The sequence below is a fragment of the Ruditapes philippinarum genome, unplaced genomic scaffold (genome assembly GCF_026571515.1).
Source record: "Ruditapes philippinarum isolate M1 unplaced genomic scaffold, ASM2657151v2 ctg1795_1_1_1_1, whole genome shotgun sequence".
Taxonomy (NCBI): Eukaryota; Metazoa; Mollusca; class Bivalvia; order Venerida; family Veneridae; genus Ruditapes; species Ruditapes philippinarum.
This window is the reverse complement of record NW_026853244.1, coordinates 89,184-197,297: the sequence shown is the minus strand read 5'-3', so window position 1 is coordinate 197,297 and position 108,114 is coordinate 89,184. Positions and strand designations below refer to the sequence as shown.

Below are 108,114 nucleotides of genomic sequence, written 5' to 3'. Positions count from 1 at the left end.
CATATATTTTGTTAATATTGAAACTATTTTAAGTAACATTTTTTTACCTGTGAAACGTTAAATTTTTCATACCTGACTGACCTTGGTCTGAAATAAATCGCGATGAGCTGTACACTGTAGTGGGGTCAAAGTAATGTCAGAGTCTAAATTGGTAATGTTCAGAAGATTGATTTAAACGATCAGGCAGACGATACAAAAGTAGCTTAAGTATGAAACAGAGTGCAGAAAAAAGCCTCATTCTCTATTAAAATGAATGACCTTAATTTTCTTAAACGAGAATTAGGCCTATATATAAACAATGAAAACAAACTATCTAAAAATAGCAGCAATTATTAGTTTCGTTGACAGAAGAAATGATTCACCACGAGGGTCAGAAAAAGTACAATAAAATAAAAAGAAAACCTCATTCATATATGGTGAGAGGTTTTATTTCTTCATGTATTATTCTTGTTTTTTGTTGTGTGTGGGGTTTTTTTTTTGTTATTTTTTTTATCTTTCTGTCCCAGATAAATTCAATAATTAAAGATAACATTCTCAAAACTTTAAATAATATAAAGGTTTGTTCAATAGATTTATTTTCTTTGTCATCGTGCAAAACAAAATACAGAACAGAACAGATACTTTATTTTTGACTTGTACAATCATACATCGTCATACATATATCAACAATTTTACAATACATACTAACATAAATCACAAGATCGGATCTAAACATGTCTCTTTCATATCATTATATATAGAGGATGAATTATTAATATATTAAGTTGTATCTACTATATCTAAGTTATTTCTATGAGACATCGCATCTCGTACATACAAGGATAAATTTAAAAGTATACTTCTATTGTTTGATTTTAACATATCAGTGAATTTAAGCATACTAGGTCTTATATAATAGTATCTTTTTATATATTTTTGTCTTATATCAATATAACAAGGACAAATTAGAATGAAATGGTATTCATGTTCGACGTCATGTAGATTACAATATAAACAATATCTTTCATTTCTAACAATTCTATTTCTATGAAACCTTCCAGTTTGCAAATGTAATGAATGCGAAGATATTCTAATTCTTGTAAGATACTTCCTTAAAGTACTTGGTATTATATCAAGATAATTTTCATATACAAAAGAACCTTTAACATGATTATACAGATACAAAACAGGTTGCTCTCTTTACCAAAAAAACAAGCGAAACAATCAATTACCCTTTGCTTAAATATTGGTAAAAATATGTTACTATTTACAGAATCCAGAAAATCCCAAATATCACTAAAACCATGATTACATAATAACAATTTAAGATTTGATAACCAATTTTTCTTACCATTATTACAGTCTTCAAGAGCAATGTTATATACATTTTTAAGAATGATATTATCTGTCTGAAGCATTTTAAACCAAAATCTTAACATATCTTGAAATATATAAAGGATAACGTGCTAGTTCACCATACACAACAACATTACATGAATTAATTTTTACATTTAATATATTTTTACAAAATTTAAGATGAAGTCTTTCAATTTCCTTTAATTTAGAAAAAAAAACAGATTTCAGCAACGTAATTAAAAATCGAACCAACAAAAGAGTCAAAAAGCTGACATAACACTTTAGGTTTTAACTGATATCTATTACAATTAATCAGTAGTACATTTAGAGCTTCATGAGCTTTATCAATCAAATGTTCTTGATTTAAACTAAAACTACCAGTATAAGTAAATATTGTTCCTAAGTAATTGAAGCTATCGACAATATCTAAATGGTTCCCTTCGTAATAAAATAATTCATTGTTTTTTAAACCTCGACGTTTTCTGAAAACAACAACTTTGGTTTTATCGATATTTATTTCTAAGCTCCATTTTTTACAAAAAAAAAAGTTTTATCATTTAATAACGTCACACTTCGATTTATATCATCTGGTGTATCTCCTAAAATGACTAACGTTATATCATCAACGACAAAACAATATCGTTTAAAGTCAAACCACTATTTACATCCCTTTGTAAAAATAATTCAAAGTCATCTATAAGCAGCAGTCCATAATATTCAAACATTCATGGGAAGATTCGCTTATAATTAATGTCCACATGCGTTCGACACATTTGCCATTCCGGAGTAGTTCTCTGCAACTACTGGCTGGAATTCAACAAAACTTTATGGGAATCATCAATATCAAGAGGAGATGCGCATATCGTCAGCTTGTTCCGGTCAGACCCTTTAACTCAGAGTTATGGCCCTTGATTAGTTATGTAGTATGCATATGGAGTAAAAATCGTTTCCGGAGTAGTTCTCTGCAACTGCTGGCTGGAATTCAACGAAACTTTATGGGAACCTTCAATACCAAGAGGAGATGCGCATATCGTCGGCTTTTTCTGGTCAGACACTTTAACCCAGAGTTATGGCCCTTGATTAGTTATGCAGTATGCATATGGAGTAAAAATCGTTTCCGCGCTACTTTTCTGCAACTACTGGCTGGAATTCAACGAAACTTTATGGGAATCTTCAATACCAAGAGGAGATGCGCATATCGTTGCCTTGTTCCGGTCAGACACTTTAACTCAGAGTTATGGCCCATGATTAGTTATGCAGTATGCATATAGAGAAAAAATCATTTCCGCACTTCTTTTCTGCAACTACTGGCTGGAATTCAATGAAACTTTATGGGAACCTTCAATACCAAGAGGAGATGCGCATATTGTCGCCTTGTTCCGGTCAGACACTCTAACTCAGAGTTATGGCCCTTGATTAGTTATGCAGTATTCATATAGAGAAAAAATCGTTACCGCACTACTTCTCTGCAACTACTGGCTGGAATTCAATGAAACTTTATGGGAACCTTCAATACCTAGAGAAGATGCGCATATCATTGCCTTGTTGGGGTCAGACACTTTAACTCAGAGTTATGGCCCTTGATTAGTTATGCAGTATTCATATAGAAAAATATTCGTTTCCTCATTACTTCTCTGTAACTACTGGCTGGAATTCGATGAAATGAAACTTTATTTGAACCTTCAATACGAAGAGGACATGCGCATATATTGTCGCCTTGTTCGGGTCAGACATTTTAATTTAGAGTTATGACCCTTGATAACTTAGACAGTATACAACCAGAGCAATAATCGTTTCCGTGCTACTTCTCTGCTACTACTGGCTGGAATTCAATGAAACTTTATGGGATACTAAGAGGAGATGTGCATATATAGTCGCCTTGTTCCGGTCAGATACTTATAACTCAGATTTATGGCCCTTGATTAGTTATGTAGTATGCATACATCTCATTGGCATTTCCAGATATTACTATTTAACACAAAGTTATGGCTCTGTTATTTCCCTGAATATTTATCAGGTTCAAAGAATATTACTGTTTATGCCATGATTATTATATAAATAAAGCCTTATGTCTTCAGTTGTTGTGTTAATAATAACCAGTACTCGGCGGGGGATATAAATTCAACGAATTTGCTTGTTAATATAACATTCACCTTGCATTTTCTGACATCTGACAAATGACTGCACTTTCGGGTCATAAAAAGTAAATCAGTGAAAATGAATTTTAGTGATATCTAGTTATATCTTGTATTTAATGCCAATAATACATGAATCAAACAGTCAAAACCAAGACAACAGTGAATGTTATATTAATTAGGACGACACTATACTTGCGTTTCCCGGGAGGATTTTCCTGTGATAGACCAAGCAATTCCTCTAAGAATTTCGATTTTAATCAGATTGAAATGTGTGTGCCATGCAATCGCTACAATTTAATTATCGACACAATGCTGGTTCATGGGTAAAGGTTAAATGGCTTGTTATCTAATGTTTTATTACACCCAATATTTAGATACAAAAACACTTCTATATCTTACTTTATGGCATCCTATGAAACAAATAATTGAATATAAAAATGATTTATTGCAAATAACAGCGAACCGTTTTATATAACAAATTAAAATAAATTATTGTTGGTACCTGTACGAAATTTTACTCCTGTATTTTTGCCTAAAATACACCTGTTTTTCTGTTAAAAATTACAGCTGTATTTTCCTTCAGTTTTGATAAACATATAGCAAATTACACCTGTTTTTCTCAAAAATACACCTGTTTTACACCTGTACTATGAACGAAATATATAAATTAACCGTATTTTTCTATGGGTCCAAAATACAGTTGTACTGTTTTACAGCTGTTTAAAATACAGGTGTAAAATTTTACAGGTCTAAAAATACAGGTGTATAATTTTTTCAGCTCAAAAATACAGGTGTAAAATTTTACAGGTCAAAAATACAGGTGTCCTTATTGTTTAAGGGATGAAAACCACACATAAATGCAGACATATTTGGCATGTTTGGTGCAAATATCTTTTTCATTTGGATAAATGTATACACTTTGGTCAGAAATTTTGTGCATTTGTTGCTACACAATCTTTAAAAATAAGAAATGGTTGAGGAGAAAATATCTTTTTACAAGATTTAGGTACAAATAACAGACATTATACAATCACAATAGTTCACAATGGCACTCTGTGCTAAGGTGAGCGGAAATATCACTGAACTAGAATATCACTGAACTAGAATCACTATCACTAAATATGGGGATAAATATAACCAATTTTCATTTTGTTTTGAATAGATTCTATACTTTATTACATTCTGTTACAGTCTTACACTATTGATACTGCATCAATAAAATCCAAGTCATGAATAACACTGCAGGCATCCTTTCATTTGAAGAAAAATTCACAAATGCTAAAAAAGTTTTTTTTTCTTGTCAAAATTTATCATTACAACTTTTTGTAATTTTCACTGAGGCACAGCCAGTATTTGCCAAACTAATGTCTACATAATATAGGTACTTGGAATGAAGCCTTTGCAAGTGTTTCCTCTTCTTAACTGGTCCCTACCATTGTGATTTAAGATCCTGTTTAAAGCCACTTCACCTGAATCAAATAAAACATCAATAGTTTAACATTAAATGAAAACTAAATGATGATCATACATATACTTTCAATGCTTGCATTTTGTACTATAGTATGTCATCATTGCACATATTCAGTGCCTGACCAATTCATTTTCTTAAATACGTACCAATTAACTTCAACCTATATATATTTTGACAATTAATGAATACATGTATTAATTTTCCTACTTAATGCATTGCTTAATAAAAAGTATTTACTGAGCTGTTTCTATAAGTGGTAAAGGTAACTTAACTGTAATAATTAAAGTGCAACTTACAAAGAGACTTATTTTGTTTAACCATGAATTTCTGTCATGTTTCAACTATAATTTTGTTTTACCCTGTCTGTTTTACTCATTAGCTTTGTTTCATGTGGGAACTTCTTCGGGGTGTGTACTGTGACCTTTAAGAACAAAATTCATAGTACATTATAAAAGATATGGAAATAAATTATGACCTATTAATTAATAGAAGTTAAGTATAAATGTATTTAATATCATCTCTTCAAGGCTGTATTCAAAAATATAAAGCAGTTAACAGTCAATATTGTAGTATCTATAATTAAATGCTATTGGTGCCAAATTTTACATTTAAAAATTATTTTCCAACTGGGTAAATAGAATGTAAAAATTTTTTTTTCAGAATAAAGTTGATAAAAATATTTGCTAGCAGACCTGAAATACTTGTTTTTTGCATAAATGTATCCAAAAGTTATTACCTGATTTTTTTATGATTTTTTTCTGGTTTTCATCTTTTTGTCCAAGGTTCAAATTTCATTCACAACCTTGAGCATATCCCATAATCCAGAATATTGTCATTTTCATTAACAAGACTGTAGTCTTGATTTTTTTCTTTGAAAAGTTAAAGAATTTACACCCAAACATTTTAAACAAAATATTTTACCTCGAAAATTGCTTATATCTCCACAATTTCTTAATTATCAATAAGATCCTTTGTGATACATAAGCACTATTTCCACAAATGCCTCAGATTTCAAATTTTACAACTGACTGATTCATCATGCATAATGTTTAACAGGGATATTCCACAAATCAAAGCACCCATCATTTTACTTTCACAATCATATAGACATATGAGAAAATAAATGTATAATGTAGAATTTCAAATTCATAATAAGTTTTTAAAGATAACTTTGCAATGTCCTTCTAAACAGACTTCATTTAAAATCTATAAAGTTGTTTCCCCCCAAAATTATCAAATGGAAGAGTCTGGACTATAGCAGAATTTATGGTGGGAAAACAGGTGGTTACCATTATCAGACTGGTCAGTGCATGGTGTAAAATCGGTCAGTTGTGTAAAATCATTGTAGAGTAGTAGAGACAGTGTTTATTTATTTATCCAACTTATAAGAAATTATCAACAGGTCATTTATATTACAAACTAGATTGAGAGAGCTTAATGTATGAGTTTATTTCATACACAATTAACTTCACAGAGTGAAGAACAACTCATAATGTTTGGAAATTTGGAATCTTGAAAATGAACATGTACCAGTTTGTTGTTGTTTTTTTTTGTTGTTGTTCTTTTTATACTTAAAAGAACAACAAGTACAGGCCTATGTGAACTATCTCATATATTTTAAAACTAAATAATCATATACAATGTACATTTATATTCAATTTAGAAAGCATTCTTAGTTCAAAGTTGATTACATTATAAATGGTAAATAATGTGCATGCAATCTGTACAATTGCATCAAAGATATTAAAGTATTTAAATAAGAACAATTTCTCTAAAAGATTTTCTAAGGGTGTATTGTACATCTGTATCATTGAAAATACAGTTGTAGTTTTGGACTTAGATTATTTTCAGCACAAATTATCAGCTCAATATTTTCTAAGTATCAGAATTACATGTGTACATCTAAAACTTGGGTCTTGTCTCAAAAATACACTTGTAAAATTGTTAAAATACACCTGGAATTCCTAGTCAAATTGTCAGATTCAGCAAACACAGGTCCCTAAGACCTGTATTTTTGGAAAAAAACAGGTGTTTTTCAGTCGTCTTACAGTTTATACAGTTTGTACAGTTTTTTTCGTATGGGTATTATTGGCATTACCTACAAGATATAACTAAAATTCATTTTCATTGATTTACTTTTTATGACCCGGAAGTGCAGTCATTTGTCAGATGTCAGAAAATGCAAGGTTCAGACCCTAAAGATATTTTGCATAAGACATTGTCTGATAGACCTCTACCAAGATAGTTCAAATTATAGCCCTGGGTCAAAATTGGCCCCATCCTGGAAGTCTGTACATATAGTATAAACTTAAAAATCTTCTTGCCTGAAGGTATAAGGCTTAGAGCTTTGATAGTTGGTTTATGATTTCCAGGATATTTATATTGAAGTAGTAGCCACTAGTGTTGGCCTTGCTACCAGAGGGGGGGGATGGGTAGTACCCGGGGGTCATAGACTTTCATTATGTACAGAAACTAAAACAAATGTTTTCTGAATAGGAGAAAGCTACAGCTTAGATATTTTACATGAGACATTGTCTGGTCAACCTGTATCAAGATTGTTTTAATTAAACCCTTGGATCAAAAGTTTTCCCTGCCCAAGGGGACAGTGACTTTCTTTCTTGTCCTTTGATGTACAGCCATGAAATTTGGACCATGTGCACAGTTTGAGATGTTAAATTGAATTTTAATATTAGCTGACCTAGATTTTGACATTTCACCTACTTTCTTGTCCTTTGATGTACAGCTATGAAATTTGAACCATATGTTCACAGATTAAGATGAAAATTGATATCAGCTAACCTAGATTTTGACAAAGTGACTTAGTTTCTTGTCCTTTGATGTACAATCATGAAATTTAGGCCACGTGAAATATGACCTTGACCACCAAATTCAACTAGACTTAACTGCATTATGGCAAAGTTCAATTGTATAGAAACAAAAAATAAATCTTCTGTTCTTATACTACTAGTTAGGGTTGTATTAATGCAATGGCATAGCATTTTTCACAAATGCAATCTTGTTCAACTTTGAGAACTCGAAATATTCCTTAGAAATATTCCTTTAAAGATCAATGTAATTCATACCTGTAGAATGTTGCAGACAAAATATATTTCCGGCCAGGCTTTCCCTGAATCAATTAGAGGTACAAAACTTACCACAGTACTATTACATATATATGATATTTCTTTACCCTTGAGATGTAAAATACACCCTTGAGACGTTGATGAATAATATTTACATACAAATAAATTTTTATTTCTTTATTTGTAATGATCATAAATGAATATAAACTATTGTGAAACATACATGTATCTTTAATTAACAAACAGGACAATAATTGTCTCTAACATGTATCTTACTGATATTTACAATCATGTATTAAGAAATTTAAAGTTTTCATGAATTTTGTGTAAATTTTAGCTTCATTTATTTAAAGAAACATATTCACATGTATATGTATTGCTTATATGTTATTTACATTTTCATGATTAAGTCTAAACAATAGAAGTCAAATGTAATACTTAATGCGCACAGAATTATTTTTGATATATCAAATACACATCACAGTAAAAAGTAACCTTGAAGCCGAACACTATAACTAACAAACCATATTTCTCCACTTCTTTGTAGTTCCATATAATCTTATGTTTAAATAATCTTGTAATAGTTTTATAACTCTTATTCAAATTTGAATAATCTCAACATTCCTCCACTTCCGTCATATGTAACAGCCATTTTGTCCATATCTTGGTTGAAACACACAGCCAATGAATTATTCATTTTATATCCCCCCAATATGTTTCCTTTAATCAATTGTCCATTTGAAGAAAGTTGTTGAATACAATGTGTTTCATAATTTACAACATAAATATTTCCTTGTGAGTCTGTAATAACTGACCACGGAAATTTAATTCCATGCTGGAATATAATATTTCCAGACATGTCTAAGCAAAGCAACTTGTTTGAGTTGTGTGAAGAAATAAGGACATGACCATACTGAGAATCAACAAATAAGTTGTATGTATTTTGCAATGTATTTCTATCAATACCGCTTAAATCGACAAATCCAGCATCTTTACCATCAAGCTTTATCTTTTTTATAACCGATTCTGACTGATTCATTATCAAAAGATTTTTGCTCTTTTTATCATAAGTTAAAAGATTGGGCCATTGACAGGTTAAACTTCTTAAAACAGTCATTTTATTTTGTTCAATTTTCATAATATTTATTTTGTTAGATGATGGCAAGGCAACAGCAAACACGTCATTCTCAGTAGCTGTTACTGATGTAGGCGTCGCACATTGATATGTTGATATTAATGATAAAGGCAAACCGTTATCTGCTTTGTAAGCTACTAACTTAGAAGAAAATTGAAATGATACTACAATGTAATTTCCAATCCAAACACAATATCTTGGCTGGCTCTCATTCAAACTGACCTCATGTTCATAAGTAAGTTTCCTATTCTTGAAATCTTTAGTTTGTGTAATTGCAGGCAAAACTGGCTCTTCTTTCATTTCTTTGATTTGGTAAAGATTTTCAACATTTCTTATAAGATCTTGAAGTGAATGTGCTTCTGACAGCGTGACCAATGACTTGCTTGATTGTTGTCGAAGAGTTGTGAATGTTTTCTCAAACTCTGTAACATGTTTACCCATTTCTCTTTCAAGAAGAAATACATGTATTGCTGTTCCATTTGCTTGGGCTATTTTCATTTTTTCTCCACATTGTTTAATATTCTCTCTAAGTTGCTCTGCTGTATCTCTCTGTAATGAACTAGCTTTTAATAATACCTGTTTCCTTTCTGACATTTCCAACATGATCCTCTTTTCAAGTTTACAAAAGGCGGCATCAAGTTTTACCTTAAGATCTTTTAAACATGTTTTCACTTCATCTTCTTTCCCACCAATCTTTGCTGAATACGTAGCTTCATGCGAAATGAGCTTTTCAACGTCACCGTCAATGGTATCAAGTCTTTTTTCAATACGGGATTCTTTGCTGGCTTCCTTGTTTGATTTTATTTCTTCACTTAAAGATACCATATCTTCACATTTTCTATGAGTAACGATCGCACATTCATTGCAACACAGTTGGTCATGGTCCTTACAAAGATATTTCACTTCTTCAGTATCATGCAATGGACATTTTGACAGGTTTGCTAAATATTCGAATTCTGCAAGATCTAACTTTTCCGCCGATCCCTCACTTATGTCTATCAATTTATGGTGTGATGATAATTTACTCTTCCTATGGTGTCTTTTACAATCTTCACACAGTTTTTCAGAACAATCATAACAATAAACAATAGCTTCAACCTTGATATCCTCCCTTAAACACGCCCCACAATCGTTTCCCTTTTCATTCATTGTCAATTTTCTTTCTTTCAAAATCGAAAGTAGAGTAAAGTTAATTGGAAATTCTCCACCCACTTTTCAACCTGTTTAAACCTGACTTTATCTGTTTTCGTGTCCGCTCTACAAACTGGACATAACAAAGTTTGTGAATCCTGTGTAATCTTTAGAATATAACCTTTTAAACATTCCTGACAGAATGAATGTAAACATGGTAATGTTCTAGGTGTGTCATATATCTCCAAACAAATACTGCAGTAAAAATGCTCATCACGTACCAAAACTTGATCTGATGTCGCCATTAATTTTATATCAGTTCTAAAGGGGAAGAACTACGTTAATCAGGTCGAGTTTACTCGTCTAGCTTACACGAACACAAAACCAGTGTCATTTTATCTACCTGTTTTTTTTTTTTTTTTTTTTTTTGGGGGGGGGGGGGGCGTAGTAAAACAGGACAAGCAGCTGCACGACTACTAAACAGTGGCTCCTTCACATTTTGGTGATCTGTTTAAATGAGAGCTCTTGACACTTCCGTTTTACATGGAGCCAGCTGAAAAAGGCTTAACACTAAAAATATTTCAAAGAGATTGGTTGAAAATGAAATATTCATTTTATTTAAATGTGATCCAGCCATCGACACAGTGCTGGCGCCATCGGAAATGTGAAAGAGCTTTCGCAAATGTGATGGAGCCAATACAAACATATAAATTGTGTCGATATTGTGGCGATTAATATTCATATATACTAATATAGGCATAATTGCACGAGTTGATACAGACTTTACATTCACGAAGATTCTAAGTGTGGCGTTTAGCACGAAGTACATTTCGCCAAATACAACATTATTTAAAAGTTATTGTCAAAACAATGAACATTAAATCAAGAATGAATCTTCGTCACACGCGGTGAAAACCAATAAAAGAATGCACACCCAAGGACCAAGTTTCAAAAAGCAAATCAAATAATCTTGATCAAAGACGCTTTTTTTGTTGCAAATTTAACTTTCTACACTCAAGAAAGCATTGAAAAAAGGGAAACATTAAAAAAGAACATTCAATTTTTTATATTAGATCTATTTGCTGAATCTTACTATGTGCTATAATTTTATGTTTCCTCTTTTTTGGCTAAAATTTCATCCCAATTCGACTGTGAAAAACTGGATAGAATGACCGTGCATTTCGGCAATGCCTACGGAAAACACGTGTCAGGTACATAACCTTATCAGTCAGTGAAGCTCGTCCGAAAAATATGGCCATTTATTTTGGCAGCAAAACCTTTTTCTCCATGATGAATATAATTTATAATGGTCTCATTAGCATCCGTGCATCAAAATAGTATCATCACATTGAGAGCTCTTTCACATTGAAAAATGGCGCCAGCACCGAGTCTCAGCACATTTGAATAAATGTAAACAACATTTAATTTTTAACCAAGCTCTTTAATTAAAATCGTTTTTGCCTTGGTTTATATAGAATTTATTTTAGTTCAATTGTGTAGGAAGCTATAAGCTTATAAACACACTTTCGAATCCGTTCCTGGAACCAACCAGTACTGAGCAATGAGGGTAAAGTTTCTTGCTCATAGAAACAACGACTTGCCCCTGTCAGGGTTTGAACCCATGCGGCTAGCGACCATTAGATTACTAGTCCGACGCGTTAACCACTCGGCCATGCCGCCACCGTTTTTGCCTTGAGCTAAAGGGTAGGTTAGGAGAATGTTTCATGCACGAAAATTGGCCGGCATGAACTTTACTACAAATATGTCTCGACGTAACAGAAAATACACAAGTTAATATTTGGTTAAAGTTATAGCAAGGTCATTTTGGGGTATTTTGTATCTAATTTGCATCCAGAATGATGATGTATATATTCTACGTGGCATGGCATTCTTCTTCTTTTTAAACAAGTATATTTTAAAAAAAGGATATTTTTACAAACTATGTTTACCTGTTTCTTTTCGATGGCTCTACAACGGAAGTGTCGAGGACTCGAGAGCTCTCTTTTTTAACAGATCACCAAATTTTAAAAGAGCCACTGTTTAGTATGCGTGAGCTGCCTGCTACATTACGGAGAAGTACATTTAAAAAGTTTTCTTTAACAATTGATTGTAAAATTGCTAAAAAGATTAATGTAAAAATGTAGAAACATGCAGACAATAATAATGCCAGAAACTTTTCATTACATTATCCAAGCCATTTGGGGGACTTGAATCAACAATCCCGAATAACATAATGAATTAAAGATTTTTCAATAGCATGTTTCATTTTATCTATATGAGATAAAAACAATAAATATGTACAATAATTGAGAAAAAGGTACATTTTTATGGTACGTAATAATACGACACTATCAACTTTGACACATTTTATTTAATTTGTTATTCGTGGTTAGTAAAGATGCCGAGGAATTATTCAAAGTTACAAATTAGATTTTATGAATTATTCAATTGATTGATAATTTAAAAGATGATAAAGAAAAATACAAATGTACATGGTTTAAGAATATAAGAATAAACAATATTATATATTGAAAGATTAACCATTATTTACTGAATTTTTCCAGTTAATTTTTGACTTATAATCGTCGGTCAATATGACAATTGAATTCTTAATATTTATTTTACAATTTAAATTAAAAAAAGTAAGTTAACATAAAAAAGCTAATAAAACACAAAAAAGAAAAGAAAACAATATTCATAATATCTGTAATTTTTTATCAAAATTAATATATATTACATTTATTGTATAATAAACAATTATGCTCAACATGATCAACATGGTAATATAACCAGTGTCATATTTTTACTAAGTGTGAATAGATACCTTAAGAGGGGGTCTTCGCTAATAGCGATAACATAATAAGGGACAATTACACAAGTGTGGTATTGATCATGCGTTTATAAATGATTGTTTACATGTATATCCGTTGCTCGCCCATATGGTCTCTTTCCAGTGGCGAGGGTAAACAAACGCAAACACACAAAATCCGTTGCTATTAATAACCACGGTCATAAAGAAATAACAAGTAATATTCTAATCTCTAGCATGCCAATCAAAGTTCATAATGAACAATGTCTTTCGTCCGCTCATTCATAAGTGATATACAATTCTGGTAAAAACCATTGAAAAGTTTATAAGAATATCTTGTCATCATATGTCTACTAGTTCATCTTCACTTGCTGCATTTCTTGCTTGGACGCCCTTTGATGCTTTGCATCAATGCTTTTCTTGAAGTTCGTTGTAATTAATGAAATGTACAGGTACTGGGCGTAACTTGTAGGCGCATCTCGTGCACTTAGGCACATAACGCATACACACACTGTATGCGTAACTCGTGCAATGTATGAGTGCAAGTAAAATGGTTTCCTGCGGTGAACATTTTAATGATATAAAGATATTTCATTTAACTATTTTCAACATTATTTGGGGGGGGGGATAAATCAACGTTTGTATCAGGAATTTTGTTGACAATTGAATAAACGATCAATATAGAAGAAGGTCTTTGGAAACTGGTGACCATTGAAGACCGGAGAAGGTCGAACATAAAACAATTATTTCTTTTTAAGAAAAGGATTAAATAGGACTACCATTATATGAATAATTCCGAGCAAAAAATAAATAAAGTAAACACACAAGTTTACGCAGAAAATACCTCTATTTATTATGGCAGATGCCACTACGAATATTCTAATTTTGTAGATTTTCAGTAAAAACAATTTATTGTTTGTAAAATTTGAGAAACATTGATAATTTTCAAACACATCATTTAAGTTTTTCCACATTAAACGGTAAAATAATTATAGAAAATTAGAAATATCACGTAATAGTTTTTTGTTCTTAATTAGGTGTAATTCGGACTAATTCCCTACAGGTAAATCCGTAACCGGCAAACGGTATTTAGCTAGGTTTTCGACAAGGTCAATTAACCAATCGTGCACGGTTTACAGAATCACAATCGTGCTCCTCCATGTACCGAAAACAGGTCACGTGCTCCTCCATGTCTCAAAAGTTAAACGCATACCAATACCCTGCGGTCTCCAGACCGCAGGGAATTACCCATACAAGCACTGTTTGGGTAACTCTACACTGTAGGCACAAAATTCATGCTTTATTCGTGCACTGTCGGCATATCACTCGTAAAAGCATTGCATGCGTTACTCGTGCACTGTCTAGGCACATAACCAAGGGGCAGGACGTGAAGTGGTTGCACACGTGGTTCAAGCGAGCGAATTAGTTGCAAACTTGACAAAATGGCGATCACGGCGTGATTTTTTGAAACGAGTGGACGAATTTTTGTCAGGCAAGTGGGTTTCTTTGTTATTTTGAAGTTCATTAGTATGTCTATTCCATAATGCAATATATATGCCACACTCGGTTAAAGGTTTCAGCATTCTAGATTCTGTTTTGACGAAGTTATTGAAGATATAAACTGATCATGTAGATATTTTGAAATTTGACATGTGACTGATCTGGTCGGTTTTTCTTCTAATTTATTCGAAACATGTAAATAATGCCCTTGTGTCAATCACCGTAGGGAATTAACGTGTTACAGTATCGCGTTTTCCAGTTACAGTATAGAATTTTAAAGATGGAGGATTATTTGTTGGGAGGACAGGTAGGTGATTTTTATTCCGGTCCATACTACAAGTAGTTTAGTTTCTAAAAGATATTTTTGTGCTTTGCTTGTAAGGAACAGAATCCGGTATCTAGTCATGTATTTCTTCAGACTCTGCGCCGCAGATTTATCGCTATATTGTCTCATAAATATGCAGATTTGACAGTTTGAAAATTTGAATCGAGAGACCAACGCATTTTACTCCAATTTCGACATTATTTATGCATGCCTAGAAAAAGTAAATCTGCAAAAACGTTAGTCCTTCATCACGGGGGGGGGATCACGTGACTTTGTATAGTAATACCCACGAGAAAATGGCTACTGCTGAGCCCCGGTAAGTACCTTATTATGTTAAATTAAGGTGACAAACGTTTCTTAAATCAAAACAAAACCTAGCGTATCATATGCGCGGTAATTTTCTTCAAATGACAATACAAAGTGCATTATCCTACGTTTTGTGTTTTTTGAGAACATTGTTTGAATTGTGTGAAAATTGCACATTCAGCGATAGTAATTCGCACGAAGCGATATAATTTGGTACCAAAATCAATGAAAATAAGCTTACTTTCTGCACTTAAGACACAAAATCAATCATTTTATTGACATCTCTTCTTGTAGAAGTCCATATAAAATATATTTTTGAAGGTATGTAGCCTTTAAATGTTCTTTGCAAGTGAATAGTAAGTAAAACGTACAATTTCTGGATAGTAAGTTGCACGAAAACAAAATAGTAAGTTTCACGCACAGTTTCCCTTGGCATACATATACATCAAAAGAAAGTTAAAGTTCATATGTAAAGAGATAGAAAATGCTTATTTTAATTATTCAAGATCAAATATTTCACATTTTGTCTATAGGACGAATGCTTAATTGGTTGTTTTTATAATATATGTAATGAACTTTTGATGGGAACTAATATTACACGGCTCAGTGTTATTTTTCTGTTGCGATAGTAGTTCTTTGACCTCTGCAGTGTCAGGTGTGTCTTGGCCCTAATTTTACTGTAATTATAAAAAAGATGAAAATAAAATTGCTTGTTATTTGGTATGGTGATTTTTATTTTGGTTTTATATGGCGGTATTTGTTACATTTAGTCACTATGTTACTTTATTTATGAAAATATATTTAAGAATTCACAAGAACAAAATAACTTCTTACAAAAAAAGCAACAGCAACAAAAAAAAACAATGATAAATGATTCAAGTAATTATTAAAGTCACATTGTCCCTCAGAAATCCATATTGTTTTAATTCTTAAGAAATGCCAAACATGTGTTTGATTATGTTCAAATAATGGATGAAACGCATGATAGTATTTTATTACAACTGAAAAAGGTAGCGCTGAGCATTAAGTGATGTGCCGTAAAGGTAGCAAAATGTAAACAAAGTAGTATTTTGACTTCAATACAAAATGCTTATTCACTAAAGGTATACCAATTTCTCTGTCACCGTAGACGGAATATACTTGCAAATTGGTAACCAAAAGAATTATAAGATAGTTTCGTCACATTTTAGTAAACTTTTGGAAACTGTGCGTGAAACTTACTATTTTGTTTTCGTGCAACTTACTATCCAGAAATTGTTCGTTTTACTTACTAAACACTTGCAAAGAACATTTGTAGGCTACAGACCTTCGAACAAAATTTTATATGGAATTCTACAAGAACAGATGTCAATAAAATGATTGATTTGGTGTCTTAAGTGCAAAAAGAAGGCTTATTTTCATTGATTTTGGTACCAAGTTATATCGCTTCGTGCGAATTACTATCGCTGAATGTGCAATTTTCACACAATTCAAACAATGTTCTCAAAAACCACAAAACGTAGGATAATGCACTTTGTATTGTCATTTGAAGAAAATTACCGCGCATATGATACGCTAGGTTTTGTTTTGATTTAAGAAACGTTTGTCACCTTAATTTAACATAATAAGGTACTTACCGGGGCTCAGCAGTAGCCATTTTCTCGTGGGTATTACTATACAAAGTCACGTGATTCCCCCCCCCCCCCCGTGTTCATGTTAGGAAACGTTTATAAAAGTAAATGACCAGTTGAACCTATTTTCCTGTTCGTTAAATGCGTTTGAAAAAATAAACAATGTTACAGTATAGAGCGAGTTGATTTGTGCAGGGTTACAGCATAGACCTAGCGATTTGTATCCAATTTTGTTACAGTTTATACCCATATTTCGGTTACAGTTTAGACTTCGATATTTTTATATAATTATACTAGGTAAAATGTATGAATGTTACATAGACTTTTAAATCTCTGTGAGCTTATTGGCCCGATGGTTATTCGTCCGTCTGTCGTACATATGTGTGTGCAATCTCATCCGCTCAGTAACTACTTGACTAAATATGATGAAATTTACATGACTTTCTACCAATTAAGTTGTTCAAATGGTTTCGGTTGCAATCGGGGATACGAAAACCCAAAACATAGATTTTGAAAAAAGGCAATGTTTAAAGACCCTTTTCATCTCGAACCAAAATGCATTCAAATCAAATCATGATCATGGCGTCTTTTGAATGCTTCTTTGTTGAAGTTACGATTATTTTGTCATTATCAAATTAAAAGTCGTTTTTTTTTATTTCAGACATCCTGTATTGCAGTTTTCATGTTTCTGAAAAAGAAAATAATATTGAAAGTTATAGAGTATAAATTAAGGTCAGACAATTACAATATCTTCTCTAGTGAGTCTGATGGAGGTACATAATAATGGCAGAGTCGGGATAAGGCCGTCGACTACAAATCATCTTTCATTTACTGCTGTAGTTGAAATCCAATCATTGGGATTCTGTTTTTCTCTATTTAATTGTGACATCCGTGTTATTTGTGCCGTGTTGCGGCTGTACAAAGTCTCCCCGTACATTTGATTAATGATGTTATTTTTTCATCCTTGAAGATCGTTCAGCACGACATGCACTTTCCAGTACCGTCCATGGACAGGCTCAATCAAACCGAGCCTGCAACATTTTCAATTTTTGCGTTTTGGACTTTCTTTAGGGATTCTGTTTTTCTCTATTTTTTTTTTTTTTTTTCTTTGTATGTGAGAAATCTATCAAGCTAATTTACGAAAGGTCGGTGGTACTAGTCAGGTGCCCGCTCGTGTCTGAAATGTTTCACAAAGGGTATCTGGGGTCTTTCTTTACACTAAAGCAGGAATGTTTTCACATGACCTCAGTGTCGTTAAAACTTAAAATCCATGAAAGCCGAACGTAACAAACCCTTCGATGGTGACAGTATGACGATGAAACGCGACAGTACGATCTTGACAACACGACAGTGCGACAGTATGTATTATATGCTTAATGAGGGTCAATCCGCCCTTTCAGGCACTGAGAGTACGGACCCCGAAGCATGACAGTATAGTGGCGACTATAGATTTATCGTAATGTCGTCATCGTACTATATAGCGTTTCACCATCGTACTGTTACCTTCCTTAGAAGCATGCACAAAATATTATATAAACATAGAGGAAAACGTTAACCATTTTAATTGAAATGAAGTAATAGTCCAATAATTATGTCCAGAGAGAAAAAAAACAGCAGTTGCTAGCTCAATATTGACAATATCCCGTACCATCCATGTATGCCTATTTCATTTAAGAAATTATTACAAAACCCACACCCGAGGTATTCATCAACGTATTTTGGGCATACCATGCTTGCGTCTGATTTTCATGCTTTATCAGGCAAGGCCAAGAAAAAAAGAAGGGCGAGGCTTTGTGCTAAGCCTTAGAAATTTTATATTATCAGGCACTTGTTTATCATATTTGCAATATTAATATGCGTTTCTTTATTAAAATTTCAAATGAAACAAAAACCTGAGTTCATGCCGCGCGCAGTAATATGCCAAGGGTCATATTTATAAGAAATACAGTCCCAAATGTTTTAGTCAAATGTAAGATTAAAAAAATCTATTCGATGTTTAATACCAGAGACATAGATAACATATTATTTACATCTGTGTTAATACTTTCAAACTAACATTAGTAAGAGGTAAAAATATTCCATTCTCTTCATATATTGATCAGGTGTCTGGTAAAGCTGAGGGTGACTGGTAAAGCTGAGGGTGACTGGTAAAGCTGAGGGTGACTGGTAAAGCTGAGGGTGACTGGTAAAGCTGAGGGTGTCTGGTAAAGCTGAGGGTGACTGGTAAAGCTGAGGGTGACTGGTAAAGCTGAGGGTGACTGGTAAAGCTGAGGGTGTCTGGTAAAGCTGAGGGTGTCTGGTAAAGCTGAGGGTGTCTGGTAAAGCTGAGGGTGTCTGGTAAAGCTGAGGGTGACTGGTAAAGCTGAGGGTGACTGGTAAAGCTGAGGGTGTCTGGTAAAGCTGAGGGTGACTGGTAAAGCTGAGGGTGACTGGTAAAGCTAAATTTATCGGGCATGCACTTTATCAACAGAAATCAATGTTATTACATGATAATTTGTTTATTTATTTCTTTCTGGTCATATTTATATTTAAGCATGAAAATAATTTCTATTAAATATGTTTCACTTTAGTTATTTTGGATAAACATGTGCAATATCTTAAATGGACTACCACACCAGTGTGGCGATCACAATTTCGCAGTTTATCAGAGTATTATCATTTTTTTCCATCGTATCGTCACGCTTTGCCTTCGCAATATGGACTTAACCAGGGTTCTGTCATGATATTAGCCATCATTCTGTTGTGTTGTCAAAAGCATAATGTCGTACTGTCAACATCGTAGTCCCGAGCTTCGCGCTTTTCGTTCTCTGGGTAAATATGCTGGCCCTAACGGAAAACCGTAAAAACAACTTTTTATACTTACAAGATACTATTTCCTAGTGTGTATTCATCGCTTTGGTATGTGCATTCACAATTCTTGATGCAGATAATGTATTCATCTGTACACAATTATTTGCTATGACCAATAAGTTATCATGGAAAATAGTAACTTAACTCATATTGCATCCCATTTCCATGTTTGTTTACATCTACGTCAAGGCAAATTATGTTGTTGTTTTGTACTTCTTAGCCAGTGTAAGATATCCTAAGATAGTTTTAATTTAGTCACAAAGGTCATTTCATTAGTTAATAACGGGAAAATGTTTCTCAGCCCTCTAAAAAAAAGTATCGACACATTCGGGATTAAGAAGAAAATTCATTGAACTTAATTTTAAAGAATATGTGGTAACTATTAAAGTGTATAAAGCTATCTCTTCCGACAGCAGTATACAAATCTTTAGTTGCAATATTTAAAAAAAATACTTTCCGAAATGCCTGTATGATAGAAATATGTTGGCGTATTTCCTACATGCATAAAAATCATTGTCAAACAGTTAAAAAACTACTTAAAATATAGAGGATATTTGTTTAGTTCAGTGTAAGATCGGAATATATTTCACCGAGTGGGCACCAAAAGGTATATTTCACGAGTGGCGCAGCCACGAGTGAAATATGAACCTTTGGTGTTCACAAGGTGAAATATATTTCGATCTTACACTAAACTAAACAAATTTTCTTTTTATTATATGCAAAGAAACGTTTTAAAAAGACATTTAACCTAATACTGAATGAAAAGCGCGCCAAATAATAATACAACGTGACGTCATTTACGACGTCACGTCATTAAAATGGTACCTAGTTCTGTGCACGCTGGTATTTCACTGAAACAACGTAAGGGGCTTAAATTCAAAACAGTGAAATTATCAAAGTGGTAATTTCACTGTTTCAAGCAGTGAAATTACCAGTTTTTATATCACTGATATATTTCTATAAACCACCGAAAAGCATGTAATAAAGCAGTATAACACATGTATTAAAATCAATACAAAACAATACAATTCAAAACAAGGCTTTAGGGGGTACGATATGTATTTCATTTTGATATCGACATTTTTGGACTTTGAAAATGGAAACAAAGCTAAGTTGATAAGATTGGATTCAACAATGATTTCTATTTGAACAACACGAGGTTCAAACGTTAAATGTTCATTGGAAACGAGACACTCAGGACACTCGTTTTCAGCTGGCGCAAGAATTCAAAAACGGCGAATACGAGAAGGGCGAGGCAGAAAGAAAATTGACAGGACGTCAATTGCAAAAAGGCTACAAAACGATCGACGGTAAACAATCCGCGAACTGTGGGGCACATTTAATGTCTTCATCGGGTCCACCAATTCTTTTCTGACCAAATAATTGAATATAGTTTTAAACACTGTTTTATTGTGTACAGTAGAATCCCTACTTAAGACCACCCCGGAATTAAGACCACCCCGCTATTGAGACCATTTTTTAAAAGTACGGAATTTTCTGTTCTTTATGTCAATGGTTACATGATCCAGAATTAAGACCACCTCGCTTATCCACTTTTAAGACCACCAGATTCAGTCCCAATTCTTTGTTTTGTTCCTTATTTGACCCCACTATTGAGACCACTGATTTAAAGTCAGTTAGTCAGTCAGTTTAAGTTTATTTATACTCGGCGCCGGTATAACCATCTGTCCGAGAATATAGCATCCATGCCGGTCCACTAGGGTAGTCACATCGGGGACGTCTTTTTCAAGCTGAATCTTCCTGTAGCCTATTCTTCGTTCGTTGGTGGTAGAGGAGTACGACAATACTGGCCAGGCATCAAGCTCCATACTGACGGAAACAAAAACGGCTCTCATTAGCGCCAACCCTCCAGAGTTAGTCACGACAGGTCAACCAATCACCTCTGGTACTTAAGATGACTTGACCTTGACCTGCCGTGTGCCTTCTCCGCGACGTGCACGCCTCTGGAGGGATTTGGAGAAGGATTTAAAGTCAACACCTACCTAGATTTTAAAATTGCTGTTATTATCAGCTTGAATGCTTTCAGGCATGACACCTAATTTCACAAGGTGTCAAAACACCTTATATCATCGGGATATTGTATGAAATAAGGTGAGAAAGTTAATTTTACAGTTGTTTTATCTTGCTTTAAGCACATTGAATATACGAAGATATACTTTTTTTATTTGATGGGTGAATTATTTACATCATATAATAATTAATATTGAAATTGATATTGAAATCAGACAAAACAGAATTTGATATAAAATTTCTTTCACCCCATCAGATGTTAATTTATAACATACTTTTAAGTTGTATTTGCAGGTATATATATTTTGTTTGTTCATACAAAATGACTAAAATAGACCATGGTCAAAAAGTGTGTAAGCATTGATGAGAATATTCACAATTAAGACCACCCCGCAATTTAAATTTATAAGACCACTTTAGTCCAGTCCCGAAGGTGGTTTTAATTGAGGGTTTTTACTGTATTTCTATATCAATAAATTAATATAATAATGATACCCGGTAATTATTAGTATTATTTTCCCCGATTTTGTTTAACCTTTTCCCTTATATAAGCGTGTTTTGACGGCTTTTTGCCCCCCCCCCCCCTTTTTGAGGCCTCAAACAGTGACAAAATGGCCCAAAACACTGTTTTGCGTTTGAGAAATGTTGTTAAAAAAGTGACCACTTTTTTGGCGCCGTCCCCCATCCAAATGTTACATCAGGGGGTTGAGGGGATGTGCCCCTTTCTGTTTGGGGGGTTTGAAGGGGGGCGGAAGTCCCCCTCATCGTCAAGAAAAGTTTGGACATGTGACAGGCTAAAAATGGCCTCAGGTCGATCTTAGGGTAACTAGTAACCGACGCTGAAAAGCCTTTTACTCTATCTCAATTCATTGAGAAGTTGCAGCACTTTGAAATCAGTTTTGATGGGGGAAAAAAACAATGCAAAATAGTGATTTTTGGCAATTTTGAGACGTCCCCCGTTGCCATGGTAACAGGAAATTTACGATTGAGCATGGTGTTACAAAGGCTGTGGTCTAGTTAACATTTGTGCCAAGTTTCATCAGTATTAAAGCATTTCCCATAGTTTCATAGCAGTTTGAACTTGTTACAGGAGGCTTTTCAATGAAAACGACCATTTTTCGCAATAATTATGCTCATGGAGTAAAAGGTTAATAAATAATAGTCTGTGCTCAATAGAAGAGAATATTTATACCGGGCAATTCTTTCGGGAAGTGGAATAAGAATGTGATCGCTTTATTTCTCTCTTCATTTCCACAAACGAGACTTAATTTATAGTAACATGGTTCAGACACTTAGAGCCCTAGGGAGAATACTTTCTGTAAGAAAATGCTATATTTTGTATTTCTTTTGCGACATCATTGTGTTTTAATGCTCGCCGGCACGCGTACGTTTATCATTTTAAAATTTTCACAGAATTGTTATGTATTGATTTTTTCAGTGTATATAGAGGACATGTTCCGATATTAAATTTTGTCTCTTGTAAAATTGTGAACGTAAATTTAAAAATGTGAACAGTAGAGCTGCAGTCCTATTACTTTTTGACCAACCCTCGTATTTATATAAGGAGTCAAATAAAAAGAAATAATTGACACAGTGAATGTTAGCTAACAAACAGTATCCACTCATGACGATGCTCCCCGGTCTTCTGTCATATCACAATGCTATAATTCATCTTTGATTGTATCTGTTGATTTTTCATCAACTTCGGTATTTTCTCTAGCCACCTCAGTCAGAAGTTCGTCTTTATTTTGAGTCGCTTCTTCGGTAGCTGTAAAACACAAACCACATTTATTAAAACGACCGTTTTGAAAGAGAAAAAGAGCAAAAGCTTTGTTGACGATGTTTAGACCTCAATTTTAATATATTCCTGGTTCAATTTTATTAAGTTTTACGATACACACAAAATATATTTATATTTTATCTATCTTATCTATCTATCTTATGATTTATTTTCTTTAAAACAAGAACTGTCGTAAGAAAACATGCTCAAATGTTCCAAAGTAGTTGAAACAGGTCTTAAAAACGTGCACGGCAAAGATAGTCATAATAAAATAATGAGCTTAATAAGCTATTAGATTCCTTTGAAACGATTACGAAAAATAAAGCAATATTGTTGCTAAAAATGCGTGCATTAATGTAGAAAAATAGAAAACAGTCAAATAAAAGTATTACGCCCAACGGGGGACTCGAACACACGACCCTCAGATATCAGAGGTTCCTCAGCCTTAAAAGTCGACTGAGCTAGCCGGGCGCATGGTATTCGGTAAATACATGAAGCATAATATTACATAACACCGTGAAGGTAAAATAGACAGTGTGTGACACTATCATAGCCTTAAATATTATTTTTTTACAATGTGTTTATAATGTGTAAATTACTTTTCTTTGTTCACTTGAAAATATTTTACGTTTTAGTACATTTTATAAAAAAGATCACGAAATTAGTATGAATCTGGAGGCACGCTGCTTTAAAGGAACTCCACTTTTAAAAACATAAAATTTTAATTTTTCACATAGATAAACATGAGCGCTTTAAACAGAAATATAAATAAAATATAACCAAGAAATATACAAGAAATACATTGAAAATCATGTTTGTGTAATTCTCAGTCCAATTTGAGTGAAAAGCGTTTAAACGTTTTTCAATTTTGGCTCATTTTTCACTATAATAATAATTATTATGGAAAAACGGAGGGAGTTAATTATCTTATATATAATTTTGCACATAGTTTATAAGTATAGTCTAGATCTACATCAAATGGAGTAATAAACTCAAAAAATTAGTTCCAGTCCCGTCAGGTCAAAAAACCTCAGTGGAGTCCCTTTAATATTGATGTTCTATAATGTGCAGAGTTATAAAAACCTAATTTGAACGTTTTGATTTAATTTTCGTAAGAGTTTGCACTTCCTGTATATTTTAATAAAACATCTTCTTGCGACATTTTTTCTTCTGAGTAAAATAATATTTCAAAAAATACCTCGAGAACAGTAGAAAGGAAATTTGTAGCCCTCTATCTCGAGATGATTTATGTATTCCATGTTCGGGTCCTCAACAGGTTTCATTTGCGCAATACATTTCCGGCCTTCTGTAAATTAAAAATAATATAAAAACATTGAAAACCTATAAATGCAGTCAAACCTGTGAAAAAAAGTAATCCAAGGGAGAGGCCGAACATGCGTTTAAAGAAAAGTGGGCTTTATTTTGAGTTTTTTTTTTTTTGTTTTTTTTTTTTTTGGGGGGGGGGGGGGGGGGGTTGTTGTTTTTTTTTGTTTTTTTATTTTTTTGTTATTTCTAAAATTATAAAGGAATGTCGAAGAATGACCTTTATTTAGAGGGGTCCTTATTCAGAGGTGATCATTAACAAAATTTTAACTGTACATAAATACAAGTAAGACTACAGGATTTTGTAAAAACAAAAGTGAAATAAAGTTATAATTGAAAGTTTTTTATCACAATCATACTTTTACATGTAAATTATATATAAAACCTTTTTCATGAAAATCATGAATAATCGTTGAATACTCATGTTTCTCGACGGGAAAACGGATATTTGCCCCTAAACTAATAGCAACTGAACAGAAAGACTGACAAAACACGTTCTTACACCCCGCCCCTCTATTAAGGCTTACAGTCATTATGTGATTTGACCCCTGTCCCCACTTAAATGTGTGGACATAGAAGTTTTACGCGAATTCATTCTGTTTGTTATAATGATTGATTTGACTTACGAAACTCAGCATGATAAACCCCTTGTTCTATATCCTCTTGACAATAACCTGAAATAATAAACATGTATTATTTGAGCCGCGTCACGACAAAACCAACATAATGGGGTTGCGACCAGCATGGATCCAGACCAGCCTGCGCATCCGCGCAGTCTGATCAGGATCCATGCTGTTCGCTTACAAACCCTATAACAAGTAGAGAAACTGATAGCGAACAGCATGGATCCTGATCAGACTGCGCGGATGCGCAGACTGGTCTGGATCCATGCTGGTCGCAAACCCATTATGTTGGTTTTGTCGTGACACGGCTCATTTGTGCGTGTGCTGTATGTTTTTAGAATAATAATTTGACGTGCTGTTCAATATGACTTTATAAATCTAAGATATTGTAGGGGCCATATGACCCAGAAGACACGGTTGAAATGTTTATCTGACCCGAGTCTCAAGACAGTGGTTATCATAGCAAACACGGTCATATAACATGTGGAAAATCTTTAAATAACGAATTCATAAGAATTCTTTCGTTGGTTATTTCATAAATTTACAGCAGCCGTTCAAGTAGAACGCCAACGTAACGTGGTAGGACGTCTAAATTAAACCATTAAATCCCATTAAAACAATTAAAATAGATACGAAATTCTTACCTTTATCAAAAATTATTGAATATATCAAAACAATAAGCGTTAAGTCTAGTAAACGTTTCTTCATGTTCGAAACAGTAATTTATACTTTTTGAATGATATATGTACATGTATACGAGGAAATGAACGTGTTTATTAATTTCATCATTTTCAAAAAAAAAATATTTTTATATTTCCGCGTTATAAATTGTCGCCATGTTCATTGCCTGTTAAAAACCCAAACTCGATGTTCGGTTGAAGCGACAGACCGAATTGGAAAACGTTTCATTTCATAAGCTTTTAATGCGATACAGTTTTATTTCTAAATTCAATATAACATATAAAATACATACAAGAAATCGTTAGCTTATATCAATTATTATCGTAAATCATTATTAATGAGTACTTTAATATCAATATTAATGTATATGCTAAATGCGAGTATATGAATGCAGTTATAAAAATACAGGTTCATCATCCTGTTGAGGAAATTGCCTGTCATTCAATATTATTTAAGCAGCTTTACTTAGGAAAAAAGCTTCAAAACATAAAATTTGAAATTCTTATATACATCGAGTGAAGTTATATTCATAATCCGTTGTAATGAAATGTACAGGTACTGGGCGTAACTTGTAGGCGCAACTCGTGCACTTAGGCACATAACGCATACAGACACTGTATGCGTAACTCGTGCAATGTATGAGTATTACCCATACAAGCACTGTTTGGGTAACTCTAAACTGTAGGCACATAATTCATGCTTTATTCGTGCACTGTCGGCACATCACTCGTACAAGCATTGCATGCGTTACTCGTGCACTGTCTAGGCACATAACTCATACACGCATATTGCTTGTACATTAGCAAAATACTGACTTATTCATTCATATTATTTACTTAATATTGCAAATGTATTTGTGTGAAAACAGAAACTGTGATCTTAATATGAATGCAAAAGAATTAATTTCCAAAATTGTTTAAAAACTGTTTAACATCTGAAAAAATATTTTACTTGTCACTACTATATATATATGTATACGTTTTCTTACCAAAACTTAAATATAAAGAAGAGCATCATCTGATCTATTAGACGAGAAATAAAATCATCAAAGAACGTCAAAAATGGCAATATTGAAAATATTGCAGGCTCGGCTTAACTGATTGACAGTTCATTAGTTCGATGACGACGTCTCAGTATTATTCATTAATGTCACCATGCACTTTTACTAACATGTAAATTTGAATGTGATAGATACGGAAACCTGTTTACAGTCACGAGATTTTGAACCTATTCTTATTTCGGAACCGTAATACCTAGAATTGCAGTTTGTGTTTGTTTTTTGTTTTTTAATGAGATACATGTACTGATTGAATCAACTTTCTTTTTTTTTTCTTCTTTTCTTATCATAAAGGTACAACTACAGCAGGAGGCATGATAATGAATAGCCAATGTTTGAATTGTTTGATGATTATCTATCTATAACTAAAATCAGGGTCTTTCAAATAGAAAATTTGAAAGACCCTGCTAAAATAAATAGAAAATAGCGTTATAATAATTATCTCTACGGTAGACTTTACGGTTTAGGTACGGAGAGACAGGGATAGTTCACTACCGGATGTAGTTCGACTAAATATGGCCGAAGCAGAAGATTTGACTCCTGACCAAACGGAGAAATTAATTCAATTTCAGGTAAGCAAAAGATATGAAAAGTTTTAGACAAATTACAACATATGTACAAATAAATCTCCTTCGTTTACTTCTTATGTGATTCATAAATAATGCCTACATGTTTAGATTCTATGCTTTTAAAGTTGCAAAATTTAGACATAATTTCATGACATGGACATGGATTTTCTATAAATAGGTATGATAGTTTTTATCCCTCTTGCCAACAGTACGTGGACAATGTTTATACCTTTTACGCACAGTACGTGCACGTTGTGGAGAGACACACGGCATCAGCAGAACATTTGAAGTACTGGACACAGAAAAGACTAAAAATTCAAATTTTGTGTCATGTATATGTTATAGGTTATTCACAGCAACCTCAGACTGTTATAAATTCTCAATCTCATTCTTTCCTAGATCGGTATAAACCTTAGACTATTATCTGAATCTGAATGTATACACTGCAGAACCTTCCGGTATGTACGCAGCGGGAGAGAGGAGCTAAGTAATTTAGTAGCACTGTTGGAGAGCTGTTTTAAAGCTCTGTACTGTCTCTGCGCACACAACGGCACTGTCTAAGTTATTCCAATCACTAATAGTCTTAGGAAAGAATGAATGTTCAAATTGGTCACTTTTTGAGATAATAGGTTTATAGCACTTATGATGGTTTATAGCTTGTTTTTCTACAATTATAAATTCTCATTCTTTCCTAGAACAGCTGCTAATGATTTTAAGCAAATTTTTGGCTTGCTCAGTGTTTCCCCTACTCTGCGTTTCTTGTGTTTTTGATGCAAAAAGTTCACAAATGACGCATTGAAATTTGCAAAGCATGTTATCTATGATGCAGTCATAATCAACCTTAATTGCCAATTGGAGGTCTTTTCATTAAATCCCAATCCATTAATTCCATTGCTTACCAGACGTTAGTCAGACCCCAGTTTGAATACGGTTCCGAAGTATTGTCTCCCCACACCAAGACACAAGTAAATCGAAAAATCGAAAATGTCCAAAGAAGTGCAGCCCAACTGATTAAGCTAGATTATGGTCAGACCTCTAGCGTCACAGACATGCTGCACTCCTTTAAGCTTAGAAAACTGGAACTCGGACGTATAGATGCTACGTTATCCCTTTTCTATAAGCTTCACCATGGTCTGGTTGCTATCCCAATAGAAGAATATTTGACAGCCCTCTCCAGAACATGACACCATGGCCATCCCTTATGTTATAGGTTATTCACAGCAACCTCAGACTATTATAAATTCTTAATCTCATTCTTTCCTAGATCGGTATAAACCTTAGACTATTATAAATTCTCATTCTTTCCTAGATTGGTATACCACTGGAACCACCTACCCCCTTGCAGTAGCCCTACTCCCTAACCCAGGGCAGTTTGGTGCATCCATAGCCTGCATCGAACATGTGTCACCCTAGTTTTCCAGCCCCTGTTTTTAACATTTTAATATTATTTCATTCTCTTTTAAACTACTCTTTTTAACTTGCTTGCGATTTTTGATGCGCAGACACGTCTATGTCAGGATAGATTAAGTTATTTCTCCTATTATAAGCACCATCCCATTTGAATTGGCAATTATTGTTTGTGTATCCAAAATTTATTTATTTCTGGTATTAACTGAGTGTATGTATAAATTGCTCACTAATTCTGTGTTATTGGCACAATTTCTGTCTGATTTTACTGGTCTACAATCAGTCACTGTATCTGTGATTAAGACATGTTAGGTCTGGGTAAACAAGCGATGCAGACGCTTTTTTCACAATGGCAAACATACCATGAAAGATAGAGGCTTAAATGGTCAAAATATCAAAGTTTATGCAATAAACAGATGCCTGAAAGGTTAAATGTTTAAATGCAAATAAGCCTTGGCTTTCCTTAGAAGATTTTTCGTTTGCAATCACAAAACATGAGAAATTGAAGTTAACATGTGAAATCAAACAGTTCCTGAGATTTACTTTTGTAAATTTTACTTTTTTTAATATGACCCTTCATAATGTCAAATGACCCCCATAATTTTATACAGAGGGTCACAAATGACCAAAACAAACAAAATATTGAACATGGGCAATTTACATATAACTGACCATTTAAATGCATTAACAAAGAAACTTTTATATTCATATCCACTTTGAAGTCTTACTTGTCTTATTTTCAGTCAAAGGTCAAGGTAAAAATGACATTAACTTTTTGATTTAAGTCTTTCAATTATGACATTGAAACTTAATGAAATATATATAGATGCATCTAGATGAGTTTTGTCTGTCTCGTGCATTTTCAGGTCAAAAGGACTTTTTATCTAGAAAATAAGCAATTTACTATCCAGCTGTATGAAGTGAAGAGGAATGCTCTTCTCATTGGACAGCTCTTTTTCCTTTTAGTATTTTATGTCATGTAAATCATTTGGACCTATTACATATACAGGTTTTTTGACAGTGGTAAACCAATTATAATTTTAAAGATATAATTTATAAATGTTTTATATTTCAGGATTTAACTGGAATAGAAGAAATAGACAGATGTAGACAAACTCTTGAGAGACATAATTGGGATATTGAAGTATGTAAATGTCATTTTTAGCAGTTTTGAAGAACATTTTTCAGGGTTGCCAGCAGACTTGAAAAGTCAGGGAAATCTGATATTTTTTCAAGGTCAGGGAATTGTCAGGGAATTTTGAAAATTGGTCAGTGAAGAATAAAAATCCTAAAAAGTCAGGGAAAAGTCAGGGAAAAGTCAGGGAAAAATAATTTTGAAGAATTTTCCTTATATGTATGAAGTAAAAACTGGAAAAAAACCATGTTCACCTCTTTTAAGAGCTAGAGCTTAGATATTAAGCATGTAACATCTTCAGTGAGTGTCTACCAATTTTGTACAAATAAAAGCCATTGGGTCAAAATTTTCCCAGTCAAGGGGGTCATTGATTTTCCTTATATGTTTATATAAACTTAAAAATTCTTGTAACAAACCCAAAAGAGCTAAAGTTTAGACATTAAGCATGAAACATTTTCTAGTGTGTGTCTACCAAGTTTGTTCAAATAAAAGTCCTTGGGTCAAAATATGCCCCACCCCAGATTTTCCTTTTATGTACATAGTAAAAAACAAAAGAAATATCTTCTTTGAAAAACCCAAAGAGGTAGAGCTGTGATATTTGGCATGAAACATCTTTTAGTAAGTGTCTACCAAGTTTTTTTTGTTAAAATAAAAGCCCTGGGGTCAAAACTGGTCCAGTCATGGGGTTCATTGATTTTCCTTATATGTATATATAATAAAAACTAAAAAGTCTTCTTTTAAAAAACAAAAGAGCTAGAGCTTAGATATTTACCAACTTTGTTCAAATAAAAGCCCTGGGGTCAAAATTATTCTTGTTCATGGAGAGTTTTTATATTCAGATGAGTAATTTCAGGGCCATCATGACCCTCTTGTTATTAATTATATTGGCTATGGCAGTATTCTGTAGCTCAAGATAATAGTTTTGCTTCAGACTTGATCTTATCAAAAACATTTTACTGAACACAAAACTACCAAACTTAGATGTATAAAGCATGTTTTATTGACCATATTGTTAAAAGCATTAAAAAAACCAATAAAAAAACTTTTTGGGTGCAGGGCTTTTTTTCACAGGTTGGGGAAGCAGCCCTGCCCTTAATTTTTGGGATAAATTAATGGTATATTTGCAAAAGGGGAAGAAAAAACTTGATGTAAATTCTATTTTGTGGGAAAACTGCATGATTTTAAAGAATTTCTTTTTGGGGAAACAGTCTTATAGTGGCCCCTGCTATAGAAGGAAAAAAAGCCCTGGGGTGAATTGGACGGGTGTAGGGGAGGTGGAGACCGTTTAAGTTTGGTAGGTTTGGTCAGTGAAAAACCTAATTTGGTCAGTGAAAAGTCAGGGAAAAGTCAGGGAATTTTATTTATCTATGATGCTGGCAACCCTGTTTTTGTATCAATTTTAGCTTGTCTGTTTTGAGGAAAATGGCAAACCCTTGACTTGTGGTCTATAGTATAGGGCATTGTTTGTGTTGTTTTTGTCTTGCAAAAACTTTAATGTTGCCCATTATCCAAACATTTCTAAAGGAATCAACTTGAAAATTGGTATACTTGCTTATTTTGACAAAATACAGTTGTGAGACAAGGGACATAATTGTGAAAGCAATATTTTTGGAGTTATGCTACTTTTTAACTAAAATAATTAACAATTTACATAATATTATTATGTGGAAAGAACCAGCAGCTAAAATACCATAGTTACCAGATTTTAAGATTTATAACATTTTTTTTACATACATTGTAAAACAATTATACTTTGTATCAGGTGCTCTGTTAAAAGACTTAATTCATTATTATATCCAGGAGTTATATAACATGTACAATGGCTGTGCCAGAAGTTCACCGAATTGTACAGAAGTAAATTTAAAATTTGTGTTTCACTGAAAAATCATAATTATACGTTTGTAATACATGCGTAAGATGTTCGTTTAGGTAGCTGTACAAGACACATTTAATGAACAAGAAGGTCGACAATCAGTCTTCAATGAACCACCTGAAGAGCCAAGAACCCCTCCTATGAATCTTGAACCCACAGATCAAAGGTATGTTTGTTTTAGTAGTAATAAAATATATCATTGAATCAATATAACATTTAGTGTTAAAGTTACTCACTGAATATACATTATCTAACTTAAGTTAAAGCAGTGTGCTCATTTGTGATCGAGTGTCTATTGTCTTTCTGTAACATGTTTTATCTTTATTTGTTTTAAATACAGTCCAATCCTGATACAATGGGATTGTCGGGGCTAGCATGGGTCCTCATTACTAACAGTCTGCGAAAAATAGGTAAAGCCCGAGTCCCAGTCTAGTAAAATTCTGTCCGGGCTAGCATTAAATTTAGGGAGCGTAGTCCAACAGTCTAGCAATGTTATAACATACCCAATGACTGAGGGAAATATTGATTTTTTTCAAGGTAGTGGCACAAAATCTTCCAAAGTAATTTATATGTAGAATCATTTATGTCAGTTGTATTTATAATGACTGAGAGGGGTATTTATAATGACTGAGAGGGGTATGCAAATTTATTATGCCCCCATTTCGAAGAAAAGGGGGTATATTGCTTTGCACTTGTCGGTCCGTCGGTCCGTAGACCAAATGGTTTCCGAGTGATAACTAAAGAACCCTTAGGCCTAGGAACTTCAAACTTGGTTTGGTGATTGGTCATGACAAGTAGATGACCCCTATTGATTTTGGGGTCAAGGGGTCAAAGGTCAAGGTCATATTGACCTTGTAAGGAAAAACGGTTTCCGATCAATAACTAAAGAACCTTAAGGCCTAGGAACTTCAAACTTGGTATGGTGATTGGTCATGATCAGTAGATGACCCCTTTTGATTTTGGGGTCAAGGGGTCAAAGGTCAAGGTCACATTGACCTTGTAAGGAAAAACGGTTTCCGATCAATAACTAAAGAACCTGAAGGCCTAGGAACTTCAAACTTGGTATGGTGATTGGTCATGATTAGTAGATGACCCCTATTGATTTTGGGGTCAAGGGGTCAAAGGTCAAGGTCAACATTGACCTTGTCAGCAAAAAACGGTTTTCCGATCAATAACTAAAGAACCTTTAGGCCTAGGAGCTTTAAAATTTGTATGGTTATTGTTCATAAGCAGCAGATACCCCTATTGATTTTGGGGTCAAGGGGTCAAAGGTCAAGGTCACATTGACCTTGTAAGGAAAAACGGTTTTCCGATCAATAACTAAAGAACTTTAAGGCCTAGGAAACTTCAAACTTGGTATGGTGATTGGTCATGATCAGTAGATGACCCCTATTGATTTTGGGGTCAAGGGGTCGAAGGTCAAGGTCACATTGACCTTGTAAGCGAAAACGGTTTCCGATCAATAACTAAAGAACTTTTAGGCCTAGGAACTTCAAAGTTGGTATGGCGGTTGGTTATGACCAGCAGATGACCCCTATTGATTTTTGGGTTAAGGGGTCAAAGGTCAAGGTCACATTGACCTCTTGGGTAAAAACGGTTTTCCGATCAATAACAAAAGAACCCTTAGGCCTAGGGACTTCAAACTTGATATGGTGATAGGTCATGATCAGTAGATGACCCCTATTGATTTTGGGGTCAAGGGGTCAAAGGTCAAGGTCACATTGACCTCTTAGGTAAAAACGGTTTCCTATCAATAACTAAAGAACCCTTAGGCATAGGAACTTCAAACTTGGTATGGTGATTGGTCATGACCAGCAGATGACCCCTATTGATATTGGGGTTAAGGGGTCAAAGGGCAAGGTCACATTGACCTTGTAGGTAAAAATGCTTTCCAATCAATAACTTAAGAACCCTTAGGCCTAGGAACTTCAAACTTGGTATGGTGATTGGTCATGACCTGCAGATGACCTTTTGATTTTGGGGTCAAGGGGTCAAAGGTCAAGGTCACATTGACCTTGTAGGTAAAAACGGTTTCCGATCAATTAACTAAAAACGCTTAGGCCTAGGAACTTCAACTTTAGTATGATGATTGTTCGTGACCAGCAGATGACCCCTATTGAGTTTTGGGTCAAGGGGTCAAAGGTCAAGGTCACATTGACCTTGTAAGTAAAAACGGTTTCTGATCAATAACTTAAGAACGCTTAGGCCTAGGAACTTCAAACTTGGCATGGTGATTTGTCATGACCAGCAGATTACCCCTATTGATTTTGGGATCAAGGGGTCAAAGGTCAAGGTCACATTGACATTGTAAGTAAAAACTGTTTCTGATCAATAATTAAAGAACACTTCGGCCTAGGAACTTCAAACTTGGTATGGTGATTGGTCATGAGCAGCAGATGACCCCTATTGATTTTAGGGTCAAAGGTCAAGGTCACATTGACGATGTATGTTTAAACGGTTTCCAATCAATAACTAAAGAACCCTTAGGCCTAGGAACTTCAAACTTGGTATAGTGATTGGTCATGACCAGCAGATGACCTATTGATTTTGGGGTCAAGTGGTCAAAGGTCAACGTCACATTGACCTTGTAGGTAAAAACGGTTTCTGATCAATTAACTAAAAACGCTTAGGCCTAGGAACTTCAAACTTTGTATGATGATTGGTCGTGACCAGCAGATGACCCCTATTGAGTTTTGGGTCAAGGGGTCAAAGGTTAAGGTCATGACCAGTAGATACTTGATAACCCTTATTAATTGTTTGATCACTGGGTCAGAAGTCATGCATAATAACCTTATCACATGACTTATTGGCTGCTGATAGGGGGCATACATGTTTTACAAACATATCTTGTTTTATTTAGAGTATTAGCTATGACGCCAGAGGGGTAAGCTAAATGAAATCATATGACGCTTGACAGGGCTCACACTGGCTCAAATGAAATAATAGCCAATATTTTCAACTTAAAAAAATAATAGCCAAAAGTTTAGCGGACTATTTACTATTTAGCGATTAACAACATAAGCAGTTGATTAAATAAACATTACATATAAAACTTTCTCAGTTTTATAAGGATTCTCAAATAAACTGACACATTTGTGTATATTGATAACTACCTTTTTTAAAATAGAACCACAACTTTAATTGTTATTATAGAACAGAATAAAAACATTATAATTCGTATAATTACTGTACAACAATAATATTAAAGATTCATTATAACTTTACATAATGCTGTTATCAGACAACTTTCTTGTTTGTTCTAATCAAATTTTGTCAGCTTATCATAACCACTGTCAATTATCTATGTCATATTCTGATATTAGCTATAGAAATAACACAAGTTTGCAAACTCATTTACAGAATGCAGCCTTTTTTCTGCGTAATTTACTGAAAAATATCATCATCACCAATGTTATACAAATTTTCTGCCATAGTAGTAAAGATTTTTAAACAGAACATAGCTTATTTCACCTTTAAATAAATATCAAAATTATCGGTGTCGCGAAAATATGTGACAATCGGATTTTTCCTGTTTTCTGAAGAAATATTCACAATTTTGGTTGTTGTGCAAATAGTTGTTTGGAAGTTTATACTTTTTAAATATTTTACCATTGTTTTCCACTGGCGATTTAGTTAAGTAGCTTAAAACAAAAAAAAATATCAAAATTTGCAATTACTGCAAATCACGGTAAATTTTGGCTAAGTCAATATCCAGTTTATCAATTTTAAAACGATTTTTGTGGCTAATTGACGGATATTTGATGGCTATTATAAATGCTGGACAATATCTTTAAAGTACTTATACAATTATACATCTCGCATGTATTTTATCACCTCGGGCAATATAGTTAGCACCACGTGACCGGTAAAAAGTTGACACTCAATTAAATGCACCCCGCTGGTGTTAATTGGGTCTACTGCATTCATTATCGATTTTTACACCTTATATAAACACTGTTGGAAGTAAAAAATAATCGCCAGATTTTGTAGCCAAAATGCAAAAATAATCGCCAATCTTATAAAATAATCGCAAATGGCGACTATGGCGACCGACAGCGTGAGCCCTGGCTTGAGTTTCAGTCTACTGTACATTCTGCCTAGAAATATCAGAAATAAATGTTAATCAAGTGATATCACTTTGCATTATTTTCTCCAGTTTTAAGTAAATTTGAAAAACCTTGGCACAACTTTTGTTAGAATTTTCCGGGCTAGTTAAAATTTGTTTGGGCTGTATGATATTTTAATGGATAATGCCCAAATGTCTATTACCATAAAAAGTTTTTCGTACCACAGTGTCTAGTTACTGGGACAGAACAAAATCAGTACTCTGACATAGTGAGGCTACTTTTTTGCATTTAAATGATGATTCGCTGGCTTTGCAGTGCTCTTGTTAGTGATAAATGTCTAATATTTGGTTGATTTTTGTTTCAGGATATTCACTGTGCAGGCTCAACAACCACAGGGCATTGTACAGTGGGGATATTACATTATCACTCTACCATTCAGATTTGTTTACACTACATTGTTAGATATCATCAGATTTGCATGTAAGTTCTTTATACATTGCCTTGTGAATGACAAGATAAGATAAAAGAACACAAAGATTATTTCATATGCATTTATTTTAGTTTGATTGTGTTGAAAGCTTATTTAGTTGTTTAATGTTTTATTACTATTCTTTTATATTAAATGATCTACCTTTGTTTAATTATATTATTAATTTAATTGAATTGACATACAGTTTTAAATTTTTTTTGAAAGAAGTTAGAATCATATTGATTTTAAAACTTCACTCAAATCTTTTTTATCTTAATTGTATTTACTTGTATTATTTAAACTTGAATTTTGAAAAATATTTTTTCAGTTGTACAGTAGGTTTTGGTACAATTTTTAGCAGAGTGCAGAAGAAGTGGGACACACTTCATTTTAAGAAGCTTTGTTTTACCTTGTACAAAATTTGATACATTTTGAAATAAAAGTTCACAGGGTAAAACTTTCTATGTTTGATTTCAGTTCAAATATTGCGGCCAGATCCTAGAAGAAGTAAGTATGCTCTATTTTCCTAGAGTCACTGACATTTCTAAAAATAGACAAATAACGTGTCTACACACAGCTACATGGAAATACATGAAAATCACTTAACTTTTGTATAAATCTTCACTGTGTTTTTTAGGGGCGTCCGTGGCCGAACGGTTAACGTTGTTGACCTCAAACCACTTGCCCCTCATCGCTGTGGGTTCGAATCTTACAGGGACTTTGGATTCTTTTATGTGAGGAAGCTATCCAGCTAGCGTACCGAACGTCGGTGGTTCAACACGGGTGCCTGTTCGTGCCTGAAATAATGCACGGAAGGGCACCTGAGGTCTCCCTCCACCTGTAAAGCTGGAATGTCGCCAAATGACCTATATTGTGTCGGTGTGGGGTAAAACCCAAACAAACAAACTTCACTGTGTTATCAATTTATTAACTTCATACAACCTGTTCCCATTTATTGCATTTATTTTACACAATTACACATGTACCATTTTCCATTTATTAAATTTTTTGACATTCCTTGCCTAAATGTAGGTGGAGTGTTGTGTTAAAAAAATGATTCAAGTTATCTGATAAGGTTGTAACACATCATTATAAGCAGTTTACATATCAAGATAATATAATTGTAGACCTTAAAGCACTGTTCAGTCTCACTTCAGATGTAACAGACCCAGTAGGTGATGTAGTGCGGTTCCTGCAAACATATAATGAGAAGTACGGAGAAAACCATCCTGTGTTCTATCAAGGTTCATATAGTCAGGTATAATGTTGTTATGCACAAGTTATAGATAACCAAATCACTGTTGTTCAACTAAAAACACTGGAACTATTACATACAAAAAATATCTGTTTCATATTTATCCTGATTTCATAAAAATGGAATTTTCTTACTTCTTTATAAAGGGCAAGCATGAGTTTCATAATGTTTTTAGAGCATGTTTAGATACTTGTCACTTGAAAAAAGTCATAGCACTTAATAGTTTAAAATTATTTGTCCTAAAAATGGCATAATGTAAACAAAATAATAATTTGACTTTCATACAAAAGCATTCTGGTGCCATCACCTTGGTCAGTAAGACATTTTAGTGATTTTACTAGTCATTATTACATCATATTCAATTGGCTTTATACTGTGGTTGTACCGACAAGGCTATCTGGATGCTTAAATGATTATTAACCTTATTATTAGTGAACAGATACTTTTCATGATGTTATGAATATACAGTTTCTGATTATAATGCAACACTGTTGTTCAGTTTTTGCCCGTGTTTCAGTAACATGCATTTTAAGACTTGTAGATACTGGCCTCCAAAAATTGCATTATTATATATCTATTTATTTACTTCAGGCTTTAAATGATGCAAAGACAGAGCTTCGTTTCCTATTGGTATATCTACATGGTATGGACCACCAGGATTCAGACAGATTCTGCAGAAATACTCTCGGCAATGAAGACGTTGTTAACTTTATTAATACCTCAATGTTATTTTGGGCTTGTGATACCAATAGTCCTGAAGGCTATAGAGGTTAATATATCCATATTTTTGTGCCCCCACGTTAGTGGCGGGCATTTAGATTTACCCTTGTCCGTCCGTCCGTCCGTCCTTCCGTCCGTTCCCTTTTGTGTCGCACGTAACTCAAAAAGTATTTGACCTAGAGTCATGAAACTTTACAGGAATGTTGATCAGCATGTGTAGTTGTGCACCTGGGTATTTTCGTGTGGATATTTTTAGTATTTTTAGAGTTATTGCCCTTGACTTAGTAAAATTTTGCAATTTTCAACTTGTGTCGCATGTAACTCAAAAAAGTATTTGACCTAGAGTCATGAAACTTTACAGGAATGTTGATCAGCATGTGTAGTTGTGCACCTGGGTATTTTCGTGTGGATATTTTTAGTATTTTTAGAGTTATTGCCCTTGACTTAGTAAAATTTTGCAATTTTCAACTTGTGTCGCATGTAACTCAAAAAGTATTTGACCTAGAGTCATGAAACTTTACAGGAATGTTGATCAGCATGTGAAGTTGTGCACCTGGGTATTTTCGTGTGGATATTTTTTAGTATTTTCAGAGTTATTGCCCTTGACTTAGTAAAATTTTGCAATTTTCAACTTGTGTCGCATGTAACTCAAAAAGTATTTGACCTAGAGTCATGAAACTTTACAGGAATGTTGATCAGCATGTGTAGTTGTGCACCTGGGTATTTTCGTGTGGATATTTTTAGTATTTTCAGAGTTATTGCCCTTGACTTAGTAAAATTTTGCAATTTTCAACTTGTGTCGCATGTAACTCAAAAAGTATTTGACCTAGAGTCATGAAACTTTACAGGAATGTTGATCAGCATGTGTAGTTGTGCACCTGGGTATTTTCGTGTGGATATTTTTAGTATTTTTAGAGTTATTGCCCTTCACTTAGAAATTTTTTGCAATTTTCAACTTGTGTCTCAAGTTACTCAAAAAGGATTTGACATAGTCATTAAACCTTATGGGCAGGTTGCTCAGCATATTTAGATTTGCACCTGGGGTTTCGCTTGTGGATTTATCCAGTATTTGTAGAGTTATTTCCCTTGACTTAGTAAAAAGATTGACAGAAGAGTGGCGCGGTGGGGGCACCCGTGTCCTATGGACACATTTCTAGTTTTTAATTAATCGAGCCGCGTCATGACAAAACCAACATAATGGGTGTGCGACCAGCATGGATCCAGACCAGCCTGCACATCCGCGCAGTCTGATCAGGATCCATGCTGTTCGCTATCAGTTTCTCTACTTGTTATAGGGTTGGTAAGCGAACAGCATGTATCCTGATCAGACTGCGCAGATGCGCAGGCTGGTCTGGATCTATGCTGGTCGCAAACCCATTATGTTCGTTTTGTCGTGATGCGGCTCAAGTTGTCTCTATCTCATAAATTGTTTTGTACAATAGGATGTTTAATGTATGTACTGCGAATTCACTTATATTCGTGGGCATGAAATTTCATGGTTTTATCAAAACGGGCATTTTCGTGGGTTCATAAATTCGTGGATTTTCATTTTCTTTAAAAAAAAAAAAAATAACCTAAAGAAAAAATAATCTCACTAAATCGCCGCGTATTTTTACTAACCGCATGTACATATCTTGACGTTTCACACAGCGCTTGTCAATAATCTAATCCTTGCCTCTGGGCATAACATAAAGATAGCAGTTACTGCCGAAAATTGACTGCCATTAACACATTTTTGTGTCATGATATGCAGCTCTACTGTACACACTGCCCCTGTGATTCGCCGATGTAAACATTGCATAATTTATACGACCCCTGACACGTTTTAACAAGCGAATTTAAAAAGTTTACACCATGAATTTGTCTCACCATATTTGACAGTTACTACAGGCAACATCACATCGACTGTGTAAATTTACATGCATTTATATTAATTAATATGAGTAAATAACACGGGGTTGTGCGGATCTTGACGTCGGCAGCGTGTTTGATGTTTACGGAATAGCAGTCGAACACATACAGATTAAAATTCATTTAAACTGGATCTTTTAAAGACGACAATTCACCCGTTTTAGCGATTGTTTTTTTATTGTTTTATGTACTTAACTTACGAACTTTTTTATAAAAAGTTTTTTTTTAATTCTTAAGATTAAATAAAGAAACGGGCTTTTTTCATTACGCTATTATTACACGGGTTTTCCCATTTACTCGTTTTATGAAGTATTCTGGTAACACAATCGAGTAGCCTACAACAATCGAGCAGTCTCGTGATGTGTATATACGACCGAAATTTGTGACAGCAAATTGAGGACATATAATCGTCTTTTCTTTCCAAGTTTCTTAAATATTGCAAACCTAAACTATTTATAGATTTAATCTTTCACTAACTTGATTGTCTGTTTACCATCAACACAATAATCGGTCGGAAAAAGCGTTGATGCATGTAAAGAATAGAGACATGTTTAGAAGTAATTCTAGGGATAAAGTTTCGTTGGATCTTAAATTCGTGGATTGACCTACACACGAAAACCACGAAAATTCGTGCCCCACGAATAATAATGATTTTACAGTAATTGTAAAATGTGTTTGAGTTGTGAAGTGAATGTACATGAATTCTTGAGATGGATCTCTGCTGTAGTTTTAATATGATCTACTCTTAATATCTTTCTGCTGTAAGTGCTTTAAATAGATCACAGCTGTTAATTTAATGAGTTCTACTCCAAATATCTGTAGCCAAGGGTCACCGGCAGGGCCTTCGCTTTGGGGTCGTTTGGGGAATACTCGCTGGCGTAGTGAGCGCCCTACACGGAAACCCTTGGTTGGTTAGGTGTGTGTGGGATACTGGTGTATTATTATTATCCAGTATCCTCTTTGTTATGATGACTTATTTTATAACTCAAAAGTCCAGTATGATGTTATTTCATTTATTTCTTTATAGCCCATTGAAAGTTCTCAAATACAAAATAATCATATAGTCCACATAAATATTTTCACAGCTAGCACCTGAATTTTGCTTATGTTTTAAATACTATAGATGTTGTTAGTTTCGGAATAAAAATAAGACTAATTCAAAATATAAAAATCAACAATATAAATTAAGAAGGAGTTGTCATAGTGACTAAGCCTTAAGCTATATTAGCAATAAATGTGAAAAGATAATCAAGTATGGCTTGTTTGATAAAAAGACTAGGAAATTGAGAATTAAGCCATAAAGTATTAAAATCAAAAGGTGATAATATTTCCTTATTGACCACTATGACATGTTTATACTATAGTTGTAAAATTTATCAGCTAAGAATCTAAAAGTAATTTTTATCAAAATATTTATGCAACTTGAAATTCTTTTAATGATTGTTAAAAATGTAAAAGTTAATTTTTTGGATATTGAAATAATCAATGTTTTGTAAAAGCATTTTGACAAGGAAATGCTATGTTACACATCACCTGTCCTTATAAAATGATTGTCCTCAATCATAGTCATATAACATAATGAATACAATAAAAGAAACATACTAAATCATACAAACAGTTCGGATCCTCAATTATACACACAAACATACAAAATTGATCATACTAGTATTCAAAATGTTTTTTTTTTTTTTTCGGAATTACAATTTTTTTTAAATCTTCTATTTGAATAGCACTTAGTCAGTTACAATATGTATCTTCCTATTATTTTTTTTATATATATATTTTTTTTTATATTTACATGTAAGTTACACATTATGTTTTTCATAATTATACAACAATATTTCATCAATGTGCACATTTATATACAAAAATCATTGTGAATTTGAAGAAATAGCAATTAACATGGTATTCCTTTATTGATAATTAAAACATAAGTCTTGATGTTAAAATTAAATTATCTCAAAAAGAAAATCTTACATTAGACACGAAAAATATGTCTTTGACAATGTAATAAAAATTACCTATGCTAAATTTGCGACAACAATAGAATTATTGAAGTCTTCAAAACACAAAAATACATAATTGTTTGGCATTATCTTAATATATCATATGCGACTGTAATTGATAAGCCAGGCCTATTTCGGCATAAAATACAACAATAATTCCTTTATGGTACCTTTGTACTCATATATAAGTATTTGATTTTCTGTTATGTTGAGATTTTAGTATGACCATTTAGGTTATGCAACATTGCTAATCTCACATATTAGTATTATTCTAAGGAGTTTTCTCAACTCTGTATCATATTTCTTCATGCAACATGCATTAGTGGACTTTGACTCAATATGAACATACGCAACAAAAATTGTCAGCCACTTCAGTATTAACAAATTTCTTTTTCAATCAATATCATATGTAATATATTTGTATGTATGTAACATTTACTATGGTAGAGGTTTAGTATTGTCTATGCAACATTGTTTTAACTCTCCATATAGTATGATAAAATTTTATTTTTTTTTTGCACAACACAATTTGTTTAGCTTTGCTATAACAATAATTTGTATGTCTCTGGATTGATTATTTAGTATTAAATTCATATTTGACTGTCTTGTATAATCATCCTTTCCTGCTATGAACACTTTTTTTTTTTTTTATTTGTTTGACACATAATCCTTTTTTGTAGTCCAATGTCATTTATTTTTAACACATTTGTAAATTCAACACATTTAAATTTATTTTCAACAATGGTAATGTGAAATTCAAACATTCACTGGTACATTGTTATGGTACATTGGTCCGCTGCTTTATCGAATACAATGTTTTAAACTTGAACAGCATTATTAATCTCCACATAATTTGTTTTATGATAAAATAGAAACAAACTAAATCTAATTATATTTTACAATATTTTTTTTTTTTTTTTACAAACTTGTATAGAAAATATATACTTTTGACTGAAATTAACTAGAAATATGCAAAAGTAGAGCATTTATGATCTTACAATCATTTTTAAAATTCTTTCTTAGTTAATATGTTTACAATAATTGCAATATAAATTATACTTTTAAGGTTGTTTCCATATTGGACCTTTTGTTGACTTGAAAAGCTGACCAGTGCATTTGATTTTTGACGAAATTCTAAACAAAAGTTGGCGTACTAACTTGACAGGTGCTTGGGAAAATGGAAGCCAAACAGGTTGTTTTGAATCTGTATGATATATTTTGAAATAAGTAGTTTCAAGGGGACGAGAGAAGTCATATGTTATCACACCTCTGATCATTTTCCCTTCAATTTCTTGACCATTGTTCAAAATACCAACATTGCTATGCCAATTGGCAAAATCAACATGCTTTAATTGGTCATATAAAATATTGAGGTAGGGTTGCAATATTCGTTTCCTTTCTGAAATTTTGAATGGTATACCACTGTGTGAGAGATCTTTACCTATCTCATTGTAAATCAGACGTTGGTTTGATAGATCATAAGTTTCTGTGTAACCTATGACATAGCTATCACGGACAGTTTTATGTTTCCTATCATAAGAAAGAAGATTTATGCCAGGCAAAGTTTTGAAAAATTGATGTGTATGTTGTAATGGCTTCTTTCTCTTTTTACCAGACATAGTTCTGTTTACATGATAGTCTCTGATGAAGACTTCTGGTATTGTAGAGGCATATTCCCATGTACTAGATTTTTGTGGGTCTTTCCATTTGATCCGATAGTAAAGGATATTTTTGCTGCGTTGGGAGGAAATAATTTTATCAATTTCATCAACAGAAAAGAGTTTTGATTTGGAGGTTGGAGTTTGATTATCAGATGGGCTTGTTTCTGTTGATGTACTTGGTGTTGGATCTGGCTGATTATTTGTCTCATCCGATGAAGTACTTTGACCTTGAACTTGTTGTTCCTGGGGTTTGTTAACAGTATCAGATCTAGGGATAGTTTTATTTGTCTCTTTATTGCTATGTTTAGCTTTGGATTTCTTATTTTTGTCAGTTTGTTTATCCTTTTCTGACATTTTCTCATTGGGAGTCTTAGTTTGAGCTGTAGGAGGGACTTCAGAATCAATCTGGGGCATTTCTTCAGCATTTAATGATTCTGTCAGATTTTCATAACCTGATGGTGGGTTTGTTGGCCTGTCTGATGGATCAAAATAATGCTTTAACCTGGTTGCATTGACCATGACCTTGACTTCACGATTGTCAGAACATCTTCTTAATTTGTATGTGTTATGAGGGCCATTATACGTAATATAGTATGGACCTAACCATTTCTTGTGAAGTTTGGGTGCCATACCAACTGGCACTTTGGTACAATATAACCATACTCTATCAGCTGGTTTAAAGTCAGCAGGTTGACTGCGCTTATCATATTGAGTTTTGTATTTCTGTTGGGCAAGTTTGATATTTTCAGCAGCTATTTTTCTGGAGATTTCTAAATGTTGCAAAACTTGTGCAAGATGAGTTCTAAATTCAGTTGATAAAGTTGTTTTTGGAGTAAGGGCAGTATCAATAGGGAGTCTCATCTCACGGCCATAAAGTAAAAAGAAAGGAGAGTATTGAGTTGACTGAGTTGCTGGGGTACTTCGATATGCCATCATAATCGAAGGAAGCAAGTTTGGCCAATCATCTTGTTTTCCTTTACAATATGTTCTGAGAGCTTGAAGAATAACAGAATTCATGCGCTCTACAGATCCATTTAGAAGGGGTCTGTAACTACTGGTATAATATCTTGTGATTTGAAATAATTCACAAAGAGCTTTGACCAATTTGGAGAGGAAGTTTTGACCTCTGTCAGATACGAGCACATTAGGAGCACCGTATCGACATATGCATTCTCGAAAAAGGACAGAAGCGACTTCAGTTGCTTCTTGAGTATACAAAGGGAATGCTTCAGACCATTTTGAGAAACTGTCAACTACAAGAAGAACATATTTATATTTTTCTTTGCTAGTTGGCAGTCCACCAAGAATATCAATATGCCATCTTTGGAAAAGATCAGCAACAGGCATGGGTTGTAATGGGGGTGGTTTACCATGTATGTCACGTTTGACTTGTTGGCATGCTTCACATGACTGAATGTATTTTCTACAGTCTTCAAACATTGAGGGCCAATAATATTTTTGACGCAAGTTTGCGTAAGTTCGCTCAAATCCTTGATGCATGCCGCCTGCAAGACTGTCATGAAATGATTTGAGAATTTCATCTCTCATCATAGCTGGAATGCAAACTTGTAATATGAGTTTGTCCTCCTTAGGGACACCTCTGGTCCTAGGGGTATATAAATGTACAAGGAGACCTGATGAAAGAATTTCATATTGGTCAGATTGGGCAACTAATAATTTTGCTTGTTCTTTATCATCTGGAAGTACCTTATTTTGTTTAAAATTGATTATATTTTTGTAATATTTACATTCATGTTGAAATTTGACTAAGTCTTTACGTTTTTCATTTGTGTTGAAGTAATTTAATGGATTAATAGTTTGAGTCTTATCTTTGTTTGTTTCGGGATCAGGTTCAGGTGCTGCTTCAGTGCTTGTAGTGGCTGGTGCTACTGATGGAGTCTGAGTCTGTTCATGACCATAGATGAGCGTTACAGAAGTCATTTCATTGCACAGATCTGTGGAAACTTGACTTACTGTTGCATCTTTGGTTTTAGACTCTTGACTAGAACTCTGCTCGTCTGCTTCTATGTCATAGATGCGACGTGAGAGTCCATCAGCATTACCATTAGCAGATGATGCCTTGTGTTGTATCTGGAAGTTGTAGCCTTGTAGTGACAAAGCCCATCTTCCGAGACGTCCTTGGCAATTCTTAATCTGCTTCAACCACTTTACAGATATGTTATCTGTATACACTGTAAAAGAATTGTTGGCTAAGTAGGGTCTGAAAGCTGCAACGGCTTCTACTAAAGCCAACCCTTCTTTGTCTGTGATATGCCATCTCGTTTCATGGCCATGCAATGCTCTACCACCATAAGCTATGGGGTGTTCCTTATTGTCATCTCCTAATTGTGATAGAACATATCCTATAGAATAATCAGAACTATCTGTGGCTAAAATGAAGGGTCTATCAAATTTGGGAAATGCTAGAATAGGAGATGATGTAAGAGCTTGTTTTAATGTGTTGAAAGCATTTTCGCATTCTTGAGTCCATTTAAATTTTACATCTTTCTTTAAAAGAGCTGTGAGTGGGCTTGCTATTTTGGCATATGACTGAATAAATTTTCTGTAATAAGAGGCCATACCTAAGAATGATTTTACATGTTTAACATTTTTGGGCTGAGGGTAGTCATCAATGGCTTGTGTTTTCTTGGGATTTACCTTAATTCCTTCTTTTGATATGACATGACCTAAATATTCAACTTCTTTTGTGGCAAATTTACATTTTGTGGGTTCTAATGTTAGATTGGCATTTGAGAGATTTGTGAATACTTGTGACAAGTGATTTAGATGTTGATTAAAGTTGCGACTGTACACCAAAATGTCATCAATGTATACTAGAGCTACTTTCCAATTTAGATTTTTGAGCACTTTTGTCATAAGATTTTGAAATGTTAGTGGTGAATTCATGAGACCAAAAGGTAACCGAGTGAACTGATATACAGATTGATGAGTGACAAAGGCTGATTTATGGGCTGTGTCTCTAGAAAGGGGGACTTGAAAGAAAGCACTTTTGAGATCAAGAACTGAGAAAAGCTCAGCTTTGGCATCTGCTATGGCATCAAAAACATCAGAAATGTGGGGAAGAGGAAAAGACATTGGTTCTGTGACCTTATTCAGCTCTCGATAGTCCACAGCAAATCTCCATTCACCATTTTTCTTTTTGATGAGGACAACTGGGCTATTCCATGGAGAGTCAGATTCTTCAATTATGCCATTTTGTAGCATTGTTTCTACTTGGCGTTCAGTTTCCCTACGCATTTCTGGACTTTGACGATAAGGTGGTTTCTTAATAGGTTTGTGGTCACCAGTTTCGATTCTGTGCGAATGAAGATGCGTAACCCCTAATTCAGACAAATCTTTTGAGAATGTTTTCCTATTTTTGCCTATGAAAATTAAAAGTTTAGTTTTTTGTTCGTCTGTGAGATCGGAATTATTAAGATCTATGCCAAGCTCCTTTGCAAGTTCAATATACTTGGCATCAGACAAGGGTTCAGTATTTAAGGAGTTGACAGAATGTGAAGAATCAGTTGATTCAGAAGGATAGTTGTCTGTGACCTGATGTAGAGTAGATAGATTAACTTCAGTTGCTACTGAAACTTGGGCCTTTGACTTCAGAAATACAGGTAGACTTGTAGGATTCATTACACGGTATAAAATTTTACCTTCTTTAACAGTTGAGAGGCATTTTCCTCCAACAAGTTCATTTTTTAACAAAGTTTGAGGAGGTTCACAAAATACAATATCACCATCTTTAAATTTTTGGATACGTAAAGGTAAAATATACTCGGAATGAGGGGGAATGATATGAGAAGACAAAGTTTTACCAAAAACTGTTTTTGAAAGGTGGTCGGTAACCATGGCAATAATGATAGAAGGGTCTTGTTGTAATGTTATACAATTTGACTGAAAATCAAGTTTGATTCCTTCCTTTTGCATAAAATCTCTCCCAATAATAACAGGATAATGTAATTTAGAAAATACATAGAAAGTATGTTCAAAAGGGAGACCATCCATAGTAAAAGTAAGGGAGATAGTTCCAAGAATGGGATGAATTTCACCACAAACACCATAAACATTAGGTATATTAGTAGATTCTAGAACAGGATTTTTGAAAAGTCTGTCAATAACATTTTTGCCAATACATGATATACTAGCGCCAGTGTCAAAAAGAGCTTTATATTGAAAATCTTGAAATTGTATATAAGAAAAGCCATTTTGATCTAAAGAAGAAACCAGGGAGATAGAGGGTTTTTCAGGACAGTTATACTGAACTGATGAGCACATAGATTTTGAGCACTGCCAAGAAGTATTTGCCATTTTTTTCGTTTATATTATAAAATATTTTTAGCACTTGGTCAACAAGAAATAACAAATAAAATACAATCAAAATTGGTAAAAATTTAACATAATAGGTTTAGTGACCTTTTTATATTTCAGGAATTAAGCTACTAGTAATTTTTTTTTTCTCAGTTGCAATGCAATATTGTAATTTAACAAAAATTTACAAAGGTATTTCTTTTTTTGTCAAAGTTAAATTTTGAAAAATATCCAGACAAAATTCTATTTAATTAAACAAAATTTTTTCAAAATGTAGATAATAAATATGCTGTTTGTTGATAAACAAAAATAATTATTAGAATGTAGCAGCCACCCAATATAACATATAATATAGCACTGAATGTTAAAAATTTCACTTACCAACTTCAAAAAAATAATTTTCTTTCTTGATTTAATTTTCTACGAAAAGTTCATGGCACAATGTTCCTTGTTGATCTATGGTTCTTCTTGGTTCCCTCTTTGGTTTTCCTTTGTTTGGTTCCTTCTTTGGTTTTGGTTTTATTTTCCTTCAATAGTTGATTTGACATAATTTTCCCACTTCTGTTTGGTAATTTTGAAATTGCTTTAAAAGTTCCCTTCAGTATAAGATCCTTTGATAATTTTTAATGATGTATTTTCCAATTTCCTACTTTTGTCAATCTTTCTTTTCTCTAATATTTCCCACTCACTATATTTACTTTAAGTCCAGTTTTCTTTTCTCATTATGTTCTTCTTTTTCATGTCTTGGCAGGATCATTTACCCTCGGTATTCTCCGCCAAAATCTGTAGCCAAGGGTCACCGGCAGGGCCTTCGCTTTGGGGTCTTGTTTGGGGAATTGAACTCGCTGGCGTAGTGAGCGCCCTACACGGAAACCCTCGGTTGGTTGTGTGTGGGATACTGGTATTATTATTATCCAGTATCCTCTTTGTTAAATGATGGTATTTTATAACACAAAAGTCCAGTGTAGATGTTATTTCATTTATTTCTGTATAGTCAATTGTAAGTTCTCAAATACAAAATAATCATATAGTCCACATATATATTTTCACAGCTAGCACCTGAATTTTGCTTAAGTTAAATTTACTTATTTATTTTCTAAGTTAAGACTTGATGTTATACGTCCAAAATTCTATATAAGCCTTTTAGATGTTCTCAGTTCCGAAATTAAATTAAGACTAATTCAAAATATAAAAATCAACAATATAAATTAAGAAGGAGTTGTCATAGTGACTAAGCCTTAAGCTATATTAGCAATAAATGTGAAAAGATAATCAAGTATGGCTTGTTTGATAAAAAGACTAGGAAATTGAGAATTAAGCCATAAAGTATTAAAATCAAAAGGTGATAATATTTCCTTATTGACCACTATGACATGTTTATACTATAGTTGTAAAATTTATCAGCTAAGAATCTAAAAGTAATTTTTATCAAAATATTTATGCAACTTGAAATTCTTTTAATGATTGTTAAAAATGTAAAAGTTAATTTTTTGGATATTGAAATAATCAATGTTTTGTAAAAGCATTTTGACAAGGAAATGCTATGTTACATATCTCTCCACTTTAAGCTTCATTTTATTGTACTCTGCTGTAAATTTGATGATAAATCCATTTTCTCTTTTTTTTTCATAAATTTATTCAATTATGATTCTCTTTAATCAGGCAAAAGTTTATTATACCCCCAAAAACGAAGTTTGGGGGGGTATATAGGAGTCACCCGGTGGTCGGTCGGGCGGTCGGTCGGTGGGTCGGTCCAGACGTCCGTTGCATTTTCCTTGTCCGGAGCATAACTTGAAGACTAATGCTTGGAATTCAATATAACTACACACAATGGTCAAGCACATTAAGAGGAAGTGCAGTGCACAAGAACCATAACTCTATCTTGACTAATTACAGAGTTATTGCCCTTTGCTACTTTTCCTTGTCCGGGGCATAACTTGAAAACTACTGGTTGGAATTCAAAACAACTTCATACAATTGTCAAACACAATAAGGGGAAGTGCAGTGCACAAGAACCATAACTCTATCTAAAGTAATTACAGAGTTATTGCCCTTTGTTGCTTTTCCATTGCTTTTTTTTTGTCCGTTGCATTTACCTTGTCCGGAGCAAAACTTGAAGACTAATGGTTGGAATTCAATATAACTACATACAATGGTCAAGCACATTGAGAGGAAGTGCAGTGCACAAGAAACATAACTCTATCTTGACTAATTACAGAGTTATTGCCCTTTGTTACTTTTCCTTGTCCGGGGCATAACTTGAAAACTACTGGTTGGAATTCAAAACAATTTGATACAATTGTCAAACACAATAAGGGGAAGTGCAGTGCACAAGAACCATAACTCTATCTAAAGTTATTACAGAGTTATTGCCCTTTGTTACTTTTCCATTGCTTTTTTTTTGTCCGGACTATAACTTGAAGACTTATAGTTGGAATTCCATATAACTACATACAATGGTCAAGCACATTGAGAGGAAGTGCAGTGCACAAGAACCATAACTCCATCTTGATTAATTACAGAGTTATTGCCCTTTGTTACTTTTCCTTGTCCGGGGCATAACTTGAAAACTACTGGTTGGAATTCAAAACAATTTGATACAATTGTCAAACACAATAAGGGGAAGTGCAGTGCACAAGAACCATAACTCTATCTAAAGTAATTACAGAGTTATTGCCCTTTGTTACTTTTCCATTGCTTTTTTTTTTGTCCGGACCATAACTTGAAGACTAATAGTTGGAATTCAATATAACTACATACAATGGTCAAGCACATTGAGAGGAAGTGCAGTGCACAAGAACCATAACTCCATCTTGATTAATTACAGAGTTATTGCCCTTTGTTACTTTTCCTTGTCCGGGGCATAACTTGAAAACTACTGGTTGGAATTCAAAATAACTTCATACAATTGTCAAACACAATAAGGGGAAGTGCAGTGCACAAGAACCATAACTCCATCTTGACTAATTACAGAGTTATTGCCCTTTGTTACTTTTCCATTGCTTTTTTGTCCGGAGCATAACTTGAATACTAATGGTTGGAATTCAATATAACTTCATACAATGGTCAAGCACATTGAGAGGAAGTGCAGTGCACAAGAACCACAACTCCATCTTGACTAATTACAGAGTTACTGCCCTTTGTTAATTTTCCTTGTCCAGAGCATGTCTTGAAAACTACTGCTTGAAATTCAAAACAACTTCATACAATGGTCAAGCACAATAAGGGGAAGTGCAGTGCACAAGAACCATAACTCCATCTTGACTAATTACAGAGTTATTGCCCTTTGTTACTTTTCCTTGTCCAGAGCATAACTTGAAAACTACTGTTTGGAATTCAGTACAATACAGTTGTCAAGGACATTAAAAGGAAGTACAGTGCACAAGAGCCATAACTCCATTTTGTCAAAATACAGAGTTACTGCCCTTCGATACTTTTCCTTGTCCTGAGCATAACTTAATACGTACTGGTTGGAATTCAAAACAACTTCATACAATGTTCAAGCACAATAACAGGAAGTGCAGTGCACAAGAACTATAACTCTTTCTTCAGTTTTTATAGAGTTTTTGCCCTTTGTTCCTTTTCTTTGTCTTTCTGGACTTATAACAGAGTAATTCAATTAAACTTCATCAATGGCCAACCACATTGAAAGGAAATGCAACATACCAGAACCACAACTATCTTTAATTGCCAACAACCATAACTCTATATTTCAATTCTTTTACAAGGTATTCTGTTACTAGTAACATCCTCATTTCCGAAGCAGTCTTGTGGGGGTATTAATCACATTTAGTGATAGTTCTAGTTAAATTTTGTTTTCCAGTTTAATTTTTCATTCTTTGCATATGGAAAAATTAAAGAAACTACAGGTGCTTAATGCCTGCTGTTTTAATGCTTAGTTATTTGAAGAATAGAAAAAGCTATTGTACTTATCCTGGCATTTGTATCTAATATCATGGCCACAAAACCTATAACTTAGTTTTCCTTCTACATAGTCATGCTCCTTTTTCCTACTATCAAGCACTGAAAATAGTGGAATGGGATTTTGTAAAGAGAAAAAAGAAAGAACAAAATTTAACAAGGAAAAAACAACATTATTGTGTGTGGGGCTTTTCAGATGTTGATTCATTCTATTTCAGTGAGTCAAGCTTTACGTGAGAATACTTACCCATTTTTAGCATTAATTGTTCTGCGTCAGAACAAAATGACTGTTGTTGCAAGAATTGAAGGACCAATAGGTTTGTTTGTTTAATATTATTTTTGTTGGGTTTGAAGTCTTACCAGCACTGTAAAGGTCAGATGGTGAATTTCAAGTTGTACTGGTGGAATTGAATCCACAACGGCAAGGGGAGTGTTGTTTGTAAAATAACCACCATAACAAGTACGAGGGTTGTCCAAAAAATTCGTGCACTGCAGTTATTGTCTCAAGAGTTATTGATAGAAAAACATGAATTATATATCACTTAAAGGGGAAATCTGTCTCAAAGAAGAAAACAAAAGAAATAGCCGTGTAACCGGCGTGTCGTGAAAACAAATCGTCATACAGTTACCTTAGTAACGTAATACCGGCGCATAACAAAACATTTGGTTAGTTGATTACTTTGATGCATCACTGTATTCTTTCAACACTACATATAACGTCAAATTTCAGGGAAAAGTGTAAGTACGTATTCCTGACGTCACTTGAAAATTTGAAGTCATTTGCCTTTTTGTAAATGTCGTAAAACAAACATTTCTGTGTGGTCGTCAATACTGTCATTACATGAAAATGTCAGTCGCTAAACGTCTGGAAATACAGACGATCATTAAATTTTGCGCAAGAATTGGTTAAACTCCGAGTGATAACTACAAATAACTTAAAAAGCAAGCGAGACCAGTTCAGTGTCACGAAGGCTGGTTTTTAAATGGCACAAACGCTCTGTAGAGGGTGGGTAGACGATGACAACCGGTCAGGCAGACCTCCGTCCGTAATGCCCGCGCATGTTACGAGGGTTGTCAAATATATTCGTGCACTGGTTAATATGTTACATGTACGTTGCATATGAACAATAAAAACTACAAAACACTTTGCATCAATCATTCCTCTATTAACAGTAAAACAAATTATGATATAAAAAGCAAATGCCACTTTACAAGCAGAAAATTAATACAATAACAGTAATGAACAAACCCAATTTTTTGTTGTGCGCCGGTATTACGTTACTAAGGTAACTTAATGACAATTCTTTTTCACGACACGCTGGTTACACAGCTTTTTCTTTTGTTTTCTTATTTGAGACAGATTCTCCTTCAAGTGATATATAATTCATGTTCTTTTATTAATAACTCTCAGAACAATAACTGCAGTGCACAAATTTTTTGGACAACCCTCGTAGTACTTTGTCACAGATACCCCTTGTTTGTTTGATAATTTTACTGTTTAGTTTTAACCAATGCAGCTGAATTGTGATGAGTATTTCACTATTTGAAATCTACATGTACCGAAGACTTCATGCTCAGCATATTTTATTCATTTTATGCAAATTTTTGTAAGATTTTTGTGTACATGACTACTTACATTATTAGTTATAAATATTTTTGACAGGTTATTTGGCCCTATATAAACAGTTGTTTGGAAATAGCGGCTTGGGTTATATTGCAAAAAAAGTTTGTGTATGGCCATATAACCTATCAGAAACATTTATAACAAATTTATAATGCAGCAAGCATCTTTTATTAGATAAAGAAATCAGGTTTCTTCATAAATTTACAGCAGCCATGTATATGATACTATATAAATGTCACAATTATCCAATGAAAAGATACGTTACAAACATACAGTATTATAAAACTTACTGTAAATAGGATTTGTTTGAAACAAGAGCTTCAAAGTTTGTAATGAAACACCAAGTAAGTTATTTATTTTTGTAATCAGAGGGTGAGGAGTTGATACATAGATTGAGGGCAATAATGGGAGAAAATGAGGCATCATTGGTAGCAGCAAGGGCAGACAGAGACGAAAGAAGTTTTAACCAGTCATTAAGGCAGCAACAAGACGAGGCTTATCTTGAATCTCTTAGACAAGATCAGGAAAAGGTACAATATATCCATTTCTGAAAGACTGTTAAGTTTGTTTTTGTTAAAAGGTTGCCCATTTAGGCATTATTGAATTTCATTATTAAAGGCCCGTTAAGTTACAGTGATTTTGTATTTTGCTTTGTTTACATTTTGCTATCTTTCTGACATAGTTTGTTTTTTTTTACTTTAAGCAATATTTTCTTCAGATTATCTACATTTTACATGCTTTTAATCGACTATCACAAAATAGTATTGGTGTTCATGCAGAGATATGTATAATATTTACTTTAGGAAAGAAAAAAAAGAGAGGAAAGAGAACTTATTGAAGCAGAGGAAGCTAAACAAAGACAGAAAATTGAAGCACATAAACAAATGTTACAGGTATTGTCTTACTGACTTATCAAATACTATAAAATATAACATAAAGCGATGATACCATTACATGATAAAATTACATGATAACATAACACCAGCTGCTGGTACAGATCATAATATCTGCCTTGAGGGTAATTGTGGACTTGAAGGCAGTGATAAGGCTCTGCCCATTTGCACTCAACAGTTACTTTGTTGCTGGTAATTCCCATATGTGACTATAGCCAGTGTTGAATCTTCTTTTTCATTTGTCTATCATATATACATGTAATTGAGATCAGATGACAAAATCAATTTTTGAAATAAAAAATGAATATGCATGGACAATTTTGTAGTTGGTATACAAATGTTTTCAACATTGTAATTTTTCATACCTATTTTAAAATTGTTCATTCCTATTTTAAAAAAGTATAATTCGGTGTCTCAACTTGAAATTTAATAGGATACATTGATATACATTATATTGTGGAAAAAAGCATTGCTTAAGAACTTTATTTCTATTTTTGCACTGTTTTGTTTTGTTTTTGTCAAGAGCATAACATATTTTCATATGACGAATAAACATAAAACTTTATAATACCCTTCTGGCATAGTGGCATGCAGGGTTTTGACAAATTGTATCATAGGTTACAATGCTGTCAAAATATGTTGTATTTTAGCATGTAGATTAAAATATACCCCTAGACCCTTAGTCAAATCAGTTATTTTATTTAGCACATCTGTTGCCTCAGATAATTTTTTTTAAAAATCCTCCGCATGCATGGAGTATCCGAGTCTGGGACAGTGGCAGTTCTAGCTTATAACTAGTTTATATGTACTATATTTTCAGGAAAGGGAAAACCGCAAGGAGGAGCTGAAGAATGAAATTCCTCCAGAACCCGAGAATGGTCATGCAGAATCTGTCCGTGTTGTTCTTAAACTACCTAATGGAACAAGAATAGAAAGGCGGTTTTTGAAATCTCAGTCATTAAAAGTAAATTTATTTTCATTTTTTGCTAAAAAACATCTCTCATATATTTAATTACCTAAGATGATAATGTTTGAGATTTTCATGATACCAATTCTATCTCCAACTTCAGTTAAAATTTAATAAAAATTCAAACTTTATTCATGTTTGCTTTGAAACACCGAATATTGATATGCACATTTACTTTGACATGTATTTTGAACTGGTCTGAATTAAAAGTATATTCTGACATTGCCATAATCATGCTATAAATTCCAATAAGCACAGTGCTTAAACTTTGTTACAAGGTGTGATGTGATGTAAAAATTTGGTGGTACCATCACATTTGTTTACGCTTTTCTGAACATTTCTGTGCATTTTTTTCTACAAAGTATAAAAGCTATATCTGCTTATTTTTATATTTTCAAAGTGCTCTCTAGGGGCTGACAAGTGTCACCTTGGTAATTTGTGTCTAGTAAGGTCCCCACAGTTACACGTTTAAACGGATTCGTTTCGATTTTCATCCGTAAACGTTTACGATATTGTTTACCGTTTAATCGAAATGACCATATTATCTTAAAAATATATGAATCATTACCTGTAATGATGGATTTTATCAATTCTAATTGGTTTATTCTAATGTCAAAAACGGATTTAATGGGTGTTTACAACCTTCCACACAGCATTGCTTTGCAATAATTGCTCATGACATAATACATGTTTTGTAAATTTGAATTTTCTTTGATCTTTCAAAAGAGAGAGCAGAAAATGTGTGCCGACACAATCGTGATGACCCTTGAACATTATTTATTTGTTTGTTTTGTACATGTGTTAAAAATAGAAAGTAAGTCATCATCTGGCAACTCAAATATATGATATAGTATAGTACATAGAAGTACCTATGTTTAAACGGTATCGTTTCGGTTCTTACCAATCGTGTAAACGTTTACAAAAAATTGTGCCTTAGTGTCTAGTGACTATGTGTGAATGTGATAATGTAAAAATCAAAATTGTGGTCAATACACCTTATTTATTGCCATGACAAACTTTAAATTATAACTGAAAAATGTCAGCCATGAATTACACAGATGATCCTTTTATAAATTATTTCAGTCTGATACCTCTGTAAATTTGATAAAATCTTTAAAAATTCTCCATTAAAAATACAATCCTCAGAGTTTTGTAATTTGGCATGAAGCGCCCCCTTGAAGCGCCTAGACTACAGGAAGAAAATCTTACCAAAGGGTCTAAATTAGCCCTACTCTGTGGTCACTTGGCAGTGTTTAGCCTCTATTGTGCTTACCTTTGGAGTTATTGTCCTTGCAATTTTTCATTCTCAGATTTTCTTATGGTTAAGTTAACAATTTTCTTTTGATCACCTTAAACATCTTTTGCATTATGAGAATTATGACCATGTTTCACCATTGTTCTCAGGTGTGACATTAAGAGCCATTATATCCCCATAGTTTATTTATTTCACTTCCTTTAGCTGAAATGTTGTATAATGTTTTTGTTGTATTTTTATATTTCAGTATCTGTATTATTTCACATTCTGTCATGAAGATTGTCCGGACGATTTCCACATTGTTACAAACTTCCCGAGAAAGACATTACCATGTGAACCAACAATTGAATATCCTGAACCAATCACATTTGAAGAAGCTGGATTAGGAAAGAATGAAATGCTTTTTGTCCAAGATAATGAATCTTGAACGTCATTTAATACGATATTCTGTGATATTAGAACACAATATAATGTTCATGCTTGAAGATACTTCGTCTTAGTGTAAAAATGTGAAAATCCAAGGTCAGAAAGATGACATTGTAAGGGGGGATATTGTCCATCTGTCTGTCCGTTTTCCTGTTGTGATCAATATCTTACAACCAGTTGGTCAGATTGTTATTTGAAATGAGACAGAATTTTGTTTAAAATGCCATCATGATCCACCAAATTGTTGAGGAGTTATTGCCCTTTGTTATTTAAAATAGAAAGTTTCATGCTGCATAATTTCAGTTTGGAGCAGTAACTTTGTTAGACTTTATTTATACTCGACTCATTATAAATAAATATATAGGCGCATGATAAATGCCATTAAAAACCAAATTTATTTTTAACTTGTGAGGAACCTAGACAAAACCAGTGCAACTCCAGTTTAGATTATAAGGCAATGTTGTGTTTTCAACTTACAATAATATCATTAATGATAATCTTTTACTATTTTAAACTGATTGATATTTGGTCAAATTTCTAGTGATATAAAATTTTAAAATGATTGATGTTTTGTCAAGTTTTTAGTTATCTTTATATTTTAAAACGAATAATTGGTCAAATTTCTGATCCTTAGTTTATTGTAAAAGCTTATTTTTTCTGAAAAGAATTGTGTAATGTTATAGTTTGGAGAAGTGACTCCTTAAAAAAAACAAGTTTCATTATTTGTTTAATTTTTTTCTACTTGTTTAGCATTGCCAAATAAATCAGGTTGGATTTTCATTCCTAGTCATGGGATTCATTGATTTGGATTTTTTTTATCTCAAAACAACATTTATTGTAAGAGCTATATTGCTTGTCTTTATAAATAAAATATATCAAATTGATTTTCACTCGCTTATCAATGATGTTTGTTTTGTCCAAAAAGATTGATGAAAAATATGTTGTCTTTTTTAAATAACTTCTTTATTTCTTAATGTATCTACTTCAAACTTCATATATACATTTTGTTTAACATAAGTCTTAACCCAGTTTACTCAGACCATTATTTACATTACACATACATCGATTGCACCATGCTTCCCATGAACAGACGCTACGTCACTTTGTACCTGCATATATCTACATGCTAACTGTGTAATTGAGATAGAGGTGTGTACACTTTGTTTGCTACAGTGCTGGATTATAATTGGCCCTCTGGGTGTTATAATAGGTATTCTTTATCTGATTAACGGACAATTAAAAGGTGTGAAAGTCGTTTAAATCAGACAAAACATTGCATTGGGACCAGACAATTAGGGTCGCTTGTCACATATGACAGGGAGTCGTTTAATTCAGACCATTTATATAGGAAAATACGTTGGGAGTACTGAAACAAGGTCGGATAAGACAGGGAGTCGTTTAAATCAGGGGGTCGCTTAGGCAGTCTCGACTGTATGTTTCTTATTAGCACTCAACATTTGTGAGAAGGTTAAATACTCTAGCAAGACTATTTCTAGAATTATGTCCCCCTTGAACTTAGATTTTTTTTCGAGAAATTGGTATTTTTTACTCCAACTTCTTCATTCCTTATAGGATTTACTTTAAAATCCCACATCGTAATAATATGACAAGGTTTATAAATCTAGAATCCATATTTCCAGAATTATCTCCTCCTCAAACTTTGAATTTTTCTTATTATAGAATTATGTCCCCCTTGAACTTAGAATTTTTTCGAGAAGTTGGTATTTTTTACTCCAACTTCTTCATTCCTTATAGGATTTACTTTAAAATCCCACATCGTAATAATATAACAAGGTTTATAAATCTAGAATCCATATTTCCAGAATTATGTCCTCCTTAAACTTTGAATTCTTCTTATTCATTCTTTAACTTTCTTATCTCTTCATGGATTTTCTTCAAATTCAAAATAAACATTCATGATATCAACACCTACATTATATTTTTGTTTTTAAATTTCATCTTTGTTACTTACTATACATTATAGTTAATGCTATATTTGAAAATTGTTTTTTTTACTTATCTTCTTTGTGACTATAAATGGTATCTTTAAACTTAAAGTAAAACTCTCATCAATGTTCATAAATCTAGCATCTTTATTTCAAGAGTTATCTTCTCTTTAAGAATTTTGTATTAAAATATGTTATATTTTGGTAACAGGGATGTTTAGAAAAATAACTTAAGAGTCTCTTTCAGTCTGTCTGTTCATAAAAACTGTTTTGACCTGAGATCACTTTTAAAGATTTTTTCCTACAAATTTACTTAAAATAGAGAAAAGTTAAAACATTAGTTATACTTATTCATTCTGAGAAAATTGGACCTTTTGATTATCTGTTGTTTCCTTACTAGGCAGGGAAACTTAACACATTACTATGATATAGACAAACTTAGAACTCAAAAGATTTAAGTTCATTTATGTCATTCATTCACTGGTTAATTTGAATGGCCAATGGCCCATCAGCATGTTGCTGGGGTTCTAACCGGTAGGGGACTTATGGATTGCTAGCAATACTATGATAATTGCTTGTTTACATAGGTTTATAGAAAGGTACATGTATATATCAGTCTTCTTGGGCGAAAATGCAGTGCCAGAGCTTAGATATTTTGCATGTAGCATTACCATTTGAACTTCAATCAAAGATCATACAAGCTGCCGAGGTCAAAATTTGTCCGATCTTAGAAATCGCCGATCTTTAAAAACAACTGTGACATGCAGGTCACTTGAGGCCTGTCCAAAAAACAACTGTGCCACACAGAAATCTTAGGCCACATATTCTTTGAGCTAGAGCTTTGTGCCTTATATTGCTGTAGAGAAGAACCTCCGAACTAATTTCTAATCGGCAACGGTATCACACAAATGGTGTTTGAACTTTGAACGTCTGACAACAAAAATGGCGGGGTTTTTTTTGCGAAACAATTTACACTTTCTATAGAGAATGAACAAATCACATGTCACGCGGAAATCCCTTGGCCATGTTCTTTCAGTCCCATATTGCTGAACCTCTAAACTAGTATGGAATTTCTTATCTGCAACGGAATCACACAAATTGTGTTAGAATGGTTGGCAACAGAAAATTTTGTTTCTTACGAACAAATTTATATAGAAGAGAACAACTCACCCGTCAAAATCCCGACCCTGCCATGCGAAAATTTCTTGGCCATATTCCTTTCGCTAGAGCTGTGTACGTGCCCTATATTGCTGTAAAGACGAAACTCCAAACTAATGGAATTTCTAATAGCCAACGGAATAACGGTGTAAAAAACTGTGCTTCGCGGAAATCTCTTGGCCTTGTTTCTTGGGCTTTAGCTCTGTGCCTTATATGGTTGTAAAGAACATATAATGACCAGGCCCGTGTGCACAAAGATTTAAGGATCAGGGTCAAATTTAAAAAATCTAATTAGTCTTCATTGTTTATCCTCAAAGATTAAATATTTAATATTAATTTAATAAAACTGGACTTGCATTATTAGCAAGTTTATGAAATTTTAGAATAGATTTATTGTTATTTTAGTTTAAACATAGTTTATTTCGAACAAATTCACAATATATATATACAGACAGACAGTAATGTACACAATACAAACATGATATGTTGAAAAAGGATTGGGTCCGAAAGCTGAGCTCCTTATAGATTTACAGTGCATAAAATACGGTATGACAGTATATGTGACTTTCTTGAAATATATCTGATTTTACATTGTTTTTTAAGAAGTTAAAGTCAAAATTGTTTCTAACATTTAGTTATAACATAAAGCAAAAATATATACAAAAAAAAGAATGAGAAAACAAGACTGCATCATTTTGTTATATAAAATTAAAGAGAAATAACGTAAATTAAGATAGAAAGAAATAAAGGAAGAAACTTTCAGCAAAATAGAAAAGAAGAAGAAATAACTGAAATGTGGATCATTCGGATAGTTCAACGATTTGAATAGGAAGCATTTAGTGATTTGAACTGATGTGAAATGCTTAAGAGAATCTCCTGCTTTCTCGGATGTATGTATGAACGGCTTCAAACAGTCTTCTGTTTGCATCATCACTAATGTTTGGGTCTCCATTTAATAACGTTTGGAGAGTTGCTGAACAAATAGTAGATATAGTGTTAAGAAAAGAGGTCCTGCTGTCAACATAGCGTTGACATTCAAAGAAAGAGTGGTAATTACTTTCCACTATGCCACACTGACAAAGAGGAGTTGGAGAAATATTTTTCTTAAATAGATGCTGATTTAGAAAACTACATTCCGTACGAAGTCGAGCATGATAGATCTGCTATTTTCTATCGCCTTCATAGAAATAAATCTGACAACTAGAACTGCTTCGTCTCAAATGGGATTTGAAAGAGGACAGTGAACGTAAATTTTGTACTTCAGATGGAAGGGCGTTCCATTTATTCAGAGCAGTTGGAAGAAAAGCATTTTGATAAAGAGTTGTTCGTGTTCGAATAGTCTGAATATGTGTAGCGTTGCGTAGATCGTACCTTGAATTTTCACCTACAGTAGGTGGAAGTAAAGAACACAAGTAATCTGGTGATGAGCCATTTTTTCATTTTATAAAGTAAGATAAGCATATGATTATTTCTTCGAGATTCTAAAGATTCCTTAAGGAACTTCACTATGGAGTTGAGCTAATGATACAAGTTTTGTAGCACCGCACATAATACGCGACGCTTCATTTTGAATTGTGTCAAGCTCAAGTTCCTCGTATTGTGTGCAGTTTAGATAGACAACATCGGCGTATTCCAAGATCGGTCGGATGAAAGTTAAATATATCACTTCAAGAGATCTACGGTCAAGCTGAAACTTCAATTTCCTCATAATGTGTATCCTCTTCCAGGCTCGTCCGGTAATATAGTTAATGTGACAATGCCACGAACAATCGTATGCCACGAGCAATCGTAATCGTATTGTTATTTTTGCAAGACAAGGGCATGTTACATTTGATCCAAATATTGATCCTGATCCTAAAATTGATCCTTATATTGATTCGATTATTTTTGTTTTTATTTTATTATTTGTTGATTTTATCTGTTATGGCTTTTTATTATTAAATACGTGTTGAAATAAATTTTTTAACTAATTCATTATTGTCTGCTAGATGAAGTTAAGATAAAAAGCGAATCATGTACAATATTGTTTCTTCTTGATGACCATATGAGCCGCGTCACGACAAAAACAACATAATGGGTTTGCGACCAGAATGGATCCAGACCAGCCTGCGCATCCGCGCAGACTGATCAGGATTCATGCTGTTCGCTATCAGTGATTAGACTGCGCGGATGCGCAAGCTGGTCTGGATCCATGCTGGTCGCAAACCCATTATGTTGGTTTTGTCGTGTTGAAACGTAAATGTTGACTTTATAATTTCTGGTTATAAAGATACGTGCAATATTCGTTTAGAAAATGACAACTCGTAAATAACATAGCATGAGATCTTTGTTACTCGTTCTTGTTACATATGACAAAATGGAAGGATGTTGAGATGCGGCTACGCCAGCTCATTCAGACTTTTTTCTGAAATTCTTTCTTAAATTTATGCTGTTTTTTTTTCCTACGAAGGAGGCTTTTCAATTTTATCTTTCAAATTAGGATTATTTTTCAGTTCCTCGAGGTATTTATTTTAAATCATCAGTTACAGCTTTTTCAAGAGTTCATACCAATTTACAATGATCTGTTATACATGTCTTTCAAGTGGTTCGTTGAAACACAGGCAGCTGACAGCAGTTTCGCTTTGAAAAAAGGAATAATTTTTATAGAGCATGTCTTTATACTGTTGTTTATACAGAGTCTTACCTTGATGAAGTCGGAATATCTCGGCTATTATCAATAATAACCTTTTTAAATTTTTTTGTTTTCGAATATATCGTATTTTTTTCCTCTAAAAATATTTGACCAAATCATAACCTTTTACTCATGTTTTTCTTTATATAAAAACAGTTATAGCAAAATGTCTTACGCATTTGCCTTATATTTCCATTCCATGAATATTATACATATATAGCGAAATTCACAGTGTTGATTTTTTTTACAAATTTTTTACAAAACCAACATAGTGGGTTTGCGACCAACATGGATCCAAACTAGCCTGCGCATCCGCGCAGTCTGATCAGGATCCATGCTGTTCGCTTACAAACCCTATTACAAGTAGAGAATTAAACTGATAGCGAACAGCATGGATCCTGATCAGACCGCGCGGAGGCGCAGGCTGGTCTGGATCCATGTTGGTCGCAAACCCACTATGTTGGTTTTGTCGTGACGCGGCTCATATAATATTTTCATTTCACATCCTTGAGCATTCAGAGATGACCGGAAATTCCAGCTAAATACACACATTAAGCACAATCAAGGCTGTAATTTTTATTGTTAAAAGTAACTGAAAGATATTTTGCTGTTTTGATATTTGCAAAATACGACTTTTGAATGAGTGTATATATGTAAAATGTCTGTTTTCCTCCAATTTAGGGAGGAGAACTGTGTTCAAATTGATTTTTTTTTTATTTATCAAATTACTTAATTATGCGTTATTGCTTGATGTATTTATTCCAGAAAATCGAACTCGTATAGTTTACATTTATAGATTAGCTCATTTTTGAATAAAGTAATGCACCGACTTGAGTATTTTTTGTGCACGTTCCTAAACGAATATGAAATTTGTGAGATAGTTGCTCACAGAGGGCGAGCATGTTTAGCACAGACAACAACTTAGCTATTTTCCTTGCATTTCAGGACGGCTTATATTAATATCGATAAAAGATCGGACACTTTAACAGTGTTTTCAAGTTAATGTTTCTTGGACATGTTTTAATCATGTTAATGTGTTGAAAATTTTGAAAACTTAAGCTTTAATAATTACTCAGGAAAATCATGACAATATTCATAGAGTAGACAACACTATAAGCCTTACATTTCTCGGAACTCTCAAATTGTATACTACCGTGTATACAGTGAGGACAAGAAAGTCGTTCAAATTACATGTTTTTCTTTCCTTGCTTCGTAGACATGTGAATATGCAAATCAATTATCTTATTGCGTTTATTTCGTAAGGTATATTTCTCGATTCAATAACCATTAATGTAATTATAGAAAAAACTTGAATTTTCTGTTTATTATATACATTTTTTACTTTTTTTGCGATAAAATTTGAAAGACTTTCCCTTAAATTTTGTGTACTGGCAGAATTTAAAAGAAAGTAGTCCGGCAAGACACCAGTGAAAATACGGAAAATATGTTTCACTGCAGTGAAAAATAAATTTTTACAGTGAAAATACGGAAAATGAAAATACGCATTTTATTCCATCAATATTTCTCAATATTTCATTTATAAGTATATAATAAATTATCTTATTGCGTTTATTTCGTAAGGTATATTTCTCGATTCAATAACCATTAATTCATGTAAGGCCCTTTGAGCCCCAAAAGTGCTAAAATTCAGATTTTTTCAGAAGAATTCCACTCTTGATGTTTTGTTTTAGTTTCCTAAATAGGCCAAATAACAGTCGCCTTTTGCTTCTATGTCATATAAGTAATTAGTATAGTTATAGTGATTAAGCATTTTGAATGGAAGTCAAAATACCACTTTGTGTACATTTTGCTGTATTAATGACATATCATTTGAGCCGCGTCACGACAAAACCAAAATAGTGGGTTTGCGACCAGCATGGAGCCAGACCAGCCTGCGCATCCGCGCAGTCTGATCAGGATCCATGCTGTTCGCTTACCAACTCTATTACAAGTAGAGAAACTGATAGCGAACAGCATGGATCCTGATCAGACTGCGCGCGGATGCGCAGGCTGGTCTGGATCCATGCTGGTCGCAAACGCACTATGTTGGTTTTGTCGTGACGCGGCTCATTTCTCTTCAAGCACTTCTCTGTACAGATGATCAGCACGTGTCGTATTTTTCTAGACTTAAATGGTATTTAATCGAAATATAAATAAAATGCTGATTTGCAAGGAAGCAAACCTATTTTGGGATAAAATCGACGAATAACAAAACAAAATTAGAAATAATCGGATTAAAATAAGGATTTGAGTTTTTAACTTTGACACCATATTTATCAAAATTGATTAAGAAATAAAAAGTTAGTAGGGGCGCCGTGTTTTTCTTACAGACTTTGTATGCCTGGTTTTCAGAGGGGAAAAATAAACTTTGAAAATTTTAATATGAAGTAATCTTTAATTTGATAACAACGTTAACAAAAAGAAAGAAGTTTGTTTTTGTGTGTTTTGTTTTTCCTCAGTCTTCCTGGGAAAGGTGGGAGAGGGACTAATCGACAGTCTCCGCAAAATCGACGGTCTTTAACCGTCTCCAAAGATCGTCGAGGACCGTCGATTGTAGGAGACCTTCGATTTGTAAGATACTAGTACTACAAAAATCGACACGGTCTTTGAAGACCGGGGACGGTCTTACACCGGAAACCGGGGACCGTCGATTAGTATCCCTGTTCCGTTATTGATAATAGCCGAAGTGTTCCAATTGTCAAATTCCACAAAAATTCTTGACGATCTGAGAAAACAAACGTATTTTTTCCTCAATTTTAGATGACAGTAATCGTAATATAAGCTTAGCAAGCTGAAAAATGTTCGTTTATTTAAGTAAAAAGGTAATAGGCTTGATTTTTGAAGTTTTTATTAATTTAGCCAAGTAGACTACTGTTGCTAATGAAGCGTGATGTTTTGCAACTTGAAGTTCGCACGCAAAAACAATCGTACTCATTTTGCATAACCAAATAAAATGGGCGGAATTCCTTTTGTACAGCCTCTTGAATAAAAATTTCCAGTTACTCCAGAAAGCCTGTGTGTTTGGATAATGCTTTACCACTGTTTACTTGTAAAAACTGTTCACACACATATTAGCTCAAATTTAATATGTTAGGTTTTTGCTATAATAAAGAAACATTATAATTATACATTTAATCCCCCAATTTTAGCTTTAGGGATATTGTTGCCTATACAAACAATTATCAGTTCAAGTTACTTGTTGACACCTTTCTTTGTAAAGGTAATTCATCTTTAAATGCACTATATATATTCAAAACATAACATAAATAATATTTGCTGAATAAAATTAAAAGTTTTATTACCCAGAAATGCCCAGTATTACCCAGAAAAACCTGGGTTTTCCCAGTATTACCCGCTGGGTTGGGTAATACTCATAAAACCCGGATTTTTGCCAACCCTGCCTTATGTTTCTTGTCCCGTTTGTTAACCATACAGCCACTTAATCACTCCACATACCCACAACAATTAACACTAATCCTGCAAAAAAGACATTACTATGTGATTTTGTTTACTTCTGAGCGAAGCTACTGAAGATAAACTATAGTAGCGCATAGGTCTAATAATTTACACCAGTGTTTTCAGCTATTAAATTGGAACATATAATGTAATGGGACAAGCAACTGTGAACTGGATAAGCTGTGACATGTTGGCATCCACTTGATGTTACTTAATCAATCCATTAAAGCAGAGTGTTTAAGTCATATACTAATTCCATTAACAGTTACAATGACAAATTTTCATAACATCCTGTTCATACCCAGGGTTCTAGGCCTTCTGTGCGATATTATCAACAATAACAGGCACCTGGGGTGAAACCACCAATGTTTTATAAGCTAGCTGGATAGCTTCCTCACATTAAATAATCCAAAGTCCCTGTTGGGATTCCATGAAAGTGGTATACGTTTTCAGAATACAGGTGTTAAAGTTATTATAGGCTGTCAGCCGTAATTTTTACAGACCTTTCTGTCCCTTTTGCTCAGTATAGAATATTGGTCCCATTCCAAATCAAATTTTTTTTCTTGCAATCCCAAAAAAATAAACAAATTTACAATACCAAGATTTCCACAAGCTGAACAGTTTAGACTAGATTTATTTAGCTTTATATAAATAGTTTTAACATCTTGAATGCTGGCATTTTTTCCCAAATTGGTAAATTTCACGATAATGATTTTTCCAAACCTTAAACTTTTACAACACATATTTCCCAATAGAATGGCATTTTTCCTTTTTATTGAACAGATTGCTATTCCAAACAATACAAAATTGAGATGTGTGTCATGGAACAAGGACCAGGGCTACATTGCATGTGGTGGAGAAGATGGACTTTTAAAAGTGCTTAAACTTGAAACTCAAACAGGTTTGAAAGTGTTACATTTCAGATCCCCATCCTGTGTGTCTGTTAGATTATTTTGAATTAATAAAGCTTTACAATATATGTCTCTATTAAAGTAATTGAAATATTTGTCAATTATTAAATCATCTTAGCATTTGTTTTAAAATGATGATATTGATTTTGAGCAGAGTATTGAAGCAAAGGTCACTGCTAATGTTGCTTAGCTTTGTAAATCAATATCTTTAATTTAAAGTGCTTTTGCCTACAGTCCTTGTATCAAGTTGTATCAATGTTTAAAATATGACTGTAACTGAACCTTATTGATGTCAAATGTCAAGATTATTGTGACCTTATTTAGGAAAGCTTGCCTTATTGTTAAATAGAGAATGCTTGGTTTGTTAGTCCACAGCGTTGTTGTGCAGGTTTTTGACCTGTAAATGACTTGTACAGTAGGATAAAGCTCAAGGTCACTCTGAAAAGCTTAATTTATCAATAATTAAAGAACTCTTTGGTCTATAGTCTTTGAATAGTTGGAGGTTTACTTTGACCTTTAAATGATCACCTATTGATTTTGAGGTTAGAGGATCAAGGTCACTATAACTTTGACACTGATTAATAACAAAAGAGGGCTTTGCTTATAGTAGTAAGATACGGTAATGAGGAAAGTAATTATTATTTAATTACCTGTATTGTTGATAATGTATCATAGGTAAGAGTCCCAGTTTTTGGTCTATAGTCATTGTACTTTGTGGGCATGTTGAAAGTCACCCCTTTTTTTTTGGGGGGGGGGGGGAATACTTATCTTTGCATTCATACACTTCTCTCAGTCATCTCTTGTTGATGTACTCTGGTTATTTGATGAAAAATGGTATTACATTAAAATTAATGAACATTTATTATATGAATTTATTTCTCATTGTAATTTCAGGGAAAGATGTGAAAGCCAAAGGTCTAGCTGCCCCAAGTAACCTTTCTATGAACCAGACACTAGAAGGTCATAGTGGTAAGTTGTGTGATTTCAGTACAGATGTAACATTGTATAACAGGTAATGTAACCCCAAAAACATATTGAAACATTTTTAAAGTTGGGTGCTGTGTTGAAATACAACTACATGAAAACAATGCTGAGTAAATGTATGTGTGCCTCTCATTTTCATTGCTATATACTTGGATCTAAGGTTTTAAAAAAATTTTCTATGCTCAAAATCAGGTCTCAGGTATTTGATTGGTCAGAAAGTGGCACAGAATGTACATTTGCCAATGAAAATTTTGAGATTTAATTTGAGATAGAATTAAGAAACTTAAAGAAAAAAACTAATGCATGGTTTTCATTTTTAACTGATTGGTGATCCAAACCATTGGTTTAAATTTTTAACCGATTGGTGATCCAAACCATTGGTTTAAATGCTGCTTAAATTGGTTGTATTTCATCTTGTATATCAAAGTATCACCCTTGACTCTTGGCAAAATCGGTTGTTTTCTTTGGATCATTTGTTGCCTCAGATAAAAATGAAAACGCTGTAATATGAGGACTCAGGAGATATGGAAAGGTATATTATGTGTTCCTAATCCATGCAGTTTCGCTGTGTGCACTTAATTAACTGCTGGGTAGCTTGGACCATTGTATGTACTGTTCTGCTTGGAATTGTACAAATGCAGTTATTGCCCCTTTTTTGTAGGGGTTGATATATATGTATATATGGAATGAACATACTATTAGGGACTTTTTTGTTAGCTTTTTAGATAGAAAATTGATGAATGTTCATAGCAGAATTGAAACCATTTGGATTAAGATGATAAATTACCTTAAAATGCACCTGTTGACATGCTGTATTTTCTTCAATTTCTTATGATTTTCAAAAGACTTAAAAATTTTAAGTTAAAATTAATCGATTGTTACAGAGCTTTAAATAACCGCAGGTGTCTTCTTTATATAGGTGATATAACATGTATATCATGGGCTCGTGTAAAGGGCAATTTACCTCGGGTTGCATTTAGTGATAGTAAAGGCAAAATATCTGTATGGGTAAAGAAAAAATTTGGTATGGTTTTCTTATCATAAAAGTTGAAAGTTCTTGTGTATAATTATTCTATATGTTTATGTGTTGATGTTATCTTGTTGAGATGGTTTTAATAGCCTAAGAAGCTGTCAAGCAAAAAGGTACCATTAATGTTATGATGTAACATGATTCCTCAGAACCAAGTTTTATCTTCTTTAGAAAGGGCAAACTTGAGTTATGTAACATTAAAATATTAAAATAATAGTTTTACAGCAAGTTATATGCATAATACCTGAAGAAAGTTAAGCTGAATTTGAAATTATTTTTCATGAAATTAGCAAAATATAAACAAAGAAGTATTTTGGCTTCCAGACAAATTGCTAAATCACTATAACTGTACTAATTGCCAATGAGCAATTAAAGCAAAAGATGGTTCAGGTAATTGGCCAGAAAATAACTTTTTAGAGACTATGATAGGATAATAAAAATAAAAAGATAAGAGAAATGTATTTTGAGGCATATTTGGTGCTGTAAAAGAAACAATGTTGAAACCATTATGTAGGGTTTTACTTTATAAGGTTGTGAAGTTGACACACAGTAATCATGTGTTTTAGATAGATTATAATAAAATGTCCAGAGATTTGTTGAAACAATATAAATGGTACTTTTTTGTGACATAATTCTTGGCTGACATGTTCTGAATTATATTGTTTACTGTTATCTTTGTTGTTTATTAGGAGCTGTTCAGGTAGTTACATGGAATGGTCAGTACCAGAAACTGACCACCAGTGACCAGTATGGCCTTATTATTGTGTGGATGCTGTACAAGGGTAGGACACTATTTTTTGCTGTCTTGTTTAATATGTGGAGCAGGTTGTAATCTAGTTGAATAGTACAAAGAATTTTGGCATTCCTATTATTCTTATTAAATCCTTTCAGGTGTATAAAAGTATTCTACGCATATAAGTTTAGATTTTAAAATTACAGGCTGACTTAAAACAGGAGCTGTCAGTAGCACACCATGTTCAGCTATTCTCAGTGCTTGATAGTAAAACAAAAGCCTGAGTAAAGTAGACATTAACAAACAGTAAGATTTCATTCGAAACATGACATACTTAGGTGTGCTGCATATTGACCAAAGCATATAAAATTAAACTTTAACCAAGAAGTTAACCATCTTGTTTTATACGAATTTAACATTATGAACTTGTTTATATAAATGATGTTATTTACATTATGACTTATTATGATCTTGTATAGTTAAATTACATTATGACTTTCTTGTGTTATACAAATGATGTTATTTACAATATGACCTTTTTTGGAACAAATGATGTATGCTGAGTGGTTAAGGTTGTTGACTTCAAATCACTTGCCCCTCACCGCTGTAGGTTTGAATCCCAAACGATTATTGAATTTTTTTATGTTTTAATTTCAAAGGAGAACTATTTAAGCAGTATTCTAAACGGTATAGGGAATCTTTGATGATATATAATTATAAAATGGTGATTTTAGAAAAGAATTAAGGCTGATTAGCCGTAAAAAATATCAGGGATGTTATGCATGGATTAATAATTTGTTACTCCAAGATCACATGTAAGCTTTATCAATTTACATAAGTTAATTAAATATTTTCTGTTCGTCTTTTTTCAGTACTATATGGAGAGCAATGTAAACTTTCAAAATTTTAAAAGTTCTTTCATTTTTTGTGTTTCTCAACTTATTTACAATAATTATGTTTGGTATTCTTTTATTATTTTACCTTGTTTCAAAGGGTTTTGTTATATTCTTTTTCGATATTTATTCATTGATATGGAGGGTTAAAGAGCAGGATTAGGGTTGGCTTTTAAAGCCTCATCCATGACAAGGTTATTTCTTTATCTAATATTTCAAAAATAGAGGCTTTTTAAAAATGTAAACAAGCCCCTTAGCATTTTTCTTTGCAAGTTCATTCAGAATATCCAGGGACAATTTGAAACTGGATACTATCTGTCAGGGACCACTTTTAATGGATACTGGAAATTATCTGTTGCTATAAAGGGGAATCTGTTGCTATAAAGATACCATGTTTAGGCTTTTCATCAAAAGTTTGAATATTGTATACATGCAACTGTCTTGAAAGTTTACATTCTGATACCTGACTTATTATAAAGACTGTCCGTCTGTGTAAACCAAATTTATTTTGTATATCTGATTGGAAATTGCTCTGGACAGATTAAGAATGAATAATAGGGATCGCAAAATACTGGCATCAATGCTTATTTATCATGTCAACAGCAGTTATAAGTCATTACAGTATTTACTGACATTTTCTGCATTTATAACAGTCTTGAAAATTTTGGAAAAGGCCCATTTGTATGAATTTATCATCAGTCATTTTAACATCTGTGGAGTTACATATAGAGCAACTCTTATGATATAATGATATTGACTGTATAATATATCAGGTTCCTGGTACGAGGAGATGATCAATAACCGTAACAAGTCCGTTGTAAAGAGTATGGCATGGAATGCCGATGGTCAGAAGATCTGTATTGTATACGAGGATGGCGCAGTCATTGTCGGCTCTGTGGATGGGAACAGAATCTGGGGCAAAGAATTAAGAGGAACACAACTAGCATCTGTTGAGGTATACTAGTAATAGCATTATGAATGTATATGCTTCTTTGTAGGTTTGTACAATATATTAGTATTGCAATATATTGGATATCGCAATATTTTATCCGGCAATATTATATTGCAAATTGCTTTCAGACATCGTAATATATTCAAGGTATAATCTGTTAATATAAAACATATTCTATTAAAATAGCATATTAAATTCTGTTAAAGATAGAAGGGTAGACATCTTGTAAGTTGTATTAGCTTGACTTCAATTGGCATTTATATCAAGTTGTTTAAATTCCTTCATTTTAAAACAATGCCTTTTTTAACACATTATGAAATCATTTATTAAATGGTTCCTTACATACCATTTATTGGGACATAATATTAAACAATAAACTCTTTAAGTCAATGTTCTGTAGGTCTTACCCTTGATTTTCAAGCATTTTATATAGTTTACAATATATTGCAATATTTTGCATTATATCTGTAAATATCGCAATAAATCGCAATATGATATTTCTTTGCAATACCCACACCTACTGCTATGTTCTACTAATTTCTTGTAGAATCTTGGAAATACTTATTGGAAGTTTTTGTTTCCCTAATTGTTTTTACCTTATTACACACAATGTTCATAAGTGTTTGATTTGAAAGTTTTACGAAACCATAAAAATTTTGTAATATAATATATATATATATGTAAACCCAAAAAATATGCTATAGAATGTTGTAGTAAATAATGTTTCTTTGTCTATTTTATATCAAGTGGTCCCCAGATGGAAAGATTCTGTTGTTTGGTATGGCTAATGGAGAGGTTCATAATTATGATAACCTTGGAAATTTCATCGTAAGTATTTTCTTCCATTGTAAAGGAGGCAATCTTAATGCAACTATTAAGGTTATAATTAAATAGTTTAAGACATGTCATGAAACACTTTAACTTTTATAATTAAATAGCATTTTAAAAAGAAAAATAACAGAAAAGTGTTGGTCTAGTTCCAATGTATATCCTTGTAATTATTTTAAGGAAAATTGAAAACAGAATTGTAGTTCCTTGTAAATATAATTCCTTGTAAAGACTGAACAAAAAGAACACAAGAATGCTAGTGAAATGTTCATATAAAAAACCTGCATTTTTGAAAACAGGGTCTTCAATAATGTTTTAACGTGTTTAAGTATTTTCTGTCTGACAGTCTGTTTGTTATAACCCATACGATTTAATTGATAATATACTAGAGGGCTAGGTATGTACCTACATGGCTGAGTGGTTAAGGTTGCCAAATTCAAATCACTTGCTCTGCATTTCTGCCTGTTCGAATCTTATCAGAGACTTGTGATTCTTACTGTGAAGAAGCTTTTCAGCTAGCTTACATCGCTTATTGTACTGAAGTGGTTTTATTTAGATGCCCTCTCATGCCTGAAGGGGCACCTGCTTTGTGGTGTTTTTCCTTCTTGTAAAGATGTTAAGTCACCATAAGACCTCTACAGTGTTACTGTGACTCAATATCCAGCAAAACAGAGCAAACTAGAGGGATAGGTGAAATATGAAACAGCATTTTAATCATTTTATATACATTTATATACACACTAAGGGAAGATTGCCTCGCAAGTTTATGGTAGTTTCTTGTGTTTATTTCAGTCCAAACTGAACATCTACTGCCTAACAAACTGTACCGGTTCAATCAAGATTGCGGGTGTTCACTGGTATAATGGATCTAATGGATATGTAGAACCTAACTGCCCGTGTCTTGCTATATGTTTTGATAATGGTAGATGTCAGATCATGAGGTCAGAGATTGATGAGAGTAAGTATAATATGAGCCGCGTCACGACAAAACCAACATAATGGGTTTGCAACCAGCATGGATCCAGACCAGCCTGCGCATTCGCGCAGTCTGATCAGGATCCATTCTGTTCACTTATAAACCCTATAACACAAAGAGAAACTGATAGCGAACAGCATGGATCCTGATCAGACTGCGCGGATGCGCAGGCTGGTCTGGATCCATGCTGGTCGCAAACCCATTATGTTGGTTTTGTCATGACGCGGCTCATATACAGTTAAACTTTGTTCTTTCAAACTCGAATCCCTCCCTTCACTCGAACTCATTGACCAGTCCTTTCAAATTTCCTATAACATATATATTATTCTACCTCAGATCGCTCGAATACTGATAGCTCAAACTCTTAAACCTTACTTCTGATCTCTCGAACAAATTTGCAAATGCCTTCTGAGTTCGTGCTTACGAAGTTTGACTGTACATGATTGTACCACTCATAAAATTTGCAGTAATAGATTGATGCCTATAAGGACCCCACTTCAAGATTTGTGTCCTGTTATTGTAGGTCTGGACCAATAACTTGTGTGCTAAATTTCAGATCATTCCCTCACTATGACTTCCAGAAGAATAATTTTTTATTGCGCAAAAGGTGCCAAAATTGAAACATGTTTAAATGTGCACTTAGAGGAGTACCAAAAAAAAATGTTGCTGAAAAGCTGTAAATCATAGATGTAACTGGGACTTGAAGATTTTATTTTTTTTTTTTGAAATTGAAAAATATTTGCATATAATTGAATTATAGAAAATAAACCGAAAAAAACTAAATTAAGAAGTGAATGTTTCAGTCTTAAATGAAACTGTGTTTCTATATTCTATATTTAAAGCAAAAAACAGTGACAATAATATTTAGCATGTTTAAATTATTTATGTATTTTTATTTTTTCAATGTTGAATGGGAGGTAACTCTTGTTTATTGTTTTTTAGCACCAATTCTGATAGACACAGGAATGGCTGTTGCCCAGCTTGCCTGGAACCACAATGGCTCTGTACTGGCGGTTGCTGGTTCCCAGAAGGCTATAGGCCAGGACAAAGAAGTAAATGTTGTCCAATTTTATGGACCATATGGAGAAGTGAGTAGATTTTGTTTGATTTTAAGCTTAAAATCAGTATAATACTCTGCCACAGTATTATAACTAGGGGTGTCACGGTTAGAAAAAATGCTAACTGTTAAAACGGAGATGTAATAACTGTGTTAAACCTTTAACCGACTGTACTTATAAAGTCCTTAGATTTCCAACATTAACTTTGTTTTTTTTTTTGACAAATTAAGAAATTTTGTTTGTATTTTGTTGTACTCAGGAAGATTACAATACATATCAGAATATGGAGTTACTATTTTCCGTTCAGCTGGTACCATACTTGATCAGATCTAAAAAATTAAATTGTTGAGTACAACTAAAATTCAAACAAATTGTCGTATCTTGTTATAAAAAAAACTAATGAAATGTTTAAAATCAATCAAACTTTTTCGCCTCTTTGTCAAGTACTAACCTGGGTTACCAGTTATCAAATTTTCTAATCGGTTTTTAGCGAAAGACTGACCATACCTGTTTAAACAGATAAAGGTGACACACCTAGTTATAATACTTTCAAGTTCATGAAGTTAGAGTCCAATGTCTCAAATGGTGATATTAATAGAGTTCTGATATACACTAATAAAATTATATAATAATGAACACAGGCATAAGAAAACAAACCTTAACATCATTTTACAAATGATGTCAAAAGACGTTACCGTTGTCATTGAAAATTAAAAATAAAAAAGTGAAATACCCTTGAAATGTTAAAAATGAATATGAATAGGTTACAATAAGCAAATGATAGAAGTTTTTTTTATTTATTTCAAGAGCTGTATGATTGCATTTATTTAAGAATTTAATATGTCAATTAAAAAAAAGTGATATTAAGGGTTGTTACCTCATGCCAGTGGTCTTTGTCATGTATAATATTCATCAATCAAGATACAATAAACAAGCCTGTTACAAATATTGAACAAGTTACATACACTGTTGATCGGGGAGAGAAAGAAAGATATGATTTTTTAAAAAAGTTGTTTTGGGAGCCATGGTCCATAAGTGTTGTATAGGGGTTTCCGTATAATAGGGTGGCAGTGTATGAACATTTTTTATTTGCCAGGGTCACTGTAAAGATAATATAAGTTTTGTAAACACTTAAATGATAACAATATAAGAGCAGTCTGTAAGTCTGTGCACCTATTTTCTGTACTTTTTAGCACTCTTAACAACTAGTTGATAGTTAAATATGAACAGATCCTTAAAAACTTACATAAAAAAAAGGGTGAATCATGCACAGCATTGTGTACCAATGTTGATTTTTTATGAGCTTTTTTAGTGTAATGTTGATATATTAACTTATTACTGTTTATTTTCAGCATTTAAGGACGTTGAAGGTACCTGGGAAGCAGATGTACTCCTGCTCATGGGAAGGTGGAAGTCTACGAGTGGCTCTCGCTGTTGATTCATTCATCTACTTTGCCAATATCAGACCAGATTATAAGGTTTGGATGGAAATACAGTGTATTATTTAACTGAATAGTTACAAATGAAGATTGGACATTATACACAGTATTCATAATGTGTAAAGTTTGTCATAGTTACTTGAAAAATTATGTTGACAAAATACAATATGATGTAATATAATTTTCTGTACATATGGCTTTGACACAAGTATTGTGATAGAATCAACATTTATCTTCTGAATTTCTTGATTTGTTGCCCTTACCTCTTAATATTAGTATTACTGGTATTTATTTCTGGGTGAGGAGCGTCCTTGGCTGAGTGGTTATGGTCTCTTACATTACATCATATAACTGCTGCGGGTTCAAATCCTTTCGGGGACTTTGTATTCTGTTATGAGAGGAAGCTATCCACCTACTTTATGGAAGGTTGGTGGTTCTACTCAGGTGCCGTCCTATGTCCTATGTCTGAGATAATGCTTGAACCTGCACCTGAGATCTTTCTCCACCAGTTAAGCTTTAAAGTTGCTGTAAATCCAACATAAACTGAGATTTTGTCAAACGTTTTTTTGGTGTGACATTTTAATATAGCGGCAAATTACTGTTATGATACCTTATCAGTTACTGGTCTTTGTTAAGGTTGTCAGTGATATGTGAAAGAGATCAAAAGGGTTTCTGTTTTATATAACTATCTCAGTGTTAGACAAAAACTAAGACTTACTGTAACAAGTAAATGTTAAGTCCACTTGTACTTGATAAACGTCATAAATAAATGTGAAAGTAAGAGATAAAAAGTTTTATCACTCAGTGAATGTGTATATTCTTTTTTTATTTTAGTGGGGTTATTGCTCTAACACTGTAGTGTACTCGTTCACCAAGCCTGACAGAGTCGAACATTGTGTCATCTTTTGGGATACAAAGAATGGAGAGGTATTAACTGTCAACCACTTTTTTGAAAGTATTTTATAATCTTATTGTACCATCACAACACATAGTATGAAGAGGCTATAGGAATCTTATTTGTCCCTTCCAGTCTGTGTTATCCCATTTTGTATTTCTTTATTAGTTCAAGTGCCTGAAACTTGAAATATATAAGAAAGGTCACAAAAATATGCAGAAGCCTGAAGGTCTTCCAGAGTCACAGACACAAAATTATTTTTAATTATGTATGAAGGGTCAAAAAATGTGCAGTAGGTCTTTCAAACAGAAAAATTGTAATTTTTAATATTTCCACCTCATGCAATGGATGAAAGTATTGCTATTTTTTATTTAGGTTAGGTTAGCAATAAAAATGTCCATTTTGTTTAGAAATAAAAATCATACATTATCTTAAAGAAAACTGAAAACATCTCTAAAGACAAGCCAATGTAATTTCCTGACAGTGTTAAAACTTATCATTCTAAAAAGGATAATATATAATTCTCTGTTTGATAGCAATATTTCTTTCTTTTTTGTGTCTAGAAATATGTCAAGTATGTGAAGAACCTGATAAGCATTACAGCATGTGGTGATTACTGTTGCCTGGCAACCAAAGCTGATGATCTCAACAATCAGTATGTGCTTGTTCTATGTAACTCTATTGGTACCCCGCTGGACTCAAAGTACATAGGTAAGTCGCTAAGCATCTAAAAGTTTTGATCTAAACCGATTGAAATGGGCTCTTGGAACTTAGTTTTGCCTACTTTTTAAGTATATAGATATGTTGTCATGTAACTAGATATGTTTGTTTGTTTTTCTAAATTTTAATGTGGATATTAACATGTCTGGTTGGTCAATCCACCTGGCTTCCTTTCCTGGCAATGATAACTAAGTAGTAATTACCATTTTCTCCGCAAGTGACAAACTACTAGTCTAACTCTGCATGATTTCTGAATCAAAGGTGAGAGAAAAATGACAACTTGAATTTATGAACCTTGTGAAGCACAATCATTGTGAAAGAGCTTTTTCTTAAGAACTTTGATGCTTAGTTTTTCAGTTATAAATACAAATCAGTGGATGGATCATATCTGAAGTTGGTATGAAGTGAGTTTTGACAGGCTCATGAATATTCAAATAAATTTCCCTTGTGTGCTGATAAAGACAATCACAGCTAAAACATTTGAACAACTATCTTGTGAACTAATGTTTTATTTGTTATGCCGAACAATGCATTTTACTTATCTATTTATCTATTTATATAACAGTGGGGCTATCTGACTTTCCTTGATGCATTAGCTTCAATGTAGAAGTTTGCTAATGTCTTTTATTAAACTTCATGTACATATCATATGAATGTATCCACTTTAACCTCACCCATGCTGTTATATTCCCAGCAAACATTGTTTGGAGGTCTCTGTTTTGTTCTGTCCCTAAATTGTTTTTTTCTTCAATATCTGTCACATGAGTACAAGAATCAATACAATATATTAAATTAATTAATGAAAACTTATATGATACGGCTGTTTAGTGTTACTTATTTTGTTATTATTTTATCTGTAAAAATTCTAGTCTGTTGAGACCAAATGTGGCAGCATGACCAAGTGGTTAACACATGGAATTAGTTATCTAAGGATCGCTATTTGTGTGGGTTCAAATCTTGTCAGGAGAAAGCCATTGTTTCTTTGAGCAATAAACTTCTCACTCATTGCTCAGAACTGGTTGATTCCAGGACTGAATTTGAGAGTGTGTCTGTAAGCTTCCTACACAATCAAACTAAAATAAATTCTGTATATACCAAATGTAGCAATGCTAGATTTATTTCTTTTTTTACAGAGATGGATCCAGTGTACCTTACAATGACAAAGACTCATATTGTAGCAGCCTCCAGGGAAGCTCTGTACACCTGGCAATTTAAGAATCCCAAGAAACTCTCCACTTTGGAGGTAGCTGGTAGACGTAAAACTGGAACAGAGAGGTGAGTTTCGTGCAATCTTACATCAAATATTATAAATCCTTGCAGTTTTAAGACTTTTATCCATCAAATTTGACATTAAGATTTATGTACGGGGACAGCAAACTTCATATTTGTACTTTTTTTCCTAAAACATTTAAACAACTATCTTGTGCACTAATGTTTCATTTATTCTGCTGAGCAATGCATTGTACTTGTCTATTTATAGAACAGTAGGGTTATCCTGAAAGATTATAATCTTAATCCTTCTTTTTAACTTGTCCATGTGATGTATTTTAAATAAATTTTTGTGAAATTGTACTTGTCAGTTTAGGCTACTGGACAATTGATTTTGCCTCCCCTATCAAATAAGAACTTGATTTGAACAAATTTTAGGAATTGTATAGAAATTTCAGCTTGTACCACCAGAAATAATAAAGGAAAAATATATAATGGTAAACAATACTTTGTGTGTTTGTAGATTACACCATATAGATGACCACCCTACAGGAGGAGCAGGCACAGATGATATAGATTTTAGCAAAGCCTTCACTGTAAGTTATGTTAACCTGTATTATGTTAACTATGCAGGGCTTCCGTTAAGTTCTGAAATTTTGAAGTCAGTGATTTCAAATTTTCTGACATTGGAGGTCACATTTTATAGATAAGAAGGAAATGCATTAAATTTTGGAAGCCGTAAGCCAAAATCAAGGACTAAATGACTCCCAAACTTCAATAATTGGAAGCCCTGACTATGTATTTGTATTTAAACGACTTTTATAGTGCATCAGAGTTTTGAGCTGGATTTTTTTGAAAGAGGAAATGTCTTCCATAGTTATGGAAGGTTTGAAGTTTTACTTATGCTATAGAATACATTATGAAACACAGTGTTTCTCCCTCAAGTGATATAGCAGAAAAGTTGTCATATGATCTGAAATATGCTGATGTGATTTGAGAATGAAGTGGAATGGTGATAGTTTATTCTTTTGTAATAATAACAGTTAGCTGAAAAGAATGTAGTATAATTTGATTAAGATTGTTAAATGGCTCTGTGTCATTTTATTATTTTTGTCTGCTGTGCATATATTTTGATGTGACGTCATATGCCTTATATAAACATAGTGTAAAGATGCGCTAAATGTTAGCATTACACTATAGGTGGGTTATTGAAAAATGATTCTTTTTCACTTTAAACAGTCTTTATTTTGGATATGTGATAAATAGAATATTATATTTGTGTATTCAATATCCTCTATGTCTTTCAGAAATTTGTACACAATTGTTATTTACATGTATATAGTCAATATTACAATATTAAATGTATGACAATAATTTGAATATCGTAAAATGACAGTAAAAGTTTTTTTAAAAAAGATAAGTAAAAGTTTTTTTTAAAAAGATAAGCTCAATTCAAACTCTTCTTATTGATTATTACATATGAAAGGATGTATTCATAGAACTTCACTATTATTACATGACTGTATTTTACCATTGTAACATTGGCTGTACTTTAGTTTTACTTAATTGGTGTTACTTTAAATAATATGTTAACAGTGTATATTGACTATACTTTACCATTTGATATATAATAGGGAACAGATGACCAGATTTGTTGTGTGTGTGCCTCAGACAAAATACTTATTGTGGTATGTATGTCCTTAATAAACATTTTTAGTTGTATATGCTTAAATGGTAGTTAATTTGGATGCCTATATATTAATTTTGTTACCTTTATGTCATTTTTGATGCCTTATTTTCATTTTGATGCCTTGAAGGTAAAATTGTTGATAACAGCTACATCAAATTGTTCAACCTAAGATTTTCAGAGTTTTTTACCATGCCAAAGTGTTTGGTTTGAAAAGTGGTATTAACCTATTTGTCTCAAATGTGTTAAGAAATCTGGCTGCTGTTGTAAACTAACATTCTGCAGCCCTCTTTTCAATAAAACATTTGACACGGTATTGGTATATTGAACAGAAGATGTGTTAACAACCTTGCTATTTTAATTATTGATAATCTGAGAATATTGAATTTTGGTATTAGTCTTTGTGCAATAACTTGCACATTCTACTGCATTTTTTCTCCTGCCAAAGTTCCTTCAAAACTTTACTTCCCTCTCTAACTGAATGTGACATCAGACAAAGTCACAACCCTATGGCTTGGATCATGGGACAAAATATTTCCTATTACACATTTTCACTTACATGTAAGGTTTCCATGTACTGTTGTTTTTGTGACATTTATTTTTTCCATGTATTTCAGGGTAGAGAATCAGGAACTTTGATCAGATATTCTATGCCCATGTTGTCACTGACACAAAAATATGCTCTAGAATGTAGACCTCACCAGCTGTCACTCAACTGTACATCAAGGTATGTTTTTGAGCGTTCATCTTGCCTATTATCACTCAACGTTATGTTTAAAAAAAGTGTTCAATATCTGTAAAAAAAGCATCTTTTCAATGTTAATATTTAGAATTACAAATGTAGTTCATAAAACATTTTGAAAAAGGGCCTTGTTTGAAGTGAGACTAAAACTTTATGTCTTTTCACAAAATGATGATTGTGAAGTTTTTATGCATTGGTTGGTTCCAGTATTCCTCACTTGAATACTGTTTAATTACCCTTGGGATATGTGGCCTGCTTTTTAAATTTGTCTTTTGACAGCTTATCTGTGATATACAGGCTTCATAACCTCTGATCCCCTTTCCCTGATCCCCTGTATGAACACATGTGCGGATGTTTCTAAATTCAAAATTACACCATTACCATGATTAATTGTTGAATTCTGCTTAAGCCTGTGCTAGGGAGCGTGGATGGTAATTTGCACTTTCCATTGCCATTCATCAATCAAACCAAGCTTGCAACATTTGCAGTTTTATCGTTTTATGCGTTCTTTAGGGATTCTTTTTTTCTCTCTATTTCAATGTAATTTTATTTAAATTATTTACAGCCGACTGGCTATCATTGACATCAGTGGTGTGTTGACCTTTTTTGACCTTGACACCAAGATTACAGATCAAGATGGTAAAGAAGTGACTGGGGAACATCTGAAGTTTGAGAGAAAAGATGTGTGGGATATGAGATGGGCAGAGGTTTGTCTATACTCTATATATAAGCTATGCAATATGTGCTTATATATATATAGGAGATTTATCACATAAACCATAGGAAAGCCATTTAATAAAAATGATATAACACTAGTGTAAAAACACTTTAAGGGCAACATTTGCATTGTATACAAATATGGCGTCAAAGCACACCAATGTTAGCATTACACTATAGCCGCATTTATGAAAAATGTCTCTATTTTACAGATAACAGTTCTTAATTTGGATATGTAATGAAAATAATATTATATTTGTGCAGATTCAATACTAAATTTATTGAACTTGTTGAATAAAAAAAATGATGCTTGTCAGAGGCTCACATAATATTTCACTTGTACATTACATCTACCACTCGTTTAATATCCCATGTAATTATTATCTGTCAGTGTATATTAACTATTGTAATAAACCTTTTGTTGTTTTTTTTTAACAAATTAACAAAACTAAGAAGAATCTAAATAAGAAGAAATATTGTTTTTATGCCCCCACAATGTGGGAGCATATAGCGTTGCACTTGTCCGTCCGTCCGTCCGTCAGTCCGTCCGTCAGTCAGTCCGTCCGTACGTCCCGAAATCTTGTGAACGCAACTCCTCTTAAACCGGATGGCAGATTTTGCTTAAACTTACAGGGATGAACAACCTTAATGTGTAGATGGTAGTAAAGGAAGGAATTTTTGCTGCGACCAAATTTAACAGAATTATGGCCCTTTGTTGATTTTTTCACTAGATACTATGTAGAAATTTTGTGAACGCAACTCCTCTTAAACCGGATGGCAGATTTTGCTTAAACTTACAGGGATGAACAACCTTAATGTGTAGATGGTAGTAAAGGAAGGAACTTTCGCTGCGACCAAATTTTACAGAATTATGGCCCTTTGTTGATTTTTTCACTAGATACTATGTAGAAATTTTGTGAACGCAACTCCTCTTAAACCGGATGGCAGATTTTGCTTAAACTTACAGGGATGAACAACCTTAATGTGTAGATGGCAGTAAAGGAAGGAATTTTCGCTGCGACCAAATTTTACAGAATTATGGCCCTTTGTTGATTTTTTCACTATATACTATGTAGAAATTTTGTGAACGCAACTCCTCTTAAACCGGATGGCAGATTTTGCTTAAACTTACAGGGATGAACAACCTTAAGGTGTAGATGGTAGTAAAGGAAGGAATTTTCGCTGCGACCAAATTTTACAGAATTATGGCCCTTTGTTTGATTTTTTCACTTTATACTATGTAGAAATTTTTGTGAACGCAACTCCTCTTAAACCGGATGGCAGATTTTGCTTAAACTTCCAGGGATTAACAACCTTAATGTGTAGATCATAGTAAAGGAAGGATATTTTGCTGCGACCAAATTTAACAGAATTATGGCCGTTTGTTGATTTTTAGTTTTCAACTTGTGGCACATGTAGTCCAAAAAATATTTGACCTAGAGTCATAAGATTGACAGAACAGTGGCTAGTGGGGGCATCAGTGTCCTATGGACACATTTCTAGTTATTGATGAATATGAATAACATCTCCGCGTTTAAAAGTTCAAAAATTTTCAAACATGTGTACATTGACAAAAGGAAGTATTCTTTTAGGAAATTTAATCTCATCGGATGGATCGAAATCAAATAGTGAATAGTACTCTACTAATTAACATATAGTGACTTCATGAATGAATTCCTCTATAGATAGTATATACACATGTACAATACCCATGTTGTCTCCTGTAAGATTTATTAAATAAATGATGGGGGAAACAATTAAAAAAGTTTATTATGCTGATGAAAAGCGTCCAAATTTGGAAGATATAAAATATGAGTTGTTATTGAACTTACATTTAATTTGTTTCTTTATAGAAAGGAGATAAATTTTGACTATTATTTCAGGACAACCATGAACTATTTGCCATGATGGAGAAAACAAGAATGTACATTTTCAGAAACCTTGATCCTGAAGTAAGTGCAACACTGATAAACAAATATACAAATATATATATATTTGTGTTGTTAAACGTGATTTGAATTAATCATTATATTTTTCTTCTTTTTAGCTCACCTGTCACAAAGTGACAGGGTGAGCTTTTGTGATCGCTTTTCGTCCGGCGTCCGTCCGTCGTCCGTCCGTCCATCGTCCGTAAACTTTTTCTTTAAATGACATCTCCTCATAAACCACTAAGCCAATTTCATCCAAACTTCACAGGAATGTTCCTTTGGTGGTCACCTTTAAAAATTGTTCATAGAATTTAATTCTACGCAGAACTCTGGTTGCCATGGCAACCAAAAGAAAAAACTTTAAATATCTTCTTTTAAAAAACCATAAGAGCTAGAGCTTAGATATTTGGCATGAAACATCTTCTAGTGAGTGTCTACCAAGTTTGTTCAAATAAAAGCCCTGGGGTCAAAATTAGCCCCGCCCCGGGGGGTCATTGATTTTCCCTTTATGCATATAGTAAAAACTTAAAAAATCTTCTTTTAAAGAACCCTAAGAGCTAGAGCTAAGATATTTAGCATGAAACATGTTCTAATGGGTGTCTTCCAAGTTTGTTCAAATAAAAGCCCTGGGGTCAAAATTGGCCCCGCCCCGGGGGTTCATTGATTTTCCCTATATGCATATAGTAAAAACTTAAAAAATCTTCTTTTAAAGAACTCAAAGAGCTATGGCTAAGATATTGAGCATCAAACATGTTCTAATAGGTGTCTACCAATTTTGTTCAAATAAAAGCCCTGGGGTCAAAATTGGCCCGCCCCGGGGGTCATTGATTTTCCCTATATGCATATAGTAAAAACTTAAAAAATCTTCTTTTAAAGAACCAAAAGAGTTAGAGCTAAGATATTTAGCATGAAACATGTTCTAATAAGTGTCTACCAAGTTTGTTCAAATAAAAGCCCTGGGGTCAAAATTGGCCCCGCCCCAGGGGGTCATTGATTTTCCCTATATGCATATAGTAAAAACTTAAAAAAATCTTCTTTTAAAGAACTCAAAGAGCTATGGCTAAGATATTTAGCATCAAACATGTTCTAATAGGTGTCTACCAAGTTTGTTCAAATCAAAGCCCTGGGGTCAAAATTGGCACCGCCCCGGGGGTCATTGATTTTCCTTATATGTGTATAGCAAAAACTTAAAAAATCTTCTTTGAAAAAACCCAAATAGCTAGAGTTAAGATATTAAGCATGAAACATCTTTTAGTGAGTGTCTACAAAATTTGTTTAAATAAAAGACCTGGGGTCAAAATTGGCCCCGCCCCGGGGTCATTGATTTTCTTTATATGTGTATAGCAAAAACTTAAAATCTTCTTTGAAAAAACTCAAATAGCTAGAGTTTAGATATTAAGCATGAAACATGTTCTAGTAAGTGTCTACAAAGTTTGTTCAAATAAAAGCCCTGGGGTGAAAACTGGCCCGGCCCCAGGGGTGTCATTGTTTTTAACTATATGTGTATAGTAAAAACTTAAAAAAAATCTTCTTTTAAAAAGCCCAATGAGCTAGAGCTTAGATGTTTAGCATGAAACATCTTCTTATGGGTGTCTACCAAGTTTGTGCAAAGAAGCCCTTGGGTTAAATTGGCCCTGCAACATTTGGGGGGGGGGGGGGGGTTGGGGGGCCTATATACAGGTGAGCGACCTCAGGGCCATCATGGCCCTCTTGTTTAAGATATTGGGAAGAATTATGAGGTTTTAAACTCCTAAATGATTGCTATATTATATGTCTGTATAGCATGCAGATATCATTTATTCCAAAGCCAGGGCATTATAAGGTGAGTGGTTAAGGTCCCTGACTACAAACCACTTGACCCTCTATGGTTGGTTAGAATCCCACGCCAGAGTCTTTGGATTCTTTCATGTGCATAATCTATCAAGCTAACTTACAGAGGTCAGTGGTTTTACCCAAGTGCCCAATGGTACCTGATATAATGCACATAGGACCACTTGAGGTCTTCCTCCACCAGTAAAACTGGAAAGTCACCATATGAACTTTACAGTGATGGTTCATATTAATATCAAACAAAACCAACAAACAGACATATATGTCAGCTAAATGCGATAACTTTTTTTTACCTTGATGCAGTCATGTACCTGTCTTTGTTTTTAAGTTAAAAACACTGAAACATATTTCCAATACAAATAAAACACAAGTGGCAGAACATTTACACAAAACCAGGTTTTCTGCTATTATAACAATTATGTAAACAAAACCAATATAATTGATCAAATTACAAATCCATGTGACAGTGCACTTGATTACAATCATTAAGTTTTGTTGAAATCCCTTGAAAAAGTATGAGTTATGCACATAAGACATTGTTTCTGTACAGACACCTGGCCATCTGACTGCATCAAACAATCAAATAACCAGTTTCATCATTTGGAAAACTGGATAAATAACAACAAACAATTGATTATAAAAACACTGCATATAGTATGAGGTTTGGCAAAACATTAACACAAAATCATTTGCTTATTTCTGCCATTACAACATGTGAAGAAAACAAACAAAAATGATCATATTACAAAACCATGTGACAGTGCTCTGGTACACAATAGTTCTATGAAAGTTTTGTTGAAATTCCTTGAAAAAGTATGAGTTATGCACAGAAAACATTGTTTCTGTCCAGACCTCCAGCAATCAGACAACATTAAACAATCAAATAATAATAAAATCTGATAATTAACAACAAACTAATGACTATAACAAATTAACACAGCATGTAATATGTTGTTTTTATTTGTAGGAGCCAATCCTTAGCAGCGGGTATATTTGTCAGTTCAATGACCTACAGATCAAGACTGTTTTATTGGATGAAATAATGAAAGACCCAGAGAGTCCTACGAAGGAATACATGCAAGAAATGGAAATCAAGGTCAGTGAGTCACATTGCTATTGTGTAGGCTTAGTTAATTTGTTGCATATTTCAATTTCTCATGCAATAGTTTGTTACATACTTCAATTCCTGATGCAGTACTTCAATTCCTCATGCAGTAGTTTCTTGCAAGAGGGCATATTTTTGCATATTTAAATTTTTCATGAAGTAACTTCTTTCATATTTCAATTTCCCGTGCAGTTATTTGTTGATTTCTTGTGTTGGAGTTTGAGTATTTCTGTCTCCAATTGAGTAATTTGTTGCATAATTCAATCTCTAATGTATTTATTGGTGGCATATTCCAGAATGTCATGCAGTGACATTTTGAATATTCAGTCCCTGTGAAGTAGTTTGCCGAGATTCAGGCTGTCAAGTAGGCCCTTCTTTTCCCTTCTTGCCTCCGTGGTCGAGGGGTTAGAGTCGATGACTTCTAATCTAGTTACCTCTCTGGCGTGGGTTCGATCCCCGGGAGATGCTTTGGTAGTTTAGCGCGGAGGAAGGTAGTCTAGTACTGGTGTAACTCTCCAGGAACGATGGTTAGGAAACTACCCGCCTATATGACTGAAATACTGTTGAAAAAGGCGTAAAATGAAACAAACAAACAAACAATTTTCCCTTCTTGTTTTTTTTTTTAATTAATGGCCTTATGTTTGCCCTACTTCTTCAACTGGGGTCACTTGACAGCCTTTTCACACCTTCATGGAGTAATTTGTTACATATTTCAGTCTCTGAGGGACACTAGGGATCTACTAGAGAAGATTGGGTTACAGGATGCCCAGCAGTTTGTTGAGGATAATCCTCACCCTCGTCTGTGGAGGCTACTGGCCGAGTCAGCCCTCGAACAACTTAATCTGAAGATTGCTGAGCAAGCTTTTGTTAGATGTAAGGACTTCCAGGGAATAGAGTTTGTTAAAAGACTTGGTAATTTACAGGTAAGTACATGTAACCTCATTTTTGTTAAATAAATGAATTTAAAGTAAATAAGACTATATACATGTATATCTGCTGCAAGAATTATTGCTGGATTTTTAAACAGAATACTTTGAAAAAGAGTGTAGTGGAACTCTTCAAAAACATTTTAATAATGCCCATGGGTTCAAACCTGGCTCTATACTTGAGCCACTTGGTTTACATACATTTATATTAATTTATTAATTTTATAATCTGAATCTGAGTGTGAAAGAGCTTAGATGGCTGGCTTGTAACAATGCCTCATTGACTTTAGAAATAGTAATATAAATCATGCCCCTGGGCCCTGGAGTCAAAATTTATTGTGCCGTGGTCATGTTTATAACTATGACTAAGTATTATTATAAACTGCCTTCAAAATATCAAATAAAATCTTATCTGTTTTGGTCTACAACAACATATATAAAATCAATACAGTATTTATTCCTGTATCATATAATATAAAAGCAATTTTGTGGTACCAAGACTTGACAAGATATTGTTTGGTTGCATATCACTCTAATTAAAATGTTCCTGATTTCATGGAATTATTTTTGTAAGTAGTTAAAGATTATGTTAATTACAGAATGAGAACATGAAACAGGCAGAGGTTGCTGCATATTTCCGGAGATTTGAGGAAGCCGAGAGAAAATATTTGGATATGGACAGAAGGTAACAACACTTTACTTTATCATCTTCTGTCTGCTAACCTCAATGGATTAGTAATCCAGGGGTCGCTAGTTGGATCCTCGTGCAAGGCCTAATATCTCCATGATTCAGACATTGAATCTAATGGTTATTATTCTCTTACATCTTATTCAGAAATCAGATGGGATTAGTAGTCTGAGTCACATTAGAAGTCAGCTTTATTTATTATTAATCCTTAGAAGTTTACTGGTATTGGAAAATATATAAAAGTTGTCAAAATGAGAAAACATAATGAGAAATACTCTTTTTATACAATATTTTTTTAAAGGGTATTAAGAAGGGTATAGAAAACACATTTCAATCTTCTAATATGAATCGGCATAGCCTAAATCTTAGATATTTGGGCGTGTAGTATGGCTAGTTGACTTCTGCCAAAATTGTATAAATTATAATTTTAATTATTTCATAAAGGTGATATAGTAATCATGGAAGAATTTTGTATTATTTTATTAACAGAGATCTTGCAGTAAGTCTTCGTAAGAAGTTGGGTGACTGGTTCCGTGTTGTACAGTTGTTGAAGACTGGTTCAGGAGGAGATGATCTTCAACTAGAGGAAGCTTGGAATGCTATCGGTGACTACTATGCTGATAGGCAAAAGTGGTTAGTATGGAACTTTGGATTTTTTTCATGTGATGAAGCTATTGAGGTAACTTATGTAATGTTGGTTGGTCTTCTTATGTGCCCAGTGCACAGAGTGGTGCCTGAGGTCTTCTTCCAACATTAAAGCTGAAAAGTTGCCACATGATATTAATAGTGCTGGTTTGTCAAAAAAAAAAAAGGAAAAAAAAAGAGAAATATGTCTGTTTGTCTACTGCAATGATCATAGTAACATGATACATGCACCTAAAATGGTTGTTTATCTAATGTCAGATTTAAACTTGTACTTTCAAGATTCGTTGATAAATCTAGCCATATGGTTCAACACCTGTCTGGTGCAAGCTCTTGTTTCCTTAAGCAAGAAACTTTACACACATTTCTCAATACTGGTTGGTTCAAGGAAGGGATTCAAGATTGTGTCTATAAACTTATAGCCTCCTACACAATCAAAGTAAATTCTGTATAAACTATATTTGTTAATTGAGTATTAGATAATATGAAAACATGTCATATAACAACAGAAGTACTTTAGTTTATTTAAATTTTTCATTTTAGGCAACAAGCAGTGACATATTATGTACAGGGTAGGAACCAGGAACGTCTGGCAGAATGTTACTACATTCTAGAAGACTATGCTGGACTAGAGAAGATGGTCTCCAGTCTGCCAGAGAACCATAAACTTCTACCAGTATGCCATATTCTTATTTATATACAACTCGTAAAAAATCACATTAAAATAAGCAAATAATTAAAATTCTGAACTACATGTACAGTCAAACCTAAGTGAGAGGCCAACTCTGAATAAATATAACCCTGTAAATAAAGACCACTTTTAAAATAACCCTTTATTGATAAAAATGAATAGAGTTACCTCCAAATAATGACCATTTGTTTGCAAAGACCATAATTTGTCTCTTTCTTGGATAGCATCATCATAAATGGCCCTATTTTTAGCTTGACTAATATAGGGAGTATATGGAGAGCTGTGTACTCACTCTGGTGTTGGCATCCAGATTTCTAGTTTTTGGCCTCTTTCTTGAAGGACAATGCCTGTATGTAAACAACAGTTAGAATGATTGTTTTCAGGACATTGCCTCAATTTTTATGAATGTTGGAATGTCATTGCCTCTTTGTAAATGACAGTTTAAATGTGTTTTTTTAGGATATTGCCTCTATGTTTATGATATTTTGCAATTGAAGACATTGCCTTATGTTTATGACAGTTTGAATGTTTCTTTTCAGGACATTGCAAATATGTTTATGACTGTTGGAATGTGTACACAGGCTGTGGATGCCTTTATTAAGGTAAGTTGTTGAAGGATAAGTAGCCCTGAGGCCATTACAGACATCAGTGTGCGATCATGTGTCTTTGTTCCATTTTGACAGAATGGCTAGCAACTACAAAGTATTGATATTTTTTTTTAATATTAGGGATGGCATATTCACCAAATTTTGCTTTCAAATGTTGGAATCCTGTTTGCATTTGTCTGCTTATTTTTTCAGCATTTTAATATTTTAGCGGAATTTAAAACAAGAACTGACGCCTGTCTACATATGTCTACATGTACTTTATTTATTAAGACATGAATAGCTACATTTCACTGTAGCTAGAATGATTATAAAGTTTAGATAATTTATAAAATTCAAGCAACAAAACAAACAAAAACAGAAAAAAACAATTTTAAACACTTTATGATTTTACATAAATATTTGAATACTACAATTGTGTTTGAATATATAGTCTTATCCAAATGCTTAAATGTCTGTTGATATCCTTAATTAGAATACATTGACAGATATGAAGGTTTAGGCAACTGCTGTCACCTTTGGTAACATGTATTGTTTATGTTAAGTATATAAATTTTCTCCATTCAGTGTAACCACATCAAGGCTGCGATAGACTGCTGTGTGAATCTAAACCAATGGAACATGGCTATTGATCTGGCAAAGACCCACAATGTCCGAGAGATTGACTCTCTGCTGGCCAAATATGCACAACATCTGCTCGAGAAAAACAAAATTGTCAATGCTATAGAACTATACAGGAAAGCTGGACACCATCTTGAGGCTGCGAAACTTCTCTTTAAGGTAAGAATGTCTATATATTATAAATGTTCTTAAATCAGTACTTCTTTTTGTTTTAAAATAAAGCATGGTTGTTTTTAGATTGATTTGTTTTGTAATAAATAAATGGGTTGTCTTTAACTTTTGTTATTTATGGATTTCATACATACTTTGACAAAACAACACGTGTGACTAAACCCTCCTAATGAAAAATAATTCAAATGTTACCTTGACTTTGCAATGATGTTGACCATCAAGATGTTATAACTGAAATTTATGTACAGATTGGGTGCACCTTCTGTAAGCCCAATCACAAAATCCTGGTCAGCACCTTCAAGGTCAAGGTTGCATTTGAGTTCAAAGATCATTTAATTTGTGTCAACATTCTTATTTTGCTGATAAATTTCATCAAATTCCTTCATGAATTGTCAAAACAGGGTGATAGGGCATATAGTATTTACCCTGTGTGTGCTCAAAATTATGTCCAGTCTATAACTTTGTTATAACTAGATGGATTGTCAAAATATTCAGCAGTTAGATGATGTTTTGTGCCCAAGACCCACAGCAGCACTTTCAAAGTCAAGGTCATACTCTGGCGTCAAAGTTAAATTGTCTGTGTCAGTTTACTCTCTATCGTATAACCGTCTTATTCCATGATAGATCGTTGTGTACACACTTTGTTCTTTATCATAAGTTTAGTAAAAAAACATGCAAGAATAAAATTTGTATTGTTGTTTTGTTACAGATTGCCAATGAGCAAAGGGAGAAAAAGCAGAAACCATTACATATCAAGAAATTGTTTGTGCTAGGTGGTCTGTTAGTGGGAAAAATATCATGAACTATGAAAAATGACCTCAAGGGGAAAGGGGGCAAGGACAAGCCCTGGTTTTCCAAAAGGTAAAAAATTTTTAATCATTTTTTTAAAGAACACATAAAATTAATAAATTCTGCAAGTGAAATAAAGATCTTTTTTAATTAATCTTTGATTAATATAAGAATTTTGAACAGGAATAATTCCAAAAAACTTGTATGAAAGAAATATGTTTACCTTAAAGGTGATTGTGATAACACTAAACATACGAGGGTTGTCCCAATATTCTGTGACAAGATTGTTTAACAGCTAACTAAAATAGGTACAAATTTGATATTTTAATATGTTATAAACCCATATAATTGAAACATTTTCACAAACGTACATAGAAAAATATCAATAAACAACAAATATGCCCGTAAATACCATGGCAACTATCTGAATCGCGGCGCACGTCAAAACGTCAACGACGGCAATTAAATCTAGTATAAGGGGCCTTTCTCAAATACTTTTAATGGCTTTCAACCGCAATAATGGTGCAGTTTTTACCCATAAATGGTCAATAACAGACTTAGTCAATGTGGTTGTTAAAGTCTGTTGAATGTTTGGGATGGCATACATTATTTTTTTTGCCATAACACGCGAACATCCGGTCTGGTTGCACGCTGCTTTTAGCTGTAGGAAAATTGGCGACGGAGATTGGTCTTCCTATTCATGCTTTCCTTATTTTCGCTTTTTTTGTAGTGAAGAACTCTGGTTTCGTTCATGCCTTTAGTAAACAAATGCTCAGGATATGTTTGCTAAACTGTTTTATAATTGGTAATATTTATTGAAAATCGTAACATGTGTCATCTCGAAATAGCCAAGAAAACCTGAATGACCTGTTCACTGCGCCGCAAATTTCTTCGAACTGTCGCCATTTTAACTTTCCTATTTTCTAAAAATATATTTTCATTTTATCAGTAGCCCTGTTCGTTTCTTAAGTTATTTAACTAAAATTTTCTGAGATGATGGTAAACATAGGTACAACAGAGGAAGCCAACGTGGCATGTGGCAGACACATCATCAGATATTTTGAAATATACCGTTAATTAATCTTAGCTTATTCATAACAAAATACAAATTATTTGACGTGCGCTGGCAACTCAGTCCAATGTTGTTAATACTGAAAATTTCTAAGTAACTAGAGTAAATATTTTGTAAATGATTTGTAGTAATGTTAAATAATAGCCTTAACGGTTTTATGTGTGAATTATTATCTATTGGCGTTAAAAATGAACTGTCTATAAAATTTGTCACGGACTTTTGGGACAACCCTCGTATATACACATTTAGTTAAGTTTTCATCTTTGAGAAAATTTCCCAATTATTAATGCACTTTTTGTAAAAGTTAATTACATGATGTCATGAAGTGAACCTTGCATATTTTTTAAATTTAAGAGTATGTATCATACTATATGCATGTAAATATATCTAAAAATAAAACCTTCTATACATGTATATTTATATTTATATATAATCAGTATGGACCTGAGGTATCTTTTCTGTACTTCTGTTATTTTTTGTGTTAATAAATCAACTTTTGTTTTATTGTGTATTATGTTTCCAGTCAGTTCTTTTTACTGTTTTCTATTTTGATTTCATAGATAGCACAAAATGTGAGAATTAAAATGTTTAATTTATTTATTTCATCCATGGAATATGGTGCTGTATCAGTCAAATAGTACTTCATATTCTTTTAAAACAAAATATGAAATACAAATATGAAAGTTAGCGGAGTCAAATTTCTTTTGTTTTTTATCTTTCTCAAAATTTTTTCTCTGGGGATCAGACTATAGTTTTTTCATTTTTAAAATTGAAAAAACAAAAAGAAAAATTGGCGGGGAATTTGGGGCTACTTTTTCAGATATTTTTTCTCATCGGATGTATAGTTTATTTTATTTCAAAAAATATAAATAAAAATATAAATTGGCGGGGCAAAATTTTTTTTTGTTTTTTGGGACTACTTTCTCAGATATTTTTCTGTGGTATTCGGTATCTTTAGTTATTCATTTCATCATCATAAATTATAGTAATATGGTTATTTATTCTCAACAAAGTTTAAGCAGTGGCAATAAATATGGTATTGATACATATCACACACCTGTAAATAATCGTTATATTACTGTGCACAGTACAGTTGTAGTGGCATATCAACAGAGGGTTTTTGTTAACTACTTTTATTGTTTTTGTTTTTTGTTTTTTCTTGGTAGTTATATTAAATTTAAAAGGTTTTTTTTAATTTTGTTTGCCATGAAGTATGATAAAAATCAAAATATTTTCTGATGCGCTTGAAAATATATATGTAATTTTATAATATACCAGGAAATGCTAAAAAAATATCCTCTGAATATTTACAACAGAATTATATAATTTATAAATGATTTATAAATCTCCTGGAATTTATAAAAAAAAAATTTGGCAATAAAATTGTTTATATTATTTATACAATTGTACTTGAACAAAAAACTATTTGTTTATAGGCATGCTTTACTACAGAAGACTGTTGTTTTTGTTGTAATGCATGATTTATGTGTTATACATTAAATTTGTATTTTTCTTGTTTTTTTTTTTATTACACTATAGGTAGTAGAACTTTTAATTTGTGTAGATAAATGTCAACGTAAAGAAGGGCATGCACTGAAGGATAGCCAATAGAGATGTAGATATGATTTAGTTCAGAAATATCAATTCAGACAGATATCGGCCTTCTTCATTATATTCCTACGCATTTGAACTCGAATAATGCGCTCAGAATTGATATCTATTTCTTAATATAGATTCATTATTTGTCCCATTAGAAAAATATTGTTGAAAAGGCAGCAATAATAAAAAGTGTACAGGAAAAAGTTGTAAATAAATAGAGGATATTTGTTTAGTTCAGTGTAAGATCGGAATATATTTCACTGAGTTTAGAGCACCAAAAGGTATATTTCACGAGTGACAATTTCGGTGTTCACAAGGTGAAATATATTTCGATCTTACACTAAACTAAACAAATTTTCTTTTTATTACATGCAAAGAAACGTTTTAAAAAGACATTAAACCTAATACTGAATGAAAAGCGCGCCAAATAATAATACAACGTGACGTCATTTACGACGTCACGTCATTAAGTTGGTACCCAGTTCTGTGCACGCTGGTATTTCACTGAAACAACGTAAGGGGCTTAAATTCAAAACAGTGAAATTATCAAAGTGGTAATTTCACTGTTTCAAACAGTGAAATTACCAATTTTATATCACTGATATAATTCTATAAACCACCGAAAAGCATGTAATAAAGTAGTCTTAACTTATTACTGGGACATTATGTAACGGGACAAACAACTTCAAACTGGACAAGCAGTCTTATGTTTGTATCCAATTGACAGTCGATCAAGCTGTAACTCAATGTGTAGTGTTTAAATGTTAATGTAATGTTTTTATTCAATTTAACAGTGATAAAAATTTGTAAAAAACCCTTTAAAAACCCTTCGATACCCAAAAAAAAAATAATCTTTTACCAGTTTATTTTTTATTTTTATTAGTAACATAGTTCTAAAACAAAAAATTTTCTCCTCCCCAAAACAAAAACAACAAAAAGACAGGTAGGGCATTTGATAAAAAAACCTTGGTAAAACACCATGGCTTTTTCCCATTATATATGAGTTTCCCAAATTATAGTATGATATCATATATCAAGTTTTTTTAAAAACTAACATTTCAAATCAGATTGAAAAAATTCTTTTTTTATAGGCAACTCACACTGGGTGGGTTTTTTCCCAGGAGGATCTGCACAATGACCACACAAATTGATCGAAATGCTGGGGTGGGGGTGAAAGGGGACATTTTTTTCTACTGGGAAAAAACAGTTACAGGAAGGAATTGGGATAAAATTTTTATTGCAGTGTTTAAGCCAGATTGTTGTATTAAAAAAAGTGGGTGGAGCAAATTTCTAATATTAGATTTATTGAACTTCTTAAATGAAGCATTATCATGCTCACTGGAGGATTGATCACATAATATGATTATATTCAACTCATTCAATAAATTAAGTATAATACATACACTCATGCAATATCATCCATATTTCTTTGAAGTAAATGCAAATCTTTTTACAAATGTATATATTAAACTTGATCAATAATTATTGCAGATTGATGTTTCAGTATAAAATGTACAAGTTTTTAGCTCGACTATACGAAGTATATGGAGAGCTGTCCTACTCGCCCCGGCGTCGGCGTCGGCGTCGGCGTCCGCGTCCGCGTCCAGATTTTAGATTAAAGTTTTGGTGCAGTAAAATATTTTTCATTATAACTTTGTCATTTCTTAAGGTATCAACTTCAAACTTCAAATATATGTTCCTTATCATCAACCACATCTTATGTGACAAGGTTCATAACTCTAGCACCAATATTTTCAGATTTATCTCCCCGCTTGAACTTAGAATTTTCCTTAAAAAATATACTATTTTTACTGTTACTTCTTTATTTCTTAAGGGATCAACCTCATACTTTAAATGTATGTACCTTATCATCATCCCATCTTATGTGACAAGGTTCATAACTCTAGCGACAATATTTTCAGATTTATCTCCCCTTGAACTTAAGAATTTTCCTAAAAAAATGCTATTTCTTACTGTTTCTTCTTTATTTCTTAAGGGATCAACCTCATACTTCAAATATATTTACGTTATCATCCTCCCCATCTTATGTGGCAAGGTTCATAACTCTAGCACCAATATTTTCAGATTTATCTCCCTTTGAACTTAGAATTTTCCATAAAAAAATATTATTTTTTTACTGTTACTTATTTATTTCTAAAGGGATCAACTTCATACTTCAAATATATTAACGTTATCATCATCCACATCTTATGTGACAAGGTTCATAACTCTAGCACCAATATTGCAAGAATTATCTCCCCATAAACTTAGATTTTTTTACTAGAAAAATGTTATTTTTTATTATAACTTTTTTATTTTTAAAGGTATCTACCTCAAACTTCAAATACTTATTCCTAATCATCAAATACATTTTATGTGACAATGTTCATAAGTCTTGAAGCAATATTTACAGATTTATCTCCCTTTGAACTTAGGATTTTCTTTAAGAAATATAATAACTTCTTTACTTTTTAAGGTATCTACTTCAAACTTCAAATATATATTTCTTATCATTACACAAATGTTGTGTGACAAGGTCCATAACTCTAGCATGACTATTTCTAGAATTATTCCCCTTGATTCATAGTTTTGTCCTCCTTACTGCGTCCAGTATTTTATTAGTCGAGCTTCGCTGTCTCCTGTGACAGCTCTTGTTATTATATAGCAACAATTTGACATATGAATTATTTTGAGTCTGCCTTTATTTCTACAGGTTATGTAGATTTGGCTATGAAGACTGCCATAGGGTTGAGAGAATATGAGGATGTGTTGGACCCTGCTGACATCTTCTCTTTATTAGGTAAAATTAAAATGAGCCGCGCCATGACAAAACCAACGTAATGCGTTTGCGACCAGCATGGATCCAGACCAGCCTGCACATCCGCGCAGTCTGATCAGGATTCATGCTGTTCGCTTACAGACCCTACAACAAGTAAAGAAACTGATAGCGAACAGCATGGATCCTGATCAGACTGCACGAATGCGCAGGCTGGTCTGGATCCATGCTGGTCGCAAACCCATTATGTTGGTTTTGTCGTGACACGGCCCAAATGTATTAAATATGATTAGAAAGTGGACTAGTCAGAGCTGACAAGGCATTAATATTATCAAGTTATAAGCAAGAAAATAACTATGTGACTTTTATTGTGCAACTTAAAATCCATTGATAAAGAATATGTTGAAACACAAAGCATTATACATGAACATAAATGTGCATCAATAAAACTGGTAATTTGTCTGACCGATAATTTGGACTAATTTCAGCTCTGACTTCAAGTGCAAATAGGGCATTCAGGATATGTTCTAATGCATTTATAAAGCTGGAGACATTAGACACACTTAGCCCAGAACATAGGCAACAATATGAGGAGTTAGCGCTGGAAATTTTTACCAAGTAAGTTGTTTATTTTATATCTTTGATAATTTATATCTTTGACTGAGGGCATTTGTTTGAAAATATGTTTGTGTATACTTTATAAGTACTTTTTTCTGCGGGAACTTTATTTTTACTATTTCTGCGGTTCATAATGACACCACACATTTAAAAACGCAGAAAATAAAGACTTTCTTTATGTATGTGTCACAATATTTCAACTACCGGTATTGTATACACTGAACAAAAGTTCTAACCGATCACCCCGAGTTTTCGCTGAAATATGAAAAAGAATAATACCAATAGATACGACTTTTATTTTATTTCGAAGAGAATGAACACATTGAAAATAATAAATTATAACATTTTCTATTTAAATAATACTTTATTGATATTTTAAAAAAAAATTTTCATGAACAACCACTCACCTGTCTGATAGAGGCTCCACCATTCAACATTCCAACTGCTACGGCACGATCCTGCATCGACATTCGTATTGTTACGGGCTTTTATTGTAGTTATAAAATGATTACTATATCGTGAATGGAATAATAGAAAAAATGTTCTATCCTTGTTTTTGTTTAAATTAATACCATGTTTGTACGAGTTATTCTCACCCTGAGTTTGATTTGTTTGTTAAATAGCTTTTAAAATAACTATGATAGTTTGACGAGTCTATTGTATTAGCTGTAGTTAAAAAAAACATTTAGAGTGTTTATCATTGCAATTAAATACTAAAACTGTGTTCCGTTTATACCGTCGCTTAAATCGCTGTTTTATTTTTCTCATTTTAAAACATACATTATTTAACAACAACAACAACATTTATTTAGCAATTAAGCATTACAATGCTTTTAGCCATAATATACAATTGTCATAAGGTGAAAAATGACACGAGATGTCATTAACAGTCTAATATTTACTGCATAGAGAAGCTAACACAATAAATAAACTATTTTGACATAGGTAAATTTAAATCGTCATACAAATATAATAACTATCAAATTTCTAAACTATTGTAATGATATCAATATCAAAGACTTGATACAAAAATGACCCTTGTTTGTTATTGTCATTAAAACCTGCAATAAACATACCCTTTTGTATTTGTTCAATATATTGTGTCTCTGTGTGTTTTTGTCAGAATTCCGGACAATCCCCCTCCCGGACGATTCCCCTTCCATATTATTTTCACAACCCAGACATTTCCCCTCCCGTTATTTTAATAGGGCGGACTTTTCCCCTCCCGTTAATTTTACAGGGCGGACAATTCCCCTCCCATTATTTTAGCAAAGCGGACAATTCCCCTCCTGTTTTTCACATTGCGTATAAAAAAATCTATAACCATTCTTATTACTAGAAAACAGTCAACTTTACTTAATGTATCGAAATTTTTAAATGAAGCATTTTTGAAAAGAAATGAAATTAATATGTAAGTTAGTGCATGTCATATACTTTACTGTTTCTCCAAATCAGCTTCGCAATGATGTAACAACTGTATAACAATTATATGTAATTTGATGCATGTGTGATTTGTATATATATTGTAGTTTGTTAACCTTTGCCAGAGGCATTTTGTATGCTGATTATTGCAAATAAAATATTGAATTGAATTGAATTGAATCTTATTAAAAATGACAGTTTTTACTCTTAACAATAAACTGTTGAAGATCGGAACTTTTAAGAATCATTATTTCACAAAGGTGACATTATACCGCCTTTAATCATTGCCGCCGCTGCTTAAGATAAACAAACTGTCAATAAAAAATCTTTAATCATTGCCGCCCTTAATTAAATGTGTCCTTGATTGTAAAACCAATTAAAAATGAAGGAGAATATTCCTACAAATGTGTTCAATCATATATAAAATCAAAATGATCACTGATATTTTGTGTTAGGACTTCATGTACTGATTCAATATGGTGAATATGATTTTCTTATCATAATGACGATGATAACAGTTCAATTTACTATAACATGTGCATAATATATTCTTTGCAAGAATCTACAGCTTAATTGCTTTTTTGTTCTTATCAATTGTTCTTTTATTGTTTTGCTGCTGCAAAAATGTATATACCTTTCAAATAAACAATATTATATAATATATATATTCAACAGCCATGGGAGGGAAACTGTCCGCTCTGACAACAGCGGGAGGGTAATTGTCCAGGTTGTTAAAAAAACGGGAGGGGAATTGTCCGGGTTGATAAAAGAACGGGAGGGGATTTGTCCGCCGTAAAAAAATAACGGGAGGGGAAATGTCCGAGTTGTGAAAAAACATTCAAATTTACTGGGAGGGGAATCGTCCGGGAGGGGAATTGTCTGGATACCTTTTTGTCATGATAATAATTGTTAATTTTTCACACTTTATATTTATACAAATACAGTATTTAAATTGTTGTCATTGCATGTTGTTGTTTCTTTTTATTTGTTAACACGTATATACCAATACATGATGATTAGGACAAAACACATTATCAGTTGTCTGCGTTTTTAACCGGAAATAATGTAACATTAACAAAACTTGAAATATTGCCTGTTTTACCGGCTAATTTTGTTCAAATGTATATTAATTAAACCGCAGAAATAAAACTCATCAATGCGAGATAAATGACACCGCAGAAATAAGATCGGCAGAAATTTAAAACCTAAAAATTTAAAATTTAAAATTTTAACAAAAAATCGTAGAATATTAAGCCCGCAGAAATAAGTACTTATATGGTAAGTCCTCTGATCATTTTTTTTATGCCCCCACAATGTGGGAGCATATAGCGTTGCACTTGTCCGTCCGTCAGTCCGTCCGTCAGTCAGTCCGTCCCGAAATCTTGTGAACGCAACTCCTCTTAAACCGGATGGCAGATTGTACTTAAACTTACAGGGATGAACAACCCTAATGTGTAGATGGTAGTAAAGGAAGGAATTTTTGCTGCGACCAAATTTAACAGAATTATGGCCCTTTGTTGATTTTTTCACTAGATACTATGTAGAAATTTTGTGAACGCAACTCCTCTTAAACCGGATGGTAGATTTTGCTTAAACTTACAGGGATGAACAACCTTAAGGTGTAGATGGTAGTAAAGGAAGGAATTTTTGCTGCGACCAAATTTAAGAGAATTATGGCCCTTTATTGATTTTTTCACTAGATACTATGTAGAAATTTTGTGAACGCAACTCCTCTTAAACCGGATGGCAGATTTTGCTTAAACTTCCAGGGATGAACAACCTTAATGTGTAGATGGTAGTAAAGGAAGGAATTTTTGCTGCAACCAAATTTAACAGAATTATGGCACTTTGTTGATTTTTTCATTATATACTATATAGAAATTGTGTGAACGCAACTCCTCTTAAACCGGATGGCAGATTTTGCTTAAACTTCCAGGGATTAACAACCTTAATGTGTACATGGTAGTAAAGGAAGGATTTTTTGCTGCGACCAAATTTAACAGAATTATAGCCCTTTGTTGATTATTAGTTTTTAACTTGTGGCACATGTAGTCCAAAAAATATTTGACCTAGAGTCATAAGATTGACAGAACAGTGGCGTGTGGGGGCATCAGTGTCCTATGGACACATTTCTAGTTTGTCAATAACATATCAATGAATAAGATAGGAAATGCCAACTTTTATATGATATTATATGATGATGAAGGTGCTGATTCTGATTAAATGATGCTGAAATTTGACTCAAAAAGGAGCTACAGTTTTAGAGAATTTTGGAGAATTTAATGAAAATGTGAATTTTTTTTTTTCCTTCTCTTTTCTTATTTTTTACATTGAGAGACCTGTATAGAATGGATTACTGCATAGATTATTGAATAGACGAATAACTTAATTATAGTGATAACTTACCTGTAATAACTGATTTCTCAACAAGTGATTGACTACTTATCCCATATAATTTCTGTATCAGCAATGAGAGACAAATAACCAAATGTCTGAGTGAGATGAATATTCTCATGAAAACGTTTAGCCTTGCCTAGCAACCCTGGTAATACAAATCATATGTTATCTCTATTTAGCTAAACAGACAAACAGGTATATGAATGAAACTCGACAGTATAAATGATTTAACTGAAAGTAAAAATTTTGTACAAAAGTTGTTATTATCTTCACAAGATACAAATAGTATTGCTGTGCAATATGTTTCATTTAAATTACAATACTCTGTAATAACTGTTGTTTTCTTCTAGGCACAGTCCAAAAGATAGTAGAAGTACAACAATAGAATGTACAAGTTGCTCCAGCACAATACCTGACTGGTTTGTACCTATTTTACCTTTTACTTATTTTTAAGTTAGTGCAGTGGTGTTGTTGGTAGTTTTCACTCCGGATCATGGCAATAAGCCACATTGAATTTACCAGAGAACAGTTCAGCCACCGCATCGCATCATTCCTCATCAGGCTGTCGAGCAGTTTACCAGTACTAGTTGCCTTCACTTTCACAAGGAACTGATTACTCCTGTTCATTCAAAAGCAGAGGTACAATGCGGATGACTGTATGAAGGATTTCACTACCTGCAGCACTAGGGAATCAAACCCAGGTCACATGATTCACAATGCTCTACCTATTGAGCTAAACGGACGACTATACTTAGTGCAGTTATTGGTTAACTCATATTTAATTTCAATTTGAGTTAACCTGCTACTGCACAGTGATGATGATTTATTAATCTCCCATGTATCATAGCAGTAATTTGTACTCCAAGTTTAGCAAAAGTCACTGATCATTTTTACTGCAAAATCCACACTGATCTATCTTACTGTAAAATCATTAATATTTGTTTTGCACTTATTTTTATGGATAGGTGAAGCCATACATTTAAGATCTAACAAAATTTCATTTCGGCTGTACGATTATTTCTATTAAAATTCTTAATTATTTGCATTTTTATTGTTTTGCAAAAAAGACAATCCATGAATTTCAGAACCAAAATATAAGGTTTTGAAAAAAACAAAACAATGAAATTACATGCCAACAAAATTAAATGGATTGACAGTTTTTTGTTTTTCATAAATATGTGAAATTATAATTGATGTACTGTGTTTAGGATATGTACTGGTTATTAATATTAATAATAGCATTTTTAAGGTAGGTTTACCCGTCCCATAACTCTGAGTTACCTATTTACAGAGTAATGCCCCTTTTCTTACTGTTATGCCCTAAGAATAGTCAAGTGCACAATCTTACAAACAGCTCTTGTTCTTTTATCTGCAACCATCATTATCCTTTGCTGTTGCAAGTCTTTAAGGCAAGAAATGATACTACATACCTTATAAATCAGAGTAAGAGCTTCATTTGGACTCGAGATTAAGATCAAGATAACTCTAAAATTGATTCAGTTCAAAGCATATTGAGATTATATTGAAAATTGCTTCAGCAATATATCAAGCTTTACTTATACACACTTCACTTTTCTACCTGTTTTTAGGATACTTTATATAAAATACATGCTCTGTGCATATAATTATGTTGTGTTTTCTTAATAAATGACCTCTGGCTGCATGTCATTTTTTCCTGATGATGTTTTTATCATCACTGCTATGAAATATGTCCATTATGTAATGACAGCATAGTTTTAGACACGTCCTTTCAGTTGCACATCTGCTTTTATATGTGTTTGGGATTTTTTTTTCTCGAAATATTATATTTTGTCAAAATTATCAATTTTTTAAATATCTGTATGGATTATCGATCAGTAGGAAAATATTGACAATACGTTATTATCATTTCTCTATGGATGACAACTCTACACCTAGGTGTTAGATGAGTCAAATGTTTGGAGTAATGTTAATCTGCTACACTTACGAAAGAAGCTGTAAATTACTTCTACATAAGAAAGCAGCTTGAAATGAAAACATATTTTTTAATTATTTCTTTTTGAACTGTAATGTATATGTAAAATGCAAGAAGATAGATTCAAAGCTAGGCACAAACTTATATATGTAGATGGAAATGTATACTTTTATACTAAAACTTGGAAACAGGTTGAATAATAAGTTAGTGTTATTTCATTAAGGAAAAAGGAAGAAAATTTAGGTGCCAGAGGAGTGAACAGGTCTGAAATTGTTGAAATATAATTGAATTTATTAATTTGTTTGGTTGTTAATTGTTTTATTTGTTCTGTTTGATTCAATCATTTAGCAATGGTTGTACTGGTTATCTCTTTTTGTTTATCTTTTTTCTCTTTAAAATAAGTATTATGAAACACTTTGTAAAACCTGGGTGTTTCAAATTGGGTTTCTATTTTAAAGACCCAGGTAAAACTAATAGAATGGTACAGACAGAATCATTATTGATTCAATGAAATATTCTCTTTTTATTCAATTGAAGTTTACAGTGAACTGTTTATTTGTTTTTTTTCTTCTCCGCAGAAATTTGATTCCATTTTGTACACAAGCATTGTTTGAATGTATTTGGAATGCCAATATCGACGGTTTATTTTAATATTAACATTTAAATTTCAATTTTAAACCAACCTTGTGTAAACACTTCAAATTAAAGCAGTCAATTCTTTTAAAAAGTCACTTAAGTTACTCTAAAGAATAAGGAATGACTTGTTGAATTGTTATTTATTTATTTAATAGAACAAACTTCAACTGAGGTAAAGAAATAAGCTGTTAGTTAAAATTGATAAGTCAATGAAACCAATTTCAAATTTCTCTGTTAAATATTTAGGAGTTAATGTAGTTCAAGGTGTCATGACACCAGTAATAGGTAGTTCAAAGAATCAGACTTGAAAGTGATTAACATAAATTGGGAGAACTTGTTTCACAGTTTAGTTTCACTAAACAAAACTTCAGATGAGTGTAAGGTAATCTAGCAATGTGGCATAAAGTGTGGACTTTTCCATGAAAGTACTGGCTAGTACTTATAGTAGTTTTACTCAGGTGCCTGTTTGTGCCTGAAATGCACAGAGGTGCACCTGATGACTTCCTACACAAGTAATGCCAGAAAGTTTCCATATGAACCTTTATTGTGTTGGTGCAGCGGAAAACCAACAAAAACAAAAAGAGATATATCACATTTAATTTTGTTATAAGCACGACTTTATGCTCCTCTAGAATGAGTGATGGCTCAGTAACAAACCTGGTCTTTCTGTTAGATAGTGAAAATCTTGAAAACATCTTCTTTTCACTTACCCTTATACTGCTGTATTTCTTACATGGACTTGTCCAGTTTTTACTTTGGATCTGTGCATTATCAATTCTCGGGAAGTCAAGATTTGAAGAAAATTTAAAGTTGGTCAGCCAACAGTTTAGAGCCTGGTCTTACTGCATGGATGGCAAGATTATATTTGAGCTGCATCACGACAAAACCAACGTAATGTGTTTGCGACCAGCATGGATCCAGACCAGTCTGGGCATCTGCGCAGTCTGATCAGGATCCATGCTGTAGCTAGCAGTTTCTCTACTTGTAATAGGGTTTGTAAGCGAACAGCATGGATCCTGATCAGACGTGCCGATGCTCAGACTGGTCTGGATCCATGCTGGTCGCAAACGCATTACGTTGGTTTTTGTCATGACGCTGCTCATATAAGTTATTTTCTTATATTTCAGGTCTAATGCATGTCCAAGCTGTGATACAAAGTTCCCAACATGTATCGTAACTGGGAAGCCGTTAATGGAGTACCAGTTCTGGATGTGTAGTGCTTGTAAACATCGGGCATACGAGTCGGAGATCGCTCAGCGACAGACATGCCCGTTATGTCATACACCTGTATAGAGATGTATGCTTTATAGAACTCTGTTAAATCACATTCCTGTGTGAACCACCAGTGATGAATACTTCCACATTTTCTGAATAACTCTGCGATTTTCTTCTCTTTCCTCAGGATTTACACTGGCCAATATAAAGTGGACATTTAGATATTGATGTTAAATTGGTGTCTTCTTCGATAGTTACTGTGGTAAATTGATAGTTAAAACATGGCAAATCAAATGTATTAAATACTGGTTACATTTAAGTTCAGCTTTATAGATTTTTGATGATCAAGTATAATAAACTGTCAGTGGTGACTTACAAAATCTCAATGTATGTACATTTTTACACTTCCCAGTTATCATGTTCCGTCATAATAAGGGTTAAAAGGTCAAAGAAAAAGGTCATGAAAAGAACAGAGAACTGTTTTACCCACAGTCTTCAAACTTAAAATGACCTACTCCATTTTTTTGAATCGTCACACTGACTTAAGATTTAAATACATTTTTTTTCTAAACAATAACTTGACTCATCATTTAATTTGGACTTCACATATTAAATGTCTGCACAGAATAGATACATGCCCCTTTTGAAATATGTAGGTATAACAGGTAAAAGAAGTCAAGGTCACTGTGATTTAAATCATTGGTCACAATTTCTACAGAAAACTTAAGTACTGTTTTAATTGGACCTTTAAAATTGCATAGTCAAATTTCCGTCCAGGTATTGTGCTATGGGGGATCTGTTTTGGAGGTAACTCATTTGTAATACTGTTCCTATAGATTTTTGTTTATGAATTAGTTATGTTTTGGATCAAAGTTATTTACTTAATTTTATTTAATTTAATTTATTTAAAAAAAGATATAAAGATAATACTGTATAAATATACAACAATTAATGTTTGAATTCTGAATATATTCTATTTCTGTTCTATAATTTATTTTTATATTAAAGAATTTTCTTTGTAATTTCATAGGATGATTACTTTTATTTATTTATTTTTTTTCACTCTCATCAAATAATTATATTCTTAAAAATCACTTGTGTTTTTGTATTTTGTTGATTTGAGCACAAACTGTACACAAGATTTTATTTTCAAATGGCTTGATAATTGACCTCATGGAGATGTCCATGGTAAAGTGGTAAGGGTCGATGAAACCACTTGCTTCTCACTGTTATGGGTTTGAATCCTGCAAGGGAGTTTGCTCACGTTCCATTAGTCCATCACTTGTTCTTTCATGTGAGAAAGCTAGCCTACAGAATAACTGTGGTTCTACTTCGATGCCAATTCGTGACCGTCATCCCAACTTCCAGACTTGAGGGCATAATTCTGTAAGGAATTGCAATAAAATGTGCCTTTGTCGACTCAAAACTTGGTGATTTTTTTTGTGTCGCCTTGAAAAAGGCGACATAAAGGCGGCGTCGGTGTCGGCGTCGGCGTCCCCTAAAGCTTGTCCAGAGCATAAGTCAGTCATTATAAGTTGGATTGACTTCAAACTTGGTATGCATGCTTCTTATAATGACCCGAAGTGCAGTGCACAAGAACTGGTACTCTGCACTTCTTATTTTTTGAGTTATTGCCCTTTGTTAATTTTCATACTTTATTTTTGTCCGGGCCATTTCTCCTAAAGTATAAAATCTATAGACTTGAAACTTCATAGGATGATAGATCTCATTAAGAAGAAGTGCAGATAGATCTCATTAAG

The 108,114-nt window shown here is 33.2% G+C and overlaps 4 protein-coding genes across 5 annotated transcripts; 2 read left to right on the top strand and 2 right to left on the bottom strand.

Moving 5' to 3' along the window:
* Positions 1-8,189: 8,189 nt before the first annotated feature.
* LOC132736265 (E3 ubiquitin-protein ligase TRIM45-like) lies at positions 8,190-10,452 on the bottom strand. The gene has a single exon (XM_060723366.1). The coding sequence runs from the start codon at positions 10,309-10,311 to the stop codon at positions 8,623-8,625; it is 1,689 nt and encodes a 562-aa protein (XP_060579349.1). The 5' UTR covers positions 10,312-10,452; the 3' UTR covers positions 8,190-8,622.
* A 10,275-nt stretch (positions 10,453-20,727) lies between these two features.
* LOC132736264 (uncharacterized) lies at positions 20,728-26,394 on the bottom strand. Its single transcript, XM_060723365.1, has 4 exons — positions 26,095-26,394; positions 25,454-25,501; positions 24,703-24,810; positions 20,728-23,492 (listed from the first exon to the last, which is right to left on the bottom strand). The coding sequence occupies exons 1-4, from the start codon at positions 26,156-26,158 to the stop codon at positions 23,386-23,388; spliced, it is 327 nt and encodes a 108-aa protein (XP_060579348.1). The 5' UTR covers positions 26,159-26,394; the 3' UTR covers positions 20,728-23,385.
* Positions 26,395-27,618: 1,224 nt separating this feature from the next.
* On the top strand, positions 27,619-58,548 carry LOC132736262 (FAS-associated factor 2-like). Of its 2 annotated transcripts, none has more exons than XM_060723364.1 (12): positions 27,619-27,760; positions 30,240-30,308; positions 32,229-32,338; positions 36,604-36,719; positions 37,186-37,215; positions 37,866-37,966; positions 38,555-38,732; positions 52,718-52,816; positions 54,493-54,653; positions 54,927-55,016; positions 55,837-55,980; positions 57,486-58,548. In XM_060723364.1, the coding sequence occupies exons 1-12, from the start codon at positions 27,704-27,706 to the stop codon at positions 57,663-57,665; spliced, it is 1,335 nt and encodes a 444-aa protein (XP_060579347.1). In that variant the 5' UTR covers positions 27,619-27,703; the 3' UTR covers positions 57,666-58,548. The 2 variants fall into 2 exon arrangements, with proteins under 2 accessions (XP_060579347.1, XP_060579346.1); XM_060723363.1 differs by having other exon boundaries at positions 37,836-37,966.
* Positions 58,549-66,101: 7,553 nt separating this feature from the next.
* Positions 66,102-107,256, top strand: LOC132736253 (WD repeat-containing protein 35-like). Its single transcript, XM_060723350.1, has 31 exons — positions 66,102-66,261; positions 67,679-67,796; positions 68,701-68,775; positions 70,510-70,602; positions 72,220-72,401; positions 73,146-73,226; positions 74,019-74,184; positions 75,145-75,290; positions 76,613-76,738; positions 77,534-77,626; positions 78,158-78,305; positions 79,448-79,589; positions 80,047-80,119; positions 81,158-81,211; positions 81,828-81,937; positions 82,518-82,659; positions 84,553-84,621; positions 87,395-87,523; positions 88,249-88,455; positions 89,058-89,143; positions 89,636-89,779; positions 90,332-90,464; positions 91,019-91,081; positions 91,652-91,864; positions 92,586-92,669; positions 96,544-96,554; positions 98,051-98,136; positions 98,601-98,730; positions 102,900-102,968; positions 104,727-104,765; positions 106,267-107,256. Exons 1-31 carry the CDS (start codon positions 66,238-66,240, stop codon positions 106,430-106,432), a joined length of 3,402 nt encoding a protein of 1,133 aa, XP_060579333.1. The 5' UTR covers positions 66,102-66,237; the 3' UTR covers positions 106,433-107,256.
* The last annotated feature ends 858 nt before the right edge of the window (positions 107,257-108,114 follow it).

Excerpts from the sequence above, each read along its gene's own strand:
- LOC132736265 (XM_060723366.1), bottom strand. The coding sequence starts at position 10,311 with ATGAATGAAAAGGGAAACGATTGTGGGGCGTGTTTAAGGGAGGATATC.
- LOC132736264 (XM_060723365.1), bottom strand. The coding sequence starts at position 26,158 with ATGAAGAAACGTTTACTAGACTTAACGCTTATTGTTTTGATATATTCA. Across the intron at positions 24,811-25,453 it reads GGTTTATCATGCTGAGTTTC|AAGGCCGGAAATGTATTGCG; the intron begins GTAAGTCAAATC and ends TTTAATTTACAG. Across the intron at positions 23,493-24,702 it reads TCCTTTCTACTGTTCTCGAG|CTACCGAAGAAGCGACTCAA; the intron begins GTATTTTTTGAA and ends TGTGTTTTACAG.
- LOC132736262 (XM_060723363.1), top strand. The coding sequence starts at position 27,704 with ATGGCCGAAGCAGAAGATTTGACTCCTGACCAAACGGAGAAATTAATT. Across the intron at positions 30,309-32,228 it reads GACATAATTGGGATATTGAA|GTAGCTGTACAAGACACATT; the intron begins GTATGTAAATGT and ends ATGTTCGTTTAG. Across the intron at positions 37,967-38,554 it reads ATCAAGGTTCATATAGTCAG|GCTTTAAATGATGCAAAGAC; the intron begins GTATAATGTTGT and ends TATTTACTTCAG.
- LOC132736253 (XM_060723350.1), top strand. The coding sequence starts at position 66,238 with ATGTTCGTTTATTTAAGTAAAAAG. Across the intron at positions 75,291-76,612 it reads TTTATGGACCATATGGAGAA|CATTTAAGGACGTTGAAGGT; the intron begins GTGAGTAGATTT and ends GTTTATTTTCAG. Across the intron at positions 98,137-98,600 it reads TGACATCTTCTCTTTATTAG|CTCTGACTTCAAGTGCAAAT; the intron begins GTAAAATTAAAA and ends GACTAATTTCAG.